This window comes from Dryobates pubescens, chromosome 8, assembly GCF_014839835.1.
Source record: "Dryobates pubescens isolate bDryPub1 chromosome 8, bDryPub1.pri, whole genome shotgun sequence".
Lineage (NCBI taxonomy): Eukaryota > Metazoa > Chordata > Aves > Piciformes > Picidae > Dryobates > Dryobates pubescens.
In genome coordinates, this window is record NC_071619.1 from 1,103,204 (window position 1) to 1,246,280 (window position 143,077).

A 143,077-nucleotide genomic window follows, 5' to 3' on the forward strand; every position below is an offset into this window, starting at 1 on the left:
GGTGACAGAATCAAACGGAGGTGGTGGGAGGCTATGAGCTGCCTGAAGATCCCAGTCCTGGCTGCAGCCAGGAGTGACAGATGGTGTTTGTCAGGAGGACAGAGCCTTACCTTCTTATTTTATCATGGCAACATCACAGGAAGACAACGATCACCATCCACTCTTTTATCCCCCAGACCTGAGAAATACACCCCCCAGAAAGAGGGTTCCTCTCTCCAGGGGCACCTGGAGAGCCCAGTTTGAAGATGCAGCTTTGTTTGTGGAGAGACAGCGTCAGCCACTGCATGTGTTTTATTTTCTCCTTCAGGAAGTGCACTGAGCTTACACAGGGATTACACTCACCACAGACTTATCCCTACAGAGCCAGCAGAACACAAAGACACCACCAGGACAACACTTCCCGCGGCAGAGCAGGTCGAAGGGAGGGATTCGAGGGGGGAATGGAATGGAAAACTCTTCAACCAATTTATCTTTACCCTGATGAGATATTTAAGGGCAAATTAACATTCCCAGCCCAGATCTGCTGCATTGTTGCCATCTTTATACTCCACAGCTTTATCAGAACTGTATCCAGTGACTAAACACAGAGCAGATCCACCTCACCCGAGAGCCCTTTCAAACAGAGCCCCAGGTGCAGTCTGAAGCCACAGCCCACAGGAGATGATGTACTGAGCCACGCAGAGGGAAGAGGACAGCAAAACAAAGAGGCAGTTTGGTCCATGTGACAGGCAACAGCTACAGCACAGGCCTGGGCTACAGTCTAGGTGGAGGTTTCACTGGTGCCACCTGCAGAAGCTCTCTAGAGCTTGCAGTCTTAGTAACACTTTTGTCAATCTGCAGAGCTCTGCCTGGAACTGATTCTTCCAAGAACTATACTGAAGAAAGTCACAACACAAAGCTGGTGGGAAGGCTACTTTGCCATGGATTTAGTGAGTTCCATAGACCTGATGAGCAAATCTTTCTGCACATCACCAACTAAAACTAGAACTGGAAACAAGAACCTCTACTCCAATGACACCAGCTGGACTGTAAAGCCAGTCTCCTGGGTGTTATGTGCCAGAGATTAGACCAGAGCATCACAGATGGACATCAACACCTAGAAATACCACTCATCTGCTGCTCTGTGCCTCCAAGTTTGGAGTCAAAGGAGGTCCCACCCTGCTCTCCAACATCACAGACCCAAGAGCCTGCTTGGCACTACCACATCGTACATTAAGTCTCTCCTCACCTTGCACAGCGTCCACACAGCCACTTCAAAGGAGCACCTGCCTGCCAGCCACTGACCACAGAAGCACAGAAACAGTCAGGCTGGAAAAGACCCTCAGGATCACCAAGTCCAACCCAGGATCACCAAGTCCAACCCAGAACCCTACAAGGGTCACCCCTAAACCATATCCCCAAGCACCACATCCAAACCACCTTGAAACATGTCCGGAGTTGGGGACTCCACCACCTCCCTGGGCAGCAAACTCCAATTCCTGACCACTCTGGATGGAAAAAATGTTCTCCTACTGTCCAGTCTAAAGCTACCCAGTTGCAGCTGGAGGCCTTTCCCTCTTGTTCTATCACTAAGTACCTGTGAGAAGAACCAGCAGCAGCCTCTCCACAACCTCCTTTCAGGTAGTTGTAGAGAGCCATGAGGTCTCCCCTCAGCCTCTTCTTCTCCAAACCAACCATCCCCAGCTCCTTCAGTTGCTCCTCATCAGATTTATTCTCCAGGCCCTTCCCAGCTTCCTTGCCCTCCTGATGCAGGATGCCTTCTGCCATGTGGCCCATCCTGGGTCACTTTGGCAAGACTGCAACAAAGGGGATTATTGAAACTATTGATTCAGTTCCTTGGATCTCCACAAGTCTCAAAGTGGTTTCCTTCACTTTGTCAAACGAAAAGGATCCATAAAGCACCACAGGCCAACTCAATCACATCACTGAAGGGGGAGATACAGCTCTTACTCTCAAAGAATGAAGGTTAGGACAGTGAGGGATTGACCACACAGCCGACAGCACAAGAAGAATTTGGCTAAACAAGTCTGCTTTTACTCAGGTTAGAATTTGCCTACAAGGCAGGGGTTAACCACTTGTTCTCTGAACAAGCAGCAGAGCTGGAAGGAGCTGACCTTTGGAGGGGACCTCCCAGCTCAAAACAACTTCCATGCTCTTTTTCTTTCTCCTTTCAGTGCTGTGGTAGGATTCTCAAAGCAGCAGAACAGAGAAGACTCTAAGGTGCTTCTTTTCCCCCAGGAGACACACATAGCACAAGGTGCCTCCATGCACCGTTCTCTTTATGGCCTCCTCTCACCAGCTTGCATCAATACCAAACCATCCTCAGCTCAGGTTCCCTGGCTTTGTCCAGCTCACAAACATCCCCTGACAGACTCCTTTGCTTGCTACAGTTTTCAGTCACTTTGTGCTTGAAAATTTTAGCTGGCTTCTGAATGTCTGCCAATGGGAAAAAGCTATCTGGAAGACGTTGGTGCTCTTCCCCTACCACAAAGGCTACGTGCAGCTACGTTTTGTCCTTCTCCTTAAACACTACGCTGTAAGGAAAGCTCACAGATTCTCACAACCAGCCCCTGACAACAAGGAAGAAGGGGGCAGTGTTTCTTACAGAGAGGTCAAGACATATTCAGCAGATAGAACAATTTTTATCTGAACATCTGTCAGCTCTGCCTACTGCTTTTTGCCTACTGAGAAACACAGGACAGGGAGTAACGTGGTGGGGAAACAGAATCATCCCTTCCGAAGGCAGCAGACTTGTTGCTTCAGGACACTCTTCTGCTGCCCCCCTCATGTCAGCTTCATCAAGGGGTGCCACAGCAATGCAAAGACGAGGAGAGAGAAGTATCCTGTGGAGGTGGTGACCCTCGGAGCCAGGCCCTTTGCGTTGCAGTTGTTTGTGTAGCAGCAGTGGACGCTCACTCCGGGCGCTCTGGATCCGTCCCGCCTCGCCCGCTCGCAGAAGGACCTGAACGAGCAGGACTTCATCACACCACCTGCAACAGAGCCACAGTGAGCTCAGATGGACCTGCATGCTCCTGGTCATCCCCTCAGCACCAGCCTGACCAACACCCCCGGGGTTTGGCTGCTCCTTACAAGTCAGTGATTACCATCAGGCTGCAGCACACTAAGGAACTTCAGCTCGTAACTGAAATTCAGCTTCCCATGGCCACTGCAGCAGCTCCTTCCATTTGGCTCCTGTGCTTAGGGGAGCATGAGGTCTGCTCATGGGTGGAGGAGTAGGTTTAGATTGCATCTTATGAAGAACTTCAGTACAAGGGTGGTGAGACTCTGGAACAGGCTGCCCATGGAGATTGTGGATGCCTTCTCCCTGGGGGTGTTCAAGGCCAGGCTGGATGAGGTCTTGAGCAGCCAAGGCCAGCTGAGAGGAGTCCCTCCCATGGCAGGGAGGTTGGAGGAGATGATCTCTGAGGTCCCTTCCAACCTCAGCCATTCTGTGATGCTATGATCTTAGCTGCACTGATGCAGCTTAACTACCCCTGAACAAGTGCAGCACCTTGTGAGCTTCTTTTCATTCCTCATTTCCACATCAGTCATTTAACTACACCATGACAGATTCAGGTAAGGAATGGCCAATATTTGGAAGCTTCCATGGAGTGTGGGTATGTACCATGGCACATTGACAGATCACACCCTGGGGGATTTTGTATCAGATTGCTGCTGAAGCAGCAGAATTAGGGACTGGGAGTTATTAGCAGAGTTTCCTCAGAGAGCAAATGTTCTTTTTTGCTTTTCTCCTTGGTGAGATTCTGAGTGGTTGGACCTCATGATCTCAAAGGTCTCTTCCAACCTCCAACAGGCCTCTGATTCCATGCTCCTCTCTTTGCACCACCAATTAGCAACAAACTAATGAGTCTGAACTGGTAGCAACTACTTACTTGCTTGTCCTCTAATGATGGCACAGGCATCTGAATGGCCTGGGCACTGCTGGGCTCCTTGTCTGTTACAGTCTTCATCACTAGAGCCTACACAGGTGTAACACTGCAGTGCTTCACCTGGTGGGGAGGAAAACAAGAACGTTTAGAACAGCAGTGCTCACAAGCAGTACTGGAAAACATCAGCCTGTCTTCTTCTGGTTGGAGCCCACACAACAAAACTGCAGAGGTTTAAGAAACCCCTAAAGCTTCTGCCAAGGTTTAAGAAACCCCTAAAGCTTCTGCTAATCCTGCCTTTTTGCTTTATAGAGGTGGTCCAGAGGCTCATTTTGAAGAGAAAGCAGACACACATTCATTGCTTGCTACAGTTTGCCACTAAACCAACCCAAGCACACCTGATGCTCTGTAGTTGCTTCCACACCTCCTTGTAACCCTTTCAGAGCACAGTCCCCCATAACAAGTTAGAGTATCATGGGGCTTAGCCCCTCTGTCATGATCTTTGGCCCACAGTGCCATCAAAAAGTACACTGTGAGCACATCAACTCTTACTGTGATCCCTATGTTGCTTTCTCCTACAGCACCAATTCACCTGGAAGGCACGCCGCCGTCCCTCAGTACGTGCCACTTCCAAAGGCAAGCTGAGCTGGGAATGCATTAAAACAAGCCAGCTTGCAGAGCAGAAGGCACCCCTGCAGAAGGCACAGGGCATTTAAGTGTCTCAGCACACATACTCCTGTGTACATCAGACAGCAGAGGTGAAACCCTGTGCTGCCAGCCACACACACAAAACAACCTGACACCGACCCAGCCCAGGACAGAAGCCCACAGCAGCAACGAGGCTCCGGCATGCCCCAAGTAGGAAATGGAAAGAGAAGTAATAAAGGACAGAGAAGGGAAGCATTGACTTACTTTTGAGCACAAAAAGGGAGCTGAGGAGAACCAGGCTGAGGACTGTCCACATCATGGAGATCCAAGAGATGCACCATTAGAGAAGGAAAGCAGTTTGCTTGCTCTTAAGGCTTTAATGCTTCTCTTACATACCTAATCCTCTGCAGAGGATAACTTAAAGGATAAAGAGGTGTGCAAGGATGCTACTTATCTAGCTTATTCTGGTTGGACTTCTAGCAGCACAACCCCTGCAGGCCAATTCTCCCAGCAGCAGGGAGAAGAAAATGTGCTCACCTGTCAGTGAGAGATGCTTAAACCCCACCACCCCTTCAGTGCATCTCTCAGCCTCCAGCTCATGCAGATGGGCTCCTGACCTTTGCCTGTGGGGTAGGACACAGGGGGATGGCTTGAAACTGAAAGAGGGTAGATTTACATGAGACATTGGGAAGGAATTCTTCACTGGGAGGCTGGCGAGGCACTGGCACAGGTTGCCCAGGGAGGTTGTGGCTGCCCCCTCCCTGCAAGTGTTCAAGGCCAGGCTGGATGAGGCCTTGAGCAACCTGGGCTGGTGGGAGGTGTCCCTGCCTGTGGCAAAGGGGTTGGAACTGGATGATCTTCAAGATTCCTTCTGACCCAAACCAGTCTATGGTTCTGTGATTTGCTGGATCAGGGTCAAAGCATTAAACACTTCAGAGGATTAAACCTGCACTTGAGACCCGAGTGCTCTCTGTAGTTCTATGTCTGTATAGAGAGTTAGACAAGTGTGAGACAAGGAAGCTTTCTCCAACAGCAAGGCAATTACCTGCACACAGACATAGATGTGTCAGTCCAGCAGGGCTAGGGAGGTTCTCCTCCCCCTCTGCTCTGCCCTGAGGAGACCACACCTGCAATATTGCATTCAGTTGTGGACTCCCCAGACCACGAGAGACAGAGACCTGCCGGAGACAGACACAGGCACATCAGGGGCGCACTCCTGTGAGCCACAGAAGCCTCCCAGCAGCCACCCAGGGAATGCCTGCTGTGAAGGAGCTCGGTGAGAGCTGCTGTGCCTGGTGCTGCCCCTGAGGTGAGCAGGGGCAGTGCATCAAACAGAGGCGTGCTGACCTTCAGCTTTCAAGGCAAAGGTTTATTTACAACAAAGAATCTCACTGCTGTGACATGCATTGCCTTCTCTGACTGGTTTTACCCCCCCACCCCTTCTGTTTGGCTTTTTTTTTTCCTTTTAAACTTTATTTTACAAATCAGCAACTGCAGATAAAGTTTACACTCCTTAAGGCAAGAGTCCCCATGCAAGTAATACATGTTTATATTAAATCCAAAAAAGACATCCAACATGGGAACTCAATGTACAAAGGGAAGGCTTAGGATCGGCGATCGGTAGCTTCTTCGAGAACTTGACAATCTCCCTGATACAGGAACTTCTGAGATCAACTTGCTATGAATTATACTATGAAAATGCAAACAATAGCAAGAAATTCTGATAGTCATCTGGGTACTGCATACAATTAAATCAACTTTATTCAGAAGGAAAATACAGTAGTGCATACGAAAAGAAGTGAAAAGAGAACCTGCCCACGGAAAGGCATGGGCAGCAGTGTGCCAGTGGTCATATTGCACTCGAGATCCAAGTCCAGAGATTTGGTTAAAAGTTAGCTTTTCCCCATTTTGGCAATCAGTTCATCACAAATCTTTGTTAGCTCTTCTATCTCTTTGTTCTGGAAAACAAAAGGTGAGGCTCAGTGTTAGGACGGACACGGCTGCGCCAAGGCGAGGCCCGGGGCTTTGTTAAGCCAGCAGACCTCCGGGAGGGGTGTGAGACAATGAAGTGTCCTCCAACAGCAAGGAAATTAACTGCACACAGACATACACAGCGTGTCAGTCCAGCAGCCACTCTGCTCTGCCCTGAGAAGACCACAGCTGCAATACTGCGTTCAGCTCCTCAGTTCAAGAGAGAGAGAGACCTGCTGGAAGAGGATGACGTGGCGACTTGGACATCTCCCCTGTGCAGAAAGACTGAGAGCCCTGGGGATGTTTAGTCTGGAGAAGAGAAGGCTGAGAGGGGACCTTATCCATGTCTATAAATAGCTGAGGGGTGGGTGTCAAGATGAAGGTGCCAGGCTCTTTTTGATGGTGCCCAGTAATAGGACAGGGAACAACAGGTAAAAGCTTGAACACAGGAAATTCCACCTCAGCATGAGGAGAAACTCCTTTACTGTGAGGGTACTGGAGGCATTTAGTGCCATGGTTTAGTTGGTTAGATGGTGTGGGATGATAGGTTGGACTTGATGATCTCAAAGGTCTTTTCCAGTCTGGTTTATTCTACTCTAATCTATTCCACTCTAATCTATTCAGACTGCCCAAAGAGGTTGTGGAATCTGCTTCTCTGAAGCCTCAAATCCTGCCTGGATGTGTTCCTGAGTGTCCTGTCCTAGGTGATCCTGCTCTGGCAGGGGGGTTGGGCTTGATCTCTAGAGGTCCCTTCCACCCCCACCATTCTACGATGTGTATGCACACACAGTGCATTCCAGCTCCGTGCTTACTTATTGCCACCTACAGCTCCTCTGACTTCAGAGGATACAATTCAGCCCTGGAGCAGACAGCTTTACAGCCATACCTCCTGGCACATGGTAACAACACATCCATTGCTTCCTAGGCTGTACTTTTGCAGCTCTTTCCAACCCGTTTTGCAGGGCCCTAAGGAAGGATGGGCTGTCCTACAGTGAAAGCAGGCTCCTCTGCTGAGCTGGAGAACATGGCATCTCCTACAGCCACCTCTCTCCTAAGCTGTGCAGACCTGTACCTGCTCATTTGCTCTGTGTTAAGTAGGGAGGCATGTGAGCTAGCACTGCAATTACAGAGAAAGCACCGAGAAACAAAAACCAAAAGAAGAACCAAACCAATACTTCAAACCTGAAAATCAAAGCAACCCAAGGGCCCTGCTGGTACACAGGTGCACACTGAGCTTTGCTTGAGTTTGGATCACCTTGCCTGCAGCCGAGATCACAGCCCAGCAGGGGTGCCCCTTGCTTTCCCTGAACTGCAAAGCTGCTCTCTCTGGGGCCTGGGAGCCGCTGGCTCAGCTGGACACGAGGAACAAGGAGGACCCACCTTGGGTCTTCCTCAGACTTTGGCTGCAGTCTGAGCCCCAGAGGAGAGCTGGATGCAGCCACTCTGGGGAAGTTTCACTTCACTCCTGGGTGAGAAGAGCTCAGCTGCCACTTACCTTTTGTTCCAGTGTTCGTTCCAAGGCGTCCACTTTCAGCTGCTCCTTCCGAAGGCTGGCCTGATAGGCTGCTTGCTCTTGCTGAGCCTTGCCTCTCACTTGTGCAATTTCAGCATTGGCTCTAGAAAAAACAGAGATTTTGGTCAGGTCAGGTTTTCTACAGGAGCAGGTTGCCCAGAGCAGCTGTGGATGTCCCATCCCTGGAAAGGTCCAAGGCCAGGTTGGATGTGGCTTTGAGCCACCCAGCCTAGCGGAAGCTGTCCCTGCCATGGCAGGGAAGATGGAACTGCATGATCTTTAAGGTCCCTCCCAATCTAAACCACTCCATGATTCTGTGACTGTGGCATTTCATTCCATCCTCCACCACACAGCAGCCTGTGCCCTGCATATTGAAGGGGCAGCTTTGGGATGCAGGGTCCAGCCACAGGGACCCTCCTGCAGCATGAGCTCCTGAAAGAGCGATTACCTGTCCAGTTTTTCCTCAGCGTGGATTTTGAGTGCTTGGTACCTCTGCTCCTCCTTCTTTACTCGTGATAAGTATTCCTGCGCACATTTCTTTAACACTTCTTCATTCTTAAACGAGAAGATTACACTAAGTTTAATCCCAGAGGCTGAAGTGCAGGATGAGCACCTATTTGCAGGAGTCACATTCAGATCTTTTGAGGGCTGTGGTCCAACACAGACTCCCCCACCCCGAGGCCCTCTGAAGCAACATTACCCAGGGCAAAAGCTTTGCAATTCTTCTGTTTGCATTTGCTACAAGGCTGTGATCCTTCCCCCGAGGGTTATGTTCCCTGACCTGAGGAACTCACATCCCAGGTTTGAACAGAATGCTCAGCCCAGAGGCCAGCCCTGCCACACAAGTGCTGCAGGGATGTGACAGCTATTGTCATCACGGTGTGACAGATGGGAGCAAGCTACTCCTGGGTAAAATCTTCAGCTTTTTACAGCTACTCCAAAATGAAAGCACAAATAATCGTGTGGAGGCTCCCTCCCCCCATGCAGTACTTCAGATTTGGCTGGAAGCAAAGCTGTGCCTTCTGCTAAGCAGCACTGGCAGGCAGGAGAGCCTGCTGAGCTGTGCTCCCGAGGAGCCCTCAGCACAACTCACCTTGCGAAACCCCTCCAAGACTTCCTTCATTTTTTCATATCTCCTGAAAAGATCTGCCAGGGATTTCTCCACCGAGTTCAGATCTGCCAAAGCTTGCTCCTTCTCCACTATCAGCTGCTGAACAGTGTGATGGGAGACAGATTTCTCTCTCTGTTCATCCTCTGTCAGAAAGAAGAGGGAGGGGGGAAAGCCATGTTCAGAAGGGCAGTAGTAGAACACTGATTTCACCACCTTCTGTAGCTCCTACTCTACTGTGTGCTCTACACTCCGTTTTAGTCAGCTCTGTGGCATCCACAAAAGCCAGAATGCTGGTTTGCAAAAAGGCTGTGAAACACCTGATGTGTCAACATGTTGATGTAAGGGCAAGAGGTGACAATCTCTCTGTACTGATGGCTTATTTCACCCTGAAATGGTTTATTTCCCTCCCATGAGAAATGGTGGTGTTGGACTTCCCATGGTTGCCTGCAGGTGCTGAAGGGAAGGACAATAGTGCAGATCACTGGCACTGGCAATAAATTGTTTGCCATGGCTGCTATAAGCTTGTCAGCTCCTGGCATCTCATCTAATCTTACAGGAGCAAAGCACTTTCTTTACAGGAATTCAGCTCAAATTCTCCCCCTGGAAACTTGCAGACTCTCATTCTTAGGATTACTGCAGCAAGTGCCAGAAGGGAAATCTAAGAGGAGACAGACTTGCCAAGTCGTGGTCTGCAGAAGACATCTCCTGTGCATAGCTAAACCTGAGGCAGGGACGGTGGGAAGCACACAGCAGGAACCCATCTCACAGAGAACTCCTCCAAGGAAGTGCCCTAGTGAAACACTGGAACACTCATAGAACACTGGAAGAAAAGGCCTGGCATTGTCTTCCAAAATGCTTTGTTGTTTGCTTCCTATCCCAAAATATTCTTGTGTCCGTGTTTTAAGAGCTGCTTAGAATGACACTGACATGGGAATCAACCCACAAAACACAGCGGGTTTGTATTGCCATTGACCTTTGCCTACAATGGGAACTACAGCGAGGTGAGCAGCTCTCCCACCTCAAATCCTGGGGCATCACAGGACCTACTTTGCCTTCAGGCTTCTACAGTTTGAAACACAAAGAAGGATACAAGCCTTGGTCTGACTGAAGTGTTGCACAGTGCTGGTCAGCTCTGAACCGCCAAAGTCGACACTGCCAGTTCCCAGGCAGAAGAATCTCTTCCTTTGGCATACTCTAGCCTTTTATACACTTCTTTGCTACTCTGAGGCCAGAGCACTGAGGATGCTGCTGTGCCATGTGTCAGCTCATGTTGGCTATGTCCTCTGCTCCTCTGCACACCCCTGACGGCACCTTGCTGGGGTACAGCCTGACCTGAGGTTATTTTGTTCTGTGCCATGCTGAAGATGTAGAGAACCAGAGGAGGTTCATTTAGGATCTGCACCGAGTCTGCAGCACTGGAAGCTGCCCAACCTTTCGTTTACTGGTGCACAAACACCTTGGATGTGGCGGAACTGAGCAACACGGATCCTGCGGTGCCACAGCAGCTTGGGAACATTCAGCACTTCGGGACAAAATAAACCTTCTTTTCTATTTTTGCCTTCTTGAAGACACTCTGTGATCTTCCTTGACATCAGAAGGAACGTATCCTCAGGTATCATGAGAAAAGCACTTGTCATCCATTCACTTCCCTACATCTGAGCAGCTGTCACCTTGTGTTCCAGCACAAGATCGGGTTAATCACGCTGGAGCTTGCACACTGCCTAGCTCGACTCCAAAACACTGACTGGCAGAATCCTGTTGGCAAAACCTCTGCTGCTGCAACTCCATGCAAGGGAAGGGATCTGTCTGCATGATCACAGCTTTACTTTTCCTGGCACTGCTGTCTGTGGCCTTCTAATTTGTTTCTAGAGAAATCCAGACAGCAATTCATGGCTCGCTTGCCCACAGTCAGCGAGCTCCTCCAGCTCCACCCAGGGCACAATGGTGCCTCGCTCTCTCCTCAGCTGGATGAACTCCTCACTCATCCTCAGTGCCACATGGGAACAATGGGCGAGCAATGCAGGACCACAGAGTAACTTGGGTTCAAAATGACCTTTAAAGCTCATCTAGTCCAACCCCCTGCAACTAGAGCATTCTGTTCAGAGCCCAGTCCAACCTGACCTGGAATGGCTCTGGACATGAGGCATGCACCAGCCCTCAGGGCAACCTGTGCCAGTGTTTGGCCACGCTCAGTGTAAGAAATGTCTTCCTTCTATCTAGTCTGCATCTCCCTTCTTGCAGTTTTAAATGGCCACCCCCTTTCCTGCCACAACAGGTCCTGCTGAAACACTGTCCCCAGCTTTCCTGTAGCCCCCCTTCGACTACTGGAAGGCTGATGCTCCCTGTGGTGGGCATAGCCTAGAACTGCCACACTCCCTTTCTCTCCTCTCCCTTCCATAAGATGCTAGAGGCGTCCATGGACCAGGGAAGGAGCTGAGGAGGGGAAAGCAGAGACTTTACACTGGGGAAGGGAGTGACAACTTAATGAAAAAGAGGGAAAGTTTCCAGTGAGCTTTAGGAAAGGGGCATCTGATAATCTCAGGTAGGAGTTAAGATACATTTGAAACCACAGTGGCTAAATACTACAGAAAACAGAAAGTGGCCTCCAGCTGGAGAGGGGTTGGAAGATCCCTGGGACACTTTCTAAGACCACAGTTTAGCTCTAGTGAAAAAGCTGCTGAGTGGAACTGTGCTGAGAACTAAAGGCTTGACTGGCAGGCTGTTAAGAAGCTACAGATTGTTTCTAAAGATATTTATGAGGTTGTGCAATTAAAATCCTTTAATGAAACTGCTTCCACGTCTGCAACACACAGGACTAACACCATCCACGCCAACAGAACCAGAGCAGCACCACCACAGCAGCTCAGCTTTCAGGCTCAGCGCAGTGTTACTTACATTACGTGATGTGAATGCAGCAAAAACAGAGAACAAAAGCAAAAGAAACTCAAAACCCAACAAAACCAAACCAATGCAAAATGCTGGTGTGAAATTTGGTGAAAAGCTTTACTTACCAGGCTTGCCTGTTTTGTTTTTGCAAGCAAATAGCAAGAAGCACAACGAAAAACAGAAGCAAAACAGAAAATCAGGAATTGTTAGGAAAGCAGAAAGTAAGTAATGCAACATCCTGTAGTGCACACAGCTTCAACATCTCTTTGCTCTCCAGAATGAGGATTTCATTCTGCATTTAAAGGCACAATACTGAATAAGGACACATTCTTACACAGGGGAAAAACCAGCGGTCCCAACCCACCAACGAAAAGGAAACCCCTAGCAGGGACGTGGGAGGGCTGTGCCCAAGGCCTGTGGAGGGTGGGGGGCAGTGAACGTCGGGGCTGCACAGGCTCCATGCAGCTGTCCCTGCCACGCAGCCCTGAGCTGCAGAACTTGGGCAGCAGTCAGCCAAGCAGCGCAGAAGCAGCAGCAGGCTGGCCTGGGGAGCTTGTGCTTTCTCCTCCCCACTCCTCCCTAGAAACAAGAATGCATTAGGGGGGAGGCAACAGTCAGCAAAAAAGGTAAAGTGCCAGTAAAAAAAAATATGCAGAGGCACCACCAGGGATCTGCACACTGACAGCTTGCAGGCTCTGGCTGTGCAGAGGGAAGCATGAAGCTAATTGCACGTATTCACTGCATTCCATTACCGCTTGTAACACACAGCTTCGCCTGCGTCTCCAGCTGAACTCAGCCCAGTTTGTGTTTGACGTGGGTGGGTCAAACCACCACACTGAGGCAGGTAATAGTGGGCTCTGTATGTATATGACAGCAAGTACTCGACCTGCCATCACACGCAGCCCTCGGAACCAAAGGCAATCACGGTGTGCAGTGCATGTGCCCCGCGCCTTTAGAGGCAAACATGCTCAGCCACACCCCGTTCACCTGGAGCAGTTTTGGTGTTCATGATACAGACACACGATCACCTATAGAAAGCTGGGCAGGACCCATCAAGCACACTGAACAGTCATTACAGGGACTCGTGACATGGGTTTGCTTTGCCATGCCCTCTCAAGGGGGCTGTGTGAGCAGCTCTGAAGGGTTCAATCACGAACAGAGCAGAGGCGGTGCGGTGCTCAGATGCATCCGTTGCTGTAGCAGGGAGGCAGTGCTGTGACCACAGGGCAGTGGGGGATATGCTAATAGCACACGGACAATCGTTTTCCTCCACAACATGGCATTTGGATGAGCGAATGCCTTCATCAAAAGGGACAGCAATTGGTGACACATGACAGAAGAAAACAGGACAATTAGATCCCAAATTGCCCTTAAACGCAGGCAGAGGAGGCCTCACATTTAAGGTATTACCATGCTGCAGAATGTGCCCTAATTAACACAATGCCTTCCGTGGCCCTGCTGGATCACCTCCTCCGCAAATGGACAGCAAATGACAGTATTCATAGCCACGGCTCTCACAAACCTGGCCGCAGAGCACTTCAAAGGCTGACTAGATACTCTGCATGTGGACTGGAAAGATCCATTTCCTCACTGGTCAAGGGCCCAATGCTTTTGTTAGCCTTGATACCTTTGCAACGGGAGGAAGAGAGACTTGCTTTCTGTCCTCTCTTTCTTGTTTTCCTTCTGCCCTCTCTCTTTCTCTCTCTCTCTTTCTTTCAACAGAGTGCAAACGGGCTGGATTCACAGCACTCCCTGCTCACAGTTGCCATAAACTATAGATTAGCCTTTCTCCTGCACCTCACAGCCCGGACTGAACTCTGAGGCCACTGCTGAAGGCTTTTAACAACGTTTCACAGCTGCTGCTCTACTTGAACTTGTCCAGGCGAGCTTGGCCCTGCTTTCTCATCAGCCACTGTGCTTCTTTTCCTGCTCTTCCCAGCAACTGGCCACAGAGCAGTCAAGACCCTGCTCAGCTGTCTGCCTTCCTGGGAGACAGCTCAAGCTGCACCAGCACAAGCCACCGGTGCTTTCTGTAGCCAAACTGAGTAAAAAGAGCTTCTGAAATGCTCTGAGGAGGCTTTAAAATCACATCCCAGGGGCTGGACCTCCCATGCCAAGGCAGAACATGAGTCCTGCAACCTTTGGTTCTGAAATGCTACTGCAGCTAGCACTTTTCATTTGTGGGGCATCCTGTTCCCAAAGGTATTTTCTCTGTTCACAAAGGTGTTTTCTGATTCCTGTGGGGCTAAACATCTCAGAATTTAGACCTTGAAGGAGACCCTTATGCCAGTAAACAACTGGGGAGATGGATTGGCCACTCCTAATCTCTCAGATGGGATTGGAGTTAATCTAGGTTTTGGTCTCACCAATGCACTTAGCACAGATAATCCCTGTTGTTGTAAAGAGCTAAGTTTGGTATCTCCTGCTGCACAGCTGGCAGTGGATGACTGAAGGGTTTTTAGGTCACTGGAAGTCTCTCCTGGAGACACCCATCAATTCTGGGGAAAGCATTTGAACACATTTCCCCGGGGACACAGCTTGCTCTGCTGCAGAAGGAAAAGCCCTGACCTTTGTGTGCTGCCTCGACTGCCCCGGGGGGTGCTGCTCACCGCAGCCTGGCAGCACACACTGCTGTCCTCGGATGCATCCACAAGTGCCAGCACCATCAGCAGACGTAGCCAGTGCCAGAACGAAGCCTACAGACTCCAGCTGCATTTCTAGGCTCTTGCTAGCAAATCAGAGTGGAGAAGAGCATCTGTCAGAGCAGGAACACCTACCTATCATCTGGGCAATCGTCTTCTCGTATTCCGAAACGATCTTCCTGCGAGGGGGGAGAAAGAAAGGAGAAAGAAAAGCTTTTGGCAAACATCAGCACTGACAATACTTACACAGAAGCACAGAATTCTCAGGGTTGGAAGGGACCTCAAGGCTCAGCCAGTTCCAACCCCCTGCCATGGACAGGGACACCTCACACTGCAGCAGGTTGCTCACAGCCACATCCAGCCTGGCTGCAAACACCTCCAGGGATGAGGCTTCCACCACCTCCCTGGGCAACCTGTGCCAGGCTCTCACCACCCTCGTGGGGAACAACTTCTTCCTAGCATCCAACCTCAATCTACCCATTTCTGGTTTTGCTCCATTCCCTTTATCACTACCCAACACCCTCAAAAGTCCCTCCCCAGCTTTCCTGTAGCCCCCTTCAGATACTGGAAGGCCACAATTAGGTCTCCTCAGAGCCTTCTCCTCTCCAGACTGAAGTACATAATGCTGCTCCAGAGCTGGGCTATGGGATGGTAAGAGATACACAACTCCTTCACATTCATTTTTATGCTCCTTGTTACCTGAGCAATAACTAAAGGTACAGTGTAAGCCTTGCACCTGAGTTTTAATTCTGCATGGAAATCAATGGGCAAAGGGATTACTTCCCACCAACTTCTGTCATATGAAACATGCCCAAAGCACATCCCCAACCCTGACTTGAATATAATCACATTGGCCTAGTGCAGGAGTTAGAGTCTGATTTTCCCATTACTTCCTCCCCTCTTCTCCATGTTTGTGTTTGCTTATTTTCAATGTCAAAGTAAAGTTATCATTGGTAGCAAGTAAACCTAACAGGAGTAGACTTGGCCCTCATCCAAAGCATATCTCACCTTCCACTCTCACATGTGACTAAAGGATCTGTTAGCACTTAAGAGAGCAAGACCTAAACATTCAATTATGCAGCACAAAATCCATCATGTCCCCATTTCCCAGGCCAGGTTTGGAAACAGAGGTGGCAAAAATGTTACTTTGAGGACTATTTCATTTCATACACCCATGGCAGGCTTTGAATTGCCTTCTTGCAAAGAGGTTAGCCAAAATAAGCAGATTAAATGTGATTTAGAAAGATGATCCATCCATTCCCAGAGCCAAATACAGCTAATAAAAGGAGACTTGCTTGATCTGTGCTTTGAATCACGAGCCACACAGGACTGCCTACAGAAAACCAAATCACCCTTCACTGCCTCTGAAGGGGATGTTCCAAGTAGCTGACTGGCACTTGAGCACATCTCTTTGGAAGCCTTAGCTCCCTTTCACCTGCCTCAGTGTAGAGAAGCCTGTTGCAGTTGATGAGGCTACAGAAAAGATGTGGGGAAATCCTGAGACAAAAGAGAGCAAGGAAAGGGGAAACCTGTAGAGCTCCCAAAAAACCTAATGCAGTACCTCCAGAGCTGCCTGTAGCAAACCTGAATCCCAGAGCCCAGAAACCCTTTAGAAGGCCCCAGAGATCAGCAGCATCTCCCTTGCCCTGCTCCTGCTGGGCACTCAGCACAGCAGGGGCTTTGCAACTGCACATCCTGCTCAGCTTGCTCCAGATTCAGGTAGAAACCATCCCTGTTACTGGGGGCAGAGTACAACTCTGCTCTGCCTCCACTGGGATCTGCCTGGATGCTGCTTTCCCTGCTCTGTCTTGTTTTAACTGCCCTTTTTCTTTACCATTATTGACACATTTGAGAACAAAGATAACTGGAAGGATTTTCCCCTAGAAGGAAGGGATTGGTTTTGAGTCCAAGGAAGATTAGCTCAAAAGCCTGCTGTAAGCAGTAAGGACTTTCAAGTCATGTAATCTATTTGCAACACCAAGCACCTTTAGGAAGTTTTATCATCCTAGAAAATGAAGCCAAGGACTGAGGGCAATGAACCCAACAGGAAACACTGCTACAACACTACAGCTGCATCATGAGAGCGGGCAGCAAAAGGAGACAGCATTATCTAGTTCTCATTTTGAGCAGCCTAGAGCAGTTGATGGAGGCAGCACATTCTCTGTGGTATCCACACCCAGCCTTGTGCAGCTGAGGCAGCTCTCCAGCAGAAGTGGACACTGCAGTGGGACACTGGTTTGAAGAATGGAAATCAAGGGGGTCAAGGGAGATCTTGCTGCAGCTTCATGCCTAAGGTCTCCCTTCAGTGAAGCAGCCTAAATTACAGTCACTATGGCTGGGGAAGCAAAGGATGCTGGCCACATCATTCCACTCTCTGATGGCACATCTTAGCCCTGGCTGGACGTGCTCCATAGGCTTAGCCTCTGCTATTTTAGGCACCCACTCTATTTACTGACTTCCTGCAATTTCCTAAGTCATGAAACCACCACAAGCCACAACTGCAACAGATCTCAGAGGTCATCTGCCTGACTTTCCTTACTGCAGCATAATTAGACCTCCAAATAACCACAGTTAAATGTTCCTTGCCTGCCTCTGGTAGTACCCTTGGATTACGGCATGGCCCACCCTGGTTTAACTCTTTGGTACTTATCACATTATTACAACCTCTCATCTTGGCTCCTGTTCTCTGGAGTGGAATTTCCTCCAGTTTGACATTTTTCTGGGAGCTTAGCTGAACTCAGGCTACTCCAGGTGGAGTGTGCAGGGCTTGGGTGCAGGAGCATTGCTTCTCCTGCTGTAATGCCTTTATGTTTGCAGCTGTAGATAATCCCTTCACTCCTTACTTAACACTATTACCTAATAAGTGCATCTCTAATTTACCACACAGAGACTGTTCCACCATTTAACCTTCCCAGGGGAGCCTTTCTTTGTGCACACGTGCATAGTCTAGCATTTGGTGACAATTTTAGTCAGGTTTTCTTTTTCCAACCCTTGTGTTCCAGAGATATGCCTGGGGGAAATCTGGCTTGCAGAATCACAGGATGGTGGAAGGGAGCTCTGGAGATCCTCTAGTCCAACCCCGCTAAACCAGGTTTGCCTGGACCAGGTTGCACAAGAATGTGTCCAGGCACACAGCAAACTGCTGTGAGGAAGATCAAGGCACAGGTCTGCAGGGTGGCAGCTGCTCTGTGTCACCCCCTGCCCTTCCACTGAAGAATAAGAAACCTCTGTCAGCACAGCCAGCTGGCACTGCAGCCAGGCAGCTTCCAGAGAGCAGGCCAAGAGCTGCACTCCAGTGTGTGCTGATGGCTCACACATTCCTCACACAGTCCCTGTTTTGTTCATTCCTTGTTTTGCTTCCTCACTTTGCTAGCAGCAGCCCCTTTCTGGTTTGCCTCATTATGTTCTTGAGGGTTATGCCAGGGTTTTATTTCCTTTTCCAAGCAGAGCACAGAAGAGGTGAAAGAATTGAGCTGGGGGCTGGGAGGTGGTTTTCAGACAGCAATGAAGTGGCTGCCCTTGCCTTTTGCAGAACCTTCTCTTCAGAGGCTTTGGCTCAAAGCCCCGTGCTGCCGACTCAAACCTGCCATGTGCTGCTCCTGGCATCCCTGCTGGTGTATGCTGAGGTCTCACCACAGTTCCCTCTCACCCTTACTCCCTGGATGTAAGGAGGGAGTGCCTATGTAGGTCATCATGTGGCACAGCTTCAGCCACCAAGATGTGTCATTCTGGGAAGAAGCTGCAGCTAGAACAGGAGGCGTTTTGAAGACAATTCAGTCTGAGCAGCAGCAGGGGAAAGTACTCCTTAAAAGGAGGATGCTAAAATAACCTGGGTTCCTTTTCTTTTGCAGGTTACAGGAGGGGGGAGTGGTTCTTCAGTTTGTTTAAAGCTAGAAAATAAAAGGCTTTAGAGACTCCCTGAAATATTTCTGTACATTCCCTTTTGCTCCTGATCACTTTCTCAGGTCAGGCTCACTGCTATGGCATCCTTGTGCTGCCAAGCACTGGTGAAAAAGAGAGGCTGAAACTTTCACCTGACTAAATGGGAAGCAATAGTGACCCTCTGAGCACCACCCCTCACCTCATCTGCTACAGTGGGTTTGTTGCTGACAAGGCATCTCCAGTCAGCCACATTCCAGAGTACAGATATTTAATGCAACAGAGGCAGGTTTGCAAGGAGAAACAGAATGGCACAGATACAACCCAGAATCAACCAAAATGCTCAGGGTCATAGAATCATAGAATTGCTAAGGTTGGAAGAGACCTCAAGGCTCAGCCAGTTCCAACTCCCCTGCCATGGCCAGGGACACCTCACACTACAGCAGGTTGCTCACAGCCACATCCAGCCTGGCTGCAAACACCTCCAGGGATGAGGCTGCCACCACCTCCCTGGGCAACCTGTGCCAGGCTCTCACCACCCTCATGGGGAACAACTTCTTCCTCACAGACAATCTCAATCTCCCCATTTCTAGTTTTGCTCCATCCCTCCCAGTCCTGTCCCTCCCTGACACCCTCAAAAATCCCTCCCCAGCTTTCTTGTAGCCCCCTGCAGATCCTGGAAGGCCACAATGAGGTCTCCTTGGAGCCTTCTCCTCTCCAGACTGAGCAGCCCCAACTCCCTCAGTCTGTCCTCACAGCAGAGCAGCTCCAGCCCTCTGCTCCTCCTCGTGGCCCTTCTCTGGACACCTTCCAGCACCTCCAGATCCTTCCTGCACAGAGGCTCCAGCACTGGCCCCAGAGCTGCAGCTGTGGTCTCAGCAGAGTGGAGCAGAGGGGCAGAATCCCCTCCCTGCCCTGCTGGCCACACTTCTCTTGCTGCAGCCCAGGCTCTGCTTGGCTCTCTGGGCTGCAAGTGCTCCCTGCTGGCTCCTGGTGAGCTTCTCATCCACAGCACCCCCAAGTCCTTTTCTTCAGGGCTGCTCTCAAGCCAGTCCCGGCCCAGCCTGTATCAGTGCTTGGGATTGCCCTGACCCAGATGCAGGACCTTGCAGGTCCTTCTCTCAGCTCTCAAATGGAGTAACAAACTCCAGGGTAACTACCTGCTGCTTCACTCAAATCCTCACTAGAGAGTGCAGTAATGACAAAATCAGCTCACTGCAAAGCAAAGGGTGCAGAGGCTCCCTGAGAGCCAGAGTGGTTCCTCTGCAGGAAAGGTTTTCCTGCTGGCAGCTGGGCTTCTGTTTTCTATTGTTAAAGAAACTTGGTACACTCATGTGCAGGAGGGAGCCTGTGCTACTCACACCTGTCTGCAAACCTTCACATTCTTTCTTCTGTGGCAGAGCAGAGTCATTCAGCCAGGAAACAGAACCACCACGATGCAGCCCCTGAGGCAATTCACAGCACAGCTGGAGGAAAGGCTTCCCTAACACTGACCCAGATTGAACCTTCTCTCATCTCAGTATTTTGAAGATGCCAATGAGATGAGTAGCACAGAAGTGCTCAATGATTACCCTGAACAGGTAATCCTGTTTGCTCCATCCAGAGTCAAGACAAAGCATCAGTTTAGGATCAATCCAAAGCCTGTAGCTAAAAATAACACACCAAATTCAGGTAAGCAAGGCAGCTGTGCAGCCAGGGCCCTCTGTGCACTACCCACAGGCTGAAATGAGTCACTCTGTCAGTGTAACCAGTGGCAAGGTAAGAACCCACCTCATTTCCATCACTTCTCTTCTGCTTTCTTCATACTTCTCTTTCCACTCAGATACTTCTCTTTCCTTGGCCACAATCTGGAAAACAAGAAAGCAAAGGGGGGGGGGAAAACCCCAAACCAGTAAACCCAAGTGATCCATGGAAGAGGCTATTAAAGAACTGCACACTAATTGACTTAATAGCAAATCCTAATTAACAGAGGTAGAGTTTTCAGGTGCATAATAGGTTCAAACATCAAACATCAGCATCCCTCAGTGATGTTTTTTTCCTTTTCAGACTGCAGGGTGCAGTTCAAGAGGTTTGGGTGTGAAATCACACTCAGGCTGGGGAAAACTAGCTTAGGGAAGTAGATGCACTGCTCTTGTTCCATGTTTCATCCCTGACTGTAGCAAAGGCACTTCTCACTGAGTGCTGTGTCAGACTGCACTGTGTCTGATCTGACCAGGTGCCAAGCCTGAGAGACTTCTGTCCAAGGCTTTGGAACATGGTCTCCTGGTTTGTCCTCTACGGGGCTCTCCAGCCTCTGCATAGCTCTTTAGGGGCTGACTTTCCACAGACCATCACACCCAAAGGGTTTTGGGGACTTCTCTGCTCCTTTAGTTCTCACAATTTATCCCAAAGGTTCAAATACCTTACCATTGGGATGCACTTTATTGCTTTGCTTTGCAATTATTGGCCAGGCTAATCCCATCTGTGCTTTGCACAGAGATCATTCCACTCCCATTACCAGCACCTCACAGTCCTTATGTGACTGCACAGAGCACACCTGAGGTTAAAACCAGTAAAGATTTCTTTTCATATGATGTCTGCTTTTCACTTTTGTCCCACAAAGCCAATCTCACAGCACAGTGCCTTTAGCTTTGGCAGCCTCTGGCGTGGCTGAGGATGGTCTCAAGAACAGAAGTGTCCTGTGGTGGATTGAGATTCCCCCCCCCCAACATTAACTTTGCCAGACCAGCTCAGTTGGAAGCAAATGGAAGCTGTGTTTACAATGGAATGCAAGGAGCATGCACAGAATATACAGGAGTTGCAGGTATGTACAATTAACAACCAACATGAGAACCCTCCTGGTCAGAAAGAGCAGGGAAGCTGTCCCTCTGCCCCCACCCCCTGTCCAAAAGGGAGAAAGGAGCAGAGAAAAAGTAGTTGTTAGGCTTCACTAAAACAATGCAGCCAAGGTCAAGCAGGAGCAGGGTTAATATCCTCTCCAGAGCAGAGAAGGGAGGAGAGGAGGAGAGGAGGAGAGGAGGAGAGGAGGAGAGGAGGAGAGGAGGAGAGGAGGAGAGGAGGAGAGGAGGAGAGGAGGAGAGGAGGAGAGGAGGAGAGGAGGAGAGGAGGAGAGGAGGAGAGGAGGAGAGGAGGAGAGGAGGAGAGGAGGAGAGGAGGAGAGGAGGAGAGGAGGAGAGGAGGGGAGCCCTCAGAACGTTCTGGTGCAAGCAGTGTTTCAGTGGAGGTTTCTCCAATGAAGCTGCTCAGAAGCCTCTCTGGTTTCCCTCTCCACCCCCGAGAGCGATTTGCTCACACTCTTTGACTTTTCTGCTCGAAACGTGTCCATAATATGAACCACTGGGGAGGAAAGAGGGAAAAAGCAAACCACAAGGGGCATGTGCTTCCTTCTCCAGACTCTGCAGAAACCTCACCTCTGCCCTGGCAAGTCGCAGCGCAGAGTCCAGGTCAGGCTGGGGGTAGAGGAGGCCGGCAGTGCCCTCGGCGTCGGAGGCGCCGATGCGGGAGTAGAGCGCGCTTTTCGAGATGGAAACATCTGCTGGCATGGCAGGCTCCCTCTGTGGGGTGGGGGGGTTAAACACAAAGAAATGAGCCATCAGAAACCTCCAGCTCCTGTGCTGCCCGAGCCCAGTGCCAGGCACCAGCCTCCTGAGCTACAGCTAGAATTCTGCCCGCTACTGCATTCGAACAGTGCCGAGGAGAGCTGAGTCGGGAAATCTGCATTTGGGAGCCACAGCGAGAACCAAGAGAGCCACAGGAGCCTCACTGAGAGAGCATAAAGACAGCGCTTCACCATCAGCATTCTAAGGCTCTGTACCAGAAGCTTCACTACTTCCTGATGCAGACTTCAGCAAAGTGTTCAGAGGAATGCTCATGGGCAGAGGGAATAAGCACTAGAGGCAGAGAGATGACCAGGGGGAATTCTGCCTCCATTAAAAGCAGAGAAGGAAGAGGCCAGCTCAGTTTCTTAGGTCTGGCCTGTCACTGTGCTGTGTCTAAATGGCATGACACAGAAAGTGTGACTAAACAGAGTGGTGGTGCTGCCCCACCGGTACTTCGCATGCAATTAGTAGTTAAATGTCAGCAGCCCAGCTTAAGATGGGAGGAGAGCAGCAGGGGAGATGAGGAAGAGAGCAAAACAGAGGGTATGTGACCCTGAGAGGCACAGGGGGGCTTGCAAATCACTCTTCATACAAACAATCCAAGTTAAAGCATGTTCAAACCAAGATTATACAAGACCAGGAAAGATTATTAGGTGGATACTAAGCAAACCCCCCACAAGCACTGCTTGCTTTCTCTTGGTCTCCTCCTATGAATCCCTCCTGCCAAAAGAAGTTTCACAGGAAAGATCTTGTGTCTGAGTATGGCTGAAATCCCTTCAATTTCTGTGAGCTAAGAATCACACAAACACTCAGGTAGGAAAAGCCCCTCAGGATCACCCAGTCCAACCCAGAACCCTGCTCTACAAGGGTCACCCCAAACCATAGCCCCAAGCACCACATCCAAACTCCCTTTAAACTCATCCAGGCTTGGGGACTCCACCACCTTCCTGGGCAGCACATTCCAATCCCTGACCACTCTGGCTGGGAAAAAATGTTTCCTGATGTCCATTCCAAAGAAGGCACTCCACACAGCACAGAACACCCAAACACACAGAAAGGAGGACACAAATCCCCAGCAATCCCTCTCCTGCTGCACATGGATGCACACAGAATCACAGCATTGTCAGGGTTGGAAGGGACCTCAAGGCTCAGCCAGTTCCACCCCCCCTGCCATGGCCAGGGACACCTCACACCACAGCAGGTTGCTCACAGCCACATCCAGCCTGGCTGCAAACACCTCCAGGGATGAGGCTTCCACCACCTCCCTGGGCAACCTGTGCCAGGCTCTCACCACCCTCATGGGCAAGAGCTTCTTCCTAACATCCAACCTCAATCTCCCCATTTCTAGTTTTTTGCCATCCCCCCCAGTCCTATCCCTCCCTGACACCCTCAAAAGTCCCTCCCCAGCTTTCTTGTAGCCCCTGCAGATACTAAGCCAGTGCCCAAACTGCCTTTTCAAATACAGGATTATTTTATTCACTTTCAATTTAACCTGCAGATTCAGAAGCAGAATATTTCAGGGGGCTCTCACAGTGACTGCAACCCTCTCTGTGATGATGCTACAGGTAGCTACAGAGAGGCTGAGCCACAGGCCAGCTTGTGCAGATGGGGAGGGAAGTCAGGATGATCAATGCCTGTTTCCAGCCACTGCTGGAAATGGATTTTCACACAGAGTTTCTCTGGCATGGCAATTCCTTGCTGCTGGAAAGGGGAAATAAATGATCCCTTTGTGTACAAATCAATACACTCTGCTCCTGCAAGTCTACTAACCTAGTACCTTAGCCTGTAGGCTTTAGCTGCAGTAATTAAGAGTAGTAAGCATTTTTTTTTTCATGAGGTTTTACCCCCAAAAAAAGGAAGACAGAAAAAGATTCTGCTTGATTGTAAGGCTTGAGGTATTTTTAGTTGGCTTTGTTTGTGTTAAAAACCAGTCAGTCAGCAGAGCCATTCTGCTACTTGAAACACTGGAATGTGAAAGGGAGAAAGTAGCTGGAGGAAGGCTCAGTTCTCCTCTCCCAGGGTGCACACAAGCAGACCTCAGCAACTGCAGCACCACATGCCCTTATTCCTGCACAGTTCAAGGAAATCTTGCCAGGTGCTACTCCATAAATCATTCACTTGCTCACAGTTCTCCTTGCATAGCCTGAATGGTGGAAAGGATCCAAATCCACTGATTCTTTTGGTCCGTGTTCCCCCATCACACCTTAAGGAAGAAGCTGCAATACAAAATGACATCCAGTGCTCACTGGAGATAACACATGGCTAGGCAGGAAGCACAGGGACCTGATGGGCCACAAAAATGATCAGGGGCTGGAGCACCTCTGCTGCAAGGACAGGCTGAGGGAGCTGGGGGTGTTCAGCCTGGAGAAGAGAAGGCTCCAGGGAGACCTCATAGCTGCCTGCCAGTATCTGAAGGGGGATACAGGAAGACTGCAGAGAGACTGTTTGCAGGGGCCTGCAGGGACAGGACCAGGGGCAATGGCTTCAAACTAGAGCAGAGCAGATTTAGATTGGATGTTAGGAGCAAGTTCTGCACCATGAGGGTGGTGGAACACTGGAACAGGTTGCCCAGGGAGGTGGTTGAGACTCCATCCCTGGAGATATTCAAGGTGAGGCAGGACAGGGCTCTGGGCAACCTGATCCAGTGGAGGATGTCCCTGCTGAGTGCAGAGGGGATTGGCCTGGATGAGCTTTGGAGGTCTCTTCCAACCCAGGCCACTCTGTGGTTCTATGCTGTGGATATCACATCTGCAGACAACATGAAGAAACTTGGCTAGCAGCATTAAGAGGCTGGGGAAGAAAATTTAAGTGAAGCAAGAATAAGCTAAGCAGTACTTACAAACACACCTTCCTGCATCTGTGTGTGTGTAAGAGACCCTGACTGAAGTGTTTTGTTCATTTTCACACACAGCACTTCTAGCACTTTTGGAGCAGGCCATCCCTTCTCTGTTTTGCTGCATTGTGCCATGAACACACAAAACCAGGATAAACTCCAACATGATTAAGGAAAAGCCACTTCAAACCCAGTGGATTTTCTTACCTGAGTATAAAGCACCACAAGATCAATCAGCAGCCTGTATCTTTGGAAGCATCTGCCAATACACACCAAACTAAGCAGGAAAAAGCACAGCTGGGACATGAGCTCAGCCAGCTCTGGAAATGCAGAAACACAACCCCACGTGGTGCTGCTCACAGGCCTGAGCAAAGGTAAACCAGTCTGCATTAAAGAACAAAACTGCTGGCTTAACTCTGTCTCAGCTTCAAAAACCCACAGACACAAGGCAGTAAGGAGAGATAAAACAAGAGCCATTAGATCACCAGAAGAAAGGCCATCCTGGAGATCAACCTCTTCAACTGTATCAGATTTCAAAAGCCTCCTGCAGCTTCATTTGCTGGAACTCATAAGGGGCTTGCTGGAAAACATTAATTGTGACAAAAGCAGCACAAATTTCCTCCAGCTCATATAAAAGTGTGCCAAAGTAACTGCCAAGATGATGAAATATTAAAGAGAAGAGAATTCAAAGCATTTAACACATCCTTCTGTGTATTTTTGGGTAGTGCTCAACATCTCACAGAACAGAATCACAGAACTGTCAGGGTTGGAAGGGACCTCAAGGCTCAGCCAGTTCCAACCCCCCTGCCATGGCCAGGGACACCTCACACTGCAGCAGGTTGCTCACAGCCACATCCAGCCTGGCTGCAAACACCTCCAGGGATGAGGCTTCCATCACCTCCCTGGGCAGCCTGTGCCAGGCTCTCACCACCCTCATGGGGAACAACTTCTTCCTAACTTCCAATCTGTATCTCCCCATTTCTTGTCTTGCTCCATTCCCCCCAGTCCTATCACTCCCTGACACCCTCAGAAGTCCCTCCCCAGCTTTCTTGTAGCCCCCTGCAGATACTGGGAGGCCACAATGAGGTCTCCTGGGAGCCTTCTCCTCTCACTACTGTAGTTATGCTGTCTCTATTTCTCTCCTGCATTTGAGTAAACTGTCCCAAAGAATACCATTAATGACATGCAAACCAACTTAACATTTCCCAGGATGATCACAAAAGCTCTTGGAACTCAATCCCTGAGCAGCAATGCTTGCAGCAGTGGTCTGACTGGCGTGGCCATAACTCCTGAACCACTTCACACAAGTCCCAGCCAGGCACTCTGGTGGCAGCAAGCAGGGAGAGCCCCCATGCTTTTACTTCAAAAGCCAATTTCACAGCTCCAAACTGATGCACAATTCATTAACTGCTGTTTGCTGCCTCCAGACATTCCTACCCTGAGGAATGAAAATGCCCTGACCAAGGGGATGATGGCATTGCCCAAAATAACTCTGTGGAGTTCAGTTCAGCGCCTAATGGCTGAGGAGGTAAGGAGTTAATTGGGGTAATAATAAGCACAGGGATTTGTAAGCCACTGATCTCACAGGGTAAGCTTAGAATCTGCAGAGGAATTACTATGAAATGTAGGTCACTGCCATCTTAGTGTAAATATTTGAGAGCCCAATGCCTTTGCTCATCTCTTGCCAGCCTCTTTCCCAGAAAGCAGACACCTGACCAGAAAGGGAATAAATGCACATTGATTAGCCAGCTGCAGCTGCCTTGCCTCAAGAAGGTCAAGGTGAAAGAAAATAGGGAATGACACTGGAAAGAAAATGAAACCCAGTTTTTATCCTGCTGTTGAGAGGAGTATGCCTTTAGCCCTGCTGAAAGTCAGCTTGCCCTTTACAAACAGTGCATGGGTGCCTATCAAATGACCTGCTCTATATAGCTGATGTGTGTGCAGACAGGCTGAGACCAAACAAGACCTCCTTGTGCTTGCAAAGATATTGGGAACCAAGTAAAATCCAAGGGTAAGTTCTCTGCTTCTGATGTTTTACACTAGAGGGGGAAAAAAAGATGGTGTCCCCACCTGCAGGAAGTATTTCTGCTCCATGACCAGGTGAGTTTCCCAAACCATGATGCACTAATCCCATTTCACACAATCACAGAATGGGCCTGGGTCATCCAGTCCAGGCCTCTCTGCAGTCAGCAAGGGACATCCCCAACTAGACCAGGCTGATCGTGGGCATTTGTGCCTTTCAGATCCTCTCCTTTCCTTGGATCTTCTTTTAACACCCAGCCCCACATCACCCCAGCATCTGTAGGGTGGTGGACACAAACCCTGTCAGCTTTCTGTTCCAGTTGCACCTATAGAAAATTAGCCACAGAACAACCTAATGGTGACTGCTTACAAGAGAAGTGTTAATTCATCTCAGTGCTGGAAGGCAAGGTCAAAGCAGGCGACCAGTCCTGCTGCTGATAATGTCTGGGACAAGAGGGGTGGGAGAGGGACAAGAGGGGTGGGAGAGGGACAAGAAGGGTGGGAGAGGGACAAGAAGGGTGGGAGAGGGACAAGAAGGGTGGGAGAGGGACAAGAGGGGTGGGAGAGGGACAAGAGGGGTGGGAGAGGGACAAGAGGGGTGGGAGAGGGACAAGAGGGGTGGGAGAGGGACAAGAACTTTCCTCTCCCTGAGAAGAAGAAGCTACACCTTGTTATTCTGAGGCCCAGCACTAGCTTGTGTTTAATCTCCGTTTTAGGTGCCCTACCTCGCCCTGTCAAGTGCTGGTGTCATTATTTAGCAGCCTGCCTGTGTTGCACATTCTGCAGTGGTTTAGCAAATGGTAAATATAATGATAGAACATTAAGACAAGAGCTGAGGCCAGCCAAGCAGAAGAGACTTCTGCCAGTTAGCATCCAAATTCGAGTCACTGCAGTCGCCTGGCGGATCCTACTATGCTTAAGCCAGGCCATCAGTCACTGCAGGTCACAAGGGTTGTCATCAAGGCTAATTTAACAGCACCACCTCCCACGGAAACGGTGAAGTCATGCAAGGACAGAAGTCCTCCCCAGCCTGACGTGACACCCAGGGTACTGAGCTAAAAGCATCGCCATGACTGAAGCGGCAGGGAGTTTGCTCACCCCCGAAACGTTACCAGCTGCCTGCCAGAGGGAGGAGTTGTGTTTGTTTCCCTCTCCCCACCGCTGCTGGTCAGTTTTGCGATCTTTGTCACACAGACCAGCAGCATCTCCTGACAAGCAGAACCCATTCCCCTTTCTAAGCTTGTTCTAGATGAAAGCAAACGCTGTGCTGATGTTAAAGAGCCTCTTCAAAGCACAGCTCCACATAATCACACACACACTGCAACGTTTTGGCAGTCCAGAACCGTCCCTGGGCAACGCAGGAGAATTCCCAAGCATTTGAAGCTCTCCTCAGCCTAAAACAGAGCCACTTGGGAGCTTCTAAACTGCTGGGGAGTAGCAGAAGTGCAGATGTCTGACAGAGGGATTTTGTGTAACATGTGAAGAGCATCAAGGTATTGTTATGTGCTTCATCTGGAGTGCCTCCTGCTGCAGGAGAGCCTGGCTGCCTGTTCCAGCAACGTGCTGGGGGGCATGGAGGGAGGGGGGCAGGGGGAAGGAGGGAGAGGAGGCAGGGAGGAAGGGAGGGGAGCAAGGAGGGAGGGGAGCAAGGAAAGAGGGGAAGGGGAACAAGGAGGGAGAGAGGATCTGACACGGCTCTCTTCTGACAGAGCACCAGAGGAAAGGAACATCCTGACACAAAGGAAAACCCTTATTTTTTTCCCCCCTTCTTCATTTTCCCTGTCCCTAATGAGGAGTTTAAGCCTGGTTTCTAAGGCAGAGAAGGGCACGTTCTTCCTGTTCAAATGAAGGATTATAGCCACATACTTTGATAAAACACCCAGAAAGCTGGAGGGCATGAGTGTGCTTTGGCACAGATGGAAGCTGCTGGTTTGAGGGCTATTTGCAGTAAGTGAAGTCAACCAGACAGAGTCATCCCTTTTTCCCACACAGGTACCGTTCATCTAAAATCAATAAATAACTAACCCCCCCTTTGATTTTAGGAGCTAGCTGCTGATCTTTGAACCACCAAGAAATTCTACTCTGCAACCAAGTGACATGTTGCTATGATGGAATTAACTCAGGATGATGTAGGATGGGGCAAAAGACTCCCCACTGAGTTATTAATGGATAGTGTAAGACAAGAAAGGTCACTGGAGGAGAACGTGTCAGAAGCACATTCTTCTCATGTGCAACAAAAGGACTCTCATCCCATCAGCATCCCATCCAGCTGGTAGCACCTCCCAGGAAAGCCACTTACATGTCTGGTTCAGAGACTCATACAATCATTTTGGTTGGAAAAGACCTTTCAGATCACACCCAGCTGTTAACTCAGTCCTCTCATTGGCCAGTAAGCCATGTCCCTCAGCACCACATCGACCTGGCTTTCAAATCCTCCCACGGATTGTGACTCCACCACTTCCCTGGGCAGCCTGTTCTGGCACCACACAACCCTTTGCAGTGAAGAAGTTCTTCCTAATGTCCAACCCAAACCTCCCCTGGTGCCACTCTTTTTGTTAGCAGTACCATGAAGGGCACCACACACAGACTGTGCACAGGGCTGGCCACCAAACTCAGTGCATCAAGAGCCAACTTTTCCATCCTGTCCCAGTGCAAAGCACCACTCTGAGGTTCAGCTGGGCTCTGCAACTTGGAAGTAGCAATGTAAAAAAACAGGTTTAGATCGTCATGAATAAAGCACACCCTGTTGGGAAGCCTTTTCTTTTCTTGGCAGCCCTACAGCCCTTCAAAACCTCCTGAATCACAGAAACATTCAGGCTGGAAAAGATCCTCAGGATCACCAAGTCCAACCCAGAACCCTGCTCTACAGGGGTCACCCCTAAACCATAGCCCCAAGCAGCACATCCAAACTCCCTCTGAACACCTCCAGGCTTGGTGACTCCACCACCTCCCTGGGCAGCACATTCCAATCCCTGACCACTCCTGCCCTGAAAATTTTACTCCTAACGTCCAGTCCTGTGGTGCCTTTCTTCAGATGCCTGAAGGCAGGGTTGAGTGAACTTCTCACTTCCAATTCATAAGGGCCAAGGTGTCTTACTTCAAGCTAGAAATATCAGCGCAAGGCAGAATACCCCCAGGGTCAAAATCCATAGCACCTTTCTAAGAAGTTGGGTTAGTATTGCTCTGCCATCAAACATTTTAGGACACATCTTGCTGCAGATGACAAATGGCCACCTGGACTGCAGAAGCTGTCTCCTGTGAAAGGCAATGTACCTGTTCCAATTTACCTTGTGGCAGTCTGGATGCAGCAGGTGACAGCATTTGTGTGTGCAGCACTGCTCCCAGCATGCTCTTTGGTGTCACACTGAGGTGCACACAGCTCAGCAGCACGCCGAGAGCCTCGGTTACCTTGTTAAAGGCAAAGCAGCACTCGGTTCTTAGTCTGTGCACACTCACACACACGGCAGGCACAAAGCAGATACCTCAGCGTAGAAAGAAGACAGGGCAATCTGCCTGGCTAACTTCAGGGCTTCTATCCTCATTGCAGCAAACTCTAACTCCTCCTGGCAAGGGTTTGGTTGGGAGCAATCCGCAGGGAAAGAAAGGTATTAAGAACACAGCAAGAACGTTTAACGGCTTAAACCCGGAACGTCGTGCTGCAGTGCATGACTCTGGCAGCTCTTGGGTGACACCCACATCCCATGCTCCTTTCAGGACTAGAACACTGACACAAACCTCCAGGCTCTCCTTAGTTTTGAGGCAGCTGTGCAGGTAAACAGTTTTCATTAGGGGATGAGGATGAAGAGCATGAAATGAATGCTTTTGAAAGCCAAAGCTGCTTTTCACAGCCTCCTCTCCTTTTGCTTTCATCTGCTGGGAATTTATGCCAGCTGCTGCTCTCACTTCAACCTCTGCTGTTTGCAAGTCCCACTGTCAATGTTCTAGAAGCTGTGGTCTGACATACAGGACTGGTCTGCAGATCAGTTTGCTTCTCCTGGAAGAGGCCATCCACATTCTGCATTACACAGCTTACCAGGAGCACAGAGCCCAACCTTCATTTCAGCAGGATTAGGGCCCAACACGAATCCCTGCATACAGACCTCTTAAGGCCAGGTGTCAAGACAGCTCTCCACACATCAAGTCCTCTATTCAAACTTAAATGATTTGCTTTATAAAGACTTCTGCAAAATATATACATCAGTGGTGTAGGATAGCTGAAAGTGTTGATCAATGTAAGCTTATGCATTATATGAGTTGAATTATCTGTTCCATAAGCTCCTGAAAGGCCAAAGTTACCTCTGACAGAACCCATTTTGCTGCTTTCCCACCCTCCCTCCCAGCCTCCCTTCCTTTCAGCTGAGGCAAAGTATTCCTCTACCTGTGCACAGACAAACTGCAAGGAAAGTGACATTGATGTTTCTGCTACAAACCTGAAGTTTCTGAGCAAATACTGGGGGGTTCTTTTCTGCTAAGTCAGGATCTAGGTATTCAGGCTGATCACATATTGAGGTTTTCTTAGATATCCTATTGAGAAGAGCATCAGCAGAGACAAAGGAGTCTTCAGGAGATGTCTGAAGGGTAAGGAGGATAGAGAGTAAGCAACAGAGATTTGCAACCAAGATACTACCCCCAGTAGTCCAGGCCAAAAGCAACATCTGTGCCTGCAAAGCTTTGACTCCCAGTCATTTCATGCACCACTAAAGATTACTTTGAATACAAGACCCAGGGGTGTAACAGACAAACATCAGGAACAAATCTCCCTCATTTATAGGCCAAGTAAGTTTTCCATGACTAACATGAAGTAAGTAACATCAGGACCCCTAAAGCAAGGGCTCTCAAGCCACGGACCACAGCCCATTCACCACACTGCCACAATAGTTTTCCAGCAGTTACCACGGATTTTCTCCACACAATAGCTAATGTGCAGTTCAAAAGCTTTGAAGACAACCAAAACTGAGGGGAAGCTCAGCAAGAATCTCTCTGCAGTCTTTGCAAAGTCTTTTGCTGCTTACTGGGGATAATCTCTGTTCACAATTATGTGACCAGGATAAACACACAGTGTGAGGGTGGACAGAAACAGAGTGACAAAAAGAAGGTTCCCTCAAACTGCCTCCCTTGCTTTGGTCCTACCACATGCTGCTACCAAGGTCTGGAAGCATCAGGCTGAGTTTCACTCCACTTTCAAGACTCATCTTTGCTGTCTCTCTCTGACATGAGACATTTCTGCAGGAAAAGGGCTGCCCAGCTCTTATCACAACTGACTTACGATCTCAATAGCCTCTGGAGTTGTTCCTAGCGTCATGGGCTCCAGGTCTTTTTGCTTTGACTTGTCAGGGGACTGCAAGTGTGCCTCCTGGCTGGCAGCTAGGACTCGGGAGGCTGCATGCTGGATTTTCATTCCAGAGGACTGCTGGGACTCAGGGTCTTCAAAACTTGACCTGGAAAAAAAGTGTGTACAGGATACCAGGGTGGAGCACACAGCAATTAGAACTCCACTCACTAAACTCTTGCTGACTTAGCAAACCTCCCTCTGCACTCTCGTGTGTGAATGCACACAAACACGCACCTACACGTGGTTTCAACTCAACTCTGTATCGTTCTGCCTCAAACCTCTTTGCAAGATCCTTTCAAGAGCAATGCACCAATCTCATCAGAAATGTTAAGCACGTTTCCTCAACACTTCCCCCTTGCCTTTTTACCCCTTTCTCACTGTGGCCTCCATCCCTCCCAACACACAGCTTTCACTAACAAGAACAGATGTTCTTAACAAGCAAAAAATGTTTGGAAGTAAATACAACCCCCACATCCTGTTCTTATGAACCAGGCTCCTTGTTCAGAAAATGCAGCTAGGAAATGCCAAGTGAAAAGCTGCAATTAGGAGATTTCTAGATTAACACAAAAGTGACCTCGGCATCTGAGGAGAAAAAAACCCCAAACTGTAAGAAGCCATTGTCTAGTGAAAGAGTTGCCACTGTGACTCTCTTCAGCAAGAATAGGAAGGAGAAATATCTGTCCTTATTTCTCCCCATTACAAAACTCCTGTATCTTTGCCCTCTCTCCTGTGTGTACACAGATGGGAGTCTATTTTTACAACAAGCAGCTCACAACACAGAGGCAGGGGGAGGACAAGTCGCCTGTGTAGGTGCCATGGTAGCAACCCATTTCCCTCACAGCCCTCCCCACAGCTGAAGTGGCTTGCAGTGACCTACCCTGAGCAGGGTGTTGTGGAATCAGACAGCCTGATGGGAGGTGATTTGACCGGGCTCTCCTGCTGAGCATCAAACATTAGGTACAGAGATTGTTTCTTCGGGGCGCTATCATCCTGCTGGCGACAGGAAAAGAAAGGAGTCGTTAAGCAACTCAACCGCTCGCCATTGAAGCTAATTCAGGTCACTGAAGCCTTAAAGTGACCAAAGGACTTTACTGACAACTAACAGCACAGGGCTGTAAGCTGGTCTGTGCTAACCGGCACTCAGATGATCCCTTTCAGCAAGCAGCCATTAAAGAACAAAACCTGAACGGTGCACTCTTCCTCCTGCCTCTTCCTCTCCCACTTTGGGGTTGATCAGATTTCTGGTCCTGTCTGGCAGGAGGCACCCCCTGACTGAAGATGCTACTGAAATATTCATTGAACCTCTTCAGCAGCTGAAGCACCTGCCATCCACACTTGATTTTTGTGACTTCCCCTGTGGATACACCCCCACTGGATCTAGTCAAGCTAGCAAATATTTGATTTAAGCAGAAGTAAGGCAAAATAACTGATAATGCCCAGTACTGCACTCCCCATTTCACTCTCATTCTGTATTCTCTCCTGATCCCCCTCCCATCTTCTTCCAAGTCTTACTCTCAGTTTCTTAACACAGCTGCTGTAGACAGCTCTACACCACTGGAAAGACTGACTTGCTTTTAATCTCCAGAATGACCTACTATCATGCTAGCTGAAAAATCAAATAACAAAATGGATCCAGCTCTCCAGGATATAGGACAACAAAGCACATGCAATTCAGCCCAGTTATGCCAATTTAAAGGAACTGGGTTTGCAAATCTGCTGCAGGCACAGGAGAATTAATTGAAGGGGTAGTGAGGCCGATGGCACTATCAGGACAGTGTATTATGAGAAGGGAATGCAAATGAATGGAAATGGAGGTGGGAACTTACAGGCACAGAGGAGCCTATTTTCTCCATATATTCTATTTCATAGGAGTTGCCATATTCCAACTCTGCAACAGAAACAAACACAAGAGCCATTAAATACACGCCGTGGAATTGGGTTTGCAGATACAAACGAGACCTCATTTACAAGGGCCACTCCCATTCTGCTCAAGACTCTTCTAGGAGGTGGTAAAAATAGAATATACAGAGAGAAAGCAGAAGGTGCACTGATTTGCAGCAAGGGGCATATGACACAGTTCAGGCAAACTACTCTGCCTGGAGAACTTCAGCCTTATTGATCTGCCGAAGATTCTGCCCCAGGGGGTCAGAATATTGAGAACGTTTCAGAGCACAGATAACTTCCCTCTAACATCACAGCAAACAGGTTTCAGTGCTGGGGGTTGCTGAGATCAGTTCCCTTTAATGCATGCCAAAACAAAAAGATTCAAAAATCTGCTGAGAAAATCAGCAGGTTTTGCTCCTGACTCTTGATCTCACAACTCCTCATGAAGAAGGCCTGCTGTGCTAGCACTTCAGATAGAGAGGTACCTAAAGTATCCATGAGGCAACATTGCAGTCTGCACGTTTCCCTTTCAGAGGAGAAAGCCCCAGGCAGGAAGATCTACAAAGAGCCCTAAATCTGAACCCTAATAAAAATGCAGATCTTTACTGCTTCTCTGCTTCAGATCTCCCAATTACACTGAGCATTTCTTTCCAGTCCATGGTCACCCAGAAAGATAAAACACAGTGAGGTGGAAAAGAGAGCATCCCTTCCTGCACCCAAATGACAGCAAAGGCTCTGCTCAATGACACCTTAAGTTAAAAATTAAAACCACCATTCATTTGTCCTAATGCTGTCTGCTGCTCTGTTTCCATGAGTTAATTCAATAAACCATTTGTGTAATTTCGTTTCCATTATGGGTAAGTTCTAATGACTGTCATGCTGGCACTGCCATTAAGATAAAAGTGTGTGGTTAAATTCCTCTGGAGGTGGGCAGCCTTGCAAGGGTAGGCTTCTCTAAGGAGGACAGCAACCATCACTGAAACATTTGGGCTTGAAAAGCAAAGCAGCCCCCAAGCCCTTACCCGTTTGGTTAAAGGGTTTGTTAAAAACACAAAGGGGGCAATGTGACTTCAGAAGGCTCTTTCTCTTTTCCCCTGCATGAAGCACAGCTGCGTAGCACCAGCGCTGTAATTGCCCAGGTCTGGGGTTTGCTCAAAGCACCGCTGAAGAGGCACAGCCACAGACTCTCAGCCCCTGACACGTGGGAGATATTAACGGTGAAAGATCTGGGTGAAGAGAATGCTGTAAGAGCAGGCTGGTCACGTCTAAACTCCTAGCACTGTATGTTGTTAATGCTCACAGGCAGCCAGGCAAGTGGGCAGTCTCCTGGTACCAGACACCTGCCTCCTCCTGGGCAAAGCAAAAGCAAAACCAAAAGGATGAGATTCAAACCAGCTCTTGACGCAGAACTGCAGGAGAAAGCATGAAATCCCAGTGCCTACCAACTGCCTTCCTGCACTGCAATCATCTACACCCTGCCCAGGGAGCTGTATCATGACCCCTTATGGGGCAGCTCTGCGACCCCAGAGAGCAATCCCTGTGCTGGCGGGTGGGAGCCGCTCCGGCACCATCCTCTGCTGGCACAGCTCCTGCCTGCAGGCTTCGCAGCAGCTTTGCCATGCCAGCCTGCATGGACTTTGGGGACAAGATGCATTCAACTCTGCTGATTGAAAAGCACCAAAAAAGCAGGACACAGATGGAAATACTTCAGCTAGAAACAAAAGGAATAGCACGGGTCACTAAGCACCACATCATCTCATTGCCCTCAGAAGTTTCCAGCATAATGAGACTCCATCCCCTCTAAGGCAGCATCTCCCCACCGAGCTCTCAGGCTCTGGCTATCTCTGTACACTCAAAATCACAAATGCCCAGGATATCCCACCAAGCAAGGTAATTATCTTTCATAAACACAACAGACTTACTAAGTGATGTCCTCCAGCCCGGCCCACAAAGAGCTGCAAGATTACATCAGCGTTCTCTGCTAACAGTCACTGCTTGCTTCTGGCCTGGGCAACAGAAAGCAGCAGCAGCCATGAGCAGCGTGAGCAAGAGGTGAGAGCTGGAAGTATTGACTGACTCAGGGGCTGGGCTGTACCTCTACCAAAGCCGTCTTAGGTTACAGGGTAAGTAACACACCAGTGTCTGGGAGAGGTAACAATATTCACCCAGAGAAACAGCCCTGCAATTGCTCAAATATTTCCCCAAGTTCCAGGAGTAAGACTGTCAAGAGGGGGGAAAAAATACTATTTTTTAAGGGTTGTGAAGAGTGGAAGCATTGTTGCTTATAATCAGCACGTAATCTGAAACTCCAACTACACCCTGCACACCAGACAAGATAATTAGCATTTAATTAGGAGCTTTGCTCACTTTCTTCTACCCACTTTGATAGCTAAAATGATCTCCTTAGAGTCTCTCTCACCATTCTTTCCCTCCAGTTCCATTTTCCCAGGTTGGGGGGTGGGGGTGGTGCTTATTTTCTAAGAAGTATTTAAGTTCTTTTTTCCTTAAATGAAGTGAAGCCAATGTCTACAATTTGCCATTTGCTTTATTGTCAAAGTGGATTTGTCCAGACTGAAATACTTATCTCCAGAGAAGACTGTACAAGAAGGCCAGGCCACACTTGGAAGCATGTGCATGTGAACACGTGCAGTCCCATCAAAACCACTCTGATCACTCCTGCCTTGTAATGGCAAACACATGGCACCTAAAAGCTGCTCTGCAGCTCTTCATCAGGCAAAGACTCCTCAGAGCCAGTCTAAAGTGGCACAAAATATCTTTAAGGGTAGACTGGATCATGGATTGAGAGGTTGGGGGGGGGGAAATAAAAAACTGAATTCTGATCAAGAAGAAAAAGTTTAAACCAAGTTAAACTTGCACAAAGCTTCCCACCCACAGAGCTGAAAATCTGCCCCGGCAGCAGATGTTGCAGAGCACAATTCCCCCCGGTAGCCCCAAGGAAGGCCACACACAAATCTTCTCAGTGCTGCCTCTGTCACCTCTCACAGCCCTGGAATGCCAGCTCTCTTGACAGCAACTGCCAGCTCTAGCTCTCCACTGCCCACAGGAAGGGGCAACAGGAAAAGCCTGAAGTTGATCTAGAAGGAGCTTTCATCTGGCACACGAATAACCATCTCACACAGGGGATATCCTGGGGGGTGCTATGCATGAAGACAGCTGGATCCTAGGAGCCTGAAGGAGAGGCAGTACAGTAAGGGTCTTAATGCAACATGCAGACTTGGAGCAGAATTTTAACCTGGCACCTTCTCCCATTCAGGTTAGTGGAGCAGGCTCAGGTGAAAGCAGGAGCTCAGTGACTCTCCATCCAAAAGCACTAAGAATGAACAGCATTCGGGCCCTAGTCTCCTGTGAAGGCACAGAAGAACAGGTAGCACACACAAGAGGAACACGGCATGTATGCAATTAACCACACAAAGCAAGCTAAAGCCTTTCTCTGAGGGTCCCTTTCATTTTCCTTTAAGCTTCCTCTCTTCCCTCTCTTGAAAACTCGAGGTTGGACCATTGGGGTCCCATGCTCAGCTCCTCACCACTGCCAAGTTCTCCAGCCTGGTCCAAAGAGCACCATTTTTTAGGATGCCCAATTAATCCAGCTTGCATTCAGCAAACTACATGCCAACACCTTCAAACCAGCCAAGCCCCTTCTCCATACACACAGCACCAGCTGGCTGCAGAGTCCTTCCCAAAGCATACCCTCTGTAGGGGAGCTGAACTTGGTCTCGTTGACAAAGGTGGAGAGGTCAGAGGGCTGGGGGTAGTCCTGCTTATCCGTGTTCAGGTCCACAGTCATGCAGGTCCACTTCTGACTGGTCACTGAAGATGCCAGTTTCTCCTCATCTGTTGCATGAACCACGGTGGATATGACAGGAGGTGTTTCTGGGGTAGGCAGTGGAGTGGGATCCTGCACAAAACAAGTGCCAATTAATTCTATTATCTTTCATTAACACTATGAATAATTAACTCTGAATTGCTTTGCATGATCACAGTCATCTTCTTAATTCCATGCTCTTTGCTGCAGCTCTGCATAAAATACTTAATGAAAAAATATTAATCTACTTAATTTAGCACTCTACTAGCAGTAAGCTGTCCCAGCACAACTAAACTCTTTGCTGACAAGCACTTACACTGCAAAGCTGCCTTGCTAATAAGGAAGAAAGAAGCCATTTCAATCTGTCAGGCACTTGACATAAGTGGCACACATCACCCATGACTGAAGTCTTTGACTACCAAAACTGACTTTTAGGCTTCCCTCCTAGGAGCAAGCCTACCTAGGTCTGTGAGGTCATGAACCCTTCCCTCACTTCTGTGCTGTCAAGCAGCACAAATAAAAGGGTGGGATGGATAACAGGAAGATGAGCAGCAGCGTGGAAGGAGCTGCACCACATCAAAGCACTGAGGGGCTTTGTAGGCAGAGCAGCTTTTGTTAACTTCTCTTCCAAGAAAGCCACCTGCCAGTGGTTGACAACAAGGAATGAAACCATCCAAGCACATGTGCTCCTGCCAGACCAACCCACTTCTATTTCCCTTCCAGCCCACCAGTTCGATGCAGTTAAGTGTCTTTCTAATCTAGAAGCTCCAGGGTGGACTCCAGTTACATCTGTTTTCAGGTAACTGGCTGAAGAGAGTCATTCCTATCATTGCTCCACTGCAACACAGGACCTTCCAAAGTACCTTTACCAACAGCCTACCTGGAATCTGCAGAGGCAAAACTGGACCTGAGAGATGTTGTAGACGAGCTTCTAGAGAGCAGACCTTATGATCCCAGCCCAATCTGCCCTACTTGGACAGTTTAAAACTCTCCCCCCCACCCCCCAAATGTCTTCTAAGTGCACAATTGTACAATTAAACACATGACATTTCTCTCCCCCCCCCACTACCAGAACACAAATCAGATGCCTCAAAGTAAGGCAGCACTTTACCTGGGAAGGAGGATCTGATAGCGGGGATCTTTTTGGTGATTTTTTCACCCTAAATGTATCACTGAAAACAAAGTGAAAGGCATTAGTGTGGCAGCACCACCAAGAACCAGGTCATTCCACACTTAGCAACAGACAGCCACAGACAACGCAACCTCTGGAAGCCCTTCTGCTTGAAAATCCCATCCATTAGGCAGCAGCACCACAGAGGATCATGCCATGGGTAAATATTGCTGCCATGCATTAGGAACAAGCCTCCAGCCCCAAGAGCTGAGGGAAGCAGGATTGCCATATTTTTCCTGCTAACTACTGACACAGCACAGAGCTGCTGCTCAATTGCAATGCAAATCCCTGCTCCACCACAGCCGCCCCTGGTGGCCTTAGGCGAGTTACTTAGCTCCTGTCTGCTTGAGTTTCCCAACTGAAAACGAGGTCTCAACCACATCTTTACCTGAGAATTCAAACTGTGATAAACCTGGGCAGTCAGCTCTAATGACTCCATGAATCATTAAGAAAAACATTGGTCTGCCCTGGATGAACTGCTTCCAAACAGCTGAGGCAGGTGCTGCTCCCCAGATGCCAGAACACGGCTCATGACAGAAGTGCACCAAGGACCCTCTTGAACACAAACCCAACAAATATGGCAATTCTGCTTCCACTTCCCCTGACACAGTGCAGACTGGGAGCACAGACACTGTAGCCCCTCAAGATCCCAGAGGTTCCAGTCAGGCAGATGGGATGAAGTACATGTGCTGTGTCTCAGGGTAGAATCACAAATGTTGCCTTAACCTTTATTCAAAATTGGTTACAAGTATTTTATCATCAATTACCTGCCAGATTTATTCAAACCATTTATCTTACTAACTAGAAGGGGGAGGGGGAAATGTGACAGCAAATTCACTGATAAAGACTTAGTGTTTGAACTAAGATGGAGGGGAAAAGATTCCTGCCCATCAGCTCATCCCTGATCAATGATGGCCACATCAACACCAGAAATTATAATGGCAGGTTCCAGTTGACAGAGGGGAAATCAATACATCTGGAGGGGAAAATAAATTGGATAGCTGAATACTGGTGTGCTCAATGCTGACAATTATCCAGTTATGAAGCTAGAAGTAATTAGGACAAATTACTCCTTTAAGAAGGAGTAACATTTGATGCACTACTGATGAAGGCCTGGTGGTACAATGCTGTTGTACAAAAATACAACTTTCATATTTTAGCTCAAGCATACATCTATGGAGATGTAAAGAGTGGGCCTTCTTTGATAGGCAAACAGATCCTGAGGGATTGGATTCCTCAAACTCATCCACAGCCAGGAATAGTCTTAAAATAGCTTTTGTGACAAGAAGTGAAATGACATAGTGAACATGAAAGCTTCATGCTGAAGAGAAACTGATCATGCTGCAAAATAAATAAGCCACATTAAAAAGCCCACAAATCAAAGAGGAAACTTGAATTGTTAGCTGAGAATTACTTACAACAGAGAACATACAGACATCACATCTTCTACCATCCTAAGACAAAGAAGACAAAGAAAAGAGAGACAGACAGGAGGAACTGACAAAAAAGATTAACCTGCAAATACTCTGTTAATGTGTTAAGGCAATCTCATCATGCAGTTTCTTCCTGTATGATCTCAACCCCCCACTTTCTATTGTGAAATACATGGAGAGGGGGGAAGAAAAAATTCATCAAGCCCTGCAATGTTTTCAAATTCAATGTTACACTTTTGGCAGGTTTTATCTTACAAAACAGACTTCAAGCTGATGCCTCTCAGTTAATCACCACGGCTCAGAGGCTAACTGTCCTTCCCTTCCTGATGCCAGTCACCTGCTTTCTGCACCAAACACAGCACTGGTTATTACATGGGATGTAAAACTGTTCTGGAATGGCAGCTGAGCTGCAGGAAGGAGCAGGCCTATGCAAGGGTTTTTTCCCCATGTCTGTTGATCGTTGTGACAGCACAGAACAAACTACCTGACCGCTTCCAATCGTTCACCTCAGCCACGAAAGAAAATGGCATTCCTGTAAATCTCATCTGCTTTAGCTCCCACTGAAATCTGACTCTGTGTTCTAACAGAAGAGACTGACTGCCCCAAAACCAAAGGCAAACCTTGCCCCCCACCCCCCCAAAAAAAAATAAGGCCAAGAAAAGTTTTCATCTACACAGCTGCTTGGCAGCTTCTGCTCAGCTCCCTTCATGTGCAACGCTCTGGAAGGCTGGCACCTCTTGTTCCTAAACACAGCCTCCAACCATCTAGCAGCTACAAGAGCAATGTCTACACAAGTCACCTATCTTCACTCATTACTGCAAGCAGGCACTCAGAAGACATCAGCTCCTCTTTCTTCACTGTCATCTGAGCAGTATGATCTACTTCAAAACAGCTCAGCACTTCAGGATGTGAGAGAGGAATTTGTGTCTAGCTGACAAGCCTTCTGAGAAACTCATCTCTTCAGACGGAGGTCAATGCTTAGGCTGCTGCAGGTTTCATTCAAAAATACAATCTGATTGTTTTAATTGATTTATCACAAGCAGGACCTCACACGTGGCACAGACCCAAAGCAGCACAAGCTTAGAAATGGCTTAAACCATTAAACCTGGCTCCTGCACTTCCCATAGGTCTTGCCTAGAAATCTCTCTCTTTCCACACGAGGAACAAGTTTCCAAACTGGTCCCTAAAGTTTCATCTCTGTACTGCTCAACAGCCCTAACAAAACCCCCTGGCCTTGAAGAACTGTCTGTCAATTAAACTTTTAGAAGGCTTAGTATATAACAGTATCACCTCCTAATTCAAACACCCTCCTGAATGCAGGAGCTCTTTGCACTGGCTTCTCTCCCCTCTCCCACCACGGCAGCACTGCCAGGAGGGTCCTGCACGCCTTCTTGCTGCACTGGAAGCCACGGAGAAGCCATACTGAGGGTCCTTTCATGGTGAGGAGAGAACAGGCAGGCAGAGATAAATAAAGGCTCTGCTCCCTGTGGCATCCCCCAGCAAGCCCGAAGCTAATTTTCTTCTAGAGAGTGTTATAGCTGCAGGCTGAACTGTGTTAACTTGCAGATTCTCCCCTCTGTTAGAAACCACTTGCTAAAGTAGGTTATGGGGCTGCACTGAGCAGACATTACACAGTGAAGGCAAGGCAGTCCCAGCAGGGCTGGCAATTCCTGCAAACCTCCTGACCCAAGAAGCCTGCTCTAGGGTAGTATCAGTTCTTCCACCATGACACAGACCAGCAGTGAACTTTGTGACTGCAGAACAGAACCTTCCCACAAATATTTTGCCAAAGGCAAGTGTGGTTTAGCAAACTCTTTGCAAACTCGACCTTGCCCCTGAATTAACAGCTCTGGAATTCATTCTAACATTCACAGATGGGTGGACTCAAGAGCTTTATATTGGAAGGTCTGTTAACTCCACTGAAGCCACAAGGAGACTCTGGCTAGCTGCAAATATCAGGCAAATACAGGATCTGATGATATTAAAATTCCCTTCTCTCCCTCTGCACTTCCCCAGTAAGATTCAAGCTGTTCCCCTCTTGCAGTCAGACTTTTAAGTCTTCTTGGTTTGGGCCAAACCACTGCGGACTGCAGGCCTGGAAAACATAGCAGGCATCTTCATTCCCACCTCCATTTCCACTGTATTTCAAGCACAGATCAAAAAGAAGGAATGTAAGGGGGGAAAACAAAACAAAAGGAAACAAGGCTCCTCACTCAAAACCCAACCCAACTAGCCAACTGTTTATACTCTGCCTGAGTCAGAAATGCCCCTGAAAATGAAAAACCAAAGGCACACACTTCCTCAAATCTGGCAAGGGACAGGAACCAGAAGCCTAGAGAGCAGCAGACTGCTCAGAGACATCATCTCTCTCTGTAAGGGAGGTCACATGGACCACATCACCTTCCAATTGCCAGGCTCTTCAAGCTCTTAGTCAGAGTTTTGTTAGCTAGCCGAAATGTTTAAGCCATCAAGGGACATGCACTGATCTAATTGCTCACAGATAAACACAGGCTATCGATTTTAGATCAGTGGGAGATAAGCCTGCTGCTTACCAACTCCAACCAACCAGGTCTGAACAGAAGATGTCAGTTAACCACCGAATCAGTGCAACTCACCAGGGAGGTTTGTAACCCAGTATCTAAAAACAAGCTGAAAATTTCTCCTGCAACTTGCCAACTGTGTCTGCAAGATGGATATTTCCCCGAGGTGTAGCTATTTCCCCATTTACTTTTTAAATGGCATTTCCCCCAGTTTTTAGTCTTGGCATTAAACAGGGAAGAAGTATTTCAGTGCTGCACTCCTTTAAATACCTGAGGTCTCCAGAAAACCAACACCCTGCTGCCTGCAGTAGGATTTGTCACTGCTTTGCTATTGCACATCCCACTCTCAAACACTGGTTCACCAACCAGCCCTTACTGCTGTGACTACTTGATCATCTGAAACAGGATCAAGTTCCTCAGGTGTGGTCACAGACAAATTGGCACAAAATCACTTGGACTTAATCAGATCCAAAGCTGCACCGGGCCCCAAGACTTCAGAAACCCAATTACCAGAGCAGTGGCCCAGTCGGGCTGGATGTAGGCCTGGCTCTCCCCAGGCTATAGAGGAAAGAGGTTGAGGGAGAGCATGTCCAGTCCCCAGCATGAGTCCAGTTGGGTGGCTATCAACACTCAAGGTCATCTTCTTTTCTCCAGTCAAACCTAAGCTGGGTAGAGCTGTGCTAAGAGGCAGGCACGGGTGTGCCCTTTAACTTACGTTTTCAGTGGCGTCTTCTTCTTCTTGGCAGGCTTGTTCAAGCTGTCTCCCTCAGTCCCATTTGTTTCATTGGCACTGGCTGGTATCTCAAAGGAAGCTGGAGACTTAGAGGGCGAGCTGGCTACCTTAGAAGAAGACTTGAAAGGGTCAACAGAGTCCTCGCACATGTCTGGCTCAAAGCTGTACGTTTGTTGAGGCAGTTTGGGCGATTCCTGCATTTTTGTACTAGAGGAGAAGGGGTTAAAATTGGGATCATCCCACTTGTCAATATCAAAAGTGTAAGAGCCTTTTGTGATGGGGATTTCGTTGGGATCAGCGGGAGCCTTGGTCGGGGTGCTGGGAGCATTGTCAAGCTTTTCCACGGCTTTCTTAGTCTTTGGCCTCCGTAGTGGCATTTTAGCACCAGGCTTTTTACCTGCTTTTTTGGGAGGAGGAGTACTCTCCTGCTGGTCTTCACTCGCCCCTTTTTCTTCAGAATAGTCAAACTCCAGCCTGACAGCGATGCCTTTGACCGGAGGATCTTCCTGTCCTCCGGTGTCAGGAGGAGTCACCTCCCCGGCCTCCGGTGCCGTGGTAAGAGGTAGAGTTTTCTTATTGGCAGGGGGAGAGTTCTGTACTTTGCCACCTCCGCTGCTAAATGCGCTAATCCCTTCAAGACTGTCTGGATCCAAAGGGTAGGATCCCTCAGGCACAGCTGGGGCCTCCTGTTTCTCAGCAGAGATTTTAGAAGGTTCAGTACATTCAGGCTTTACTGCGTCAGCCTTTGCTTCTGTTTTATCCTCACCCGGGGCGCAAGCTGCTTGGCCCAGGTCAGGCGGTTCTTGCGGTGTTTCCTTCACTGGAGGAGCATCCAGGGATTTTTTAGCTGTCTGCTTCTTCTTTAAGGAAGCTGGTCTGGATTTCTTTGTTCTCTTCAGGGTACTGGAAGCACTGCTGGAGCCAGTACCGTACACATCCGCTGCCGGCGCTAAGGTCTCGCTGTTGCCAAGGTAAGATGCTCCGTCGAAATCCCCAGCCTGCAAGCTCAGAGAGCGAGACAAGGTGGACTTGCAGACTGGCACCGAATCGGTGGACTTCCTCCTCACATTCACTTTGGGGTCACGATTCTTGGCTTCTGAAGAGCTTGGTCCTAAGGCATGGAGAGAATCGATCAACTCAATGTTATCGAAGTCCAAGTTGTAAGTGCCGCTGCTGGCTATCGGCTTGTCCTCATCGAAGACGGTGGAAAAGGAGTGGCAAGGGGGGCGGAAAGGGCTTTCCTCAGCTGGTTCACTGTGTGACACATCAGTTACAGGTGCAGCTTCTGGACATAGCCCTGTAGGAGCCAACAGAAAATTCAGTGAATTTCACAGAACCGCAGAATCAACCAGGTTGGAAGAGACCTCCAAGATCACCAAGTCCAACCCACCCCCCAGCCCTATCTAATCAACCAGACCATGGCACTAAGTGCCTCACCCACCTCTTCTTAAGCACCTCCAGGGACTTGACCCCACCACCTGGAGGTGGTGCACTTATCAAACTGGAGCTTAGTAAGGTTTACCAGAACCTAGCATGCCTGCAAGGGAAAAAGCCCTGAAGGGTTCAAAAGCATGTAAATGGACTAAGCAGTAATTAGAGCACATACAAATCAAAGGGGCATTTCTGTATAGTAACTAGATTACAGGGGGGGGAAATAGTTCTGTTCTCCCCAGAAAAGGCTTTAAGGCAAGCTCCATGAAAATACAAACCAGACATTTGCCTCCAGAGCACCTCTAAACCTAATGACCACTTTGAGAGATGGATATTACTACAATGTGCTAAATATGCCAGGTAGAAGAAAATCCAAACATCAAGCACTTCATTACTCACGTTTTCTACTGTTATAAAGTGAGCTCACAGAACTCTGTCAGAGCTCTTATGCAGAAAATCCCCTGTAAATGCTCCAGCAGTTACACAGTGAGCTTAAGTTAAGTTTCTCATGGGCTATTTTTACCAGTTTCCCAGAGGAACACAGCTTCCTCTTCACAGCCCATCAATGTGAGCCTCTCTCTGCCCCAAGCAGTCAATATACTGCACTTTGACCTCATCATTCCAAGTTTGTAATGAGACATGAATCACTGCGAAGTTTGTATGAAATGAATTATGGCAAAGGCAAGAAAATTGATCCGAGTACTGCACAAATATGCCCAGCTGGAAGCCTTCTCTTAAAAAGATGGCTAGAAGCTCCCTACAGATTATTTAAAGAAGATTTCTCCAATGTAGATGCTGACTCATCACAGAGTCACAGAATGGTGGGGGTTGGATGGACCTCTGGAGATCATCCAGCCCTCCTCCACTGCTAACGCAGCATCACCCAGAGTAGGTTGTCCAGAATCACATCCAGGCAGATCTGGAATCTCTCCAGAGAAGGAACCTCCACAGCCTCCCTGGGCAGCCTGCTCCAGGGCTCCAGCACCCTCAAAGGAAAGAAATTCTTCCTCATGTTTAGGTGTTCCAGTTTGTGCCCACTGCTCTATGTCCTATCACTGGGCACCATTGAAGGGAGTCTGTCCCCATCCTCTTGATACCCACCCTTTAGACACTGAGAAGATCCCCTCTTGCTCTTCTCCAGGCCAAAGCAGCCCCAAGTCTCTCAGCCTTTTTATGTCAGACAGGTAGAATAGAATAGAACAGAATTAACCAGGTTGGAAGAGACCTTCGAGATCATCATGTCCAACCTATCATCCAACACTACCCAATCAACTAAACCATGGAACCAAGCATCCTGTCAAGCCTCGCCCTGAACACCCCCAGTGACGGCGACCCCACCACCTCCTCAGGCAGCCCATTCCAGTGGGCAATCACTCTCTCTGTGTAAAACTTCCTCCTAACCTCCAGCCTAAACCTCCCCTGACGCAGCCTGAGACTGTGTCCTCTTGTTCTGGTACTGGTTGCCTGGGAGAAGAGACCAACCTCTGCCTGTCTACAACCCCCCTTCAGGTAGTTGTAGAGAGCAATAAGGTCACCCCTGAGTCTCCTCTCCAGACTAAGCAACCCCAGCTCCCACAGCCTCTCCTCATAGGGCTTGTGCTCCAAAGCCCTCACCAACCTTGTTGCCCTTCTCTGGACTCGCTCCATCAAGCCAACCTCCTTCCTAACCTGAGGGGCCTAGAACTGGACACAGGACTCAAGGTGTGGCCTAACCAGTGCAGCGTACAGGGGCAGAATGACCTCCCTGCTCCTGCTGGCCACACTGTTCCTGACGCAGGCCAGGATGCCATTGGCCCTCCTGGCTGCCTGGGCACACTGCAGGCTCCAGTCCCCTCTCCTCCTTCACAGCCTCTGCTGGACTCTCTCCAACAGTTGCACAATACTCCAGATATGGCCTCACTAGGACAGAGTAGAGGGAAAGAAGAGCTTCCCTTGACCTGCTGGTCACTCTCTTAATGCACCCCATGATACCATTTGGCCTGCTTGGTCATAAGAGCACACTCCTGGCTCACGATTAACTTGTCCACCCAGATGTCCACCATTCACCAGTGAAAAGAAAATGCTGGAGAGATAACTATATGCTAAAAGTGTTAAACCACTGTAATTAAAGAGTCATTAAATGAATTCTAAAGAGATCTCTAGGAATCCCTTGCCTTGGGATATGACAACTGCATGGGACAGTGTGTACAGGAAAGAAGATCTACAGGGAGGGAAGGGCTAAGGTGCTGGCCCCTTCTGCTGTCCAGCTCACCAAAGTTCGCTACTGAAATGTTTCACCAAAGAATATGGTTTGTTCCTGCTGCCACGGCACTGCTGCCTGTCTGAACCTAACAGACACCTCCTTCTATGTCTGTGTGTCCCATCAGGGAACTGCAGACCTGGGGATCTCCCCCCCAGCTGCCAGTTCAAGCCAGCTGCTCTGAGCTGCCACGGGTACGGACTGGAGCAGAACACCCCAGCGATTGCTCTCGAAGCGCTGCAGCTGCCTTCACGCTGACAGCCTCTTCAACTACACAATCATCAAGAAAAACAATCAAGCCAAAGAGCTTTTCTCATCCTTAAACGATCTTGGAGACATTTCTGCACATCTTTTTCATCATCCTCATCTTGGCATGTTTTGCAAACGAGTTCCCATTTTGCCCAGCTCCCTTCAGTAATCTCCTCCCTAAAAGCAATATGGACAGCACAGAATAGGCTATGAATGGGATAAGAACAGATTAAAACATTCTCCCTTTGTTTCAGAGGGAATTGTGTGTCTGCATATTGATTACAAGAGTTATTATTTATGGCTGTAGAGGACAGTAAAGGTTTAAGGCAATTGGATGCATTTCCCAGAGCAGTCCCGTCGAGTGACACCAGCTCCTTGCAGGTAGCGTCAAAGGAACGACAGCTACACCATGTCTCTTGTAAGGCTGTGGAAGTTCACTAAGTTACAGCAAATAAAATACTATTTGAATGTGTTTTTCTTCTAAAGGAATGCTAAGGAGGTGGCAGTACTCTAGGACAGCTTATTTTTCTCCTTAATCTCCGCTGGGTTGGGCATGGTTTCAGCCTGGCTGAGAGGTCATTAATCAGACTTGATTTGTGAGCTGAGCTGGTGCTCATTTCAGACACACATCACTTTCTGACACTGATGCGACTTCTGTCAAAGGGATACCAAGAGTGCCCTGAAAGTCCAGCATTAGCCTGATCTGCACATTGTACACCGAATCAGGAGGGGAAGACACCTCACAGGAATGCTTCACCATCAGCACTCCTGGCGCTCCAACACGTCAGCAGAGTACCGATGTAGGTCAGCACCAAATGAAAGGGGGATCTGAACGAGAAGTTGCCTGCAATTATGTGTTGTTTTCATTCCAGCATGAGCCAAAGGCTTCAGCAGGATTGAGGCCCCTTGTTCAAAGTCAGCACCAACGTGCATTTAAGCAAAATAAAAGAAACCCAAGGCCCTGCAGGACTTGGACTGCAAATGGCAGGCGTGGAAGAGCCGAGGCTGGGACGTGTCACGGCAGCACAGAGAACATACAAAGCTTTCCAGCCTCTCCAAGCTAAACAGCATTCAAATTTGGTGTGCTCCACATAGTGCAGAGCTTTAATCTTCTGTAATTGCTCATTTCACAACTTCCTCCTGAACAAATCCTTTCCTTACAGCTTTCTGCAGTGTCGCTGGAACCACTGCTGTGGCATTTTTATTGTTGCTGTAGGAAACCAGTTGTGAAATTGCCTCCAAAATCCCTGGCTTTTGGTAGCAGTGAAATGCTGCTCTTAGACTCCTTTGGCATCACAGCAGAACTGGCTCCATGTTTACAACAGCAGAAGTGCCAGAGAAGAAGATACAAACAGTACTGACCAAGTTCTGCTCCTTCCACAAGGCAATTCCTCTTATTTCAAAGAATTTTTGCCCGGTTCAGGTGTGAAAAATATAAACAATCCCTAAAGCAAGAAGAGAAAACCCAAGACATCTTGTATCCAGGTAGGGAGAGCACTAAGTGAGCTGCAGGACATGGTTAATGCTTGGCATTTTCACCTGTCACCTCTTATGACAGAAGCAAACGTTGCTAGACAGACAATACAAAGCTGTTGGCATTAACCAACAAAAGCAATTTCTGGTTCAGCATCCACAGAAAGCAATTAAAAACACCTGGTTCTGGTCAGCTGCAGAAATCTTTTATTGTACAGTACAAAATACCAAGATTTTGCTGGCACTTCAGCTGTTAGCACAGCTTCAGTGTCCTACAAGAGCAGCAAGGTAGACACATGCCTCACTCAACTCGGCCTTCTTACACACAGCATCAGGACAAACTTTCCTGCAAGGATGAGAGAACAAAGGAGCAGGCTGCCCAGAGAGGCTGTGGAGTCTCTTTCACTGCAGAGATTCCAAACCCCCCTGGCCTTTGTAAAATCCTGAGCAACCTGCTCTGGGTGACCCTGCTGTAGCAAGGGGATTGGACTAGATGATGTCCAGAGGTCCCTTCCAAGCCCTGCCACGCTGTGATTCAGTGAGTCTTTATTTAAAGGTCTATAAATGACCTGAAGAGTAACAAATCCTTTGTGTGTGCCCCAAACTGTCCACTGGTGAGGACATCCAGTTTTGAACTGCTGCCGTGGCTCTGTGCTGGATGGGAAGCACAGAAGGCATTTGCAGGTTGGGATCAGGGTGGCTATTAGGCATTTACACATTCTTCCAGCCTTAGAAAGAGATGCAGCAACTCAGAGGCAGTGGTTGCACAAAGAGCTACAGAAGCAGCCAAGGTAAGGGCAGACTTGTTTCATCCTGGTGCAGTATCACCGATCCCCTCCTCACCTGCAGAGCTCTGTACCTGCCTGAGAGGTTGGAGTGAGGTGGGGGTGAGGCTCTTCTCCCAAGTAACACATGATGGGACAAGAGGAAAACAGCCTCAATCATGCAGGGGAGGTTTAGATTGGACATAAGAAAGATTTTCTTCCCCAAATGGATTGTTAAGCTGTGGAGAGGCTTTCCAGGGAGTGGTGGAATCACCACGCCTGGAGGGGTACAGAAGATGAGCAGGTGTGGTTCTGAGGGAAATGGTTTAGTGGTGAGCTGTCAGTGCTGGGTTAAAGGTTGGTCTTGATCTAAAAAGCCTCTTCCAGCCACAATGATTCTGTGATTCTCTGCTCTGAGTACTGAGCAGTGGGACAGGATGCAGCACCCTGGGGCATCACCCTGCCACAGCAGGTGTATGCTCTCTGGGGACATGCCCATGAATAAAAATGGAAGCAAAAAGAAAAGTTTCCTAAAGCTTTGGAAATCCAGAGGGGTTTTCAGAATGAAATGAAATATCTGCAGCAGCTCTGAGCTCACTCAATTCAAATCTGAGCTACTGCTTGATGAAGAAGGAAAATGGCTCATGGAGGCAGGACACAGAAAAGGCTGCTAGGTATTTAGAAAACATTTTTGCTTTCAAATGACAACAAATTCTCCTAGAGAAGGAGCTGCAGCATTGTGCCCTGGGACAGCTGAGCATTTTGGCATCTCTCTAACACACAGAGCCAACCAACAGGCTGAAAATAGAAGGGCTTAACGCTGCTGAGCTGGAGACAAAATGAAACCCTCTTTTGAACGGCTTAGAAAGAAAACTTGAGCAGTTCCAATAAAGCAGAGAGAGCAGAAATGCAATTCCAGTTGTGTTTCCCAGTGAAAAACAAGCCCTGGGAAAACACATCCAGCACGCTCCAGCACAGTGCAGTAACAACTCGGGAGACAAATGCACCCTGCCTGCAGCATGCAGCAATTGGAAGTACCTTGCACCAGACATCTTGAAGCAGAGTTTATCTCCAGCTCCTGCTTGTTTTGAGAACCCTTTGAAGTCATGAAATCAATTAGTAACACTGTTTTACACAGCAGTGTAAAAATACTCCTGCCATTTATTCTGGGAGCGATCTCTGCATATACAATTGCTTTGCATTTTCTCTTTGTTAAGCTTCAAGAGAAAAAAAAAACCAAAACAAAACAGAAGAATGTTTTCTGTCCCCAAAATGAGGTTTGTTTTTGTCTGGGCTGTCATCTCTCTACTGGAAAGCCTGACCTCAATTTCCCTGGCACTAGCAGGACCTGAATATAGGTCTCCCATCTCCGGATCACTGGGCTGTAACGCACAGAGGGGACTCCAGCTCCCACAGCTCCCCCTGTTTATAATCTGAATGCAGTAATTAATTGGGTAAGGCAGTGGAGGGACAGAAGAAATGTCCTTCCCTGGGCAGGAATTCTTGGTCAGAACCAGGGTGTTTGGGAGAAAGGGCTTGGGGCATTCTCTGGCCAGAACAAAGGACGAGAGAACGCTGCTACAAGAAGCTGAGGAAACAGGCAACAATCATTTAAAATCCTACCAGCATAAAAATACTACAAAGCACCCACAGTCATTTGCCTGGAGAGTACAACCCACGTTCCCCACAACAAAGGAAATGTTTACAGAGGAATGGGAAGGCTCCTCAGTGACTCCTCCTGAGGTCCAGAGGTGGTTTCCATACATGCTCTCTTACTCTTCTTCCCCTCCAGACTAACCTGCAGACTGACTCCCCTCTTCTGCTCTGCTGCTGATGGACCAAAGCCATGCAGCAGGTTTTCCCCCACCAGGAGCTGGCACGAGCCCAGGATGAGTCTAGCTATAGCTCACTTTCATCATATTTATTAAGCCAGCACTGAAGTCAACCTAATTAAAAGCTCTGCTCTTGGCTTTCCAGCAGTGGGGTCCAGCTGTCGCACTAATGATACCACACAGCACAACTGCATCGGAAATTATTGGCAGATATAGATGAAATAAGCCTTTAAACACTTCCTATGCTCCCTCCTTCCATCCACACACATGCTCTGTCACCAGCCTCATGCAGAAGACAAAGCCATGAAGCTGGTGAACCAGAAACCCAGCTGGATGTCACTGCCTCTCCCCATGCACGTGCCAGGCTCGCCGCTTGCCCCCATGCCTTACCCCTCTTGAATGGAACCCTGCTGGTTTAGCTGGGAGGGACCAACAAGCAACTCTGCTTTAACTCACCATAACCCCTCAGGAAGGGACTCACGCTCTCTGTCTGCAGCCACAGGTAGGTAAGCCATGGGATAACTGTTACTCAAGTGGCTTACAAGGTACAAAACATCTCGAGAGAACTCCTAAGCTATGCTCTTAGGAGTACTGATTCAGAATCATAGAATTGTTAAGGTTGGAAGGGAACTCAGGGATCATCTACTTCCAACCCCCCTGCATGGGCAGGGACACCTCACACCACAGCAGGTTGCTCACAGCCACATCCAGCCTGGCTGCAAACACCTCCAGGCATGAGGCTTCCACCACCTCCCTGGGCAACCTGTGTCAGGCTCTCACCACCCTCATGGGGAACAACTTCTTCCTGGCATCCAATCTGAATCTCCCCATTTCTAGTTTTGCTCCATCCCCCCCAGTCCTATCCCTCCCTGACACCCTCAAAAGTCCCTCCCCAGCTTTCTTGTAGCCCCCTGCAGATACTGGAAGGCCACAATTAGGTCTCCTTGGAGCCTTCTCTTCTCCAGACTGAACAGCCCCAACTCCCTCAGTCTGTGCGCACAGCAGAGCAGCTCCTCTGCTCATCCTCATGGCCCTTCTCTGGACACCTTCCAGCACCTCCAAATCCTTCCTGTAATAGAGGCCCCAGAACTGGACACAGTGCTCCAGGTGGGGTCTCAGCAGAGTGGAGCAGAGGGGCAGAATCACCTGCCTCGCCCTGCTGGCTCTGCTTCTCTTGATGCAGCCCAGGATTTCTTCTAAGGACTTCCAGAACAACGAATGCTTTCTGTCGCCCTCCTGCTCCTGTTGGAATTTCTTCTGCATTACACACTTCTTCCTTTCCTCCCATCAATTACCCTCTTGTATAACCTCACTTTGCATCACTTGGGGTGCTGAACACAGCCCTGTTAGTCTGCGGTAAGTTCCATCCCATGGACAAATCTAATTTGCAAATGAAAATGTTTTCCTAGAATCACAGAAGGGTTTGGGTTGGAAGGGAGCTCCAAAGGTCATCTAGTCCAATCTCCAGTAAACAGGGGCATCCTCAACTAGGTCAGGTTGCCCAGAGCTCTGTGGAGCCTCTCTGCCATCCAATGGCCTTCAAGACAGTTCACACTGACTGTGAAAAGAGAGATTCATTTTCCTACTTTTCTCCAGAAATACCTGAAAGAAAGGAGGGGGAGATGGATGGAGGGCAAAAAGAATGACATGTGCCATGGAAGCACACGTGTAATCAAGGGTCTGGAGATGCTCTGCTGCAGTAATTGAAAGCACACTCCCATTCTGTTTAGCATATGGCTGCTTTTGTTCTCTCAGCACTTGTTTTGTAATCATTAGATTACAGAAGGTTAGGAAAAGGAAAGAAGATGGAGAATGAATAACTGTGTTTGCTCCAATGAAGAGGGAGCAGCAACAGCAGAAAAGAAGTATGAGGATGTCTCTGTGTTTCATTCCTGTGTTGTGGCATCAGTTTATTGAGCATCTTTCTAGCTTCTTATAAACTCCTGTAATAAATCATGGTCTTAAAGAGCATTCCTTAATGCATATTTCTCAGAAATGCATTAGGTGGCTCCAGCCGTTTGCAAGACTCATTTGTCACTTTCCTGAAGGTCAAAATCAAAGCTGGACAGACTTTGTAATGCACACACACATCAGCCTTGACACTGCTCTTTGCCCACTGCCATACACAGTCACTACTGGAGTGGAAACCGAAGGTTTAGAACGCAGCCTGGCAATGCCACACATCTCTCCAAAGGAAACACAAGAGAGTTTCAGTCTGCTGAGAGTAAAATTACCTTCATGCAACGTGGCCAGGTGATCAAGGTGACTTGACTTGGGGATGGGAAAAAGACAGAGCATAATGGGGAGTTGAGTCTGGAATTGTTGAGCTGTCATCTGACAGCCCAAACCAAGCTCTTCTGGGCTAATAGAGGGCTTTGGACCACCTCATATTCCATAGCACAGAGAGCACAGAACAGGGATAAAAGAACTGAAACACAATATTCCCTCTTTAAAGGTTATTTTCCCAGTACACAGCAATCTTGGTGGATGTGTATTATACACACATTCACACACGGGCCCCTGTTCCCCCTGTAAAGCTAATATGAATATTTCTATTGTTCTAAGGGCTTTTGGCTCTCCTTTTGTTTCAGGTGACCATAAATCTCTTTGAAAAATAAGGTTCTGTTAACGTCACAGTCAGCAGCACTTAGCCAGGCACCAGCACTTCAATGCCTCCCTTTTCTACTTGTCTGGCTCAGTAACGATCCTGCAGAACGATTTCGATTCAAGATGCAGAAAGGTCTTTCTAGAAAGCTCCTCTTTCCTTCAGTATCTGTCAAGTGTTATGGGCAGATCCTTCAATACTTCCAGGAGGCAGAGGGTTTTCCCTCCCGGGATGGGTAACGTCGAGCATGCACAAACTAATCGTCCAGAAAACATTTTAATAGCATCACTTCCTCGCCTGTGCTTGCACAGGCACCTCCCTGCAGCTTCATCTTCCTCAGGGACCCGTCCCGCCCATTACACGCTCGTTACCTGTGTCTTCCGAGGGCAGCGGGGGTTTTGTCTCTTGTTCTGCTGCGTCTCCTACCACCGCCGCTGCTGCTGCCGCCGCTACTGCTTCGGGGGGCGGCTGTGGAGGTGAAGGTGGTGCCTTCACCGGGGTGGTGGACTCCGGGGTCTCGAATGCTTCTTCAGAGTCAGAGCTCCTGGTGAAAAGCAAATGAGAAACTAGTGAGCCCAGTGAAGGTTCGCGTTTGCAGGTCCCCCCTGGGAACACAGGGCTTTCTGAGCTGATGGCACAGACCTCAGCTACCAGCCACCTCTGCGATTCCTGAAGGAGATCTTACTGTGAAGTATGGTTTCCAGAGCAGAATACCCTGGCTGCAGTCTCCTCCACAGAAAAGTATTCATGCCACTTGAGATTTCCTTGTGTTGCAAAAAGTGAACACACACTTGGAAACAAGTCCTGCCTGCAAAGCCTGCTCTCCAGTGTGAAAGTTGGCCCAACACAGACGCCACGACTGATGCCTCCGTGGTAGTCCCTAAAACTCTCCTTGGTGTGAGTGTATCTAAACCAGCTGAAAAGCAAGCCAAACCAACATGAAGATGATCTACTAAAGACATTTCACAGCTTCTGGGAAAAAAAAAAAGAAGAAGAAAAGAAAATCCATCTAAACTAGCATCAAATGTATGCATGGTCTCCTACAGGTAAGAAAGAAGACACAGAGACACCTGAGGTGCAGCAAATCCTCAGACACCCCGCTCTCAGGGCAAAAAACAAAACTATCTTTAGCAGGATATGAGCCTAACTCTTCTCAAGAGTAAGTGGATGGCTTTGGCACAGAAGGTAAGGACACCTCTGAAATACATGCAGTCCTGGTGTTAGCAGTAATCCTTTCCTAGCACTGTGTGCTCAGAGAGGCACAAAATCCAGAGGGACCAGGATGGTTTGGTGCCATCCCAGCAAGGAAACAGCACCCAAAGTGAAGCCATTCAAACGAAACACAGGCTTGAAGGACAGCAACAGTACAAAACATTGAGTGGAGATCCAAACCACTCAAGAGCACACCATGTGCTCTAGCAGCAGTACAGCCTTAGGCAACTGTCCTTCTACATCTGAAGCTATAGTTCTTATTTGTCCTGAGACCAACCTGAGGCCAAATTGTACCTTTTAAACATTTCTACTGGAAGCGCTTTCTCTTGAGCACAGGGAACGCAGCCAGCACGGTCTCATGTCCAACATGCACTGAACCTTCAGTGCACTTTCAATAAGCACTTCTGGTGGCCAGAAGCACTAACAAAGTGCATGGAGTGTGACAGATTCCTAAAGGCCAGGCCTGATTCGCCTCTTTGCCCAGTGATTCTGGGCATGGCTGTAGTCTCCACTGCCCACAGCGCTCCGCACCCCACACGCCACTGCAACAGGGACAAAATTTGCCATGAAATTAAAAGCCATTAAAACCCCCAAAGCCACCCTGGACCAAAGACTCTTCTCATTTGGTCTGAGTTAACAGGTAACTGTGAGCTGCAGATTCTGTTTGCTTTCTTAAAGCTCACGATTAGTTCAAGCGGCTCGATGTCAGGGAGGTACAAGCACAGGATTTGCATTCAATTAGATTTGCCTAATTCCATCTCAGCACGAAGCCTTCGGTGAGCTGGGGAAGAAAAGACCCTGGTGTCACCCCTGACAGCTTCAGGAGCACAGAGTACCCAGTTCTCCCCAGCTGCCCCTGCAGAAGCCCAGGGAGAGCTCACATCTCCTCACACATCATCAAGGTGCATGCCCCAGCCCAGTGCCGAGCCCTGCCTCATTACCTCTTCTCATGTGTAAAGCTGAAGGACTTCTACTGGCTAACAGCTTTGGATCTGTTTGGTTTTTTTCCTTCCCAAACTTATGTCACTGCCTGGGGAACTGCTCAAAAATAGTCAGTTACATCTACTGCTGCAGCCCCTCAAAGTTAAGTCCTCTGTGTCATTGCTTTAAACCACACTCATTCATCAGGCCACAGACAGATCAGAAGAGGCAGGTTGCAGCATTCTCCATCACAACCCTCCAAAGCTGGACCAGTTTTTAACTTCAAACTAATTCAAGCTTCAGAACAGCTGCAAACAAAAGAGCTTCTGTAAATAAAGCTGCACAATAGGTATTCAGCAAAACACTTTCTCCTCCTTCCACAGAGCTGCTTCAGGAGACTTGTAAGCTGAAGAATCAAAAGGAAACGGAGCTGTGTGGTATTTTCCCAGTACAGAAACGTTTCATGTGTCATAACAATGAGCCTAGAAAGTTAGCATCTAAACAAAGAGAACAACAGGTAATTCATCTCTCTCAGCTTTTCACACCATTCTTCCTTGTTCCAGACTTGGTTAATGTTTTACTCTCCATCTTCAACTCCCAGTGTTGCTCTGGAATGCTGAAACAATAATGTTCAGGCTCCCTTCTCTTCCAAACTGTCTGTTCAGCACATGTAACAGATACAGTAAATACACAGATACATACAACCAAAAGGAAATTAAGCCTCTACCTTCATGTCCACTCGTAACTGCTTTGCTAAGCTGGTTGATGGAGCAGTTCTGTGTCCTCCTGTACTGAATTGATGGCAAGACTCTGTGCATGTTCATCTCCTTTTAAATGAGCTACCTCTGTTTTCTTGGTGTCTTGCTTGGACAGGGTGGACATAAGCATCTGAAGCACAGAGAAATGTTTGTTCTTTTTTGGCTCATTGTATCAGCCCTGGAGAACAACCTCCTGAGTCCATGGACAGACAGTTGTGTGGTGCCTGAGCTCCAGCGTAAGGCTTTGCCTTGCTAATATTTAACTATTCCCAAAGGATCCTGATGCAATGCTCCAGATTTTCAGCTGCACCCCTCCAGAAGCAGCAGCATAATCAAGTGAGAACTGTCTTAACCCTAACCCAGACGCTTCTGGGTTTGTTGTGGGGACTGATGTGGCTGGCAAAACACAATGTTTGACAAAGAAACCTGGAGGAAGGCTCAATACCAGAGAAATGTTCTTTGTCATAGCCTGGGACCTGGGAGCAAGCATAAGCCTGGAGGCACACCCCAGGACTGTGCTCCAAGGTGTGCATTACACCTATCCTGGAAAGATTAAACCCTGTGTCCAGCTTTGCTCAGTGAAAACAGGGATGGGCTCTCTTGCACAGGACAGTTTGGTTTGTTACGGCCGCAGTCCTACTTTCGAACTGCAAGATTTTCCCAGAACAACAGGATTTCCTGCCAGAAGGAAATGACATATTTCAGCCAGCTCTATTCAGAATGCCTTTTCTCTGAGACCTACAGAGAATACACAGAACAAAGCAAAGCAATGCTGCTGGAAGGTCGGTGGTGCAAACCAGATTGCCAGCTTGCGATACGCCGTGAGAATCGGCACCGGTTCAAAGCCAGCTCCGGCTGGGGGGCAAAGTCTCACGAAAGGAAGAGCCCTTGGGTCGTCTACAGGCTTCTGCTGAAGCTCCAACCAAGGATGAAGCAGAAGGAGATGGGACATGTGGGTTTTACAAACAGAATTCACCTGTTGGCTCCAGCTCGAGAGGCTGTGGAGATGGGGTGGTGCAAATGCAGGCTCAGAGTGTGCAGGACTAGTTTTCAGGTGAGTGATGAAAGTAAAAGCTGCAGGGAAGAACAGACATTCATGCATCTCCACAGCCACCTTGGGTCATTAGGAGGAGCTTGCTTTTATAACATTTTATCTTTCCAGCTGTATCCTTTGGGGTTTGTCCATAACAGGCTAGAAAAAAAGTATAAACTGTAGTAGCTAGGCAATGATTAGGGGATGGTAATAGAGCACAAATACTCTCAGTCCATCTCTGCCGTCTCCCTTTCTCAAGTGACAGCCAGTAAACAGTAAATGTAACACACAGAAGGGGTGGAGAAGCAGGGGAGAGCAGAGACATGCAGGAATCATGCTAGAACAACACAGATCTGGCATCACTGCTTCAGCTTGTGGGGCAGGAGCACTCCCGCTCCATCTGCAGGCTTTGAGGTTTTGCCCAGCCAGTTACATAAATCTCTGGAGGAAATGCTGAAGGCAGTCATTAGAGATGACTCTTCTGCACCTTTGGCCCAGCAGAAATCCAGTTACCTTTTTTGTTGTTGTTGTAAACCACAGATGCTTATAATTATAAATCCTCCCTGGTTTCAGCATGAAAAATGCCCCTTTTGTCACTGGAGCTGGCAAGCACTCAGTGAGCAGGAATGAGCCTCCCCCTTCCACTGCCTCTCCCCACCGCTTGCTCTCTTCAGGCACAACAGCCTCTGAAGCGAGGTCATCCCCCTTGTCACTTGGAAACTTGATTCACTACAAAGTAGTCTGCAACAGAGCTGTGGCCTTCAGCCACGCTGGGAACCCTTCCATCTGACTCAGGTTCCTCTAATGTTTACACTACAGCAGCATAAACCAACACAAGTGTGCACTCTGGTTCTGTTTCACAGGGATGAAAGGGATGGCTGAGACATGAAAGAAACTGAAAAGCAGGGCTCTCACACAAGAGCTGAGGTCAGCAGCAGCACTTGTATGGAGGAGAGCAGATCTGGAACTGGTGTGTGCTCCACAGGCTTTCGTGGAGTCACTTCACTTAAAGCCCAATCTATAGAGAGTTCTTATTTAGTGTGTGGCCTGCTTCAGGGAAAAACCAACACCCCTAACTACCTGCTGGAGCACTGATCCATGGGTCTGCAAGGTGCACAGCCTGCAGAGCAACGAGCATGTGGTCACTTGAGGTTCTGAAGGCAGAGGCTGGAGTTGCATCACGGAAAAGTGCTGTCTGTGCTGGGAGTGGGGAGGGGAGGCTGGAGCCACAGGAGCTGCAGGCTGCCAGCTGGGGTTGTGGAACCACAGGTAACAACATCAAGACCAGTTTCAGGGGGGGATCTTCTCAACCAGAGCTAAGGTGAACAGCCTCTGTCTACTCACATTTAAACCTGTGTATTTTCTTCCAACCTCTGCACTCAGTAAAAAGGATGTGACATTTGCTTCATTAGTGAAACATGATCCAGATCCATTCCCTAGTGCTTGTCAGGGATATCACTGACGCCCACCTAGCACTCCACAAACTCACCCTTCTCACTGGAACTCAAAGCACTCTCTCTGCTGATTGTTTTGTCTCTGTGTGCCTTTGTTTTATTAACATCAGACAGGGAGTGGCGATGTCATTCTCACGGTGTGTTTGGAAATAGGAGGAAAGAAGTCAGGTCATCTCACAACACACAGCAACAAACCCAAACTGAGCTCCGCTGCCACCCAAGAGAGAAACAAAAGCACGGACTTCAAAGCTTTATGGAGAGCTGTTGTTTACAGCTTGCCCTCCAGTGCCAGTACGGGGGATGTGGAGAAGCTAAGGACTGTCTCAGACGATGAGCAGCTCCTACCTGATCAATTTTAACTGGCAATACCTTCTAGAGGTCCCTTACAAGCCCTACTCATTCTGTGTGGTCCTGAAAGTCTGCTCCTGAGATACAGCTGTACTCCCTGAGGGGCAGGAGAGAGAAATTGGTATTTTTCCTTTCCCCAACCCTCATCTCACCTTTAGATCCACACTTTCTTTGCAGCTGGCTGGAGCTGCAATTCCAGAGGCAAAGGGCTGCCCAACTACATCTACAACCTCTAGGCCACCTAAGAGCCACGCCAGAGGTATCTGCAGTTCTGTTTCCCTGGGCCTTAGCCCTCAAACGACAAATAAGAAGGTAAAAGGCACATGCTCCTCCTACCAGAAGGCCATCATGCAATGCTTAGCTTCCACACTGAGATTTTATGCAGCAGAGGTACTCGCAGGGCTCTGACAGAGAGGGAACCCAAAGCCATGCGATGGAAGGGCACAAACGAGCAAGCGCTGCAGTGCTGATACACAAGCACTACCTGTGGCAACACCTGAAGGCAATGCACAGATTCCAAGCCAATAAAACAAAGATACAAAGACACAAAACAATTAGTGGATAGAGCTTTTTACCAGTGAGGAAGATGGGTGTGAGTGCTAGCTGGCCCTCCAAAGCATCTGTAGCTGTTATGATAAATGCAAGGGATGAGTCTCATGTGAGTATTTACTGCACAATCTATCATACACTGTGAGAGGAATCTAAATCAGGGGTAAAAAAGACTCCAAACAACTTCCTGCAATGTTCAGTGTAGGCCTGAAGACGAATTTTGCTTTTAATTCTCATAAATCCCATTGGGGGATGAGCTGGAAATAAAAAGGAGGAGTAAGTTCTGTAGCCTGGCCTCCATCCATCATTTCCAGAGATGATAAAACCTGCATGAATAATTCAGCACTGGTTTACTGGTGAGGTCAGAAACACAGATGCAGGACTAGCTCCATACTTCTGAGGTCAGTCTGGTTTACACCGTACTGAGGTACAGAAACTGCACTGGCAGGAGCCATACAGGCTGAAAGCTTTGAAAAGACACTCAGTGAGTCTAAGCTGCAGAGCCTCTGAAGCCAGAGAGGAAAGGCACTCAGAGACACACATTAATTGCACTGTAAACAGCCTGATGAAGCCTTTTTCACATTTCCTACTGCCATTTGCAGTGAGTAAACTGCTCTTCCCATGCAATTCTCAAAATGCCCACACCAATATCCAGTCAACAACAAGAAGACAATCACAGAAACATCCAGGCTGGAAAAGACCCTGGGGATCCCCAAGTCCAACTGTTAACCCTACTCCACAAGCTTCAGACTGAGGCAGGATGCTTCAGAAATGTATTTCCCCAGAGAGAGACCAAGCCTCCTCTCAGCTCTGCCACTGAATAGCTGCACATACACGGTCTTAGTCAGTTTACTTCTGCACCCACCTCAGGTTTGCCTTACCCACTCAAGCTGGGATCTCTCAAGGGCATCAACAGCTTCTTGCTGTGGACCTCTGCAGAGCCCAGAGGGAAGGAAAAGACTGCTTGGTACACATTATTTTTGATTATTTTCCTTCTGTTTACTCAAATTCATTAAGTGACAAGCTCTTACTCAGTGGAATCACTCCTGCTGCAGGTAGTAGAGAGACACAGGCTTTCCCTCTTTTTTAGTTTTCCATCAGACTCTTACAGATCAAACTCTGAACCATAATTCACAAACCACCAAGAGAACTCAAATGGCAATTCCTTTCCTGGAGACCAAGTTAACAGTTTAGGCCAGCAGCCCTTAGCTGACCCAAGGGCCTCCTCACAAGGACCAAGAATATTCTATAGCTGCAGTAAAAAGTCCTTTTTTCCATCTCAGCACTGGGTTAGGAGAATATAAAAAGATGTGTCAGTTTTGTATGCCATCATTTTTGCCATTTGACAATAATTAGCTGCTTCTAAGATGATGACTGTTAGCTTATGTCACTGGTCACCCACATGCTCTGAATATGAAACATCCCTACAGACTTCACATTTTAATGTTAAATGTGTACAGCAAGAGAGAGGAAGCCCAGCTGCAGTGGTAAGATCCATCTGGTATTTGGCTACTCAACAGGCATATCTGGTGTCCGAATCAGCTGACCTGTCAAACCTGGCATCCCAGGATCTGCTCAACCCATGGTGCAAAAACCCAACACAAACACCAATACTGACAGGCATAAACCTCACAAACATTATTTCCCTTCTCTCTCATAAAATACACCACTGAAACAACAGAACTCCTCAAAAGAATTGCACAGTGCAAAGGCAGAGCAAGACCAGCAAACTTGCCTAGCCTACTAAAGCTCAAGGGTGGGTGACTTTTCAGGGGCCACTGAAAACCATTTACCTTGCTGCCAGTCCCCCATGGGGAAGCTCTCAATGCTGGATCTGATGCTCAGATTGAGTCAGGAGCTGAGGGAGGTACAAACATGTCACTTACATGGCTCCATTTACAAGACAGATCCTCTAGGGATACATTTCTGACCATTAACTATTAATGGACTTCTCTCACACTGTTGTAAGGGCATTCAGTGACAAGATCATCTACCCTGTGATTAAATAAATTCACAACAAACCTACACTGTGAGAAGACAGACTGCAAAATGGGTCACAAGAAGAGGATACTTAGAGGGAAACAGTCAGATCACCAGCCTTGTCTTCAGCTCACATCCTGCTCCTGCTGGCATGATACCTCTGCCCCACTGCAATGTCACTATTGATTCACATGCAAAAGGTGAGAATCAAGTCATAGAATTGTCAGGGCTGGAAGGGACCTCAAGTATCATCTACTTCCAACCCCCCTGCCATGGGCAGGGACACCTCACACAGCAGGCTGCTCACAGCCACATCCAGCCTGGCTGCAAACACCTCCAGGCATGAGGCTTCCACCACCTCCCTGGGCAACCTGTGCCAGGCTCTCACCACCCTCATGAGGAACAACTTCTTCCTCACATCCAGTCTCAATCTCCCCATTTCTAGTTTTGCTCCATCCCCCCCAGTCCTATCACTCCCTGACACCCTCAAAAGTCCCTCCCCAGCTTTCTTGTAGCCCCCTGCAGATACTGGGAGGCCACAATGAGGTCTCCTCAGAGCCTTCCAAATAAAATAAAGCAATGTTCTGTACCCCTCCAGGCAGCCACAAGAAACCCTGAGTGCACTGCTTGGTCCCTGAGCCCCTCCTCAGGAAAATGCCAAATACCCCAGGCTGCAGCAGAAGCCAGGGGGAATTCACAGCTGCCCAGCCCCGAGTTTGTACTAAGCCAGCACATCCCCTTCGAGGGGAACACTTCTGTCTGCTACCTGACACGTACAGAATGTGTGTCCCACACACAGCAGTTACACCTTGTGCCACCCCCTGCCTGGCGACGTCGCTGCCACACTGGATAGGTTTCTGACTGGCAAAGTCTGAGCACTGAAACAAAACTGTAATTCCATCACACATTAGCTCAGCTTCCACAATAACCCTGCAGGATAATTTTAGTCTTACTTTGTAGCACTCATCATGCTGGCCTATATAGGTCTGCTCTCTTTATTTTTACTTTCAAGCAGACTGGCTCAGTGAAAAAGAGGCACAACTCCAGCTCCTTTCATCTCAGCAGTTCAACATCATTTTATAGCAGAGATCCCTGAACTGAAATGCAGATCATTTCCTTAGCATCCTCATTCTTTATCCTGCTGTCTGATGCATTAAAACCCTAATGAAACCAATATTGTCAGACAGAAAAACAGACAGTAATTTGTTTTGGAAGGCTTGTTGAAAGAACAGAGGCAATCAAGAGCTGAGAGGTTTAGAGAGCAATTACGTTTTACGTTCATGGGTTTCAGCCATAGTAATGCTGCACAAAATCAGCTGCCCAACGACAGGGCAGGATGAATGCCACGTGTTCATTTTATGGCCTGAGCCCTCCCAGGCAGCAGGAGCCTCCTCTGCACTTCTCACTTAAGAACCAAGCTTTTATCAAATGAATCCCCTTCCACTGAAACGACAAAGACCTACTTCGGCACAACGCAATTACACAAGAGCTCGTTCTTGACACTGACATGTGCAGAAAGCAGGGCAGGCACTCCTCTCCAGAGAAGGATTTTAATAGCACTGTGGCATAAATATTCCTACAAGGCCCAGGGAAAACATGGCTCCCCAGAAAAACAATCACTGTTCCAAGGAAGGTGATACTTCCTGGCCTGTAAGTGCTGTGTCGTGACAGGCACAAGGTTTAATTTAGGGACACAAGGGAGGAAGGTTGTCCTGCATCATGTGCACAAGCAGCCAGGGCTGTTCCCTTGCTTTCTGCAGCTTTCTGCTTCTGCTCCACACCATAAGCCCAAAGGTGTAATCTTCTCTGCTGCCCCAGCACACCTCAGACAGGTTCAGGTGAAGTGTTGATGATTTACACCAGTGCAAATTTGGTGTGAAAGGGTAAACAGGGCTCAGTTACATACTGCTGCTGGCACAACCCCACCGAGCAACTTCTCTGCTCTTCCAGCAACATTCAGCCTCCAGCATTAAGAAGTTGGACAGCTTGGTGTCTGAGCTGAGACTCGGGAATCTGGATGTTCTCTTTTCACACAGGTGAGACAGAAGAAATCAAATATGATGATGTCCCCCTTCAGAACATGACATGGTGCTTCAGCAATGGAAGCCAGTACTTGTGCTAGCCAAACCACGCAGAGCAATGTGGAAAGCTGTCTCCCAGAAGAGACTGCAAAAGGAAACTTAGGAATCCCTGAAACATTAATCACTTGCTACAAAAAGGCCGATTTTTCCTCACAGGATGGTTACAATTAGACAGCAGGATTCGAACTGCACCAGGGGAGGATTAGAAGGGCATAATCACCTTTGAAATGATGTTGATTTGGGGGGGGGTTAGCCTATTGTATTGGAAATAACCTTCCTACCACACCTCACACGGCAAGAAGGAATTATTCTTTCCTGCTATTTCTGCTTGTTTGTTCAGGGATTTTGAGAGCATTTTGTGCAGAGGCCAAATTCACCCCCAACCAACAAAAGCCATTTCCTGCTTCCACACAACCAAACAGAAATGTCTCAAGCTGTGGGAAGCCACATCTGAAGGGAAGGAGACTGAGGGGTCTAATATGGCATGCTTACAGCAGCACTTCAAACCACTTAAGTCATTTTTCTTACTGATTAGCAAGAAGTTCCCCCTCCTGCTTTAAAGCATGTTAAAATTTTCCTTTTCATTGCTTTTCCTGAGATCTACCAGCATACATTTTTCAATATCACTGACACAAATGAATAATGAGTTGAGCTGCCATCCCTTCTGGCCAGCCTGCTTTCCCTTTGGCTGGCTTCAGTCTATAGAGGAAAACAGAAACAGGACTTGGAACTGAAAACATTCTTGTTTGTGTTTTAATCCCTATGCTCTTGCCAGGTAGCTGCTTTATTCCCAGAGGAACAACAGGAAAATGCCATTTAATTAAAGGCACTCATCTCCAGATGTCACACAGCAAATACACTAATGTGTCCCTAACCAGAGGCTGCTAAACATTCAAACACAGAAATCTCTGAAGAGATGCAAAGAAACAATAAAGATGCAGGATACCCCAACACACAAGGTAGGAAATACCTACCCAGATCTAGTTATAACCAGTTCATACACCACAATCCCACTCGGTGCTGTCCTTTGTTTGCTCTGAATGGTTAGGGATTGCTATTTGAATCAGGAGTTTAAGTACTGACTGCCCATGGCAACTGTCTTTCCTCTGCCTTTAGTACCGAGCTCTAAAGTTCTAATCCAGGTAACGACATCACGCTAACTATCTCCTTAGAAAGCAGCCAGCTGCCCATGCTCACTGCTCTCCAGCATCATGCAATGGCTTCAAGGGAAAACAATCAATAATTCATTGGAAGCCAGAGGTTTGAAATTGCTTTGTTTATTGGAACTACCTTTTAAATGCAACAAGGCTTCCCAGAGCCCCATCTGCGCTCTGCTCAAATGCGGGAGCCAGGGAAGTGCAAAGATGAACACATGACACCTGTAAGCCCTGGGGATCAGCTTATCTTCAGCTGCGAAAATAGGGGGATGTGGGAAGCACTCGGTGTGCCTGCAGTGCTTACGGTCCTTCGGAAGGGAGATAAGGAATACACGGAGGGTGGAGAAGGGAGGTGGCACGTCCCTTTGCTGAAAGAGAAGGAGGGGATGAAAGAGTCCCTCTGCCCCACCTGCTCCATGCTCTGCCCATTTCACCCTGCACAGAGCTCCACACACATCCTCACTGGCACTCCGTCCTCGCTCAACGCCTGAAGCAGCTGCATGGATAGAAACACGGCCAGCAGGCAACCGAAGCTAAGGACAAAACCCATCTGAACCGCTTAACAAAACCCCATTCTCTGACTGGGCTGTAACAATTTAATCTCCTGACTCGGGGGTGGGTGCGAGCCTTCTGCTGCCGCTCCAGCCGGGTGCGGCTCTGGAGCTGTCTCGTTGACTCGAGCAGCGCTGCAGCTTTACCTCTCCCACGGGCACTGTGCCGCTCCAGCTCTCGGCACAACGCAGCCGAACTGTCCCTTTCGGTAGGTGCTGCGTGAACGCCCAGCTCGGGGAAGTGCCGACTCAGCACAAAATAAAGAGGCAAGCCCCGTCGTGCGGTGGCACCTCACCAGCTGGCACCCAGCGGTACTGCCCACAGCTCTGCTAGGTGAGGACAGCTGCTAACCCTTCCCTTCCAGGGCTCCCTCTTTGCAAGGGGACGGTCCTGCACTAGGGAAGTTAAACAAAGAGATTCAAATTCTTTGCTCATCCTCCCCCTCCGTTAGCAGCCAAACCCTTTTCACAGCACTGGTCTCGTTTCTAATGAGAGCAATGAACTGTTATTAAGAAGACAAATAAACGAGGATTTCTGTGCCAGAGAAAGCCAACACTCAAGAGCAGGAGCTTATCTGATTCTAACCACTGTTTGGTTTCAGATGCAATCTGCTCCACGTTTAGCCCTAGAAAGAAGCTTCTTTTGTTTAGAAAAGATCTCGTGAATGTGAACATAATTCCAGGGGTGCTGCTCAGCCAAAACCAAAGCAATGGAAGGCTCCAGATTTTCCTGAAGTTTACTTTTCATCTCGACATCACCAATGGCCCCAGTTCTTCCTCTGAGAAGCAAGAGGCTGCCCAAGCCCCCCTTCGTCTCCTCAACCAGTCCCCATCACAGGGGGAGAGGAGCTGTAGCAAACTACTGTGGGGAAACAACAAACACAATTAGCAGAGCTCCACAATTACCCTGAGGTCCGTCTCAGGGATGTCTGCAGTTGCTCAAACCAAGTTCATTCCACATGCTCTGTGTTTAGACAGTCCATGTTACAAACTCCACTACTGTTTCTAGAGCTAAGGAGGAATCTTACTATCTTGTCTACTACCACCATCAGTGAAGGCTCTCAGGTCAAACTGTACCATGAAGGAAGCCTCTGAAACCTCAGACTGTGGTAGGAAGATGAAAGTAATTGCTTTTGTTTCCCCATTAGGGTGGCTCTCTGGTGCTATCAGGAGTACAGCACGCAATAGCCACAGCCAGCTACTAAATTCAGAGGGTTGCTTCAGAGTACTCAAGAATCAGAAGGGAAATAATACTCCCCTTCCCCCCCCCAGTAAAATTCAACGTGTTTGTTTCCTACAGCAAACACACCCATTGTCTCAGAGAAAAGGCAAACTGCCTTGGCATTCTAGCTACAGCTAAAACTCTACCTTTTGCCTGCCTACCTGCACTGAAGAAGTCTGTTACATAGCTGATCCCTACCAGAGCATCAGAGATGGGTAAGAAAATGCCACCTAGAACATGAGCACATACAAAAGCCCTCTCTAAGTGTAAGATGGTGTTTATAGGAGACAGAACCGCTTTTCTGTGTGCTATGAGGATGTTAGAGATCCACTCAGAGCACCCAGGCTACTACCTGAAGACACACAGGGCTGAAGAGCACTCTGAAACGGAACAAGCAGCTCCTCTGGCTGCTGGGCCAAGGGTAGCAAAGCAGCAGAAGCAGACAGGGAAGCAGTTCTGAGTACGAGTGGCAGGCACAGCACATGCACTGGAACACCCTCTCATTCATGGTTTTACTGCCCCACACCAGTTTGTATTTGCCAGTTTGCCTGTGTGCCACAACACAGAGCAGAGGGCAGCAGCTCCGCTCTGCGTGGCACGGGGCACACCGTTCAACCCAGAGAGCCTTTTAATACACAGACATTTGCCCGATGTGTGGCATGCCCTGCTCAGAAGAGACTGAGTGATTCTGGGCTGTTTCATTTTGTTCTCAAGTCTAAACATGACCTGCCTACTTCTAGTGACAGAGGCAGCAGCTGATGCCATAACCTCCCCTATCAAAGGAAGGGCTCTCATTGACTTCAGAAACAAGATTCTTCTGACTCAAATATTTGAGAGGGTGGAATAAAAGACCAGGGAGCTTGACAGAAAATTAGCTTCTTACTTCTGGCCCATCTTCTCTTAAGTAAAATAAGCAGGCCTCTTCCAGCCCATCACTCTGTTTAGCAGACAAATCTGGTAGCCAGAGTGTGCTTTACTTATTGATGGGGATGCTTAATGGTGACTGTCAAGAAGGGGAAGAAGAAAACAAATTAATGTAGAACACTGACAACAGGCAGAGCTATCTCTGGAGGGATTTACTCAGACTAAAAACCCATTCAGTAGCAGTAGCCTCCCCTCCTCCCAGGACCCAGTATCTCACTCTTCCATGTACACTGTCAGAAGATTTTCCTATGCATCAGCACAGAAAGCGGTGCAAATCTCTTCCCAGGCTGATTCTTTTGCAAACTTTTAAGAACCATACCAGTGGATTCCTTAAAGTTTGGGAGAGAGAAAAAAATGACAATGAGGCAGCAAGGGCTGCATCATTACTTTTTTGCTGTGTGTGTACAGAAAACTTGCAGGGATGTATACAAATATATATGCATATTTACGTACACACACAGAGCACAGCTGCTCACAGCTCTTGTGCACCAGGCTGAGGCAAGCCACTCTGAATTGTTCTGAGTCCTTCCATCAACCAACAAACAAAAAGGAAGACCATGCAGCAGAAGAGAGACTGCAAAGCAACCCACAAGGGCACCAACATCTTGGCCTGCTACCAACCATCAGTAACGTGCCATTTCTTTCTTGGAGCACGAGCCAGCTCCCACTGAAGTCAGTGGGCATTTCACCACCAGCTTCAGTGGGAGCTGGCTCAGCCTGCAGTCATTTTCCCCTTGGATTGGCAAAGGATGAAAATGTTTGAGACGCAGCACGAGGAGCTCCTGATGGGAGGAAATAACACACCAGCAGCAGCCCTTTGGCTGATCAAGAAATGGGCAGTGAAGGTAAATCCTGCCCAGCTGCTGCACGGACAGCAGCCATAATGCTCCACAAAAGGAAGGTGTGGTTCTTGCTGAGGAGAAAGGAACCCTTTCCATCTGAGAAAAATAAAACCTAAGAGCTACCAGTAGTTAAGAACCTACCAACATGGCAAGCCTACCAGCACTTCCATCTTTCCAACACTTAAGAGGCCTTCCCAGGAGACAGAAATACATTGCCACTAAGAAGAAAACCACTGACTATAGCACTTGGTAAGCTGAATTCTGATCACATCCTCATGAGGACAAAACTGGTGTCTTGGTGTAGCACCACCAGCGCACTCAAGGATACCATGAGACAATCACAGATGGAGGAGCTGTCTGTACACACACCTGGACATATTCCTGCACATCATCCTACTGGCATTTGCTCTTATTTCAACCAAGTCCATTCCTATTATCTGGTTGACATGTGCCTTTGATTTAGCTCAGTCTGTGACCACCAGGGTGCCTGCTGCAATGTGCGCAGCACATGACAGAGCTTACCGTGTCGATAGGGAGGTCTGAAACACACCACTTTTATCTGCACTTAACTTTTATTGTCATGGGCTTCCCCTGGGCTTTTCCTTTTTCATCGTTCAAAACTGACCTTTTTTTCCTTCTGCTGCTTTAAATAAAAGGACAATTGTCTACTGCTAGTGACTAGGTCACTAACAATCCCCAACGAACAACAGAGTGCCCCAGGCTGTCAGCAGCAGTACTGATTTTATCACAAATACTTTTATCCTGGCTGAAATAAATTTACATTCAAATTGGGGATTTGGCACACACATGTAAAAAGAGCATTATTTGATTATGGATACACTCTCAAATCTTGACCTCGACCCCTTCTCAGCATTGATTCCATCATCCATTTCTTTCTATGCCTTTCCCCGGTGCTTGCCGAGTGTGGAAGTCCACCATAGGACACCTTGGAGGCACTCCTACACCAGCAGCTGCTTAAGGAATTTGTTTGTCTCTGTACTTTTTTGATGCTAATGTAAATCTACTTCAGTAATGATTTTTGCTTAACACCCCTCTAATCTAATGAACTCGGGGAACCCAAACGCGGCCCTGCTTTCCCTTTGTTAAGAAGCTGTCTCCATCAGCCACTTGGCCTCTGCTGGTGGCTAAAATGATGACTTCAGGGATGCTGTAACTGCATGGGCAGTTACCCAACTTGCCTGGGACGAGGCCAGATGTTGTTGCCTCTGAACTATCACTGCCATTAAGAAATTTGCCTCTTTGTGCAATGTCAGTTAAATGCAGCCTCATTTTGAAAGCCTTGGTAAAAGCTACAGCGATTAAAGTCAAAATCTCAGACCAGAACTGACTGCCATGACATCCTGTAAGGGTTCTTGTTTTCAGATAACAGGCTCAGTACTTCCTCAAGGATAAAGAAACACCTCCATCCTTACCTCATTTTAAGGAGTATTTAGCTGGAGTGGAGAAAATGACACACTCTCTTAGTAACACAAGAGCAGAAGATTAGTAATGCCTTTCACAAACTCTTCCCAAGGACATCAGCGGTTACTGAATGGTGCCTGTGCCAAATGTGTATCTGTGCATTATGTCAGGCCTTAACAGATCCCCACAGGAATGATGAACTGCAGGTGATGAGTATGTGTGTACACACGAAGGGAGTCACTGAAGGAGATCATCACATCATTTGCTCATGTGCCCCCCAAATCCGTACACATATAGACACCTTGCTCAATAGGTTCTTCAATAAAATGAGGTCTTAAGAGGCTGTGAACACTGTAGGTAAAAAACTACTGATCCCTGCTTTAGGTCCACCTCTTCCATTGCCTGGTCCTTGGATCACTGTTAAAACCAACAGGAGTTTGTCCAGGTGAAAATGTAATTTAGAGCACTTTAAAGAGAATGAGGCACCGGTTCCTCCCACAGTGCTGGCAAAAGAGATGCTGTATATAGCAATGTTGCTACCATGTAAGATAGACCTATACAGAAAAAGAGCCTCAACTGGTGAAGCTGTACACCAAAGGAACAAAGGCTGCAGAAATGCTGTTAGGCCTGTGACTTACAAATAAAACAAGACAGTACCAAGCAAAGCTATCTGCTGATACACTGGGATGTGACAATAGGGACCATATACCTACTGCTAAGGCCTGTTCTAGAGGTGAAACTATCAGTTACTGCTCTATCATTCCCCAGTGATTGTGAAGCACTTACCTCAAACACATAAAGGATGTCTCAACTATAATAATCAGATCTACCTTAATAAGCAGACATTACATTAAAAACCAGTCTGAGAGAGACCGATGAGGCCCATTTATAGATCAGCCCCGCAGGATAAATACCCCAAACTCACTAAAACCCAGCATCAGAAATGAACTCAGTAGATAAATGTGGTTTATGTAAGTGAAATGACAGCAGGAGACAAGGCAATTCTTCTAAAAGCCATCCAGAGGGAAGGTCCAGACTCCAGCATGCCAGCCTAGCAGCCTGGGGGGGAGGATCAGGGAGAAGGGACTGCTGGCTAAGTGAACTGATGAATGCTCAACCAAGAGATGGCAAAATCCCAGTTACAAATGGGAAATGACTCTGCTGTTTCTGCATGCACACACATTGGTGCACCTCTGAACACGATTCAACCACCTGAGAAAAGTGACCACTTGCTCTCAGCAAGCATTAATTGTCTGCCTTGTCCTCCCTCCCTCCCTCCCCTCAGCGAATCTTTCAGAGTTGGCCTTCAGGGAGAAGGGATCTAAGCACACCTTGCTTAGGATTCATCAGAAGATGTAACACCATGATGGAGATGATGCTGACAAGGGTGATGTGACCTGAAAAAACGGTTATCTGTCTAGAGAGAGACAAAAACAAGCCCTGGGAAAAAACCCACCCCACAAGAGTGAAATGCAGCTCCAGGCTGTGCATCTCAACTGGAACACACAGAGGTGGTGGGTTTGGGAGGTGGGGGTGGGGAGGTGGGAAGGGGGTGGTTTTTTGTTTGCTGGAAAACAGTCATGGTGCTTGATTGATTATGCATCCAAAAGATAAAAAGACAAAACATATGGCACACAGCTATCGCTCCACACAGCTCCTGCTCCAGACAAATGAATGGAGCTGGTCAGCCCAAGCGAGGTGCCTGCCTGCCTGCCCACGAGGGAAGCCTTCCACGGCACAACTCACAATATTCGGCCAACCCCGGACGCAATTAGCACGAAACAAAGGCCTGAGACACAAAGTCAGCTCCTCCACGCAGCGCCCAGGTGAAGCGCAGCCAGGCTGCAGGGCCCAGCGGCACGCAGAGAAGGGGAGAGCAAAGGGAATCCACTTACATGGCCTCTGACGGCTCCCGGTGCAGGCTACCTGTCTGCGCCTGCTGCAGGGACTGCGACCCTCCCATCCTCAGCGTGCCCTCGGCTGCAGGCTAGGTGCGAGCAGGGCCAGCTTCCTCCGCAATTCCACCAGCGAGGAGCCCTCCGAGCTCTGCCGGTGCAGAGGCTGTGATGCTGCACTGCAGATGGGAACAGCTGCTTGCATCAGTGGCAGCCCAAGCACAAACACTTCAGCAGCAGCAGCTTCTCTTCTCTGAACTCTTGCCAGTTAATTTTGTTAATCTTTTTCCCCCGGTCCAGATGAACACTGTTTATAAAATCAAATCAAATCCCAGCCGGTGTGTCAGGCTAATCATCTGCTGAACATCAGCGGTCCAGGCAGCTACGGTGCAGGCGCCTCTACCACAGGACTATTGGCTATTGAGACTGGCTTCAAGGGGGGCGGGGGGGGGGGGGAGAAAAGAGAAAAAAAAAAAGGGGGGGGGGGGAAGGAAGAAGAAAAGCAGACCCTCCCTTTAAGCACACATTGTCAGCTACTGTGGCTCCCTAAGGACCTCCAGGCAGGACCATTATATATTGTGTTGACTCAGCTGATTTGAAATGCAAATCCACGTGAGCACTGGATGCCCCGCATACATTTCCCTCTAGGAAGAGGCACGTCGTGCCTGTCGGGATGATTGCAGGCAGGGTTCATAAGCAGAACGGCTGCTTTGGCCGCTTCTTTTTTCCCCCACTTCATTTATACAAATGAGCTCATCCCTCTTGCAAAAAAAATAATGGACTCTTCCATGAGGAACGTAGGGAGAATATCATCAGCAGCCAAGGTAAACAAGCCAATGTGGGAGCAGGCAGACCCTGCTCGGCACAGCTCTATCCAACGGAGCGCAGCACTTAACCGTTTTGCTTCTGCCCGCACAGACACAGGCCCCCTGGCTGCCCGATGGGGTGCAGAGCCGTGGGGATGTGCAGCGGTTAACGCTGCTGCGATGGGTACCCAGGAGCTTTAAGCCCGGAGAGCGCCGGCCCAAGCAAACAGCGTTCCCTGCAAACACACCGCTCCTTTCTCGGCGCCGGGAATTCACCTGCAGAAGCAGCTGGAAGGGCTGGGCAGCACCCCTCGCCACATCGCCACCTTTAGCAAATGCCAGGTGCTCCACGGGCAAGTTGTGTTTCACATCACCAAAGGAGCAAGAAGAAAGCCTATCAGCTGCACTGCTGTCTGCACCAGGAATTAAACTCCAGGGAGACAAATGGCTTCGAGCTATGTAACAACTCTGGATACCCGACACGGCAGAGGTCAAAAGGATCTGATACATCTAAGAGAAATATTAAGACATAACCAGCTTCCAAGCACAACTTGCACATTCCAGTGGAGGCCTCTCCAGGCTCACACCTTAAACAGCTTCTGCTTTGGAGTTTTGTTTGGGTTTTCCTTTCCTTTTCTTTTCCCCCCTTTTCTCTGCTTGCCAAAGGGAAACCCATCAGGATTTGCTTACTGCACAGAAAGCAGGGCTGCTGTATACCTGTGCAAGGTTCTGGCTCTCTGGGGGCACCCACCACAAATTGTCCTTGGGGTAAGTAGGAACAGAAATGCTTGGTGAACACAAAGCACACTTCCAGAGACTGCCTCAAATTAAACTCCATTCTATGAACAGCATCAAAAGTGCCTTTTTTTTTACCCACTCCCCCTTTTTTTGCTCCCACCCCCTTTTTTTTGTCTTATTTCAGCTGAGAGGAGAGGCTGGTGAGCCAGCACTTTGCTTAGCCACAAACTAAGTCACAGTTGTGGTGTTGTCTTGTTTCTGGTAAAAGTCAAAGCCTCATTTCTAGGCTCTCCTCGCTCAGCACTGGCCTCAAGTCACCTAGAGGTGCAGCAGCACTGCCTCACACAGGGACTGAGCTTCATCATTTCCAGCACCCAGCTGGGTGTCTGAGCCTAGGATAACCCCCAAGCTCTGCAGCAGAGCCCAGCCCTGATCTGCCCTTGTCAAAGTGGGGGCAGCTCATCACACTTTCTGTATTTGGCAGGTGCCAGGGGAAGGATCTTACTATCTGGGCAGCATGACCTACCCAAACGGCCACTTCAGTCATCACTGGACAAGAGATGAAGGACCAGACTCATCCCAGGCACCATCACAACTCTACAACTCTCAGAGCTGAAAACACAGGACAGGGCCACTTGACAGTGTGTCCAGCAGATCCAGGGAGGTTCTCCTCCCCTTCCACTCTGCCCTGGTGAGACCTCATCTTGAGTACTGCATTCAAGTTTGGGCTCCCCAGTTCAAGAGGGACTGGGATCTGCTGGAGAGGGTCTAGCAGAGGGCTGCAAGGATGATTAGGGGACTGGAGCACTGCCTGGTGAGGAGAGGCTGAGGGACCTGGGGCTGGTTAGCCTGGAGAAGAGAAGACTTGGAGGGGATTTAATAAATGTTTATCAATATCTGAGGGCTGGGGGTCACTTTTACATGTGGTAGCTCCGCTCCACTGCAGAGGAAGAACCTTCTGAATATCCTAAGAGCTCTCTGCTGAATTTCATTTGTTGCAGAGAAAAGGAAGGCACTGAGGAGAAAGAAAATTGTTTCCTAGGAAGGAAACTATATATTGAACAAGCAAAGCCCTGGCAGGTACCTGGAAGCCAACAGGGAGAGCACAGGCACTGTTTGTCCTGCCAGGGAGAAACCAGAAATGTTGTGGTGTCTGCCTCACAAGCATAAACACACTTGAAAAGCACATCTCAGCCCTCTCAGGTTTCACCTCTGCATCTGTTAAATAAAGGCCCAAGAAAAACCAGACTTGGACTGCCTCCTCTTCTGAGGCAGCATGGGCCTTTCAGGAGCTGTGTAGTGGGGAAAGTTTCTATCCCGTTCCCCAGCCCTGTCAAGCAGCAGACATTTGAGTTGCACTAGAAACAGCAGGCCTTGGCTGATGTGCACTGGCAGTTTCAGCAGGATCAAGGGCTTCAGCCTTTCAAGCCCAGCTGTGCCCCTGGTTTCTTTGCACTGTCTGTATTAGAAGGGAGCTCTGGTCTCTCATGACAGTGTCCCAGACAAGAAACGGATTAGAACAGACCAGGTTGGAAAAGACCTTTGAGACCATCAAGTCCAACCTCTCCCCAACACCATCTAATCAACTAAACCACAGCACCAAGTGCCTCATCCAGGCTCTTCCTAAACACCTCCAGGGATGGTGACTCCACCACCTCCCTGGGCAGCACATTCCAAGGGCCAATCTCTCTTTCAGTGAACAACTTCTTCCTAACATCCAGCCTAAGCCTCCCCTGGCCACCTTCTCACCTCCCTCCCACCCCAGTTCATGTACACAGGTCAGAGGTTCACCACAAGGAGAGCTGGCCACCTCTGTGCTGCTCCTGCTTGTAAATGGGACAGGATTTAGCTCTTCCCTTTGACAAATAACCACCCAAACAGCTCAACTGCAGCCACGTGAACTGGAGCACTGGGAAAACAAGAATATGGCCTGCAACACTAGTGGGACCTTGATGGATGCAGTTCTGCCAGGCTAGGGTCAACACTTAGCTGACTGGCCAGAAGAGAGCTGCTTGGAGCCTTGGGAAAATGTTTCAGATGAAAAATGAAGGAGCTCAGCTCACTACACCCAAAGGCACCAGCACAAAGTTACATGGAGCCCTCAACACAGGAAGGACATGGTCCTGATGGAGTGAGTCCAGAGGAGGCCACCAGAATGATCAGAGGGTTGGAGCACCTCTGCTACAAGGACAGGCTGAGGGAGCTGGGGCATTCAGCCTGGAGAAGAGAAGGCTCCAGGGAGACCTAATAGCAGCCTTCAATTCTTGAAGGGGGCTACAAGAAGGCTGCAGAGGGACTGCTTACAAAGGCCTGCAGTGATAGGGTGAGGGACAATGGCTTTAAGCTGGAGAAGGGCAGATTTAGATTGGATGTTAGGAACAAGTTCTGCACCACGAGGGTGGTGGAACACTGGAACAGGTTGCCCAGGGAGGTGGCTCATGCTCCTTCCCTGGAGACATCCAAGAGGCTCATCAGGGCTCTGGGCAGCTTGGCCTAGTTGAGAATGTCCCTGCTGGCTACAGAGGGGGTTGGGCTGGATGACCTTTGGAGGTCCCTTCCAACCCAGCCCGTTCTGTGGTTCTATGATTATATGCTTCAGAGCAGTGGTGGCTCTGACCAAGAACTGCATCAACAAGCCCAAATGAAAGGAACTAGAATGAGGCAAACAAAGCCAAATCAACCTCTACATGCAAACTCCTACCCATGAGTACAGTCACCTCACAGGGAGGGAACACACTTAATGATTTGTACAACTCCAGCCTGTGATGCTCTTCCAAAAGAAGATGTGCTGCAACTGAGCCTTAGACTTGAAAGCATTTGTGGACTAAGGGATGTGAGTCTAACTGTGCAAGAAGCCAGACTACAGATTTGCTTCTGGATCTGGCCATAAAAATCTCTGAAGACTGCCTGTGGACCAGCCCTAGTTTGGAGAGGAACTGTTATTTTGCTTGCTGTTACATTCACCTAAGCCCAGGTATTCTTTAAGCTCCTCTGGATGCATCAAGGATCACATCTCTCACGCTGCTTCGAAGAGAGAACATGGACTCAGCATCCTGCAACTGCAGCAGTAAGCTGGCAAAGCTGCTCCAGGCCTTGGATTGCTCTGTGGAGCAGAAGCACAGAGTCTGACAGACTTGGAGACTGAATATGGACGTGGTGTGAGCAGCAGCAGTGAAAGGTTTCCCTGCAGCCCACCCTGATGGGTTAGAAATAGCTCAGATGAGAATAGAGCTCTCCCTCTCCTGCCTGGCCCCAAAGCATCCTCTGGGGCTGCCAAGAAGCACCCAAGAAGCTTTTACAAGAGCTGTGCTGCTGCTGTAAGCACATTTTGCAAGAACTTCTCTGGCACCTGAGAGACACAGCTGCAGCTCCAGAAGAAAACCAGAATGAAAAGAACCCCCCTGTGGGTTCAAGGGGTTTATGGAAGCCCCAGGCACTTCAGCCTAGGGATGAACAGCCACACAGCAACTCACTGTGATCCCACTGCTGAAAAAGACCATTTAAGTATTCACTGGGTATTATCATTTTCTCCTCCTGCCTGTTTCATCCCTTTAAGCAAAAGCCATATTTTAGCCTACACTAATGTTCTGCTGAGACCTGCTGTCTGCTGGTTAGCTGTTTGAAACACTGGATGGGCTCCCAAATATTTGGTCTTACTGCATTTCATGTTTATATATAAACCCAGACATGGGTCACTTGCACTCCATTTGCAGTTCTTGGCTTCCATCAAACAAAGCCAGTGCTGAACAGGCCTGTGATAAGGTTTATGATACACTGAAATTTATGTCCTGTTTCCTTGCTCTTGGCTTCATTGTCCATGGTGCTGGGCACGGGCATTAGCTAGAAACATCACCACACGCACACACAAGGAGACATCAAAGAGCCCACTGAAAGAAAACCTTCCCTCACACATCTATCTATCCCCCTGGGGAGGGATTGGGGCAAATTGTAAGCTTTACCCCCCAGCTGCAATGCATTATTGAGGTGCTGTGCAGAAATGAGCACCACAGAGAGCAAAGTGCATCGACAACATCCCCAAAACAAGAAGGGGGTTCTCTGGTCCCTGAAGGCTGCTGCCAATGCTCTGAGGCACAGTACTAGCTACAGAAATCAACCAAACAGCTGAAGATGAGAAAGTGTTAGAACAGAGGATAGATTTTGTTGTTTAAACATAATCCCCACCCCCCTCCTGATACTTTGGTTTTAATAATTCAGAGGATACTGCCTTCGAATCTTAATTGCAGCCGAGGAAACATCTTTCACCCCGAGGACTCCCTTATTTTCAGGCTGCCTGGTATCAAAGGGCTCACGGCTAGGGCATCCACAACATCAGGCTGCTAAGAAACAGCAACATCTTTCCTCCAGGACTTGCTCAACAAACAAAGGCTGTTCTGTACAGACAAGGCAGAGCAGTGCCTCCGGGAGGCCGGCTGTACGTCGGAGAAGCCATTAGCACATAACAGCTCTGACGCCCTTTGAAGTGCACTGGTGACAGCCCTTTTAGGACACCCAAGGCTGGAGACTCCTGCAGCCTTCCAGGAGCACCAGCCCTCCTCGGCCTTTGCTGATGGCTGTCCAAGCACGGGCTCCAGCAGCTAACTCCTTCCCAGAAATACAGGTCTCCCAGGAGCAGTCTTGATCCCTGTGTGACAGAGATCAAGCAGACCTTTTTCTGGCACTCAAGGATTGGAGTTCATCTTCCTAAAGGCTACACAGTAAGCATTTTTACAGCTTGCAAAGCATCCAAGCACTCTTCATTACAGGCTGCTCAAAAATGCAGGGCTCTAGACAGGTTCCTCAGACTCCTGTGCTGATTTACTCACTGTGCACTTTGCCAGCCCTGGGACACTTGGGATTGCTTTTTAGTGTTGCCTTTTCTTCAGATCCTTCTCTCTCATGCAGACAGATATCTTGCTCCTTAGTCCTGCCTCCCTTCTCTGAAGTGACCAGGAGAGGGTACACTTCACAATTTTCACGTGCCTTGAGTAAAGTCACTTAAAAGGCCTCCTCAAGCAATAAGCTGCTGACACTACCAGCTGAACACCACAAGGCTTTTGCTGTCCTTCACCTTGGTTCTTCACTTTGCCTGGTCAGCTCTAATCTTCTATCCAGTGATGTGCCAGCAGGGATAACCTTTGTGAGACCACACTGCTCTGGTATTTGGTTTTCCCCCCAGGTCATTCTGTGATCCAGCTCACTGCCTGTACTCCTGCACTGCTGTGGGACATGGACAGTGGCAATACTTAACACTGGTACTGTCATCAAATGCTTCAGAAAGTCACACCTAAGCACAGCAAGCAACTCCAATCTCTTTGTCTCCACAGATCCAGTTCCAGTTTTCATAGAACCACAGGATGGTTTGGGTTGGAAGCACCCTTAAAGCTCCTCTAGCCCAACACCTCTGCAGTGAGCAGGGACATCTTTAACTAGCTCAGGTTGCCCAGAACCCCATCCAGCCTGGCCTGGCCTGTTCCCAGGGGTGGGGCATCTCTGGGCAACCTGTACCTGTGTCTCACTACCCTCAGTGCAAACATATCTTCCTCATGCCCAGTCTGAAACTATCCTCTTTCAGTTTATTGCTAGCTTAGGCAACAGCCACAGCAGTGCACGTGCCAAGGCCATCACTTGAAATGTAAACCCTTTGTTTCTTTCCCAGGAAATGACCTCCAGGAGAACGATGCAAATTGTCAAGGAGAGGAGTGACCACTGGCTGCTCTCAGGTAGTAAGAGCAGTGGAAGAAGCACAGACTCATAGAGAGCTTGGGTTGGAAGGGACCTTAAAGATCATCCAGTTGCACCCCCCCTGCCACAGGCAGGGACACCTCCCACTAGATCAGGTTGCTTAAGGCCCTCATCCAGCCTGGCTGTGAACAACTCCAAGGAGGGGGCATCCACAGCTACCCTGGGCAACCTGCTCCAGTGTCTCACCACCCTCACCCACACCAGCCCCAAACCAAGCTGGATTTCTCTCCCAGTCTTTGCAGAGTATGAGGCAGACTCCAGTAAAAAGATCACATTTATTTCTCTGCCTTAGGACAACCTCATGCTACAAATCAAGAGTAAGAAGTTACCTGAAATAGGCAACAAAGTGATCTCATTTTGGTTTTCTGGTAAAAAAATGGTAGTGTTACCAGAAACCCTAACACCTGTGCTGTGGCATAAACAGGCATGTAGTGCAGCTCATGTCCACAGGATAATTAAGATATTATTATAGTCTACAATCAACCATTTAAAGGCACATTCATCACCACCATCCATCAAAGACCCAGCTATCCCTGATTTAATCCCACTCCAGTACAGATGAATCAGAAGCTCAGCCCTGCAGGAAGAATGAGAGACTTTCAGATTCAAAACACAGCCTCACTGGTTTGGGGCTCTTTTGTAGCTGGTTTGTTGGTGGGGTTTTGTCTTGTTCTGGTTTTGTTGGGGGTGTTTTTTAACGTGCTTAGAGTGAGGTATTGATTGATGCCAGAGTGTAAATGAACTGTGAGCAGTGAAATGGTTGGGGAGCGTTAAAGCAGTGGGGTATCTTGCAGTGCTCTCTTCAAGAAAAACAGAAGCAATTCACTCTGCATCCCCTGGCAGAGCACAGCCCTGTCTCTGTTACCATGGCATAACATCACACAAAACACAACAGGAGGAGACACTAGGTGTAAAGCTTCATGGATTTACCTTCTAGATCAACCAGTTTGCTAAGCACGTTGTGTGCCCCACACTGACACAGACCAACGTGCTGCAAGTGCTTTACCTGCACCGATACACGCTTCGGGACATAGAAAGTGCCTGAGCTTTAAGCCTAAGCACACTGACAAGAGTGCTTCCCTCTGCCAAATCAAAGCAAACCTGAGTCCCCAGTGACGGTGCAAGCAGGATGGGCAGCGCAGATGGGAGGAAACAAACACTGGAAGGGGTTTCCAAAACAAGAATGAAAACGAAGTGACTGTGCTCCCCACCCCCACACGCCGCTGCTCGGTTGCTAGGGTCACTGCTTCATCTACATTGCAAGTGAGTTTAATGGCATTAGGAGTTATGAATAACCAAGAGATGCCTGCTTACTTATTGAACTTTCCATCATGGGAAAGCCACTGCAAAGATAACAAAAGGGGCCCCTGCACGCTGCTATTCAGGGTGCCAGGGGGCCTATGGTCTTTCAGTGGTCAGCAGTGAATTACCGGCAGCAACGTGAGAACTGAACACAGCAGAGGATTCCATGGACAGAGGGGCTTTATGAAATTAAGAAGCCACACAAACAAGGAGATTAGGTTTCTGGGAGCTGAGCACACCCTCCAGTGTGGAAGTCTCTGTGGTGGCTGTGCAGGGACTTCACCCAAGGAAGGGGGAGGTCTGTCTGCCACACAGATCTGCCAATGAGACACAAGTTAAGGCTCGAGGTTGGTTAAACCTCTGCAGAAAGCTCTTTGTCCTGCATCATTTCATGCAGCCTCTGGCCTGTCCTTTGCTCCCTCGCCTTCCCCTCCTGCTGAGGCACACTCCTATTTCAGACTCCACCTGTATCCTGCTCCTGCTGTATCACAGTACCTCAGAGGTTGGAAGGGACCTCCAGAGATCATCCTGCCAGAACAGGAGCACTTAGGTTAGTCCACACAGGAATGCATCCAGGTGGGGCTGGAATGTGTCCAGAGAAGGAGACTCCACAACCTCTCTGGGCAGCCTGCTCCAGGGCTCTGTCACCCTCACTGTAAAGAACTTTCTGCTCATGTTGAGCTGAAATCTTCTATGCTCAGGCTTGTACCTCTTGTTCCTTATCTTATTACTGTGCACCAAGAAAAAGAGCTTGGCCCCCTCCACTTGACACCCACCCCTCAGACACTGATCAGATCCCCTCTCAGCCTTCTCTCCTCCAGACTAAGCAGCCCCAGGACTCTCAGTCTCTTTTCAAAGCAGTCCTGAATTCTCTGCATCCCAAACAAGCTTTCAACCCCTGCTTTCCAAACTTTGGGCCCAGCTTTCAGACCACAAGCACAACCACACCAAAGGAGCGAGTCTGTCTGACTGCTGAATATGCCTCTGCAGGCCACTCCATGAGCTACATGTCCAAAGCTCTGTTGACATTTCCATGCACCAGAGTTACAGAGCAGCCATGGCTGACCATGGTCTCTCTCCTGGCTTCCATGCTTCTTTCCAAGCCTCCAAACATCCTGGGATGCAGATTCCTGAGACAGCTGGAGCCAGGCTTATTAGGAAAGCAGCTGCACAATGCTGGGGGTGGGGGGGAACTGACATTTTAAAAGGCTTTTCATGCACTTGCCCTTAGCTAAGATCAGCACAAATAACACTCTCTGGGGGCACCTTGTTGCAGGAGATTTCAGGAGGCAGCATGCAAAGGTCTCTTGGCCTCAGGGCCTACATGAATAATTAGGTTATGAAAATGCAGGATTAAGAAATCAGACAAGAAACCTGGTATTCCTGCCTGCTGTGGGTCTTTACTGTGACTGCCAAGGGTGGGTGGCCAAATGCTGGCTGGGTAACTTCTCAAAGACGTTAGCTTACAGCTTCAAGCTCATTTCCAAAGAGTCAATGGACACTTGGAGTCTTCTCAGTTTGTTGGTTTGTTTTGCCTTTGTTTGCAAAAGGTTTAGCATTCCAGCATCTGCAGGGGGCTACAAGAAGGCTGGGGAGGGACTTTTGAGGGTGTCAGGGAGGGATAGGACTGGGGGGAATAGAGCAAAACTAGAAGTGGGGAGATTCAGATTGGATGTTAGGAAGAAGTTCTTCCCCATGAGGGTGGTGAGAGCCTGGCACAGGTTGCCCAGGGAGGTGGTGGAAGCCTCATCCCTGGAGGTGTTTGCAGCCAGGCTGGATGTGGCTGTGAGCAACCTGCTGTAGTGTGAGGTGTCCCTGCCCATGGCAGGGGGGTTGGAACTGGCTGAGCCCTGAGGTCTCTTCCATCCCTGACAGTTCTATGATTAGGGTAGAGTGGTCCAAAAGCACAGATAACACTGATTATTGGAAATGCAAACCACACCTGACTCAACAGTATTAACCCACGTTATATGCTCTAGGACAAGAGGTGATGCCATGCAAGCCCTCTGCCCTTCCAGCACTGGCAAACTCCTCTGGTGCCCTCAGAGCCGTCACCACATGTGCCACAGGGCCAGGGAACAGCCACCCGAGCCAGGTGCCTTCTGTACTGCCAGTTTCATGGGGCTGGTGCACGATGATGAATGCAGTTCTGAGATTCCTCGTGGAGGGATTAATTAGTGCAAGGCCATATTCATTTGCACGCCGCCGAAGCTGCTCTAGCGGCGAGGAAATTACCATATAGCGCCTGAGGGAACCTGTAAGACACACAGTCACAACAAGCAAACAGAGGGCCACCAGCACCCTTCTGTCCACTGCCACACAGAGAGAGAGCAGCTGTACCACACACACAAATAACTGCTCTCTTTGAGCGTAAACGTGCGGGCAGCCTGCTCCCCAGAGAGCCCAGCTCGCAGCGGCGCCCTGGTGCCAGAAGCGGTGACACTTCCTGCTGCTGTCGAGCATCCACCAATGCTCTGCCTTTCAAAAAGCCATTACTGAAAGCTCTTTGTTGAGCTCTTGCTGGTTGAGGGAAGTTGTCCTCTGCCAGCACACAACGTGGGCGTCCTCAGCCACCCTCAGCCCAGCACACACAGGACTGAGTTCGCACAGAGGAACCGGCAGGATCCAGTCCCTCCCAGTCCCACCATCAGCTACATGAAAATGCACTTAGTCCACTGCAATTTTGGCTTGAAACACAGCAGATGTCCCAGGATTTGATGCTACCACTCAGTAATAGGCTGAAGAGATTTACCCTAAGCAACACAAAGCATCTCCCTGCCTGGGGTTGAGCAGTTCTGAACACATCACTCAGGAGACACAAAGCCTGGAGGGGAGGAAATGAAGGAAGAGCAGAACCATGGCTGGTTCCTTTCCACTTGCCCCAGACCAGATGATTACATGGAAGGTATCTGGTTACACTGCTGTGCTTCAGATGATGGTGAATGCTTTTTGGGATACCAGTCACAAAGCCTCCAGAAGAAAACCTGGCTTTTAGTTTCCAAGATCTAAACAACTTCACTTTTTGCTCTGCTGCTATTATAAAGGAACATGACTTAAATTGTGCACCGGACAGTGCAGACACACTGAAGTACCATCCAGGTCACCTCACACACTTTAAAACCCCAAAACTATCCCCCTCAGAAGAGACAAACTAGAACCACTCCACACAAACACACCCCTCAAATGCCCATGCTTTGGAAACAAAGAGGCCTTGAGATGACATTCAAATCCCTCTCTTGTATTTTTCCTCTCTTCCTTGCTTAGTGCACTTGAATATTTACTGTGATGACACATCCCTTTCCAAAGGGTTAAATTCACTCAAGGAGAAGGGCCTTGTGCTTTTGAACCCCATTTAATCCCTTCTTGGTTTGGACTGCATTGCTCAAAGCCATTCAGTCTGGGATTTCTCAGCACTGGTCATAAATGAAGGCAGTACGCTGATTTTTGTTTAGTTTTACACCAAGCCTCTCCAAAGGTGTGCAAAGAGAGAAAACCTATTTTCCACACATAGTCAAGCAGATGAAACCCACAAGTCCCCAAACTTGCCCAGTTTTCTGTGTGACAGCAGTAGCTCAGTGCTGCTTCCTCCCAGGGAAGCAATCTGAAATGCAGAAAGTGGAGCTTCCTGGAAAGACACTTCTGAGTTTCTGCTTTCAGCTCTGTTGCTCTGCCCCCAGCTGGGGCCAGGCTCATTTCAGGAGGATTAGGTAGAAGAGAGAATGCATTCCATGTCAGAAATCAGTAAAAGTTCCCTATCCCTCTGGACCCTCTCAAAATCATCCAACTCCAGTCTGAGCTCTTGAAAGAAAAGGGACCCTGCATCTGGAACCAAGGAGGACTCCCTCCAATCACATCAGCCACGCTGAACACCGCAGCTGTAGCTTTCAAAGCAGGTAGTGGTGCTGCAGGAGAGGACACTCTCACACACAGCATTTTCTTTCTGCTCTACAGAATGGGCTGGACCCATTGCTCTTCCTAACAATACAATCAGCTCTTCAGAGCCTCCCCAGTTCTATCCACAGGCATTCCACAATCGACAAGTTTCACTCACTGGCAGCATTTCAGCACTTCTGCCCAATTATGAAGTGTCTGTGACAGTTCATAACATGGCCATCAGCATCACAGAGGAACCTACAGTGCCTCAAGGATCCATCTGCACTGGCATAGCCTTTACAGAAGTTTAGCACCTTGCCATCCAGGCAGTTGCCATAAATGTGACAGAGTGAAACCCAACCCAATTTACTTGCTGCTATTCCCTTGGCTGACTTCACTGGACACACTAGAACCACATAAAGATGCAAGACAGTCCAAGAAGTATTTACACAGGGGGCTGACTCTAACAGCAAAGAGCTATTTAGGCAGTAAGAGATTTGCTTTCCAAGAGGAGGCAAGAATTCTCTTCAGTCCCACAGGCACCTCTAATTCCCACCTCTATAAGCATCTTATTTTCATTAAGATCAGTGAGAGTCTGTGTTTGTTACAACAAGAACCACCACACAAGTCCAGCTTTAGAGGAAGAGGCACCACCAGGGTGCTTGCCAGTGTACATTCTGGTAACTGACAGCCTAGGCCTGAGTTTGAGTCTGCATTAAGCAGTTTCACTAATATCACTTCATTACACCACTGTTTACCTCCTCTAAGAGTTTCTTATGCACACACAGACACTTACATTATTAAACACTACATCATTATCACAACCAAACAGAAACTTGAGGCACAAGCCAACCTCAATACACAAGCAAAGCAGCTCTGCTTGCCTGCAGAGCTCTAAAGTTATTTCTCCTCTCTTTGATGCTGAATTCTAGTGAAAAGCAGAACAAACAAACCAACCCCAACGATCCCCATGTGTTTAGGTGGTTTCAGTTTGTGTCTGTAAACTCCAGCCATCTGTGACTACATTGAGGCACTCCCAGGATGTGAAATTGAGTCCATAAAGTTAAAGCCATTTTGGATGGTTCCCTGGAAGAGTCAACATCTTGAGGTGAGTATTGTCTGACTTACAACCTCCCCTGACCATCTCTCTCTGTGTTTAGAGAATCACCATGGCATCTGCCCTTCCTTCAGAGAATTCCCTCCAGACTGCAGAACTTGCCTACTGGTGCAGAACAGACCCTTGAGGACTTGTGTTCCCCACCAGCTACACATGGGTTATAAAGTGTGTGTCCAGTACAGCATCGTGGAGGAACATCACACAGAATCATAGGAGGGTCTGGGTTGGAAGGGACCTCCAAGTCCAGGGGGCTTGGCCCATGCTACAGCAAGCACATACACTAAAGGGGAGAACACCATTTTCTGACCAAAATAATCAGAACTTGAAGTTCTTTACTATGAGGATGGTGGAACACTGCAACAGGTTGCCCAAGGAGGTGGTGGACGCCTCAGCCCCAGGAGACATTCAAGGTCAGGCTCGATGAGGGGCTCTGAGCAACCTGATCTCCTTGGGGATGTCTCTGCTTACTGCAGGGGGTTTGGACTAAATGACCTCTGGAGATCCCTTCCCACCCAGTGCAATCTGATTCATTTCTTAGACATTACAGTGTGGGTGGTTTTCTGAATGGCATTTGCTGATGGTTATTTATTCACTGCCCCACAGCAGACCATGTCTACTGTGTACATGACTGGGCATCCTCCTGCTGACAGCAGCACCTCTGACATTGCTGTACAGAGCTTTAGTGGCAAAGCTGTTTCCCGTGGTGTCTTGGAGCATAGCTGTCACAAGCCACCAATCTGTATTTGTGGGGTGGAGGAACCCATTCTCCTGGGAGTGCCCATTTAATAGCCTCAGCTGTGCTGTGACCTTCTCCATTAATAGATGTCACACCAAGGGCATGCCTTGATTGTCCAACCACAGCAGCACACTGGTTAATGGCTCACCAGCCAGGCGTCATCTGAAGCTCTGTCAAGACTGCCCGAGCACGTGGCTCATCTCATCTGTACTTGAGATGGGAGGACTCAGTCTGGGGGGTTACCAAGCAAAAATGCCCCAGGTCATCTATCAAACCCTGTGGCACCAATCAAGGCAAACCTGAATATTTAACTTTGACATCAAGATAATTCAACATCTCTTCAGCAAGAGCAAAACCAAGCTGAACTTCTTCCTTCAGCCCAACTCCAATGCAAATCAGCAGTGTGGGGTGGGGGAGATGCTCACAGCATCTGAAGGGCAATCAGCAGAACCAGTGTGAGCAAGATGAGCGTGACCTGATCTTGCGGTTTCACCAAAAACCAAGCCCACAAACCAAACAAAAACACCAACAAAACCCCCAAACCCAACCAACCGAACACAAAACCCCCAAACAAATCAAGCAAACCAGCCAACCAACCAAACTAACTCAGACTTTTGAAGAGGGACTGAAAACCCCACCAGAATGTGTTACGATTGTGGAGCCCCAGCTCCCTCTTCTGGACTTGTGGAGCAAGACACACCGGAACAAGTCTTGAGAGTCCCCTCTGGTTTCATACAGCTTAGGCAAAACACGTTACATTCCTCAGCCTCTTTCACACCACAGGATGTTCAGACCTAGAGATTCATCATAACCTATGAAATCACCCTGCACAATACCTCCTTTTGTCCCTCGTGAAGCCCTCAGTTTCTCGAGCGGGCAGTTCTACAGCCTCCCCAGGGGCCGCAGCCAAAGGCACATCCTCAGGAACACGGTTATCCACTTCCTGGCAGCTATCAGGCTTGGAAGTGCTGCAAAACAAGTATTAGAAATAAGCTGACAAGTTTCAGAAGTGCCCAAGAAGCTCTAGTGAAATCTAGAATAGAACAGAACAGAACTAACCAGGTTGGTAAATACCTTTGAGATCATTAAGTCCAACCCAACACTATCTAATCCACTAAACCATGGCACCAAGCACCCCATCCAGTCTCTTCCTAAACACCTCCAGTGATGGTGACTCCACCACCTCCCTGGGCAGCACATCCCAATGGCCAATCTCTCTTTCTATGAAGAACTTCTTCCTAACATCCAGCCTAAACCTCCCCTGGCACAGCTTGAGACTGTGTCCTCTTGTTCTGGTGGCGGTTGCCTGGGAGAAGAGACCAACCCCCACCTGGCTACAACCTCCCTTCAGATAGCTGTAGGCAGCTTGAGAGCTTTAAGAGAGCCACTCACACATCCCTGCAGAAGACAGGCAAGCTGGCTGGGAGAGGGGAGCTCCTGAACTCTGGCTGGATGTAAAACTAGGGGGCTTTAAAAAGCACATCATCCTCATCCCAACTCCAGCTCCCTCCCACCTCCTGCAAATTACTCCTTCCTATTAACCCTATCTTACTTAATTTCTCAGATGACCACATAAGCAATAAGAGTGCAAAGTTCTGACAGCTCTTACAGACTAGAACATCAACTGCCATGAAATTAGTGAAAGAAATCCCCAATGACCACTCTGCATTTCTCACACAGCCTTGTCTCCTCCATGTGCCACCCAAACATTCAATTCATTGGCTTGGCTTTCAAAAGGAAATAAATCTGGGACTTAAAAACCCAAATTCTCTTACTTTTAAAGCTCTTCCTATGCTTTAAAGCTAAAAGTCCCCCAGCTCAGGACACAAATGTTAAGATTACAGGACTGTAATGCTGCTGCAGTTGTTAATTCCTACAAGCCCCTCTGCTCAACAAAGCCTCACAAGGCTCAGAAGCAGGACAGCCATGTAATGCTTTCCAGAGCAAGCAAACACAGGCTGGAAAGGTTGGGTTTCTTCCTAGCAAGGGAAGGTGCTTTGAGGCTCCCTGAGGAGGAGCTCCCTGCAGGAAAGGGATTCTTGCACACAAACACCACCCAGAGCCTAGGAGGTAAAAGCCATCTGCCAGGGAGCAGTGGTTCCCCCTGCTCAAGGCAGACCAGAGCAGAATGCACCACTGAAGCCTGAACAACTTTTCCTTAAGCAAAAAAACAAACTGAAAAGAAAGGCTTTTGACAGTAGCACAAATAAAACTCTTCTCTCCTGAGCCTTCTCTTGCTCTTGAAGAGTGTAAGCCACCCACACATCCAAAAGATCAGCCCAGCAGCACAACTCCGCTGTCCCTCACTTGAAGCACGCTGGCAACCACACTACTGCCCCCTCCCATGTGCCTGGCCACTCACTGAGCTAAGGACAGAAGGGAAACTAAACAGCCAATGCCTTCATGTCTCAGCAGCAGTGTGGGATCCTGTCAGGCCACGCAGTCCTTCCCAGGGCAGCTCCATCACCCCAGCAGGACACAGATGTCCTGTGTGTGGCTGCTACCCCAACAGCCTGCCCTCAGGCCAGCTCCTGCCACAGGTACACCTAAGGCAGTGCTGGTGGAACCCAGAGCAAATATAAACAGCTAGCTTAGCCATTCCTTTACCATCTCCCCTCCCCCTAGTAATGACATTCTAACTGCAGCAGGTAGATCAGATGACGCTGCTGAGTAAGAGCTGAAGTTCAGGGACAGATTGCTCCTTTCTTTAGAAACACAGACACCAACAGGACGTCAACCACATCCCTGACTTCAGTTACAGCACAGGAGGATGAGAACAGCTGTTCCCCAGGGTGCTCACCCACTAGCTTCTGAGTTCCTGAAAGCTCTGAGTGGTTTACCTTGATGACCTCATCTCCATGAAGCTGCTTTGTGCCCCGTGGGATGAGCACTGTTACTTCTTCTAAGAAGTTTCCTTCCCTTTGCTTCAATCCTTTCTTTCTCCCAGTCAGTCCCAACTGGTCTGACACTCCCCACATTTTCAGTCACGTGAAGTTAAACACATACATAAACAAACAGCAATAGAAAGCAAATTGCATCCTTCTGCATGCAAAGGCCTTCTCCCCTCTGCTAAAACCATCCCTCTCCTAATATAGGAAGCGCACCAACCCCCTGGGAGGCGATGTGACTATATAGGGTCACACCGAGATTAGCCAAAGGGAGATTTGAAAGGCAAAAGGCAAGCTGCTAAAAATAAGCAAATGCTGAACATCTGCTTGGAGTGGGAAACAGGCCTGCAAACCCCAAACAGTTCACAAGAGGGCCCAGCCAGGCAGGAACACCAAATGACATCAAATCACTGCATAAGCCCCTCTCACGTGAATTGTCCTGGGCACCACCTGTTCCCCTCTCACCACCCCCGGCACACCCACAGCCCTCCAGCTTCCCTCGGGAAGCACAAACAGCTTTTCATTCTATTCTATGTATTTCAGGATATTCTTGGACTGGGGTCCTCCCCAGAGCCCTCTGCCCAGCAAAGCTGTCAGACTTTTGGAGGGGCTCTGCTCCCTGCCCTTCACAAAGCACAGGCTGTGCTTTTGTGAGCTGCAGTTAGCTGCATGGGGGAAGATCCACAAATCATTTCCCTTCCTCTGTCCACATTTCATCTGAACACCATCAGACACCGGATTCACAGAATCACAGAATGCTTTGGGTTGGAAGGCACTTTAAAGCTCATCTAGTTCCAGCCCCTCTGCATGGCAGGGACACCTCCCACTAGACCAGCTCAAAGTCCTGTCCCGCCTGGCCTTGAACCCTTCCCAGGTTGGGGCATCCATGGGCAACCTGTTCCAGTGCCTCATCACCCTCATGATAAAGAGCTGCTTCTTTACATCTAATATAAACCTGCTCTCCTTCAGTTGGAAGCCATTACCCTTGCCCTATCAGTACAAGCCTCACCTTTCCTGTAGCCCCCTTCAGGTACTGGAAGGCTGCTATAAGGTGTCTCCAGAGAATTCTCTTCCCCAGGCTGAGCCACCCCAAGTCTTTCAGCCTGTCCTCGTATCATAGGTGATCCACCCCCCCAAGCATCTTCATGGCCCTCCTCTGGATCTGCCCCACAGGTCCATGTCTTTATTATGCTGGTGGGCTCAGAGCTGGACACAGTACTCCAAGGGAGGTTTCACCAGAGTGCAGCAGAGAGGCAGAATCACCTTCCTTGACCTGCTGTCCACAATGCTTTTCATGCAGAACAGGATAGGTCTGGTCTTCTGGGACACTGCCAGGTCATGCTTAGCTTCTCATCAACCAACACCCCCCTCCAAGTCCCTCTCCTGAGGGCTGCTCTCCACTCAGCCTATATTGATACTGGAGATTGCCCTGACCCACACACAGGACCTTGTCTTTGGCCTGGTTGAACTTGCTGAGGTACCAGAAGGTATCCACCCATGTGCCCCAGGACTGCAGGACAGGGTACCACAGGCCACTTCTGCTCCTCTTCTCCACTGCTGTCACTCTGACAAGAGCTCCAAAATAGCAAGGAATACTGAGCAAGGCCATGGGAAGTTGGTTTCAAGACGAATCACACCAGGTCTGGGGCTAATATTGCCACACCATTATTTGAGCACTATTCAGTATGGTTTGCAGGTAGAATTGCAACAGCAACAGGAGTGCTACTGATTATTGTCCATCACCAGGTGGGTATCACATGCAGGTGGGTGCTGCATGCTGGTGGCATCACAAGCCTGAGAGAAGGCAGAAGCACAGCAGCTCAGATATGGTACAGACTAATTGAGGCAGAGTAGCACAGCACAGCAACCCTACCCAGACTCCAGATTCTAAACTGTCCAGATGAAGTCTGCATCAACATCAGTACACATACCAACTCCTGGTACTTGCAGCAGCCCCATTAAAACAAGCCACTGCCCCTGCACAGCACTTACTGAAACATGGTTTGGCATTGTTTTGCAACTGGTAATATTCTGATGGTTGTAGCAAGGATACAGCCAAAAGGGTTAAGTCTTCTCAGTGCACAACAAATTAACTCCTACACTGGTCACTTCTTACCCTGTAGAGTCAAGCTGATTAGAAAACACTCTCCAAGCTCCATCTCAATTTCTGGGGGTGTATACAGGTAACCCTGGCTATTCCTGCCTGCTTGTGCCACTGTCGCTGAGGAGAGCACAGCCTGAGAGCCTCACAGCTCCCCAGGCCCTCAGCTGTGCCACCAGCAAAAGTCCATCTGCAGACAAAGCAGCAAAGCTTTTAGTGCATCTGACAGCCCCTACCACCAATTCCCCCATGACAGCTTAACGTGCTCTCTGCATAACAGGAGCTGGGGAGAGGCTGAATCAGGGGAGCACAGCATTCTCCAACACCAGCCCTGGTCTGGAACAGCTTTCATTTCCCAGGATTCATGACAGAGCTGTGACAGCTCTCTCTGGTCGGGATTAGACACTGGGCTGCAGCTCTGCAGTCTCAGCTGGAGATTAGATGCAAGTGCAGAAGCTTTCCTTAGCATGTGGAAGGGACTGGATTGACTTGTCCTGCCTGTCACCTATGGCCTGACCCTGAAGAATGCAGCAAGTGCCTTCCAAGGTGCCATTTCTTCCTGGGCACTTGCAAGGGGTTGGTTTTTTGCCTGCAAGTTGCAGGGAACAGATAAACACTGCTCAGAAATGTTTAACATCTTTAAGCTGAGCTGTTATCTCCCACAGCTGTGACACTTATCTGCCTTCTCTGCCTTTCCAACCCAAACATGCCTTATATAAAACAGAAGTCCTGCTGCAGAGCTCTGCACCTGCAGCACAAAGAGAGAGATCTGTCTAGCCAAAATTTCTCCTCCTGCAACATGTATTGGCAAACCAGAGAGAACTTGGCCCATCAGCTCCACTGCTAAACAAAAATGCTTGGCAGAACAGCCAGTGAACTTTTTACCTAACTCTTTTCAGGGCACTCCTCTGCAGAGACAGCAAATGAAATCTACTCAGTGAGCAGATGAAATCATGTATTTCCCTGATCAATATGTTATCTGAGCAGCAAGGCAGACAGCCATCCTCAAGAAGCAAAACAAAGATAGAGTTTCTGGGCTGGACAGATGGAGGCACAACCTGATCTCTTATTATGCACTGCCATCTGGAAGACATTTAGCACAAACTGACCCCAGTCTTACACACACCATTATTTCTCCCTGTGGAAGTGCACACACACCATCTGCATTGTGTGACACCCCTGATGAGCCAATGCATGGAATCAAAAGGCACTGCCCAGTAAATAACTGAAAATATAGGGAGGAAATGCATTGTGTAATTGTCACAGTGTTACTGCAGAAGGACTAGTAGCTCTGGTGACACCTCAGAAGCATAGTGTAGAGGCATAACCAGAAGGTACCCACACAGAGACATCACATGTGATGACTATCCTGGAGAGGATGACTTTTGCAGTCACACTGAAAAACAGTGGTGCAGTCCTTTCACATGAAGTGCCCCCAAGACAGTGGCATGAACGTGATCATCTTCCTTAGATAAGCAAGAACCTGCTTCACGCCAGGGTGAAGAGAAGATGAGAGACAAAGCAATGATGTGAAACAATAAACCTCACTGAAATGCTTCCCTTGGATAAGAAAAGCCCAGTCCCAGTCCTGCTGTTAGGGATCCTGCTGGAACTGATCTTCACTGGGAGCAAATTCCCACTGCTGCCAGCGTTATGTTACCACCAGTTTAGGTCTGACTGAACCACAAGTCAGTCAGAAGTGCTTGCTGCTGCTGGAAGTGCTGCTTGCTGCTGCACCAGGCCTGTTTCAGACAGCTAAAGCAGTGGCCCAGCTGTGCTGATATTAACCCTGCTTCTGCCAACCAGCTGCATCTGCAGGTGGACACACAGGGAAGCTACTGGGTTTCTACTGCTGGGATACCACAAGACACCTCTGCAAGGCTCACAGAGCAGCTGGCAAGCAACAACAACAAAGACAGATGTAAGGAGAACAGTGAGGCTGTCTAAAGCTGCACCAGGATGCAAAATAAAGGAGTAAGGAAATAAACAGAAGTGGCAAGAGTTAATCTGTGCAGCTTTGTGAAAACATACACCAAACCCCTCCAGAACCACCTGCAGCCACTGACCACAGTGTATTTGCTCACTTTCCTCCAGTTCAGGAACTCAAACCCCACCTTTTTCACAATGAACATCCCTGCTTTGCAACTTTTTAGCTCTGAACCTTTGCAGAAAACCTTGCAGCTTCCTCAAGGTCAGGATATGGAAACAAAAGCCAAGTCCTGTGGTTGCTGCACAGCCTGTGTGCCCTCATCCCTGCTGGGCTCAGCCACCCTGAATGGGCTAACTAGAGCTCAGCACCAGCACTCTCAGCCTGGACAGCTGGGATGATGCAAAGAACCCCAAGACTAAGTGTAAAATGGCTTTGCTGCTAATATCTCAAAGACAGAAGTTATGAAAGTAGATAAACCAGAAGGGTGTAACAGAATTAACTAGAAATTCCAGATTCAGAAAGTGAGCAGTGTGACTTGAGGAGGTTTACAAGCAGCAGTCAGTTGAGACACTGCAGGACTGCTCTTCCTCTATGTTTCTTGCAGGGACATTTAATCACAGCTTGTGTGCCTTATCCCCTACAAACAGCAGACTGAGGCCTCTAGGGCAGCAGAGCCTCCTACTTCAAACTGCAGTCCAAAGCCCATGTACAGGTCTCCATGGCAGTTTTGGTGTTAGTCTTTTTTCATTGCTTCATATCAAGAAAGGAGCTCATAGCTTCACCTCAATTACTCACTCTTTTCTAACCACCTTGTCACTATGGCCAATAATCCATCAGCAAGAAAAACCTGAATGCACAAAACCCCCTTAGGAACCCAATTGCCTTTGTTAAAAACAAAGAACCCCACAACTCTGAGTAGAAGCTTACAAGAACAGAAAGAAATCCACATTGTTAGCCTCCCACTGCAAGCTCCTCTAGATCATCTTACCCAGCCTGCTGGAACAAGGCTGCTTCTCACAGGTTCACTCAGTCACCATTAGTGACTACCCAGCTGGGGACTAACAGAGGACCAGAAAGAGCTAAACAGCAAAGTCACCCAGCTTTCCAAGTGGCTTGAGCAAACCACACAAGCTCCTCTCTGCCTTTGATAGCATGTTATTGCTACTTCAGCTAACCAGTGTAATGCTAGCTTAAATATACTGTGGATGTTTACACTCCAGTGAATTGAAAGGGACTGAAGGGCAAACACACCCTACAAAGCTTCCTCTACTGCTGGCAGTTAAGACAAACTGACACCCGAAGACCTTGACAATCCAACTGCCACCAGCACAAACAAAGCAACAGTTTCCCTTCTCAGGGCAAGTAAAAGCAGACAGAAAGCCCAGTGTTAGCAGAGAGGAGGTACCTGAATGCTTCACAGTCATCATTGTTCTTCCAAGCAGCTTCTCAAAACGACAAGTCCAGGGGCTTGGTCACCTCGTTACTAACCCTCTCCCCCCAGAAACACAAGGCATAGACTCACAGAATGAATGGTTGGGTTGAAAAGGACTTTAAGACCACATAGTTGCAAGCCCCCTGCCATGGGAAGGGACACCTTCTAACTGACCAGGATACTGAGGTCCCCATCCAGCCTGGCCTTGGATACCTGACTGAAGGTGCACATACTGCATGGTGAGGTAGCATGACTCTGCTCCGTGCCAGAGCAATTCAGTCTCAGGGATGGGCAGACAGGGTCTCTTCCTTTGAAGGTGTTGATAGAGGGGGATTTCAATTCTGCTAAATATTTCCACTGAACACAGACAGACACTGCAGACCCTGGCCATATCAGGCACATATCCACCCAAGAAGAGTGCCAGCAGTTTCTCAGCTAGCGGTGACCTGGGTGGTCCTCCACCCCCCACACCAGTAAGCAGTCTGCAGCTGCTTCCCACCGCTCCAGCTGTACAGTACCTTGCTGCAGTCACCTCAGAAGCATCCACAGGGTCAGCATTTCCACTGGCAGCAGAAACAGCTATGGGTTGCTCAGAAGGATCAAGGGCAGAAGCCAACTGTATATCATCACCTGGCCCAGAAGAGCTGAGGAGAAAAAAAGACACAGCAAAAGGCAGCTTTAGAGGACTGACTCAGTGCAGAAATACTGAGTCCCCATCCCTGGACATATTGAAAAGATGTGTAAATGTGGCACTTAGGGATGTGGTTTAGTGCTGGATTAGCAGTGCTGGGTTAAGAGGTGGACCCAATGATCTCAGAGGTCTTTTTCAAGTCTAAATGATTCTACAGTTGTACTGTCTGAATCCCCAGGCTTCAGGATGTGGATGCTAACTTGGGTGCTAGGGACTGCAGCAGGAGTTGGTATTTCCAACACAAGCTGCTTTTGTTTGTGTCACAACTGCAGAAGCAATGAGGCAGTACAGCCCAACTGTGAATTTACCCCATTTTGATTCTGATTTTAAAAGGCAAAGGAGAGAAGCAGCTACTTCTCTACCATGAGCAATGGCAAGCCCTCCTTGCCAGGAACCACACAACACAGCTTCCACCTGCCATGGAGCTGCATGAGGGCTCATCAGTGGGACTCCAACAGAAGCAGACTCAGACCAAAGTGTCCTGGGTGCTGCAGGCAGCACACACAGGAAGACAGCCAGCCTTGTGCTGTACGTGGGGAAAGCAGGGTGCAGCTGAGTACCAGCACTACCTGGCTAAAAGAAACCACTCTGAAACACACCCTTGAATCAACAAGCAATGAAGATTGGCTGGAGAAGAGCTGTTTGCTTTTCATGGGCACCAAACCATGGGAACCTCCCCAAACCAATGTTTTCATTGCTTGCATCAACCTTTCTCAGGGGCCACCTGGAGACCAAGGTCTGGGAAGTGTCTGTTTGCCATAAAGCTCAACAAACCCCTCAGGTTTTTGTAAAGCATAGAACTGAGGCTCCAGTTTCACTGACAGCTTCACCCAAGTGACTCAGCTTTGAGCTGCTGCTTTCCTGAACCCCCTTCTGTCCACACTGCTTCCAGTGCCACCAAGTGAATCCAGCCCTGGACACAGACAGATGGTACTGCACACAGATGGATTTGAGCAGGAGTATATAAACTTGGAGCTGTCACTCAGCATTTGGAATTGCAGCTTAAAAATAAAAATCAATGGGTGGAACTGGGCTTTACCACTGGCTGACTGCTGCCTCACCTAACCACAAGGCCACCAGTTCATCATGACTCTCTGCTGCAGTTTAATTTTAGTTCCAAACTCTAACAAGGAGTAGTTAATGACCCGTAGCTAATACTGCCAGTGTTATTCCAGGGCACCTGAAGGCAACCAGCTGAAGAAATTCACATTCCCTATCTTTTACCTAGAGGATTCTGGAACGTGACACATTGCTGGGGGAAGGAAGCTCCTCCTCTGCTGTGTTCCATCTTATTGTTAATGAATCTGTGATCTTGTGCAAGCCATTGCTGCTGGGGGGTTTCTCATTTCCACTGTTCTCACAGCATCACTCTGCACTTGGTCCAGTTTGTCTGGCCATGGCATCCCTGAGAGGCCGAGCGGCATTCTCCTCTCCATTACACCACCACTAACAAGAGCAGAGCTCAGCCACTGCACTGAGTGCAGCTCCCAGATGGCAGCCTACAGCCTCTGACCTTTTTGCCTTTTAACATTTACAATATTACTTTTATCTACTTACGATACCAAGCAATTAACTGTCCACGTGGTCTCTGGTTTAACCACACCTGAGGGCTCGGCCTGCTGTAGCAAGCTCTGAGCCAAGATGTTCACAAAGTCTGAAGCCCTCCACCTTACTAGCATAAAGGGAGCAGTTCTCACTCATCTCTAAGAGCTGCAATGCTTCCAGCACAAACTGGGGTGCCCACGCTGGATTGCTTTAAATGAGTGTTTAGAAAGCAGACTTTGACAGCAGGGCATTGCAGTGCAAGCTCTTTCTTACACAAGGAGTGAAATGCAGATGGGCAGGTCTTGTTCTGCCTCCTGGAAGAGCACTAAGGTCCTTCCTGTGAATGTCACAGAAATAGAATACATTGTGAGAGTACAGCACAAGCCAAAGCTGCAGGTTGAAGCTGCCATCCTGGTGATGCCCCGCTCTGGTGGTGAGAAGTTTGCCCACTGCCTCTCTCCTCTGCTGCACGGTAAGCTCCCAGACAGCAACGTTCCACAGGCTAGGGACAACGTAACGTGAAGCGTGGGGAGGTGATGGTGAAGCTGCTCATTGCCAGGCCACCCTGCTCTGCTCAGCACAAACAATGAAGCTATCCAAAAGCTGCTCAAACTAGTTCCACCACTGACATTCCTGGGCATCACGGCCGCCTTCGCCTGGCAGGCGCCTGCCACCAGGTCCCTGCTGCAAGTCCTCTGCAGTACCTCTCAGGCCAATCTGTTTCAAGAATCAGGCTCTCAGGCAGCCACGAGTTTTTCCATTCCATTGCCCAAGTTCTGGGTCAAATCTCGAAGAGGAGTGCCTTAAAATGACTTCCAAATTCTACTTATGACAAGCACGACTGAAATACTTTGCCGAGGAAAATACCTCGCAGCGTAACAAGCAGTTGCTTACCGACAGCTGCAGCCAGCACACTAAATTCAGCCTCAAGACCTAGGGGTTCCAGCCTGTTATTAGCCCGTCACAAGTGAAAGACGTTGTGCCCATCAAGTGTCCTTAGGTCCTTCAGCTTCATCAGTTCACTTTTAAAGCCTCTACTTATCCTTGAAGAGAGATTCTCCAAGTGACTCTTGGAAGGCAGGTACATGAATCAAACGTTTCAGGCAGAGCTTGACCCACAGCAGACATGCAGTGTCAATTAATGAGAGAGAGCTGCACCAATCTCAGTAGTTCTTTCTGTTTGGACACTGGAGGTCTGACTTCTAGGTAAAAACTTATCAAACTAAGGCAGGGAATGCATTTAAAACAGGTTCAAGAAGCACAGCTTTCCACATACAAACACAGAGACATGGGGGTCAGCCCCTCAGCACCAACCCCCCACACACGGCAAGCCTGAGGCACTATGGAGGCTCCCTCTGTTGCTACCCTACTGACATCAGTGAGATACAAAGCTTAACCCCCCCCAGCTTCATGCTGAAGGTCTGAGATATTTTGACACTGGTGCTGGAGACAGAAGGCAGCTACAGGTCTTGGCATTTTCTCCCTGCCCATGTTTTTCCAACCAGGAGAGCTGGATGTAGCTCCCTTTGGACAGCCAACAACAGCTCCAAGTGTTCTCCAAGGGAAACCAATAAGCTTTTCAAGCCCTGTTATCTCCCAGTCCCAAACATTTGGTTGCTTTTAATGAGATAACAGTAAGATTTATAGATCCTGCTCTTACTCCAGAACTCTCTGGGAAATGGCACCACCGAGCACAAGGCAGGACTGAGCTCCCAGCACTCTCACCAGCCCTACCCCTACTTAATTCCCTTCTACAAACAAGAGGTTTCTCACTGGGTACAGTATGGCTGACAGACAAATTCTTCCAGATTTCATCTCTGACTTTGCAATAACTTGGGCCAAAGGATCTCCTGAGCCTTAGTTTACACTTGCATAAGAAAAAAAAGTTAACCACAGAGAAATATTAAAGAGTATTTGGTATTTCTGAGAGGCTCTTACACAGCAGTTCTTGGCAAGGCAACCTAATCTAGTGTGAGGTGTCCCTGCCCATGGCAGGGGGGGCGGAAGTGGATGAGCCTCGAGGTCCCTTCCAGCCCTGACAATTCTGTGATCTAGCAGCATCTACATTAAATTCATTCATTCAAGCACACTGTACCTTGCAAAATTTCATCCACTTGATTATGTAGTTCCTTCATAATCCTTGCTTTATACCTTCTCACAGTTAGTTTTGCAGCTTACCTCATACATTAACTGCATTTATTGTCAGGACTCCTATCAATATAACAGCAGAGTAGGAGGGAAGAATAGAATAGAATTAACCAGGTTGGAAAAGACCTTCAAGATCATCAAGTCCAACCTATCACCCAACACCATCTAATCAACTCAACCATGGCACCAAGTGCCTCAGCCAGGCTCTTCCTAAACACCTCCAGGGATGGTGACTCCACCACCTCCCTGGGCAGCACATCCCAATGGCCAATCTCTCTTTTTGGGAAGAATTTCTTCCTAACATCCAGCCTAAAACTCCTCTGGTGTAGCTGTTTCTCAGATTAGAAAGGAACATTACTGGTACCAGCAACTAAAAATCAGTCTTGATCAGGAAACAGCTCAGAAGGGCTGCATAAATTGCACAGGGTCAGAAACAAATAGAGCCCTTTCTCCCCTGCATGCTACTTCTTATGAGGTCAATTTAAGGCTGATTTCAATATCAGTAGCATCTTAGGAAAATCATGAGCTGCTACAACCGAAATGGAAAGGCTGGCTTTAGCTCCCAGTGAACCAAGGGGACAGCCATGCAACCAATGCTGTCCCCACAGGGCATGTCCACATGCCAGCAATAGCCTGAAAAGCTCAAACACAGCACTGATGAGGTGTCACCAATTACTTTTGCTGGCTGCTCTAGATAAATACAACCAAGATCTAGATACAAGCAGCTAACCACACACCCCCAGTCAAGAGTTCCAGTTTAGGGAATCAAGCTGCCTCTTGTGAACCCAACGACGAGTTACTTGTGCATTTCCATGTGTGATTTTGGGAGCATCTCTCAATTCCTTCTGTACTGTGATGGAGAAGCTATGCTTTTAAGTGCCTGGCATCAGCACTTCGTGTTTACACTGCAGGGCTCTCTGTGTGCCTCAGCCAGGCCGAGTGCTGCTGAGCTGGGCACTGACCAAGGGCAGTAACGAAGGTATCCCGGAGCTGACCTGGCACGTGCTCATTAAACGCTGTCACCAGGGGACGGGCCAGTCCGGGGCACAGTACTGTGCCTGACAGCACTTCTATGCTTCTGGAAGAAAGATATTGCCACCACGAGACCAGAGGTGGCTGCTGGGGGATTATTCTGATATTACCCTGTCTGAGATCCACGTGGTCCTTCCCTAAGCAATTGGCAGAACAGGTCTGGACGCTGGGTGATGGTGCTCAGAGCACGCAGGGAGAGCCAGTCCAGCACACCAGGGCTCAGGCAACACCTGAGTCACACCAGTCTCCAAGGAAAGGATTGCCACCATCCTGGTTGAGCTACAGGAACCAGCTGCATCCCCCAAAGGCTTCAGGCTTCCTGCAGCCCACACAGAAACCCAGGAGCCTGGCTCCAGACACAAGGCTCCGCTTCCAGCAACAGGGACTCCCTTTCTCTGACTGCAAATTCCTGCGCTAAGAAAACGGGAGTGGAAAACGAAGGCAGAAACTGCATTCTGGGGAAATGCATCCTTGGAAAGACTTCCTGAAGGCAATACCTCACCTATGAGAAGCAACCCCAGAATCCCAGCTGCACGGCAGCTGGCAGTCCCAGCAGGTAAGCCCAGCGCAGCGGGAGGACGGTGCTACGGCTGCCAGGCAATCCGAGCCCCGCACGCTGGAGAGCAGCTCCCAGAAGAGAGCCTTGGCTGGCTGTGCTCGTGGAAATCCTAACAAGATAGAGCAGTTATCTTGGCAGGGGATGGTGGTGCTCAGTCACACCTCACCTGAGGGCCTGGACTTCCCCTCTTCCCCAGAAGTCCTGTAATTGTCCTGGCACCTGCACCCGGATTGATCACTGATGTGATCAGACAGAACCATCACAGGGGGAAAAACCAAAACCGAACTTTTTTTCCCCTCCTGAGTATTCTCCATTACTGTGGTCACATTAAAGCCTAGAAGTTAGGGTGAGCTACAACATTAAACAAACACAATTATTGTAGATGAAAAGACTGAAGGGGACTGCCCAAGGCACGTGTTAACAGCATTTACTTCCTTCCCAAGCTGAAAGAGGGACAGCAGAAAGCCACATGAAAGTGTCAGGAGCATAGCTCACGCCTGCTCGGGGTGAATAAGCACATTTACTGTAGGAACTCTCAACCATTATAAAAAGCCCATAACGTCACCCCCACCCAGCTTTTGGAGCCTCTGAAGGGCTCTCAGTCACGTCCTGATGGCATTGCTGCAGCATTTCAAAGTCTCCAAATTCCAGCTGGTAAACCTGAACCAGAAGTTTCTCGGTTAGATTAAGGCAACCCCCACCCAAGTCTCCTCACCCACTGACCCCCCGGGCTGAGCAGAAATCCAACCACCAACCACACCGGGAGCTAGAAAAACATCTGGTCACTTTCTTGGAGGGAAGGAGGGATAGGCTTGGAAAGGAGGGAAGAGGGAAAGAAGGGGTAGGGTCAGGAGGAATAAAGTTAGGAATAAGGAGCAATAGGGTAAGAAGGGACAGGGTCAGGAGGGGTAAGGTTAGGAGTAAGGAGAAGTAGGATCAGGAGAGGTAAGGTTAGGAATAAGCAGGGATAGTATCAGGAGTAAGGAGGAGTAGAGTCAAGAAGGATAAGATTAAGAGTAAGGAGGAGTAGGATCAGGAAGGGTAAATTTAGGAGTAAGGAGGGATAGGGTTAGAATTAAGGAGAGGTAGGGTTAGGAGTAAAAAATAATAGGTTTGAAGAGAAGGAATGCAAGAGGCACGGAGAATGAGGTAGATAAGGAAGAAAAGTTAGGGTTAGAGAGAAGGAAAGCTAGGTGTGGAGGAAAGAAGGGATAGGAGTAAAGAGAGTTAGGGTTAAGGAGGGTTAGGGTCAGAGGGAAGGAGTTAATCCTCTCCCAGAGCTGAGGCAGCTCCCTGAGCAGCAGGGAATTTTGCTCCCTGAGCAGCAGGGAATTTCACTCCCTAGCAGCATTACTTTACAAAAAGTTGTTCAAGGCGGGGGGGAAGGACAAAGCAGCGGAGCAACCCTTTGAGAGCTTGAAAGCAGAGACAAACAACTCACTTTCAACCTCGGCCCCAGCCCGTAACTGCGCATCGCTCTCCCCATTCCCTTGGCTAACTTTTCCCCTCCGCCAAGTGCCTACTTACCAAGGCCGGGAAATAATCACCACCAGCTCCCCTCGTCTCAGTCATCCTCTCTTCCAACACAACAACAACAACCCGCCGCAATCCCTGCTTTTAACACCGCTTCCCTCCGATTCCACCATCCCGGCTCGGGAGCAAGCGCACGTCCAGGAAAAAAAAAGAAAGACTTCTTCCCCCTCCCCTCCAGCAAGCTTTGGGGTGAGAGCTGAAAGGCCGATGAGTAGGGGAAGGGAAAAAAAAAAGCCTGGAGCTGCTTCTCAGAGGCTCCTCCCCGAGGAAAGACCAAGCAGAGACCGAATCTGCCGCGCCCCGCGTCCTCCCCCGCCCGGGGGTCGGATGCCTCCGGGGCGGCTACAGCCGACCTCCGGGCGGGGGAGGACGAGGGGCGCATCCTGGAGCTGCTCGCACCAAGCAAGGAAAACCGGACACACACACAGAGAACCCATAGCCCTGCGTCCCCACGTGGGTTTTGTTCTCTTTTTTCCCTTCCCCCCCACCCCCCAGTGGAATTTCTTCCAGGATTTTTTGAGTCATGGCAAAGGGAGGTTTCCATCTGCTGCCCGTAATGGGGAGGGGGGGAGGATGTGGAGGGAGCGAACGAGCTCCTAAAGGCGTTTAAAGGGGAAAAACCCCCACGAGGTTTTGCTGGATTAATGGTGTTTGGGGAGGTTTGGGTAAGTTCGGGGTGCCAGGAGTGGCGTTTGGTGCAACTTTAGAGTTTGGGGATGCAGGGAAAGTTTTTCACAGGGCTACAGAATGGTTTGGGTTGGAAAAGGACCTTTCAAGGTCACCTAGTCCAACCCTCCCCCTGCAGTGAGCAGAGAGGTAATTAGGTGCTAGTTAGATAGGCAGACACACCTGATAGTTAGGTAATGGTTGGACCTAAAGGTCTTTTCCAACCGAGAAGATTCTATGATCTTTAACTAGATCTTTAACTCAGATCCCTGTCCAGTTTCACCTTAAAATCATCCAGGGATGGGGCATCTGCCACTTCCCTGGGCGACCTGGGCCAGTGTTTCACCACCCTCAACTGTAAGTATTTCTCCCTTACCTCCAGTCTAGGTCTCCCCCTCTTTTATTTTAAAGCCATCACCCCTTGTTCTTTCCTAGCAGTTCCTGCTAAATAGCTTCCAGCAAAACTGTGTTGATAGCTGTAAACCTGCCCCAACCCTTTTCATTCCTATTCCTGTGCTGAGCTCTAGCTCCTAAAGTCACAAGCTTTCCTCTCAAAGGTGTCTTCCCCTACAAGAAAAACGGAGCAGTTTCAATTAGCTGTGTGCCCATCCGAGTCCCTCAGGTTTCCTGTGGGTTTATCACCACACAAAAGAATGGTCTCTCAGGTATTTAAGTCTTGCACTGGGATGATCCAAACTGCATATGCAAGCTGCCAGCACCCTAGGAATTAATCAAGTCTCCGCCCAGGGAGATCATTATCATGCTGATAACACATCCTACAATAACTAGAGACTAGAGGTCTGTGATAGCCATCCCCCAGCAAGGCAGTTGGGAGATTCCTTGCTTACCAAACCCCCATTTGTGGTGTTTCAGATGACAGGCTGGGGCTACTGAGACTTCCTTCAGCCAAGTCAGTTTCCCAGCTCGACCCTCTGTGCAGCTTGGACAGGCAGCTGTGGTGCCAGCCATGCCTGCTTGGGTGACAAAGCCAACCTTTCCTCTTCTTCAGAGCTCAGTCCAGCTCTGAGCAGGACTCTACCTCTCCTTTCAATGTTAGGCTGCAGCAATGACACCGCTGGGACCCCTCAAAGCACCAATTCAGAACTAAGCCTCAGGTGGGAAGAAGCTCTTAATTGAGTTGTTAATTGTTGTTTTTGACTCTTGAACTGCCCTTGTTTGAGAAGAGAGGGAAGAGATTTTTTGACCAGGTATATTTTGTGTTATAGGAGAACTTTCACAGCTAATCTGGAAGGGATTGCCCCCTGCCTTTAACAGTTCAGATGCCTGTACAGGAAATGGAAGAATAAACCAAATGACTCTCAGAGACCAAATCAGATCCTGCAATGGGTGAGCATTCTGAAAAGCAGCACTGCCTGGGCTGCACGGTGTGGCTCATCAAGGGGCTAACAGGATGATACCATGTGGAAAGCTCACTTAGCTGCAGAACCAGGAGCCAGTAGCACCCACCCTGACAGCAGGGATTAGGATCAAGCAGAGAGTTAAAGTTTCTGAGGAGAGCAGCTCTCTCCTCTCCTGCCTCCCAGGCAGCAGGAAACCAGGCATGGAAAAAGTTGCTGTGATTTCTGACACAGGTACAGGCATCCAGCCATCCTCTCGTTGATGGGGGGGTTCAGCTCTTTTGTCATCTGGAAACCATTTCCCAAATAGCTTCTGCAGGTACAAGAGCCTGGAGGAGGAGGAGGAGGGAGAGCCTGGAGAGAATAAGGCTCATTAAAATAAACGTTGATTTTCACTGCAAGCAGCACTTCAGTCTGGCACAAAGCCATGGACACAGCCGAGCTGCACTTCTGCTGGCGACCCAAATCCAGCGTTTTTGGCACAAAATGGTCGTTTGGCTCCGGCACCACACCTTGCCCTGTCCACTAGGCTCTTGCTGCACCAAACCTCTCTCATCTACTGCTGAGCCATCCCAACCCACCTTTGCCACAAAACCACTTCCACTTTCCTCCCAGTGCCCTCTGCCACTTAAAACACAGGAAAAGCATCGGGCAGTGACTCCAGAGCACAGTGCTAAGGTGTGCTTGACTACCTGTGCTGTGAGAACTCATTCATCTGCCTTAATAGAAGGCTTGGGGGAGGGCAGAGGAAACAAGCTGAAAAGCAACAGGAAAACAAGTGATAAGCAAGCTCCCAGCAGGGCTGGGGAGACAATTACAGGACAGGGGCTGACTCTGAGGCTGCAGCCTGCAGTGACAGGCTGTCTGGCTGAGCCTGGCAGCCCACAGATCAAAGAGCACTCAAAGAAAGCATTGCAAAAGATTTCTCCAGAGGGCCAGAGCTGGATAGGAGCCCTGAGCCTGCTGATGAGAGGGACTTGGTGGCAGCAGACATCTTGCAGGATGGCCCTGCTGGACTTGGGGCCCTTCCCTAGCTTCCAGGGAATAGTTACAGCCTAGAGCCAGCCCAGAAAACATCAGGATGCCTTATACTGGGGAGGGACTGGGGGGGGTTATTAACATAGATCCCAACCATCTTTAAAGAACATCAGTATTTGGGCAAAGGATCCTCTCTGTGCTGGATCCCCACTTCCCCCTTTGCACATGTGTCCACAAAAATAGCATTTATCAAGCTGTGTGTGAGAATTCAGGGGGCAATCCTAGGGCTGGAGGAAGCCCTGCCAGCAGCAGTGGTGGTCTTAGCTGGCCAGGCTGTGTACTTCGTGACACAGGTACACGAGAAGTTGCTGTGGTGACGCTGTGATTACCTGATGGACATCACAGAATGCTAGGGGTTGGAAGGGAGATCTTTTAGCCCAGCCCTCCTGCTCAGGCAGGGTCATTCAGAGCAGGCTGCACAGGTTCACAAGGTGCAGGCAGGTTTGGAATCTCTCCAGAGATACCTTCCACCCGGTGCTGGAAGGCAGAGTCTTTTCCTCAGGCATGTGACATTTTTACCCTAACCTGAAGAAGATGGGAAATCGAATGACTTCAGTTCAGTACCTCAGGAAGTGCTGCATCCCAGGACACTCCTTTGGCTGTGCTTCCAGAAGCCTGGACTGTGACATCAGAAATGGCCTCAGAGAGCCTGTCAGTCAGGCTGCAGCACATGGTCAGGCTGCTTTAAGACTGTGGGTGGGCACCTGGTGGTATCTTCCAGTGGTCACTGGTGACCCTCTCTGCCTAGCTCCTGTGAACTCAGGCTGAGGCTTTTCCCATAAACCAAACCAAAGCACTTGGGGGGAGAAGGGGAGGAAGGGAAGGGCTCAGCCTGCAAAAAAACTATGAAGAATCCATGAAATTAGCTTGGAATCATGGAATCACAGAACTGTCAGGGTTGGAAGGGACCTCAAGGATCAGCCAGTTCCAACCCCCCTGCCATGGGCAGGGACACCTCACACTACAGCAGGTTGCTCACAGCCACCTCCAGCCTGGCTGCAAACACCTCCAGGGATGAGGCTTCCACCACCTCCCTGGGCAGCCTGTGCCAGGCTCTCACCACCCTCATGAGGAACGACTTCTTCCTAACATCCAGTCTCCCCCTTTCTAATTTTGCTCCATCCCCCCTTGACCTAGCTTGGAAAGAGTGAGAAACTACATGTCAAAAGAGCCCAACCAAGCAACACCCCCAAATGTTCATGCTGTTTATTTTGGGGTTTGTTGGGTTTTGTTTGCTTTGGGGTTTGTTGTGGGGGGATTTGATTGGTGGGTTTGCTTTTGTTAGGTTTGGGGTTTTTTTGGGGGGGTGTTTTGGTTTGGGGTATTTTTAGGAATACAGGATGAATTCCTATCAGATTGTGAAGTGATAACCTGGAAGCATGGAAACAAGGCTTGCTCTGCTCCACCTCTTTAAGCTGAGGTGATCACTGTCTCTCAGCATGTACAAAGGCTACGGTGTCTGTGAGAAACTTGAAGAAAAGCTATCAGAACAGCAGTGCCTGGATTTGCTGGATTTGAGCAAAGATTAGTTCACAGGATCAGAAGAGGTCAGGGGTTGGAAGGGACCTCTGGAGGTCATTGAGTCCAACCCCCTGCCAGAGCAGGACCATAGAATCCAGCACAGGTCACACAGGAACACATCCAGATGGGGCTGGAAAGGCTCCAGAGGAGACTCCCCAACCCCTCTGGGGAGCCTGTTCCAGTGCTCTGTGACCCTCACAGTGAAGAAGTTCCTCCTCATGTTGAGGTGGAACCTCCTGTGCTGGAGTTTCCATCCCTTGCCCCTTGTCCTATCCCAGGACACAAGAGAGCAGAGACTGTTGCTGACCCTTCCTTCCTGACCCCCCAGCCCTCAGATATTGATAGACATTGATCAGATCCCCTCTCAGTCATCTTCCCTCCCGACTAACCAGCCCCAGGGCTCTCAGCCTCTCCTCACCAGGCAGTGCTGCAGTCCCTTCAGCATCCTTGTAGCCCTCCCTTGGACTCTCTCCAGCAGATCCCTGTCCCTCTTGAACTGGGGAGCCCAGAGCTGGATGCAATAATCCAGGTGGGGCCTCAGCAGGGCAGAGTAGAGGAGAAGAACCTTCCTGGATCTGCTGGCCACAGTCCTCTGAATGCAGCCCAGCATTGGCTTTCTTGGCCAGCAGGGCACATTGCTGTCCCACGGAGGACTTGTATTAATTACCTAGTTGTATGATGCAGCCTTCCTCAAACATCTGTGTGATTTTTAAACCATTCTTTGTGAAAACTTCATGCCCATTTTCAGCCAAGGAAACCACAGAACTTCACTTCAGTTTGCTGAGACCTGAAGGGGAGTGGCTCTTTGGCGTTCCCTACTCGGAGGTTCCTAAGCCATACGCTCTGCAAAACCACAGAGCCAATTAGCTGCAGAGCAGCCTGGCTGAGGTATCCAAACCACCCCTGGAACAAACACCTGAGCTTTCTGTTTCCACTACTTTCCACACACAAGTTGCCCACAACCATCATTTGTGGTGGGTGAAAATTAGGTGGTGCGATTCCCAGCAATTTTCATTGGCAAAGCTTTGGGAGGCTTGGCTCTTTCAGTTCCCAGACTTTGACCTTCACCTTCCTGTTTGATTAAAAAAGGGAGGTTTGATGCTAACCCATCCTGGTCCCGAGGAGCCAAGTGAGGGGAGGCTGCAGTTTTGCAAAGTCCCCCCAAGTTAGGTTGATTTTTAGGAAACCCTAGGCTAGACTCACAGCCTCACACACTGCAGTGATAGAGAACCACAGAATGCACTGGGTTGGAAGGGACCCTCAAAGGTCATCTTGCACAACCCCCTGAAGTCAGCAGGGACACTGCCAGCTAGATCAGGTTGCTCAGGGCCACATCAAGTTTGACCTTGAATGTCTCCAGAGATGGCACAGCCTGTTCCAGTATTTCAGCACTCCCCTCCTCTAGCAAGCCAAGGCCTTTAAAGCTTAAACCAGAAGAACACAGTGTGAAGAGCAATGCACACAACAGACATTTCAGGTACCCTCACAGCATTCAAAACCAGAGAAGGGCAACAAAGCTGGGGAGGGGTCTGCAGCACAGCCCTGTGAGGAGAGGCTGAGGGAGCTGGGGTTGCTTAGCCTGGAGAAGAGGAGGCTCAGGGGAGACCTACAGCTCTCTACAACTACCTGAAGGGAGGCTGTAGCCAGGTGGGGGTTGGTCTTGTCTCCCATGCAAGCAGCACCAGAACAAGAGGACACAGTCTCAAGCTGTGCCAGGGGAGGTTTAGGCTGGATGTTAGGAAGAAATTCTTCCCAGCAAGAGAGATTGGCCATTGGGATGTGCTGCCCAGGGAGGTGGTGGAGTCCCCATCACTGGGGGTGTTTAGGAAGAGCCTGGATGAGGCACTTGGTGCCATGGCTTAGTTGATCATCTAGGGTTGGGTGATAGATTGGACTGGATGATCTCGGAGGTCTTTTCCAACCTGGTTAATTCTATTCTTTTCTAAATATGGGAAATCTTGGAGACTTTTAAATAGTCATCAAAACTAACTCTCTATTTCGACTCCCTTGGCAATCTGGCTATGAAGAGACTGAAGGTTTTAAATGTCCATTTATCTTCCAGGACAGGTAAAGTTTTTCTTCCTTAGCTGTTAGAAACTGAGTAATCTTACGTGCTGTTTGCTTTCATTCCAGGAAACTAATCCAATCTTCCCTGTCTGCTGCAGAGTTATTCTTAGCTGGCTTTGATATTTCTATCAGCTAGGAGAGCACAACAATGTTCTCATGCTAACAAATTCCAAAGATTTTACATAAGCTCTTGAGTGCCTTTAAAAACCCCACACCTTTATTGATTATGCTGGTTCGTGTTTCCTTAGCCAAAGGAGCCAGGACAAACGGGCTGAAGAGGAATAAAAAGCACTTTGATGAGTTTCAGTTCCATGAAGCAAGTGCTCTGTGTTTTTCAGGGCATCTTGTCCAAAGAGAAGCCAAGCTCCACAGGTTTGAGGCTGGAAAACACCAGGTAGTTCAGGCCAGGTCGCTTAAAGCCCTACTTGTCTACCTGCAGCCTGTTTGCCCAATTTGATTTTCCATCAGCTGAGGCAGCTAGACAGCCCCTGACTGAGGCAAGGCAGCATAACTGGGAGCATAGTTCTTGTAGGACAGGCTGGGTGAAAATGCATCTCAGGACTGCACAGCATTCTCTCCTCCCCCCAGGCTGATCTGTTAGAGGCTTGGGGCCAAATTCTTTGCTGCTATCACTCCACTTGTGCAGGGAGTTTGGCCCAACATTCGCTGGCTTTCAGGGTAGGCTGCAGCCTCACACAGCTGTTCCAAAAGGAATGTGCCAAGAGGTAACAACAAGTACATCAGTGACATTAAACTGGGGAGTCTGAGGGTGCTTCTGGACAGCTGGTTATTTCACTGAGGAGCATGAGTCACTGGGGCAGGTACTGAGCAGAGAAGAGAAAAGATTAATCCTGGGCAAACAGGGAAGATTTGCTCATCTGGGAGGAGATCCCAAGCACATTTCAGCAAGGAGGACAAGATTAACAAAACACACTAGGGCTGGTTCCTGACAGCAACAGAGAATGGTGGCACCCAGCCTTCCACAGGGACCTTAGAATCCAGAACAGTTCAGCCTTAGATTGGAGCAATTACCGTTTGTGCAATTTGAGATGCAGAGCTTCTCACAGGCCAGAGACTCTACTGTAGGAACTGACCTGTGGAGTGAGGATAGATGAATAAACCCATGAAGATCTGTGTAACAGATTTTGTCTGCTCCAGAGTATGTCCCACCTGCTGCTAGCAATGCACACGTGGGCTTCCCTGTCCCTGCACCAGCAGTGATAAGACAGGCTCTGAGGACACCAGCTGAAAAGGTAGAAGGAAGGGAAAGCAGAAAGCAAAGGGCGAGGCAAATACTGCAGAGCTCTGGCTCCTCAGACATGGCTCCAGAGGAGTCTCTGTGGAGAAGCACTGGAGTGCAATGCAAGCATGCCAAGATGCAAGGAAAACTGGAAGGAAGCCACATCCAAGTCATGGAGAATATGCTTGTGTCTGTAATTGCTGTTCTCAGAGCTGCCCTCGGCGGGGTTCAAAGCTGGGGCTAATCCTGCTTTGCATATTCTATTAGAAACAGGGACAGTGGAGCGAGCTCCCTGGTATCCACTTCTGCAAGAAAGCAGACAGCAGAGTTAGAACAGAAAATGTGGGGAGCTGCAGGATGTGCAGAAACAATGCTGGGAAAGGAGGCAGCTCACTTGGAAGAAGCAAGGTTGGAAAACACAGCTGGGGAAAACTAAATAAGGGGTGGAGGGGAATCCTAAAGTAGTGTTTACCTCAATGAGAAAAGGAGACTAGAATTGATGCCAAGCTGCCTGTTCAGATATTGGACAAGGTATGGCAGTGTCCATGCTGGATTTCCTGGGCAAGTGGCAGTACTGCATTGACTCAATGTTACTGCTTGAGAAAAAGAGAAGGATGTGTGGAAGAAGCAGCACAGGTATCATCCAAGCATGTCAATACCTACCTTAGGAGTATGTGGCTAAGCTTCTCAGGAGTGTTACAGAATGATTTCAGTACAGCAGACCCACCAACAATTTGGCAGGACCAGAGATGATTTACTTCTAGACTTGTGTGTGGCAGAGGAACACATAAATGAAAGAGAAAAACAGCCCTCATGGCATCACATCACATCACATCCCTAGCTTTCCATTGCTGTCTTACTACAACAGGGCACAGTAGCAAAGCAGCAGTTCAGAAAGGCCTTACACTGACTTAGACACTGCCTAAAACTGTGGTCACTTGGGTCAGTGGCATCCTTTAGAAGTAGGTTTTACTACTTCAAAAGCAGCATGAGATGTCCAATGAAGTTACCTTAGTTTAAGTACACCACCCATGAAATATCCCAGGCTTCACACAGGCAGTTCCCACACAGCTCCCCATCCAGCTGATTTAGTCAGGAGCTGCAGGCTGAGCTGCTTGCCTCTCCAACAGCAGAAGTGTACTGAGAGGTGCACCTGCCGAGGGCAGCAATGACAGTAAGGTGGGAGGGAAATAAAGAGAAAGGGCTCAGCTGCAAAGGGAGAAAGGCAGGAGAGCAGCCTGAGCGATTCTGTGCATTTCAATTACATGCAGATCAGCTCCAGCTCTTTCTCTCTTTGCTTTGTGATCCTGAGGTGCTGCACACCTGAGTTAATTTTGCAGACAAAAGCCAGATCAAGCTGCATAATCACTGCTTTGATAAGATTCCTTTTGACTCCAAACTCTTGTTTTCAGGCACTACCACCACAAAGCCCGAGTGCTCAAACCCCACTCCACTGCTCTGAGAAGCAGTTCTGCATTCCACAGCTCCTCCAGCAAGCCCGTCAGAGTATCTGATACTCTACTTGTTATGCAGACAAAAGACCAAGTCGATCTTTACTGAGGAGCTAACATTCTTTTGGGCCTTACTGAACTTGCCAATGCTTGATGGCAAGAGCAAAGCATGAAGCAAATCCAGAAGTATGTCTGGACCAGCTTTAGAGATCTTGTCTGACCTATACATAGGACGCAAGGAATGTTTCTCCAGGAGCTCTGCTGATGCCAGCTGCTGCAATGTGCTTGCCATATAAGAATATTGTTTAGATATGCAAGTGGTGTGAGCCAGTGCAGCAGAACTCCCAAAATAACCCCACAGCCATGGCAGTGACAGGACACTGCCCTCGGTGTGATGCTGCAGCTGGGAGAGGGTCCTCTTGGTAGAGTTTCTTGCAGTGTCAAAACTGCTAGGGAACACTTGTTCTCAAAGCAGCACAGTGCCACAGCCTCCTTGCCCTGTGTGTGCCACAGTGAGTAGCAGTTGAGGAACAGCCAGGAAGGAAGGTTTCAGGCACCACAGAGCATGATTACAGCTCTGGAAGCACTACACCATCTCTGTTAGGAGGTCAGGTAGGGAGAGGACTGGGGGGAATGGAGCAAAACCAGAAATGGGGAGATTCAGATTGGATGTCAGGAAGAAGTTCTTCCCCATAAGGGTGGTGAGAGACTGGCACAGGTTGCCCAGGGAGGTGGTGGAAGCCTCAGCCCTGGAGGTTTTGAAGGCCAGGCTGGATGTGGCTGTGAGCAAGCTGACCTAGTGTGAGGTGTCCCTGCCCCTGGCAGGGGGGCTGGAACTGGATGATCCTTGAGGTCCCTTCCAACCCTGACAAGTCTGTGGTTCTCTGTTGATTTGCATGGACAGGCTGAAATAAAGATTGCTTCTACAGCAGATGATCTACACCAAGCCAACTCAATCTGCAGTAGCAGCAGAAGCTGTGGGAAGACCAAGGCTGCACAGTGGCCTCCTGCATTTGAGGCTGTTGGAGGCAGTGGGTGCATTGCTCAGCCAGCACAGCCCTTGCTCCTCCATGCACCAAACTGGTTGTGCTGCGGGGTGCAGAGGACAGCCTCACCTGACTGCTCGGTGAGCGTGCCACGAGGCTTGCAGTGTGCTTGCACCTCCGTGTGCTCTCCCCTCGGCAGCACACCCAGCTCCATGCTGAGCCTCTGAACACCTCCACAGCCCTGCAACACCCAAAGGCCTCTCAACAAGCTGAGTGTTTTGCTGAGCCAACAAATCAGCAAATGATGCAATCTGTTCTCCATACCTTAGGGATGCACAGCTGGGAAGGACTTCAGAGCCTCCACTTCAAACAGCTGCCTTGGCACTTTTTCCAGGAGACAATGGAAGTTTGCACGTAGCAGCCACCTGGGATGAGAGGCAATCCACACCACCTCTGGACAGCCCTAAAACTCTGCCATCACTTCTCATCCTGTTCTGTGCTCTGCTCAACATCAGCCCGTGATGCAAACTGAAGTATTTCAGTGGCATAAGGTGTAAGGATTTCCTGTTCGTACTCTTTCCTTCCAAGCAGAAGGCAGCAAAATGCAGTTGGGCCAACAGCAGATTGGGAAGGAGACATTTTGATGCCCAGAGAGGGTTTTCAGTCACAGATTCAGCACAGAGATAGAAATGTCAAAACCATACAAGGTGGTGTGATTTTTCACTCCTTACCAGTGCTGACAGGTGGGTTTGCCAAACCCAAACCTTCCCTGCTCCTCTTAACAGCACAGCTGTAGTTCCACAGGAAAATGAGGCTAAATACTTCAGCCACAACCTCCCTTCCAAAAATAATTGTCCTTCCCACTGAAGACATGAAGGGAAGTTATTGGTGCTGCACTATTGCCTTCAGACACAAAGGCTCTTCCTGATACTTGACCACTGTCCCACTTGAAAAGGAGTCACTGCAGAAAGTTCTTGGATCTACTGTTCATCACAAGACCACCCTGCTCCCCATCCCATAGCCAAGGAGGTAAAAGAAATGCCACCATTTCCTCTGCAGGAAGAAATCCTAACAGGGATTTAGGAGCCAGACCACAACAACTTTGCCCCCTCGCCCACAGGTCAGTGGAGCTTCAGCATAAGAGCCCTTCTAAGGGAGGGAGCTGTAGAGAAGCAGTGGAGGAAGGAGGGAACAGTGCTGCAGTAACTGAGAACCTGCCATCGCCTTCTCCTTTACTTTTTAGCACTATTTTGCAAGCTAGGGAGGATTCTTTCTCCCTCAAGCTCTTTCCACACTTTTTTTTATGCTTATGGTAGTATATCCTCTGTGGGGCTTGCAGGGCACAGAACAACTGGAAACCACTCTTTTGAGCAACTCCTTGTTGTGACTGGAACACAGAGCGTGGAACACAGCCTGAAATTCATCAGCGCAGCGCCAGCTCTGAGCTCAGAGGGAAAGCAGACTGCTCAGTGTGTTGGACATGCTGAAAACAGGCTGGCCAGCTCAGTTAATGCTTTCTGCTTCTCTTGTGCTCCAAGTGTCTGTTCCTCTAGGGAACAAGCCCGATGGAAGCAGGGACTCCTCCCTAGCTCTGAGGGTCCCCCGTGTTGCAGCCCGCAGCGCTGCGCCCGCGCCGGGCTCCGCACGCTTGGTATGTGTGTGGCAGCACTTGCAGCTGCAGCCCCAAAGCAGCAGCTGCCTCTTGATGCAAAGCCTCGCGCTGGAAAAACAGGTGATAAGGAATTCTTCAAGCATATGCAAGCATTGAGCAACTACTCCATGAATTGCCAGCAGCTGTTTCCAGAACCCTGCCCTGCTCTGCTCGCCACAGGTATGTATTTGAAGGAGGACACCCACCCGGATACAAAACACAGACACACATGGGCTGACCCAGCGTCCCTTCAGCCTCCGAAACCAAACCTTGCCAGCAATTTGTTTGGTAATTTCCAAGCTCCCCACTGTGAAGCTTCCCATCATATAAAGAGAAACAAAAGGAGCTAGAGAGAGAGCAGCGATCTCCTTTTCACTCCGTAGATCCCTAAAGATGAAGTCCTCTTGCTCTTCGGACTTCCAACATCTCGAATATCCTTCCAAAGCGCTTTCTGCTCACACAGTTAGACCAGTCCCTGTCCCAGAGCCACAACAGGAAGAACTCCCCCACGTTCCCACCACAGAAACATCTCAGGTATTTTCACTTACAAGGTGGTTTTGGCACTTCAACCCTTAAGGAATGCCAAACATTTGCCCTCCTTACGCTGACTTTTTTTGGTAAGGCTTATAAATATTCCATCTATGCAGAGCATTTAGCTGTGTTGTCTGAAACAGTTCAGCTTGCCACAGCACCCCTCTGCTGTGGTCTCTCAGCAGAGGCAGCTATAGCTGCTTGCTCAGGGATGGGAAGGAAAGGGCCAGCAGGCAAGAAGGTTGCTGAGGTTAGAGAGGAAGCAGTGGCACGGCTGAAGGGAAAGCATCTCTTCTAAGATCATCACGCTTTTGAATTAGCTGCACAGCCAGCTGAGGATTCAGACAGCAAAGTGGAAACTCACCCCACAAAACCCAAACCAAACCAACAAACCAACCCTCTTTAACTGTATTAAAGCAGTTAACTGCTAGGTTTGGAAAATAAGCAACTCCTCTTAGGCTCCACAAATCCCAGCTAAGAAGAATTCACATCTGCAACAACTCCATGGCATTAGAAGCACTGAATAACAGTGATCAAAGGCACTGTCAATACAGTTCTGTGATACAGGAGGATAAGAGGAGGGCCTAGACAACTAACAGTGTGAGTAACTGGGTTATGCTCCAGGCTTGGTTTTGAAGTGCTGCAGGTCTCATTTAACTGGGTCACCTAAACTTAGGCAGAAGTCTGCTAACTGAGGGCTAGGAAGGTGCTGTTTGTTTGTCTGACTTTAGGCTGAGCACTGGGAAGTGTAAACAAATTCACCCAGGTGAGGGCAGGAGTCTGGACAGCAGATGGAACAGGTCAGAACTGTGCTGCTCAGCTTTTAGGAGCCCTCTGCACAGACTGCGTTTAAAAGGAAGAGAGGTTTAACAGAAATGTAGGAAGAGAGTTAAGTGCCATGCCCACCCAGACACTGGGCATCCACATTGAAGACTGTAACCCTATCAAGCCCCAGGCTCCTGACAAGCATCTCATGTAGTAATTTAAAGTAAATACCTTTCAGGAGGTAATCCTGCCACAGCCATGTCCTGAAGTTCATCCAGGTCAATGTCCTTAGGCTCAGTTAATGCCAGCGCTGAGAGCTTTCCTTTGGCATCCTGAAGTGAGCTTTCATGTTCTGAATTCCTCTTGCTTGGCTGATTTTCAGCAGCAGTGAGATCTGTACAGGCAGAATGCTCATCCTGCTCCATCACAGGAAGGGCTGGAGAGTGATTTTTATACAGGGCTGTCTCCTGCTCTCCTGGGCTCGTGGTTATAGCTAAGCCACCTTCACCACTGACTAACATCCTTGCAGTACCTGTTTCAGGGATGCCTCCAGTCTTTTTGTTACCTGTCTTTGCTGTGCTTAGCACTGTGCCACTGCTCCCTTCTGCACCTCCCTTGGTTGCATGGCTGGATTCTAGTTGAGAGCCAGTTTGCAGGCAGCCATCCTGGCTCACTTCATTCTTCAAGTAATCTATTAACCCACGCTCTGCCACTTTCTTTTCCTGTGACCCTGCCAATGTTTCCATGCATTTCCTATTTGCTGGCTCATCTCCTATCATCTGCATGTCATTCTGAGACTGGCTGTCAAGCAGGATATTGCTGCAGATGTGCGTCTCCTGACTCTCCCCAGGTGGCACAGTAAAATCACCTGGCAATTGAGAAGACCTTCCCGGGAGGAGTGTTGAAGCTGCCATGCCAGAGGCGCTCTTGGCAGCGCCTGGATCACCGTACTCACTTTCCTGCTGTTCATTTGGCTGCAGATGCTGGAGCTGCTCAGTAGGAAGACTTACATCCTCTTCGGACGGAGCTGGTCCTGCATTCCACTCTGTAATTAAGTCGTTTCCCCCCGCGGTAGCAGCATCTTCTAAGCCATTCTCCTGCGCATCGCCTGTGGAGATAACAGCTCCAGAGGCTGGCTGCTGACTGTCGGAGCGGGCGGGCAAGTTCTCAGCTGCTGCCCCATCAAACGAAGCCGGCCCTTGCTGCTTTATCTCTAAGCTCATTAGCACTCCAGGATCGATGCCCCTAGCACACGTGCCTTCCTTTCTTTCCATCCCACTGCTCTCCGGATGCTCAGAGTTTCTGCCCGGCTTTTGCAGCTTTCCCGGAGCACGCTCAGCAGGTGCAGCGCCATCCAACCTAGGGACCGCTCCTGAGCAGCTGCTGGACTGCCTCTTTTCCTCAGCGTCCTGGAGACCTGCTGCTGGCAGCTCCCTCGCTGGGTTTTCTTGCTGCAGAGGTTTGCCCTCGTCGGCTTTGCAGGAAGTCTCAGGAGCTAAAGGCAACTCCTGCTCCCCTGCCTCTGAGGTGCTCTCGGGAGCCCCTTTGCCCTCCTTGTTTGACTCTGAAAGGTTCCCAGCACCGCCCAGCTCTGCTGTATCCTTGGCCCCTGGGCTCTGCTTGAAGCCTGCATGGTTTTCAGACAGGAGCTGGGGTAACTCAGCACTCAGTGTGCTGCGGACAGTTGTTTTAAATATCTGGCTGATGTGCTCCCTGAAGTTTGGGAGGCTGGAGCCAAGGTCCAGAGAGCTGCAAGTCAGAGCCTCATGCTCCCTCCCAGAGTTCTCTGCAGACTGCTCGGTGGTGCTGCTATCTGCCCTGCTTATGTTGTTTCTCTCTCCTGGAAGCTCTTCCCCCGTTTCTGACCCCCCAGGTTTCTCTAAGATCTCGCCGTCCTTGTCAGCCACACAGCCATTGGCTGCAATTTCCTCATTACAGCCTTCTTGTTTACCAGCAGATGAAAGGCTCAGCAGCTTCCCTTCCAGAGCGGGGAGAGCTAGCAGCGACTCTGCCGAACTGTCACTCTGCTCTGCTTTGAAGTTTACCTCACTTTTTGTTGCTTGGGATTTAATTGCAGGTAGCTCTTTCTTCGGCTTCTCAGAACAGAACTGGGATAAGTTTCCGGTGCTCTGCCCCACATTTGAAGCCTCTGGCAGAGCGACACTTCTGTCTGCATCACCCTGGAAACTTCGGGCTGGAGCGTCTTTTGCAGTCAGGCTTATCCTCCCTGTTTGACCTGTGCTTGCCCCGGGTGCAGGACCTATCTGCACAGACACCTGAGAACCTGCCGCAATCTGCAAACCAGAGCTACCTTCTAAAGCATTTTGGCATCTTACAGCTTCCAGCTCATTGTTTAGTAATCCCCCCCCAGTGCCACTGTTTGTGCCGTTTCCAGGTTGTTGGCTGGGATGGCTGAGTGCAGAGGGTGCTGTGAGCTTTGCTAGACAGTACCCAGGCTCCCCTGGAGTCTCTTGAGTGCAGCTGGGTTTATATGACTGATCAGTGGGGATTACTTCCCTGTGTGCCTGTGGTGGGGAAGGAGCTCCTTGTGCCCCTGGACTCCCCTCACTTTTGGTGTTGCTTGTATCTGCAGCAGCAGCAGCACTGTCCTCACAACTCCTCTCCACGTTTCCATCGTTCTGGCTGGTTCCCCCCTCAGCAGCCAGACCCTTTTGCCCCAGGTGTTTTGCCATTAATGGCATTTCCCCTTGGGCTTCTGGACCAAATACCTGAAGACCATTTTTCTTGGAATGATCAGAAGTGTGTGCTGTTCCTGCCTGACCTGGCAAAGCCTGTGATGTGTTGGTGGCACCTGCTGAATTCCCTGTCCCTGGGAGAGTGTTCATAGCAGCAGCATGGCTCTCCCCAGCATTATCCTTTATCCTGCTTACACTGCCTGGCTGCTCAGTCTTGTCAGATTCTGTCTGGCTGGGACATGCTGCTTCATGCTGACTAGCTGAGATCAAAGAATTATCATCCTGCTCAGGCTTGTTTAGCTTTTGCTTACTGTGGCATTTTCCCTCTACCTCGAGATCAGCTTTGTTTTGCTCATTGCAATCTTGCACACTAAGCGTGGTCACCCCAGAAACACTCAGCCTGTGTTCGCTGCTGCACACATCCCCTGACACCCTGGCACTGCTTTGGTCTTCATCCTTTGCTGTGTCAGAGTCAGCCTGGATTGCTGCTGTGCCTGGCACAGAAGAGTCTTTACTGAGGTTGTCTGACTCGTTTCGAGGTATTTCAGGTGTGTTGCTGTGGTTATTCAGCCCCAATGGCTGTTCAGGTTGTGGAGCCCTTCCCTTGTGCTCCTGATCATCTGCTCTTGTGGCAGCTGTCAGATTGCTTTGCTGCTTCTGTTGCTCATGTGCTGTATTTGAAATGCAGCCACTGTCACCAGCAGCAGGCACTATCCTCTCCACTTGCTCTGCCTGTGGAAGAGCAGCTGGAACATCTGCATTTTCCTGCAGTTCTCTGCTACTGCGCTCCGGGGTCTCCCACGAGCTGCGGCTGCCACTCTCAGAGGGGCACTTGCTTTCACTGACAGGGCTGTCACCCCCTTCCTCCACGTGAACCTGCTGTGGGGTGAGTCCTGAAGCAGTGACTACAGCTTGGGAGGTTTCTGAGCAAGCCATCTGCCCATTTCTGTGGCTTTCTGCAGCCACTTGCTCCAGCTGAGCTTGCACCAGCACATCTGATTTGCTTTCACTTTTCAGCGCCAAACCATTGCCCTCCACAAAGCTCTTCACCATAGTTTGGTGGTTCTCCTGCTGCATACTTTCCTTTTCTTTACTGCCCATGGCACCGCTTTGTGCAGCTGCAGCTTCATGCCCTTGCTCCAGACCACTGTGAGGCACTTCAGTTTCCAACTCCTCAGTCTGCAGGGCTGTGAGATCCATAGTTCCTGCCAGCTCATTCAAGCCCTGGAGCTCAAGTTTTGATTTAGATGTTTTTTCACTTTCTTCTGTCCTGCTGTAGCTCTCAAGCTTTTCCTGACTCTCCGATTCCAAGACAGTTTCTCTAGCAAAAGCCTTTTCCCAGGACTCATCCTGCTTACTGTTCTTGTTCTCAGAGCAGAGGAGCAGTGAACTGTGTGCACCAGTTAAACAAACCTTTCCTGCCCCACAGCCGCCTGGCTGGCCCAAAGTTTTCATTTCTGCCTCAGCATTAAAGCAATCAAAACTCAGCGGGCATTCCTGCCTGGGAGACTGTGCTGAGGCCACAAGCTTATTCTCCAGCTCATCGGTGAAGGCTCTTTTCTCTTTGCTCCTGTGTTGTTCAGGTTCACAGCCAGGAGAGGCTGGATGGTCTTCGGGGGATTTGGAACTGCTGCCTGGGTTCAGAGCCTTTCCCCCACCTTCTTCCCCTAGGTCACTTGCTGAAGACTTTCCACAAAGACTGACCTCCTCAGGAGTGTGTCCCAGGAGGGTGTTTCCTGTGTCCTGGTGGGGGCTAACACAGTTCAGTCCTTGTCTTGCTGCCCCACTTAGGCTCTCAGGTAGCTCACTGCTTTCTGTCACTTGTGCCTCCTCCGTTCTGACTTCGTTCTCTTCTCCTGTTACACTCGCCTCAGTTTCTTTCTGATTCCTCTCTGTGCTCAGAGAAGTACTTGCTGCCCCTTCTCCCAGTGATAATCTTTTATCTGCCAGGGAGTTTTCCGTGGTGGGATTGCTAATGCTCTGTGCTTCAGAGGGATCGGTGCTTTCTCTAGCCGCACCATCGCCTTTTGTCATCTCGCTGCTGCTGCCTGCAGCTTTTGGGCTCTCTCTTGTGACAGCTGATTTTTGTTCTTCCTTTTGCTGAAATGCTGCAGGCACACTGAAATGCTCAGCACTAACAAGCTCATCCTCCTTTTGAAGCTCTCTTTGCACAAGGGGTTCCGTTTCTTCAGAGGCTGTTTTCACTGCTTTGCTCCTCCTTGGATCGCAAGAGTCATTTCCAGGCACGTGTTCCCTTGAAGGATCTTCAGGCTTTGGTACCAGAAAGAGATTTGGAGGGTTAGAAGGCAGCTCTGGCATCAAAGTACATGCTTCTGATCGCTTTCCTTTGCCTGCAGGTAGAGCTAGATTTCCTTCTTTCCCTTTAGCTGTTGTTACAGCCCCCACCTGTAGATTACAGACTTTGCTGATCCCAGCGAAGTCCTGGGCATTCACAACTGCTCCACATTTCTCACTGTCTGAGCCTCCTGTTGCTGGATAATTTAGGATTAAGGTTTCCTCTTTCATTAGCAGACCCTCTCCACCATCTGTGTTCTGTCTACCTTGCTGCCTTGCAGCCTGCAGCTGACCTACTTCCAAAACTCCTTGCTCCTGCCCAGCCTCCTGGGCAGTAAGATAATCTCCTGCCTCTTTACCCTGAGGCAAGGTGGTGACATGTGGTTCCCTCCTGCCACCCAGCTGTCCTCTCTGCCGTGAGGGTCCTAATTCACTCAGACCCGTTTGGGTGACTCCTTGCACTTCTGTGGCTGCTGCAGCGAGGCTGGGCTCCAGGCCTGGGTTTCTGGGATCCTTCTCACTGTTTTGCAGAGAGGCAGCAGCGGCACTGTCACCTTTTGAGCCTCCATCCACGGGTTCAGCATGCGCTGTTCCTTCCTCTTTGTCCTTCAGGGGACCTGGTGAGGGCACTGCTTCATTGCAGTTTGAAGTTGGCAACTTGTTTGTGCTGCTTGTAGGATCTGCTGTGGCCCCTTCTGCCAGAGGCATCGAGGTAGGCAACCTTCTCTCTCCGACTTCTGCAGCCTGCATTAAGCGATCAGAGCCTGCTTGTCCTCCAGCTTCTTGCAAGACAGTCTCCTGTCCTGTCACCTCTGAAGCCACCATGCTTGAATTGGGAGTGGATAAATCTTCACCACTGTAGCTACTGTTGCCTTCGTTACCGATGCTGCCAACAATGGAAACATTTATTTGTTTCACATCAACACAGGTGCAAAGAACATGAAGCAAAGAATGAACCCAGCCTGTGCCACTGACGGCTCCAAGCCATGCACTGCATGCACTGGGAAGCTGATAATCCGCTTTCAGGAGCTAGCAGACACACAGTACAGTGACTGAAATGCTCACTACTCTGGAGAGGACACCCCCAGTCTGACCCGACAGCCACCGTGCTCGTGTCATGCACTTGAACCACCCCCAAAGCTCAGCTGAGCGTGGGGAGAGGGGCTGCAAACCTAACAGACCAAGGGAGCACCATGGGAAAAAAGTGGGGGAAACCAGAAATACTGGAGGAGGCAGCAGCACCTCAAGGAAGGCCTTTCCCTTCTGTTTCTGTGAGGCTGCTTTGCAGGCAGCTAAGGGCCCTGCCACCCACAGCAACTGCTGTTAGCTGCCTGTGCCTCTGTGGTGCAGCAGATTAAGAGGGGTCCATCTGTGGAGTGTTCTCTCCAACTAATCAGCACCCTTGATTCCCTCCAAAAGCTCAAAGGTTTCAGCCTGCCATGCAATGACACATGCCCTATGAGGTCGTTTTATTGCAGGGTTTGATTTCAGTGCATGTAAGCTGTAACCCTTTGCATGATCTCTTCCCACAGTCAGTAAAGAAATGGAATCAGAGGCTGCACTCAATGCAGAGAAGTTAGTTTGGATGTTTATCACATGCACTGTGTGGACCTCAGATTCCACACCTAGGCTTGCAGGTGATGAAACAGCCTAACCCTCACCCTCCTGGAATGGTTAAACCCTCTCTCCCTCACCGTGCCTGGGCACATTTTCTTCCCCTTAGGGAACATGGAGTGAAACATCAATTTAAACTGAGCATGGAATTGTATCTAGGAGCATCGTTTATTTCATGTGAAATTAAACCTCACACACCCTGCTACAAACCAAGGTGCACAGGGAATGCACCCAAGGCTCAGAGGTCAGTGTGGGCACAGTGCATTCGACTTGCACAGCTGCTCGGAGAGAGGTCCCTGGTGGAGAGCCCATCGCTGCAGCTCTACCACAGTCCAGCAGTAACAGGCTACCTTTGGAAGTGCCCTACAGACTGGAGCTACTAAAGATGCTTATAATACCACCATAAACTGGATTTGAAACCTCCAGGAACCTGGGAAGCCTCTCTTCCCTTGGCTGCCCTAGTTTAATGCCCAAAACAATCGACAGAGCAGCGAGTCAGTGACCAGCTCTCAGGCGGCCTGCAGTTCAGGTTGGTTTTCAGACAAACCTTGCCCCTGCAGTAATCACTGAAGCAACCTTGAGGCCCCATGGTCTTGGGCTGTGCTACAGTACTCAAGGTGGGGTCAAAATCCCCCCTAATACAACAGTTTATGAGAGAGAGGGCTGCATGCAGAACTGAAGGCGAGTCCATCCTGGGTCCTCGAAACATTTTCCAGAATCATTGCAGTGGGAATTCAAGAGTCTTTAGAGAGCTGGTGGAAGTTGCCTGCACTGAGGGCAAACCTCAAATCTCAGCTAGAATATCTGCAAGTTTCAGGGATGCTTGGCTCCAGCCTGAACAGCTCATCTGTAGGACCAACGGGTTTTATTTCAACTATTTAAGAATGGTTTTGCCCCAAGGTTTGTTCTCCTGGCTCACTGCAAACACCTAATCCACACAAAGCATCCTGGCACTGGGAACCACAGAGACAGCCAGGCAGTGTTTGGTAGCTGCTGGATCACTGCCACCACTGGGCACGACGGGACAGGAGCAAACAAACGAGGAGGTAGATAGCAGGAGGCTTTCCCTGAGGAAGGAATTAACTGTGTGATTTGACACCAGTTTTGCACTAAGGGAAGCTTAATTAGAAGAGGAGGGGCAGAAACCACCACACTGACTTGGGGAGGGGAAGGAAAAGTGGGAGTCAATTGCTGCTCCAGCTTGTTGTTCCTTTTGGTAGGATTATCTCCTTAACGATTCAGTTGCTCACTGCCCTGGGGTCCGTGCCTGGGCTCCTCAGCCTGGAAGCACGCTCCTGTCAGAGGTGCAGTGGTAAAGAGGAGAGCAAGCACCAGTGGAGGCTGGGAGGAGAAGCCCTCTAACCTCCATGAAATTAAGTGTTGAAAGAAGTAGAAAACACCACCTACAGTTGCAGCTTCTCTTTATCTGGTCTTTACTCCTTGTCAGTCCTATCTGTCAAGTGAGTTGGGAGCAGCACAGTAATGAAGCTGGGACTGCACCACTGGTGATGTTCATCACACAAACCATACCACACCACATGCCTGCAGTTTGCAGCTAGCAGCTGACTGAGCTCTCTTAAGACCTTCACAGAGGTGACCTCTGTTACATGAGACTTCTATGTGCAACTATCAAACATGAAACAGCTCCAACTGTAACTGAAGTGCTTGAGTTTCCTTGAAAGCAAGTTAAAGCCATGAACTACCACTGCCATGCTGCTAGCAGTGTTGGAAGGAGGCACAGCTGTCAACCTGTAACTTAGCAGGCTTGGGGCAGTTGACAATCTTCTGAACTCAGCTATTCTGCATTATGAATTGCCTAAGAATTTTTCTGGTGCCTGATTATGCTGAAGACTTGCTCATTTTACTCAGGAGTGGGTGAAAGAATTGGGACAGCTTTGTCATTCATGTATGCTGAACGGAATTAAAACAACAGTGCTGGCACATGCTGTGACAGGACCCTGAACTACCACTTCCAGAATGAAGGAGCAACACACTCACCACCCCTGCTGCTGCAGCTTGCTTCAATGCTTTGATCAGGACTGAACTGAGAACTGAAGTGTCACAGTTCCCAACCGTAAGACATCCAAACAGGTCACCCTGGACACGTCTCCATTTCACAGTATCCCATCAGAGGTTGGAAGGGACCTCCAGAGGTCATCCATTCCAACCCCCCTGCCAGAGCAGGATCACCCAGGGTAATCTGCACAGGAATGAATTCAGGTGGGTTTTGAAAGCCTGCAGAGGAGGAGACTCCACAACCCCCTGGCCAGCCTGCTCCAGGGCTCTGCCACCCTCACTAAAAAGAGCTTGGCCCCCTCCACTTGACACCCACCCCTCAGATATTGATAGACATTGATCAGATCCCTCTCAGTCTTCTCTTCTCCAGACTAAACAGCCCCAGGGCTCTGAGCATCTCCCCTATGAAGAGAGACTTAAGTCCCCTAAGCATCCTCATGGCTCTCCCTTGGATTCTGCTGTAGGTAACAAGAAAAACCATACAAGCACCACATCCTGCACTTTGCTCGTCTTGCCTTGGTGTCTGCAGGACGCTGCTGGGGCTGGGCAAACATCTGTTAGGAATGACTTAAGCACGGCTGATCCTGCTTTAGAGCAGAAGGATGGTCTAAGTGACCTCTTAAGGTCACATCTAGTCCCATTAAAAGGAGCGGAAGATAAAGGCAACAACACTACAGGGAAATGGCACCACGTACTGAAGGCAATCCCCCTGAGTAAAGCCCAGCCTACAGGAGGATGAATTAGTAATTAGTAGTTTTCTAACAACATAAAGCTAGGAGCCTAAGAGGGTTTGCTTTGGGGGTTTTTTGTTTGCTTGTGTTTTGTTTGTTTCTTTTTAAGAGGAAAAGAAAAGTTGCGAGTTCTCTTTTGTGGTTACTTGATCTCTTTCGTTTGTATTTATAGTCTGAGGCAACGTTTAAAGCAAACGATGCAGATGATGAAGCATGAAAGAAAAATCAGAGTTTCTCATAGCTCATGCAGAGCTGGGAGCAGAAAGACATTTTGCTGGGAACAATTGCTGCATGGCATGCAAAGCCCTAGGTGCAGAGGCAACCTGAAACACGCAGCTGTCCCACAGCACTCCAGAGACAGCAAAGGGAACTTCTCCCTCAGCTTACAAACTAAGCACACGACTAAGAACTTGCAAGCTGGAAGCCTTAACAGGCTGGAAGCCTTGACAGGCTGCCCTCACAAATGCTCTCCTTCCAGTTACACCACCAAATAGCAGCACGTTAAACCTTCATGTGTCTGAAGTGTTTGTTTTGCATAAGTCATTGCTGAGACATTGCTTCTTCGGAGGCACAGTGCAAATGTACCAATTGGTTTTTGATAGCTCAGGCTGACCGCTTCCACCAGAACATGCTGTGGCAAGGCTGAGCTCTGCTGGAACAATGTAAGAGTGCTGCCCAGCCACTGAGATGGGGACAGCACTGCCTGGTTTGTGTTTAGGGTGTGGAGCTCTGAAGGCTGTTAGGAAACAGATGACTTATGGTGCAGGTCCCATAAAGGCTTCCAGATTAAGAGCCGTAGCCAAGCCAACAGCCATTAACACCCCAGGCTGGAACGTCTCTGTTACTCTGTTTTGCCATGCACAGCAAAGGCAAGGGAACAGAAGATAGAACCAGCAGCAGGTGGACAAAAGCTCTTTGACATTTACTGAGGGAAGATGGGGCAGGGGGTGTAGAGGGGTGAGGGGAAGAGGTGCCCTAAGCTGCCAGACCTGCTTGATGAACAAGAAACCATACCAACAGCAGAAAACCATAGATCCATAGCTAGTTGAACTTTGTCCCTTTCTCATTCAACTGTTTTCCTTCTGAAAGATGCAGCAGCTGTGGAAAGCCAGGCAGCCTTTCTGACCCACTCACACTGGTGAGAGGAAACCACCGAGTGCTGAAGCTTTGGACCCCCAGAGGGCACACGTGGTTGCCATCCATGCTGCTGTAACCCAGGGCCTGAGTGATGGTATCCCAGGGCATGTGAGAGCCAGAAAGCTGAGGATGGATTTGGAAAGCACTGAAGGGGACGAATGCACAGCCAGCTCTGCAGCCACAGCACACAGAGCTGCTTCTCACATCTGTCTGTTCTTGCCCTGATGTGAGAGACCAGCATCTGCACTGGAGTTCGTGCCTTTGGATGCTAGAGTTAGAGAATCCTACTTTCTACTCTGTCCCTGGGATGTGCTGAAACTTAATTAGGAACTTGGAAGTAATTTCTACATTCCCTTCAGAGAGCAAGTCAGAGTTCCAGAAGCAGAGCAAGTCATTATTTGGCTTTTCCAGTGTAAACAAACAGATGAGAAATCCATCATCTCTGAAGGGCTGCTAACAGCAGCCAGCTCCCCACCCTCCCGCTGGATCTGAGCTTTCAGGAAAGAGTGAAGCAGGACTAATGGCCTGAAAGGTCCTCCTGGGAGCTGTCCTCCCCTTCTCTCCCCACCCCCAGGCACGTTTTACCTCCTGGCTCCATGCACAGACTATGCAGGAGCTGCAATATTTTAAGTACGACCAAAGTAAATGATTCTAACATTGAAGGACTCAAACAGCCAGCCCCAGCCCATAAGCAGCCCTGCTCTCCCTGAGGTATCTGGAGCATCAGCAGGAAGCATGGCACCCAAGGGATGTTCTCACAGGATGTGTGGCAGCTTCAGCTTGACATTCTGCAGTGGCTGTGCAGCTCTCACAGGAACTGAGTGCAGCTCTCCAGGCAGGAGAGCAGCCAAGCTCATCCCCAAAGAGTGCTTCCTCCTCCCGCCTGCCTCTGGGTGTGTGGCTTTTCAATTGCTCTATCTGCTTCCTCCTAACCCTGCTGGGCAAAACTGCCTCTGGGGCAGCTCTCCAGGACTCCCAGGCTGTTTTCACAGAATCAGCCAGGTTGGAAGAGACCTCAGAGATCATCAAGTCCAACCTAACACCTCCTGACAACTAAACCATGGCTTCAGGTGCCACATCCAGTCCCTTTTAGAACACCTCCAGGGATGGTGACTCCACCACCTCCCTGGGCAGCACATCCCAATGGCCAATCTCTCTTGCTGGGAAGAACTTTCTCCTCACCTCCAGCCTAAACCTCCCCTGGCACAGCTTGAGACTGTGTCCTCTTGTTCTGGTGCTGGTTGCCTGGGAGAAGAGACCAACCCCCACCCGGCTACAACCTCCCTTCAGGGAGTTGGAGAGAGCAAGAAGGTCTTCCCTGAGCCTCCTCTTCTGCAGGCTAAGCAACCCCAGCTCCCTCAGCCTCTCCTCCCAGGGCTGTGCTCCAGACCCCTCCCCAGCTTTGTTGCCCTTCTCTGGACACATTCAAGTATCAATGTCCTTAAATTGAGGAGCCCAGAACTGGACACAGGACTCAAGGTGTGACCTAACCAGTGCTGAGCACAATGACCTCCCTGTTCTTGCTGGCCACACTGTTCCTGATGCAGGCCAGGATGCCATTTGCCACCTGGGCACACTGCTGCCTCATGTTGAGCTGCTGTGCACCAGCACCCCCAGGTCCCTCTCTGCCTGGCTGCTCTCAGCCACTCTGACCCCAGCCTGTAGCACTGCCTGGGGTTGTTTCCTCCTAGCGTGCAGCAGGAGAAAGTCAGGCTTGCACCTTGCACAGACAGTGCAAAGCCTGAGGCTTGCTGCATGTCCTTCAGTGTTTATTTCACCACAGAGGACTAGTGAAAAACAGGTTAAAAAAACCTCCAGACTAAATCAGAGCGTTTCCAAGAGCCCCAGAGGTTTTCAGTTCCAAACCATGGGGATTTAAAACTGACTGACACCATTCCTGAGGATTGGTGGAGGAAGGAAGAAAGCCACCCAGAATCCTGGGGAAAAGCAAAGTGTGGTAGTTTTCCACAGAGGGAGAGAAACTCCCTCTGGAGATGCTCTTCAGACTGTCAAGTGTTCCCTTTGGGGTGGAGAGGAAGCAGCACACAGGAGGGAGTTAAAAATAAACAGCTTCAAAGATTTTCCAGTTATTGTCTGGGTTTCTGTCCTGGCAGGATACAGCAGAGCAGCCACCCAAAGCAGGCATCTGCCAGCACTTCCAGCAGTAAATAACAGCTAATTGCCTGACCTCCTGCCCAGCTAATGCATTTCCTCAACCAGGGCTCTTGTGAGTCCCTTCAAGCTGACTCATCCATGCAGCATTCCTCTCCTGAAAGTCATCATTTTGCCTGCTGAAGCGGGGAAGTGGTTTAGGCAGCTGGACTCCTAGGCTAGTTTGGGCTGGAAGGGACCTTAAAGATCACCTAGTTCCATCCCCCTGCCATGGGCAGGGACACCTCCCACTAGGGCAGGTTGCTCAGAGCCACATCCAGCCTGGCTTTGAACGCTTCCAGGGTTGGAACCTCCACAACTTCTCCAGGCAGCCTGTTCCAGTGTCTCACCACCCTCATGGGGAAGAATTTATTCCTAGTGTCTCACCTCAATCAAGCTTCTTCCAGTCTGAAGCCATCACCCCTCCTCCTGTCACTCCATGCCTTTGGGAAAAGTCCCTCCTCAGCTCTCCTGTAGCTCCCCTCAAATACTGGAACACAACTCTGAATGTCCTCAATATTCACATTCAGAAGAGGAGCCCCTAAGGGACTGCAGCTGTGCCAGTTTTGAGCAATACATTCTAAAGCAACCATCACAGAGCAGTGCAGAACGCCTGTGATGACATTAAAAACCCCAGCAGGGCTGTGCTTGCTGCCTCCAGACCACAAATACTCCAAACCCAAGGCAGCAGAGCTCATTACTACTGCTTGCCCATTCCAACACCACTTTGGACAGCCCCTCATGCTGGGTGAGTGGCAGCACAGCCTCCTGTTCTTAGGCTGCACTCAGTCCACTGCTTCAAATCACATCAGCATGTGGCTGCTGGCTTCTGCACAGAATCACAGGATGGGCTGGGCTGGAAGGGACCTCTAAAGCTCATCCAGTCCAACCCCCTCTGCACTCAGCAGGGACATCCCCCAACGAGATCAGGTTGCCCAGAGCCCTGTCCAGCCTCACCTGGAATAGCTCTAGGTATGGGGCCCCAACCACCTCCCTGGGCAACCTGTTGCAGTGTTCCACCACCCTCATGGTGCAGAACTTGTTCCTAACATCCAATCTCAATCTGCTCTGCTCTAGTTTGAAGCCATTGTCCCTGGTCCTGTCCCTGCAGACCTTTGCAATCAGTCTCTCTGCAGCCTTCTTGTAGCTCCCTTCAGGTACTGCCAGGCAGCTACGAGGTCTCCCTGGAGCCTTCTCTTCTCCAGGCTGAACACCCCCAGCTCCCTCAGCCTGTCCTTGTAGCAGAGCTGTTCCAACCCCCTGAGTATTTTCCTGGCCCTCCTCTGGTCCACTTGGAGACTTAGAAAAATCTTCAGCCAAGACCTTGTAGCTTAGATTCCCACAGAGGCCATTTCTGAATGGCAAGATTGACCAACCTTGCCCACAGGATGAAGATAGGGAAGGGTCATCCCTATGAGGGTACAACACCTATGAGCAATTGTGCAAGTCTCAGGTCAAATACCCAGGTGATGAGGTTCTGAAGTTTACCATGGGCCTCCAGCACCAACAATGCTTCAGATCTGCACCAACAATGCCTCAGATCTGTGGGCTCTATGAAATGGTTTCCCATGTCTCAGAATCACAGAAACATTCAGGTAGGAAAAGCCCCTCAGGATCACCAAGTCCAACCCAGAACCCTGCTCTGCAAGGCTCACCCCTAAACCATAGCCCCAAGCACCTCATCCAAGCCACCTTTAAACCCCTCCAGGCTTGGGGACTCCACCACCTCCCTGGGCAGCACATTCCAGTCCCTGACCACTCTGGCTGGGAAACATTTTTTCCTCACATCCAGAAATATCTGACTGACTACAGAAAACTGAAGCTGATGCTTCCTTCTTCACACCACCAAAACCCCCCCAAGATTTCCATCCCTCTTCTCTCCTAGCTGTGTCCACACACACATCTCACCAAGGGCAGTTCCCACCACATGACTGAGTGTCAGTGACAAACTCCTGCTGTGCAGATGAGCAAGGTTCCCTTCCAGCCCTTCTTGAGATGATTATGCCACCTACTATTTTTTTCTTGTTGGAGTGAGATGCAAAAGAAGCTATTGCTGACCAGGGTAAAACATGCTGTCCTCCCCCCAAAGCCCTCTCCTCAATTCTGTGTATTTTGAACTTCACAGAAGTGGAGGAGAGCTCTAGGCAGAGCCCTGCTGATTTTGTGTGCCTGAGCTCCTTCCATCTGCACACCTGAGCGAGACTGTTAGGAAGTCTGAGTCACTCTCCATTTCTTGCTGCTTTCTGACACCATCCAAGAGCCTCTCACAGGATGTCAGGGGTTGGAAGGGACCATAGAGATCATCAAGTCCAAGCCCCCTGCCAGAGCAGGACCATACAATCCAGCTCAGGTCACACAGAACGCATCCAGATGGGTCTTGAAAGTCTCCAGAGAAGGAGACTCCACAACCCCTCGGGGCAGCCTGCTCCAGGGCTCTGTGACCTCTCACTCTTGAGCAGACCACTCTGTGTCCACTCCATACTCATTTTGCAGGTGCAGAACATGAAATGGAGAGGGATTAGCCCCTTTGGTGAGGTTGACTGCTGGGAGTTAGTGTTAGGTAGGTCAGGGAGCTGCAAGCAGAGTCTGCATCGAGTGTTTCACAGCAGCACTCTCCCTAGGAGCTCCCTGGTAGCTAGTCTAGACCGGGGGCTGCAACACCTCTGTGGTGCTCTTCAGTCCAGGGAAGAGGAGGCTCCAGGGAGACCTTATTGTGGCCCTGCAATGCTTACAGGGGGCCTGTAAGAATAGAATAGACCAGACCAGACCTTCAAGATCATCGAGTCCAACCTGTCACCCAACACCACCTAATCAACTAACCCATGGCAGCAAGCACCCAATCAAGTCTCCTCCTCAGCACCTCCAGGGATGGTGACTCCACCACCTCCCCGGGCAGAAAGATGGGGACAGCATTTGAGCAGGCCCTGTTGTGCCAGGACAAAGGGTGATGGTTTAAACCACAAGAAGGGAGATTTAGATTGTAAAATAAGTATTGTTTTTTGTCTTACAAGGATGGTGAGACACTGGCCCAGGTTGCCCTGAGAGCTGACAGGTGCCACATCCCTGGAAACATTCAAGTCAGGTTGGACAGGGCTCTGAGTAACCTGACCTGGCTCAAGAGGGGCTGAAGTAGGTGACCTTTGAAAGGTCTTTTTCAACCCAAACCCACCCATTTCTGTTTTATTTCCATCCCCCCCAGTCCTATCCCTCCCTGACACCCTCAGAAGTCCCTCCCCAGCTTTCTTGTAGCCCCCTTCAAACTTACTGAATCAGATTAATTCACAGACCCCCAGGAGGGTGCAATGCTGATAACTGTTAGCTGGGCTGGTACTTGTTAGGAGGATGGTTACACAGGGCATCTGCAGTGATTCACAGTGTGATCTCATTTCACAAGCAGATGTGACTGCAAAACACTCCCCAGTGTTTCTCTCTCTCAGACCAGAGTTCATCAGTAGGAGCAAAGAGCATAGGAAGTTTAGGTCGAGGGTTAGTGCAGCAGCTGGAGTCTTGCTCACAGCTCTGCAGTAAGGTGAGGTGGTCAGCCTGGTGAACAGTGAGTGGTGTGCTTTTGTCAGGTGGTTTGGAGGACTGCATCACCATCACCCAGAACAATGGAGTGTGAAAATCAGTCACACAGGAACAGAAGCCTCCACAGCTCCCAACAGCAGCAAGGCTTCAATTCCAGTTCATTTCTTACCTTGTGGCTCCTGGAGCTGGAGGGGATCTGCTCCCAGCCAGTTGCACAGCAGCAGGAGGAAGAGCTGAGGTGTCCTGGCCTCCAGATCTCTCTGTGGTGTCTTCCTGAGGGCTCCTTTTTGAGTGCTGTCCATGCCCAGGAGGTTGGCCTAATTCTGAATCTTGTGGAGTGGTCTAAGAACAAAACACAACAAAACAACCCAGACCTTTACCTAGCCTCTGCTAGTCTGGAGAACACAGCAGCTTAGGTCTTGTTCTGCCCACTGATGGGCACTTCATGTGCTAGATTCCACTGCTCTGAAGGAACCTGCAGGTTCCAAAGCCAAGCCATTTGTTTTTCTTAGCTGCATAGAAGGAACTGGTGGAGCCATAAATAAATACTGGGGGAAAAGGAGGGAGAGAGGAATATAACAATTGTTCTAAAGCAGCCAGGGCCTTCACTGACCCAAGGAGGGTATCACCATCTGTTTTTTCTGCCAAGCTTGGCAGATGCTTCCTTGCTAAGCAAGTTTCAAGTGAGAAAGGAGGGAAGCAGGCTATAAACTCTGACACTCAGAACATGAGCAGCATCTTTGGAGGCAAGTTAGAGAGAAAGCCAACATCATGCAAGACCCAGAGCCTGGATCCAAGTCCAGATTCTTTTCCACCCAGTTCAACAAAGCTCAGAAAGCCTCTGAAGTGGAGGACCTGACTCTTCACCATGCTGCCTTTCTACAACAGCAGCTGCAGGAGATGCTGCAGTTTCTGCGGCAAGACCTACAGAAATGCTGTTACACAAATGTGGTCACAGGCTCACAGGGTGTTAGGGGCTGGAAGGGACCTCTGGAGATCTTCCAGTCCAACCCCTCTGCCAGAGCAGGAGCATAGAATCCAGCACAGTCACACAGGAACACATCCAGACAGGGCTGGAAAGGCTCCAGAGAAGGAGACTCCACAACCTCTCTGGGCAGCCTGCTCCAGGGCTCTGGGTCCCTCACAGTGAAGAAGTTCCTCTTCATGTTGAGGTGGAACCTCCTGTGCTGGAGTTTCCATCCACTGCCTCTTGTCCTGTCCCAGGGTGTAAGTGAGCAGAGCCTGTCCCCTCCCTCCTGACCCCCAGCCCTCAGATATTGATAAACAAATCCAATCCCTTCTCAGTCTTTTCTCCAGACTGGTCATGTTGCCTCACCTCTTCTCAAAGGTAAGTGTTTGCCTGGGGTCTTCATCCATGGACACAAGCCTTTTGTTTTGCTGTTCTTTATGTCTATGAGAAACTGTTGTTTGTGCTCCAGGGAGAAAGGCAGAACCCTGGGGCTGTGACCCATGCTGTGCCTGCTAACTCCTGGGGTTCTACAACACCCCTATGGGACTGCTTACCACAGGCAGCAGAACCTTCCTGCTGCTTTGTGGGTTTGGGGCCAGTAGTGTCTTTAGAAGGCAGAAGAGAGCTGGTAAGAGCTACTTGGAGCAGTAGCTGAGGATGTTTAGCAACAGAGCTAGAGAGAAACAATTAAGGGCATGTGACTGAAGAAGCTGCATTTCATATCCTCTGGCACATCAAGGGGCAGTGAAAGAGAAGGAAAACTGCTTCATCAGATAAGTCTCAGCATAGAGTCAGGGCTGGTTTAATCCTCAGCTCTAATTGTAAGAAGCCTAAGGCACACAACGTAACAACACTGCAGCGTGCACCAAGGCGGGCAGAAACACCTCAGAACAAAGTCAGAGGTGAGAAGCAGAGTGGCTCGATCCAAGTAAACTCTCAGGGCTTTTTACCCTCAATGCTAAGGTTTGTTTTGCTCTGGGAGGAGTCAAGAAATGGCAGGAAGCTGCCGGTTCCACAAGGACACCTCTCTGCGGGACGCTGCTCGGCTCTCGCCTGACCCCAGGCTGCTCCTGCTCAGAGCCAGGAGTGGGAGACACCCAGTGGAGAAGGACAGCCCCTGTAATGAGCCTTTGAAAAGGTCAGGGCGTTCCGAGAGCCTGAAGAGGCTTCCTCCAGACTTAAGGCATTTAACTGCCTTTCACATCCCCTGCTTCCCCCTGGAGGAACCCTTCTACTACAGCTTTGTTTGCAGCAGCCTCCTTTATCGCACCGCTCTCCGCCGGCGCTGACCACAGGCTCTCGAGTTCAGGATTCTTCAGCACTCACCCAGCACCTGCTGGCATCTGCCCTTTGGAACATCTGTCTAGGTGTATATCTTGGCCCTAGCACCGCTGCATACAGCAAACTAAGCATTACTAGAACACCCAGTTTCACACAATGAGATGGGTTCCTCCCAGCCAGAAGGAAAAGAAGGAAACAAGAACAGAGCTCAGGTAGCTCCCGGGGCTCTGCTTTGCTCTTGGGGCTGGGTTTTGGCACAGGCAATTTCTGTTTGCATGGACAGTTTCAGCATGCATGTGTGTGTATGGGGAGGGAGAACTAGGAAAAAGTGTGCTAGCATCACAGCATTGTCAGGGCTGGAAGGGACCTCAAGGATCAGCCAGTTCCAACCCCCTGCAACAGGCAGGGACACCTCAGGTTGCTTACTGCCACATCCAGCCTGGCCTTCAAAACCTCCAGGCATGAGGCTTCCACCACCTCCCTGGGCAACCTGTGCCAGGCTCTCACCACCCTCATGGGGAAGAGCTTCTTCCTAATTCCTTATCAGAAACAACCCCAAGCAACCAAACCAGTGACTTCTGGGGTCATATGCTGAGGCACATCCGTGCTCAGCTGCAGCTCACAGACCACCCCCCCTCCTTGCCAGTTAGGGGTCAGAAACTGCAGCAAGCCAAGGTGGGGGCATTAACATCTTGGCAGAAGAGGAACTCCTCCAGCTAGGTGGAGCCAGCCCCACGAGGAGTCATTCTTCAGAGACACACCAGCGATGGCCCAGCAGGGCAGCAGCACAGCAGCAAGGCTGCAGGGTGGTAAATGCAGCACGCCGTGCCTGGCAGCCACGCTGCCATGCTCTTGGGCTGTGCACCACATCCTGAGAGAGCTACAGCTGGGTCAGGCTGGCAGGTGGGCCACAAACAAATGCCTCACATTAGCAGCCAAATGCAGAATAATTTCCAGGTCACTTGCAGACAAAAGTCATCTTTCCTCTCCCAGCAGAGCAGGGAAGGCAGGGAGACCCACACCAAGAACCCCAGGAAACCAGACCTATTTGCACATTTGTCCAAAGGCCTCCAGCAGCTGGCAAGTGCAGTGAGAACTAATTTGTGACTCTTCCTTTCACCTACCACCACCCCAAATGGTTTTTCAGCTGATTTGGGTCCTAGGCAGGATGAATACCTCAGAGCTCTCTTCAGAAGATGGAGACCTGCATGTTTTGTTTGCTGCTTCTACAGCTTCTGTCACCTCCTGTGGTAGAAAGGAGCACAGCAAAGGAGTCATGAGCCTGCTACAGCCTTTGGACTCACACAGAGCAGCCCCTTGACTCCAAGGGCTCCTTTTGGCTACAATCCTCTGTTCCACTGACCTCAGTCTTCCCCTTTTGGAGGCACAGCATAAACAGGGATGCCTCATGCACACTTAAACTCACAGAATCATTGAGGCTGGAGAAGACCTCCTGTGACCCAACACCACAACTCCCTTCTGTGCAGAGAACCAGTGTCCTTTAGCTGCCAACCAGAGCCCCAAATCCCCTGAGCCAGCTGGCAAGCCACAGTCACCCAGCAGCATGGCTCACTTATGGCATCAGAAAACCAGCAGCCCAGCTTGTAAGTCCAACAGCCCCTTGCTACCAAAGCTCAAAGAGCACCAATTAACACCAGGAGACCTAACTCAGTGGTTACAGCTGCTAGCAGCACAATTATTTCATAGAATGGGCTGGGCTGGAAGTGATCTCCAAAGGTCATCCAGTCCAACCCCCTCAGCAGAGACATCCTCAACCGGCTCAGGCTGCCCAGAGCTGCCCAGGGTCAGGGGAGTTTGAACCTGTCATATGGAGCCAGGCTTATTTGTCACTGGCTCCCTGGGGCTACCACTTCACACAACACTTTGGGGCCAGAATCATGCTGGTGGATGTTTGCTCAATTTCACTCTTACTCTTCATCTCCAGCATGCACAACCTGGACATCCCTGGGCCTGCTACAGCTGAACATCTCCTCATCAAAATGCAGATGTTCCACATCAGGCAGAGGGGGGCCCAGGGATTTTAGCATCTGTCACACCAAGTCTTCACACCTAAACAAAAGCCACACTGGGAGGGGCAGGCTGAGAAGGCAAGGAGAAAGCTGAGCCGTGTTTTGTCGTGAGAGAAATCAGTCACATGCATGACTTCAATTGCATGGATTGTGGTGAGGAGGGAGTGGGGGCTGGGCTTTGTTGTTCTGATCTTGACTCTTTTTTGGGGTTGTTTTGGTTTTACTGGGGTTTGTGTTTTCAGGGGTGGAACGTTTAAGAAGTTGAAGCTCATCTCCCAGCTGTCTCTTAGCAACTGTCACTAACCATAGGAGGAACTGCTGTTCCTCCCATTCCAAACATGACCTCATTTAACACATATTAAAACAATCTTCAGGACATAGCTGCAGCAGAAAGGAGTTGGAATTGCTAAGACTCTTTCTTTCTTTCCAGGCTGTCAAGTGTTTGAATGATCAAAAGCAAAGTAAGGCAAGAGCCTGTGTTGATAACAAGGATTGTCCCAACCCAGGTGCAGTACTGAATCACAGAGCTATTGAGGCTGGAATAGACCCCTGAGATCATCAAGCCCAGCCCATGGCCTAACACCACAGCATCAGCTAAACCCTGCCACCAAGGGCCACATCCAGGCTTTTCTTAAACACCTCCAGGGATGGTGACTCCACCACCTCCCTGGGCAGCACATCCCAGTGCCTTGTACTTGTGGCACCTCATGGGGTTCACCTGGGCCCCTTTCTTCAGCTAGTCCAGGCCCCTCTGGCATATCAGCTGCAGCACTCAACTTGGGGTCACCTGCACACTTGCTGAGGGTGCACTTGATCCCACTGCCTGTGTTCTTCAAGAAGACATTGAGCAGCATTGGTCCCAGCACAGACCCCAGAGGGATACCACTTGTCATCCATCTCCAGACAATCAGAGTTATGAGGGTTGGAAGGGACCTCAAGGCTCAGCCAGTTCCAACCCCCCTGCCATGGGCAGGGACACCTCACACCACAGCAGGTTGCTCACAGCCACATCCAGCCTGGCTGCAAACACCTCCAGGGATGAGGTTTCCACCACCTCCCCCTGTGCCAGTGCCTCACCACCCTCATGGGGAAGAACTTCTTCAAACTTCCAATTCTATTTCTATTTTTCCCCCCTCTGGACATCAAACCACCAGACCACTACCTCCTGGATGCAACCATCCAGCCAATTCCCTATCCATCTGACAGTCCAACCATTACATCCATCTCTCTCCAACTTAGAGAAGGATGCTATGGAGAACTACATCAAAGGCCGTGCAGAAGTCCAGCAAGATGACATCCACTGCCCTTCCTTGTCCCCTGATGTAGCCACTCCATTGCAGAAAGCCACTAGGTTGGTCAGGCAGGACTTGCCCTTGGTGAAGCCTTGCTGGCTGTCTCCAGTCACTCCTGTCCTCCCTGTGCCTGATCAGAGCTTCCAGTGACAGAACAAGAGGCAATGGCCTCAAGCTGCCACTGGGTAGGTTTAGACTGGACAGTAGGAAACTTTTTCCCAGCCAGAGTGGTCAGGCATTGGAATGTGCTGCCCAGGGAGGTGGTGGAGTCCCCAAGCCTGGAGGGGTTTAAAGGTGGTTTGGATGTGGTACTTGGGGCTATGGTTTAGGAGTGAGCCTTGCAGAGCAGGGTTAATGGTTGGGCTTGGTGATCCTGAAGGTCTCTCCCAACCTGGATGTTTCTGTGACTCTAGGAGGATCTGCTCCATGACCTTCCCAGGCAGAGAGGTGAGGCTGGCAGTAATTGCTGGGGTCCTCCCTGTTAATGCAGTGGTGACAGAGCAGTCTGTGAATCTCTGCCAGCCAGCAGCACACAACTCCATTTCTCTGTCAGGTTTCCCAGATTGCAGGTAGTGATGCAAATCAGGTGCTGAACTAGCTTTGCAGAGCGTGCTTTTGTTTGCCATTGGCATCTGTGCAAGCAATTAGAAAGGCCACTGCTTTGTTCAAAGCCATCATCAGGCAGCTCCTGTTAAATAAATTGCTGTTGAGCTTTCAACTCATGCAGCCTCTGAAGTGATTTACTACAGAGGCTCCCAGCTAAATTTGCTCCACATTTGTTTCCAGTGTAGCGTGCTCCTTTCTGGAAGGCATTCTGATAGCCGAAAAGTGACTTAATTGAAAGCCTCCAAGAAGTCATTGCATTAAAAATAAGGAGAGAGACTCTCTCAGGAGTGGTTTTGTTTGGCCATTTTTTATTCCCCAAGCCTAGGATAATTTAGAAACCCAACAGAGTTTGTCACAGAGAAGCAAACCAACCAGCCCCTGCTTTTTCCTCCAAGACAGCATCGTATTTAAATGGGTAAAACTGATTCCTCTGAAACCTGCAATGCAATTTGCATTAAGCCTTTCCACAAGTGCTGGATTCCACAAGAACAAAGTCGACCTACAGGACCACTTCATTTTCCTGGTGGCTTTTGAACAGGAGCTTAAAAGTTGGGGGAAAAAAGAAAGAAACCCAAGTCCATTAAGGCTGTAGCCAAAAGGATGATGTGTTTGGCTCTACCCTGGCTGAAGTTATCATACCAGAAACAAGTTCCTTTAATGCTGCCTGGGAGCCTGTGCACAGCTCGGCTCCCAAAACACTGAGCCTCCCCTCCCAGCTCAAAGCCAAGCAACAGCACTGGGCAGCACCACAGCCTTGTGTTAGAGCAACTCCAGCAGCACCACATTTCTCAAGGAGCCACAAGGCTCCTGCTCCCAAGGCACAAGCCAGCTCTGGTTCTAAGCCTTGTGGTTGCAGTCAGACCCCTCCAAAGGGGTGAGCTTCCCTGGACTCTCCTTTCTCCCCAGAGAAGCTGCTTGCCTCCACATCTGCCTTCTGCAGCATTCCTCCATGAAGCACTCAGCCTTTTATAGCAGTTGCTGGAGCATGCCATAGCTCTGACTAGCTAAAAGCAATCCTTGAAGAGTTACATGAAATTTCCATTCCTGCTAACTCCCTCTGGTTGCTGGCTGGGGGTGGGGGAGAAGCTGGAGCAAGCCTTTACAAATCCCAATCAATAAACCACAGCCTGCCTTTTATTTCTCTCCAGGCCTTCCATCATTACTTATGGGGAGGTTTAACACCTTTCCCTCCCCCCAAAGTCTGCCTGCTAGGAGTTCATTCACTCCTGGCCAGCAGCACCTCCAGAGGGATGGGGATCAGTGCAGGTGAACGCCAGGGTGAAGAGCAAAGGTCAGCCCTGTGGCACCCTGGTTTCAGGATGTCTGCCTGGTGACAGACATGTGGCCCCCACCAAGGACAGCAGGCCACCCATCCTCAGCCAGCAGCTCACACCTGAGCAGGCTGGTGTCAGGCAGAAGCATACAGGGGGAGCTCTTTGGGAAGGTTTCACCACACTGCTTTGCAGCAGTTGCTCATTTCCCTGCCAGGCTGGCTGCAGAGGACTGAAAGTTGCTCATCCACAGCCTGGTTCCTTCTTATTTCCATTGCACTTCAACATTGAATCTGTTCCCTGAAAATGGAACTGAGACAGCAGAAAAACCAAACCCCTTGCTGCAAATCAAAACAGACTTTCATGGCTCCTGAGTTGATCTGCCTACCAGAAACTGTACCCAGGGGGTATGACTTAACCCACTCCAGGTCAGAAACGTGGACACAAGAAGAGTTTAAGGCTGTGCTTCCCTCAGTGCAGAGCTGCAGAGGCCAGATGGTTGGGAAGTCAGATTTTTGGAACAGCTTCTGCACTGTCTGAAGCAGAGCATGCTTCAGCAGTTACCTTCCTTGCTCTTTCCACCTTGGTTTTCCCTTGCTGCTCTCTGCAGGTGCAGTGAGAGTAGCAAATTAGACTTTTTGTCAGCTTTTGTGTCCTTGGAGAACAAGTCTCTCCCTTGGCTGGGGAATTGGTACCAAAATGGATTAGCTACTGAGTGGGCACTGATTTAACAACCAGAACCTTTCAATCCAGTCAGCAATCTACCAGCCACAGGCTGGTAACAAATTGGTACCTGCTATCTGAAGCCCAATGATTCGAAGCCCCTGTGACAGTTGAGACCCAAAGAATGACACCAGGAAAAATGGATGTTGTCACAGTGTAAGGGAGCTCTGGTTTAATTGTTTGGGGTTTCATGTCAGCAATTTTGTGCAGGAGTCTGCCTCATTCAGTGCCTGCCCCTGGCTGAGAGGCACTCTGGGTACAGCAGTTTAGAGAGGGGGTTCTGGTGGTGGTTTTGGCCCAAGCATCCTGATCACTTCGTTAGTTGGATGCAATCATGACCTCACCAGATGCAAAAAGCAGCCTCTCCTTAGGGGAGATTCCAGAAAGCACTCTGCAATTACAGCAGAATTTTCTCCTTTAATCAGTAATAGAGCAATTTGCTATGGCTTCTGGCTTGGTTTGTCTCTAACAGGAGCAGAATTTTAAGTACAAATAGTCTTAATTAAAATCCAGAGGAACAGGAGCACAAGGACTGGCACTTGATGGAAGCCTCAAATAAGCTGCTGCTTAGGTACAAGAACCACACAGAACCATAGGGGTTGGAAGGGACTTCAAAAGATCCTCCAGAGCAGGGTCACCCAGGAACACATCCAGGCAGGGTTTGAATGTCTCCAGAGGAGGAGACTCCACAGCCTCTCTGGGCAGCCTGCCCCAGGGCTCTGTCACCCTCACAGTGACAAAGTTTCCCCTTCTGTTCCCATGGAATCTCCCCTGCTCCAGCTTGCCCCTTGTGCTGTCCTTGGACATCCCTGAGCAGAGCCTGGCTCCAGCCCTGCACATCTTGATCCCCAGCAACGAGGGCAGCCTCAGGCTCCCCTGCTCCAAGCCCCAGCTCCCTCAGCCTGTGCTCACAGGGAGATGTTCCACTGCCTGCAGCAGCTCTGTGGCTCCGAGCTGGACTCTCTCAAGCAGTTCCCTGAGGTCCTTCTTGAACTGGGAGGGGGCAATATTCTGGATGTAGCCTCATCAGGGCAGAGGGGGAAGAGAACATTTCTTGATCCACTCACCACAGCCGTTCTAATCCACCCCAGGCTGCCACTGGCCTTCTTGGCCACAAGGGCACAGTGCTGCTGATGGGAGGAAAGCAGAGTGCTCTGCAGTAACCATGGCACTAGCAAAACTGATTACAACATCTACTGAAAGCAGCTGCAAGCTTTCCCCGGGGAAAGGGCTGCTCTGCCCCCGAGCAATGCCCACTGAAAGTACTCTGGCTGCAAACAAAGATGAAGACCTGTGTGTGCAGTCACCAGCTCACCCTTGCTTTAGCATTCCTCACAGCACACACAGCTCCATCTCAGCTACAGCAAGAGCAACTCAACAGCCCCAGCTGCTTGTGTTCATGACCCTTCCAAGCCACTGAGGGCACTCCACTCTGTCTTCACATCCATGTCATGTCAGCATAAGTGTCTTCTCCACAGCTTGCTGCTGTGCTAAAGCCTTAGTCTGTTTGAACACACGTAGGGTGAGTTTGCACTGTGCTCAACATAGCCCAGCTCTATGGCTGGGCTTGTGGCTCTTGCTAACCTAACCTTGCCATCTGCCTGTGTGACCTGTGCTCAGCAAAGGAAAATTCAGTCATCCTCATCACTCCAGCTGCAGCTTCTTGTTTTCCTTTGTCCACATCAGCTGAGAGGGAGCACAAGCCCCCCAGGAGTTCCTTTCCTGGCAGTTGAATGAAGGCCTGATAACTCTCTGCATTTTTTGTTTTAAGGGTGGCAGGTACATGAGGTGTAGCAGCAGAGGGCTTTAGGTGGGGGAGAAAGATCATCCTATAGCTTGCCATTTTCTGCCAATATAATCTCAGCTGAAGCAGATTTCTAAGCAGGTTCTTAGCAGCCTTAGAACACAGGAGGATGCTGTTAAGATTGATATGAAGCACTGCTGGGAAAATCCTCTCCAAGCTCCAAGCTCACTGGTGTGCTCCCCAAACAGGAGTGCTTGCTTGCCTAGCAATTTCTAACCACCCATAGCTGTGGAAAAATGTAGGTCCAGCATTAAATAGGTATTAAATAATTAGAGGCTCTTCACAAATCTCTTTCCTTCTCATCTGTCCCCATAAATCCACATTTCCCACTGGAGCTGGTGTTGGTGACTTCACAGACCTGAATTAAAGCTTTAGTTCAGCTTTAATGGCTAAAGCTTTCTTCACAAGAGAAGGAGTAATCTTCCAACTTTTTTCACTAGGCTTTAAATGAAGAACCCTGTCACAACCCTGACTCTTTGTTCTCCCTTCATCCCCCCCAACCCCCCTTCATTCACAGGGCAGCAGAGATAATTACACATCACAGTGAGAAGTGTCCCAGAATGTGCTGCATTTGCATGGAGGGATGTACAGCTGTCTGCAAACACACAGAGTCCTCTTTGTGCACACTGAAATACC

General features: G+C 49.3%; 2 protein-coding genes across 8 annotated transcripts; both read right to left on the bottom strand.

The window, feature by feature from the left end:
* Nucleotides 1-2,573: 2,573 nt before the first annotated feature.
* On the bottom strand, nucleotides 2,574-4,026 carry LOC104309129 (prostate stem cell antigen-like; the record flags this gene model as incomplete). The annotated part of the gene is made up of 2 exons (XM_009910396.2): nucleotides 2,574-2,990; nucleotides 3,894-4,026. Coding segments are annotated over 2 exons (339 nt in total), but the record flags the coding sequence as incomplete, so codon positions are not given.
* A 1,915-nt stretch (nucleotides 4,027-5,941) lies between these two features.
* On the bottom strand, nucleotides 5,942-117,663 carry TACC2 (transforming acidic coiled-coil containing protein 2). 7 transcript variants are annotated; one of them, XM_054163869.1, is made up of 20 exons: nucleotides 116,528-117,663; nucleotides 96,033-96,158; nucleotides 88,000-88,131; nucleotides 54,872-55,044; nucleotides 43,890-45,204; nucleotides 40,620-40,655; nucleotides 39,142-39,202; nucleotides 37,916-38,123; nucleotides 34,150-34,211; nucleotides 33,201-33,313; nucleotides 32,258-32,429; nucleotides 31,422-31,562; nucleotides 30,474-30,554; nucleotides 21,948-22,091; nucleotides 20,308-20,384; nucleotides 14,794-14,837; nucleotides 9,113-9,273; nucleotides 8,468-8,574; nucleotides 8,002-8,122; nucleotides 5,942-6,493 (listed from the first exon to the last, which is right to left on the bottom strand). In XM_054163869.1, exons 1-20 carry the CDS (start codon nucleotides 117,568-117,570, stop codon nucleotides 6,428-6,430), a joined length of 4,383 nt encoding a protein of 1,460 aa, XP_054019844.1. In that variant the 5' UTR covers nucleotides 117,571-117,663; the 3' UTR covers nucleotides 5,942-6,427. The 7 variants fall into 7 exon arrangements, with proteins under 7 accessions (XP_054019844.1, XP_054019846.1, XP_054019845.1 ...); XM_054163871.1 differs by lacking the exon at nucleotides 40,620-40,655 and having other exon boundaries at nucleotides 33,201-33,316; nucleotides 39,142-39,190; XM_054163870.1 differs by lacking the exon at nucleotides 40,620-40,655 and having other exon boundaries at nucleotides 33,201-33,316.
* Between the last annotated feature and the right edge of the window lie 25,414 nt (nucleotides 117,664-143,077).

Excerpts from the sequence above, each read along its gene's own strand:
- TACC2 (XM_054163869.1), bottom strand. The coding sequence starts at position 117,570 with ATGGAAAGAAAGGAAGGCACGTGTGCTAGGGGCATCGATCCTGGAGTG. Across the intron at positions 20,385-21,947 it reads TGCGACTTGCCAGGGCAGAG|ATTGTGGCCAAGGAAAGAGA; the intron begins GTGAGGTTTCTG and ends CTTGTTTTCCAG. Across the intron at positions 8,575-9,112 it reads TCTTGGAGGGGTTTCGCAAG|AATGAAGAAGTGTTAAAGAA; the intron begins GTGAGTTGTGCT and ends TTCTCGTTTAAG.